Here is a 125,931-nt window from a genome sequence, read left to right as displayed (position 1 = left end):
GGAGAGGGAGAAGCAGGCCTCCCGCCGAGCAGGAAGCCTGATGCGGGGCTCGATCCCAGGACCCTGGGACCATGACCTCAGCCGAAGGCAGACGCTTAACTGACTGAGCCACCCAGGTGCCCCTAAAAATACTTTTTAAAGTATTGGCTCCATGCCTACTGTGGGGCTTGAACTCACAACCTGGAGATCGAGAGTTGCGTGTTCTTCTGACTGAGCCGGGCAGGTGCCCTGGTAATAAGTCCGATTTTTTAAGGGGTGCCCTGCTGTATGCAGTCCATACAGCATGCAGCTCTCGATCTCAGGGTTGTGAGTCTGAGCTCCGTGTTGGGGGTAGAGATGACTTAAAAATAAAATCTTTAAAAAAATAAAACTGATTTTTAAAATACAAGTACATATATCATTATGGTAAAAAAAAAATTGAAATTTATTTAAAAAGAAAGATCCACTGGCTACCAGATGGAGAGCATACGAGGATGAAAAGACCACGCCAGGAGTTCCGGCGACAGGTGAGGTGGCTGAGTGAGGAATGCCGCAGAAAGGAAGCTGTCGGGGAAGGTGGGCCGTCAGGCTGGGGGTACGGAGAGTTTGAGGTGCCCATGGCACAGGTAAGGGGTGCTCGAGAGGCTCCCGGGTGAGGCAGGAGGGTGTCAGGAGCGTCAGCTGAGAAGAGGAACCATACTGTATTGAGCAAAGCTCTGAGAACAAAATTCCTCCCCTGACAGGTGCCTCAAGCCCTGAGGAAATCCCTATCTTGCTTCTGGGAGTAAACTCAGAACTCCTGCCTCCTGCACCCGCCCCCCCCCCCCGCCCCCCCCCCGCGCCCCAATCTGATTTCCTCCCAGACTCTTCCTTCAGACAAAAGCTTCCCGGGCCAGAGGAGCTGAAGTTTGGGTAGGGGGTCAGGCTGGAGATTGCTCTCTCTTCGTGGCCCCTTTCTTTCTGCGTGGAGGTTGTCGGACCTAGTTGGTGATCCCCCCACCCTCCCGTGGGGATCCCTTCTGGGGCTGGGAGACCCTCAGTGTCCTCCCCTCCCAATAAACCCACACAGGAAGTAGGGAGCCTGGAGAGACCCAGGGAACCAACGTGGATGGGGGTTGAGCCCTGGCCCTCTGCGAGGTCCGCCCTCTTGCACCTCCGATACCCCCAGCCCCTCTCTCCAAAACCGGCCTTGCCTGGCCTTGTGGGACAGTGTCTGCTCCTGGACCAGCCTCCCAGGCAGTTCCCAGCAGGCCAGGGTTAATCTTTAGCCAAACACCAGGCTCTGGGGACTCGCAGCCTCCTCACAGAGCTCCTGGCCCCCGTTAGACCCCGAGGAGCCCGGCTCCAGGGGCGTCAGGCTCAGCGGCCCCGGGGGGGGGGGCCCTCCTGGTGCACAGGGACGGCTGGGACAGCGGAGCTGGGCCCTGCTCCGTCCTGCTGACCTCGTAGCTGGCCCGTTTGCCCACACTGTGGGTTTGGGTGGGGTAAGGAAATATGTGGGAGAGCCCTGAGTGCCACACCAGTTTGTCCACACCAGGCCCCGTCTCTCAGGCCCCCTGGTGGGGGAGGGGTTGAGGCGGATGAGAAGGAGGAAGGCTGGGCCTCTTCTACTTCCCTCCGCTCCTTCCTCCTACAAGCGCGCCCTCTCCCCCCTCCCCTGGCTCACAGCTGCTACACGTCCCACTCGGCCTCACTGGCATTCAGGACCCCGTTGCCCCTTTTATTACCCCAGTCCAACCCACAGGGTCCGCAAAGGGGCCTCTTAACTTGTTTCCTGAACAGGGTGGCCTGGGGCTTTTCTCAAAGATCCCCTTGGCTGGAGTGCTTTCACGGCCCCCCCCTACCCTGGGGGCTTCCAGAACCTTCTCAACCCCAGCCGCCGCTGCTGCCGCCGCCGCCGCCGCCGCCGCTGCCAGAGATCCCCTTCGTGTTCATTGTCCGCAGCGGCATCTTGCCAAGGCTACTTGGATGTTTTTCTACTTCCTATCCACCCACCTAGCCGGCTTGTTCATGCATTCATGCATTCATGCATTCATTCATTCAATACTTAAGAAGCGGGCCACTGTCTTTGATCCTGTGAATGTAGGGATGAGCAAGGCACGCAGGTCATCTGCCCCCAGGGGCCTAGACTCGAGGGTTCAGAGGCTGAACACTGAGGCGGGCCCGGGTGCCACTCCGTCCCACCCTCCTACCCCCGCATCGCAGGGCAAGAGCTCACCGTAAGCAAGTTCAAGGGAACCGGGATGCCCTCTGGGGTGAAGACACGGGCTCAGTGCCCAGAGTGAGGCATGAATGGGGGCAGGGGGGCCCGGGTGGGAACAGGGCGGCTAACAGAGCGGTGGTGGCTGGGCCAGGAGCAGAGAAGACTGGGCAGCCTCTGGGCCTCACCTCCATTCCCTGGGCAAACAGCGGCGGCGGGGAGGGCCTGGGCAGTCCTTCAGAGGCCCCCAGGGGGCCTGGGCGGGGCGCAGGTGTAGGCATGAAGCCTGCCCTCCCTACTTCCTGGAGCTCTTGCTTTGGGGGGAGCTCAGCTTCCTTCAAAGGGAAAGAGGGTCTGGACTCACAACAGCCTCAGGCAGGGTGATGGGCTGGGCTAGGAGTCGGGTGAGGGGGTGGGGGCAGCAGAGAGACCTCTGGCCCTGTTGCTCCCCCTGGTTAACGTGCACCTGCCTCGCCCCGCCCTGCCACTCAGGCTGGTTGGCTTCTGGGGGGCAGTGCCCTCCAGCTGGTCCCTGCCTGCTCCTGACACACAGGGCAAGTTCAGGCCCCAGCACCTCTATGGTGGCTCTGACCCTATGGTGTCCGACCTGACCTGGAAGCCACAGACTGAGACAGACACCTGTGCCTCGGGAGGAAGGTGACTCCCCCTCCCCCAGGGCTGCCATACAAATGTTTGGGCACCTGGGCACCCGCAGCATGGGTGGCCTCACAAAGTCCCCTCCCCTCCCCCAGGATCCTCCGCTCCCTTGTTACCTGTGTGTTCCTCCTCATCACACAAGACTGTGTCAGCAGGACCTGGGGCCAGTCGGCCACCGCATTGTTAATGCAGGCCTCCCCGCCACATCCCCACCCCTGACAGGCCCAGGCCTGCCCCTGCGGCCAGCCCACTGCCCCCTGCCAGGAGTCCAAATACACCTGTTTACCTTTGAGCCTCAGTCCCGGATGGAAGTGCGCCTGACTCCTGCCCACCTCTCCCCCAACCCTCACCTTCCTTCCTGCCAGCCCTCCAGAGCTCACCCCTTTCTGCAAGTGTGGGTGCTGGGGTGGGGGTGGGGTGGAGAGCCAGCCCCACGCTCAGCTCTGCAGGGGGCCTGGCCTGTTTGCTCCAGGTCAGCAGCAGGGAGAGTTGGGCTTGGGGAATCCCGGGATTCTCCAGACACCGAGAGTCACTGGAGTGAGTGAGTGAGTGTGTGTGTGTGTGTGTGTGTGTGGCCTGTCCTGTGGAACAGGATGTGCGGAGGCAGGGAGTGGAGGGCTCCCAAGGTCTGAGCTCCTACCCATCCCCCATCACATTCCCTGCTGTGGGACACCTTGGGGGAGGAGGGCGGAAAAGGTGGCATGTTTGGAGACAGAAGGCTGGCTCTTTGCTTTGGGAAGGCCCTGTCCCCACACTCAAGCATGAAGTGGTTTCAGGGGCTTCTCACCTCAAAGGTGGGGATCAGAGACATGAGGAGCCTGCTTGGAGAGCTTGGGTCACGGGTGCAAAGCCACAAAGAGAACGGACCACTGAGTACAACGTGGGAGGCTGGGGGCGGGGCTGTCTGCAAAACCTGAACAGGGACCTGCGGTTAGAGGCATCACCCGTCTGCGTCAGTGTCCCGGCTCCGCGGTGGTGCTAGGCTTACGGGGGAGTGTCCTTGTTCTAAGGAAGTAGGCGCTCAAGTATTTAGTGCTAACGGGCATCAGGTCTGCAACTTACTGGAAAATGATGTGAAATCTATTTAGATTGGGATTACACCTAATTTATAAATTAAAAAAATAGGTAAATGAACACCTTTGTTAAAAAAAAACCACCCAGCCAGGGCGCCTGGGTGGCTCAGATGGTTAAGCGTCTGCCTTCGGCTCAGGTCTTGATCCCAAGGTCCTGGGATCGAGTCCCGCATCGGGCTCCCTGCTCCTTGGGAGCCTGCTTCTCCCTCTGCTTCTCCCTCTCTCTCTCTCCCTCTGTCTCTCATGAATAAATAAATAAAATCTTTAAAAAAAAAACAGAACAAACAAACAAACAAACAAAACAAAACAAAACAAAAAAACCACCCAGCCAAGGGCCAGGGCAGGGATGGATCGGAGGGGTAAGCTGCAGGTGCATGCTTTCTCCCCACTCCCTGATGCTGCGGGTTGAAGAGTGTGTGTGTGTGTGTGTGTGTGTGTGTGAAGCCCAGGGGCCCAGCCCCTTCAGAGCCGCCTCCCGCTTTCGCTACACGTCGGAAGTATCTGGGGACCCTTAAAAATGCTCATGCCCGGGCCCCACCCCACCTGTCAATCCAGGGTGTACCCCCTTTGGCCAGGGCTGACCCTGGGGGGCCCCTGGAGAAGGCCTCTTCCCACAGAAGGGGACTGTGGAGAGGAAGCTGGTGGGTGGTGGGGAGAGGGAGGGAGGAGTCGCTTGCGGGGGGCGAAGAGAGTCTCAGTGGAGGGCAGACCTCCTCAGCCTGCTGTTGGGGGGGGGTGGCCTGGCTTTGGGCTCAGTAAGGCCCCAACCTCGCTGGCGGGCCCTGCAGTGTGCGCGCTTCTCCTGAAATATTTGGAATAATTAGCAAATGAAAGCAGCAAGTTAGCACTGGGAATGCCAGGTTGGCCGAGCGCCAGACTTGAGAGAAGGGAAAGAAAGGGGCTTCGGGAGAAAAGGTCCGGGGAGGCTGGGCAGGATTGTGCGAGACAGGGCCCGTTTGTGCCCTGTGTGTGGGAGGGGGCTGGGTGGAGAGGTGGGCTCCAGACAAAGCTGGCGTGATGGGAGGGAAAGGTGCTGCTGCGTGTCACCCCCACACACATTTCCTGTGCCTCAGTTTCCCCCTCAGGACTCTGGTAGGCAGGTCCCTCACGGAGTGCGCCAGCTGGTGTGAGCGAGTGGGGAAGCACGGTCGGGGCACCTTGACTTCCCTGGTGGTTTTCTCCTCCTCCTCCTCCAGCCTGCACTGGGCCCCGGAGGGAAGGCGCCAGGCTTGGTGAGCACGCGCCAGGTTGGGGCCCTCTGGCCTCACACCCTGTCCCTCCAGGAGAGGACCGAGGGAGGGTGGTGCTGGAGACAGGCCCGGGCCGGGACCGAAGACTCAGGCAGGCGAGCCCGGGCAGGCCCTGGCGGTCAGGGACACGTGAGCTGAGCCCTGGGCGTGCTCGGCCCTCGTGAGTCCCCAGGACCAGGGAGGGGGCTGTGTCTTCTTCGTCGCCCACTTCCGGGGCTGAGGGTGCCATTCTCCCCATTGTGCAGATGGAGGTGTTGAGGCCCCAGGCTGGAGGGGACCGCTGGGGGCTGCCTTTCAGCCCCTTTCTCCCTGGGGACACCGAAGTCATGGGAGTTCATCAGGGGACACTCTTGAGGCCTTCGGTGCCCCCCATCTTCCTCCCAGCCCTTCCCCCTCCGGCGGTGAAGAGAAAGACCCCCTCCTCCCAAACTGGCCCTCAAGTTGCAAGCTGGTCCATTTTCAGATTTTTAAACATTTTATTTTTAAAAATTTTTTTATTGTAAATAACTTTCCATGAAAAAGGTTAAATTGCCCCACAGGGCAGGAGGGTGGATGTGGGACTCAGACGGAAGGGCTCCGGGTAGAGTGAGACACGCCCCCCCCCCCCCCCCCCCCAGCAAGTACAGGCAGGGATGCCGGCCATCCCAGCCTTCCTGGTCCCAGAGGTTCTAGCAAGCTCTGCACCTCTCCCTGTTAAGCCTATCGCTATACTCACTACGTTAGTCTGTCTGTCCTCCCCACTGCAGCTCAGATGCCCCTGCCCCCAACCCCCCAGCACCCCAACTCCCGCTGCGCTCTGCCTCAGGTCCGGCTGAAAGATTAGGGATTTACACTCCCTTCCCACCTCTAGGGATGGGGCCAGGAGAAGACCCCCAGAGGCCTTACAAAACCTCCTTGCCCACCAGGCTCCCCGACCTCATTCTGTCTCTGCCCCTCTGCCCCCTCCCCCTACCAGCCCCACCCCTCCCCCGCCCTCCCCCAGCCCCAGGGAGGCTTTGCCCGGAGAGGCCTCCAGGGGGTTAATTTGCTGTCACCTAATTAGCATTTGTTGTACCTGGGACCTTTCTCTGGATAGAGACCTGGGGAGGACAGCGGGAGAGGGAGAGGGAGAGGCGTCGAAGCTGAGGTGCCCTGGGGCGGGCCCTGTACTGTCGCTCCCCAGCTTGGCCAGGGCCCCTCCAGGTGCAGCCCCCACAGTGCAGGGCCCTGAGCCCGTCCCCGTCCCGGGGCTGGCGAGAGGAGGATCAATGAAACACTGTGTGTATGGGGGGGGGGCGGTGCTGGGGAGGCAGCAGTTCTGGACCTGGGCACCCCCCTCCCCTGTTCTCAGCCTCCTGGGCCGGAATCTGAGGGCAGCCCGGGCTGGGGGCTGTGCGGCCTCATGGGGCCAGCCTCAGGAGACCTGGCCCAGCCCCTGCCTGGGCGGTAGGGTGTCCAGGGGCCTGTGCTGGGGGGCAGTCTGGGCCCTGACTTGGCCACTGTCCGGAGGTGGGGCGGGGACCGGCCTCTTACAAGAAGGCGCCCACACTGGCCCAGTCCTGCAGGTCGGCGGCCAGGGTGGCGTCCCCGGCCTCGAAGAGGGGCTCCGGGGGCAGGCAGCCACTGCCGCTCTCGTCCCAGGGGTGCTGCAGGAAGGACGTGGCCAGGAAGGTCTCGTCGAAGTCCAGGCTGTCGGCAGCCTGCTCCCCAGGAGGCCCCCAGGTAGCGGGGCAGTCGATGTGGCGGCCGTGGACAGTGAGGTCCACGTCCCCATGCGAGGCAGGGCTCAGCGGCGGGCTCAGCTCCAGGGCCTCCAGCGCGCCCAGCTCGCCGCCCAGAGTGCCGGCCTCGAAGATGGCCTCCCAGTCAAAGTTGCCTTTGAGGGGCTCCAGCTCGCCCTGCTCCTCCTGGGTCAGCAGCAGGGTGCTGGGGGCCCGCGGGACCTTGGCCACGCGTTTGGGCAGCGGCTGTTTGCGCTTATGGCCGAGCCTGCCCTCGCCCGCAGCCCAGCCCGCCTCCCCGGTCGCCTCCTCGAACTCCCGCAGCAGCTGCTGGGCCTCGGTGTTCACGGTCAGCGGCCCGGCCCACGGGGCGGCGCTGGGCTCCTGCGAGGCCTGGCGGGCAAAGGCCGGGTGGATGTGCACCGGGGGCAGCCGCCGCTTCTTGAAGGCCCCGCTCAGCAGCCGCTCGGCGTACTGGGGGTCGATGCGCCAGAAGCCCCCCTTGCCCGGCTCGTCCTTCTCCCGAGGCACTTTGATGAAGCACTTGTTCAGGGACAGGTTGTGGCGGATGGAATTCTGGGCACGGGGGAGAGGAGAGAAAGAGGTGGGCTGGGTGAGTGGGAAGGGCCAGCAATGGGGGGCAACGAGCGCTCCTGCCCACATGGGAGGAGGGACGGCCGCACTGCTCTGACCAGTGGCTCTGGGACACCAGCCACTGGGCACCGGGAGCCAGGAGTGCTGTCGGGAGCTTTTGTTCCCTGTTGCCGGGATATGTGCCTGCTCAGTCATCCGAGCCCTGAGCCGCAGGGTGGCTCGCAGTGCCACCCCGGCCTGCCCTCCCTCCCTTACCCCACGGCTTGCGGCCTCGGGCCAAAGGCCTCAGCTCCCCCAGGGCCTGGACAGCCATCTCCCTCCGCCTGGGCCTGGCTGGCCCTCTCTGTTTGTGGAGTGGGTGGGTGGAGGCAGGGGTGCGGGGAGCTGGGCTAGCCAGGGTGTGAGGGTGTGTGCTCTGAGCGCGTAGGGATGAAGTGGGGGGGGGGGATCTGAGGACTTTGCTTGTTTGTTGAGCCGGCTGCTGGCCTGGGCCCTCACCCCCATGGCCCCCTCCTCCCACCCAGGCTATGGAGGCCTCAGTTGATTATTACCCAGCCTAGAGCACAGTGCTCATTCCTGAGGCCCATTTCCTGCAGCCTGAGCTTCACAGGTTTCGGGGAGGGTGGGGGCTGGGGGTCTCTCTGCTTTCTCACTGAGGGTGCAACTGGCACTTGCCCCAGAGTCAGGGCCCACGCAAATGTGGAAGAGTTTGGGACTGTGCTTCTCCAGCCTGCTCCCTGTGGGTATCCCCAGGGAAAAGTCTGGACGTTCTGGGGCCTCTGTCCCTAAGTAGCCCCTGATCCTGATGATGGCAGACTCGTGTCTGCCTGGCCTCAAATCACCATCCTGCCTTGTTCATTTCTAGGTGCATTGTCTTGTCCAAACCATGCTGGGGGACAGGGGTTTAGGGCCCAGAAGGCAGGGTGGGTGGGTGGATCGTGCCCCCTGGCAAGGCTGGGATGTTTACACGGAGGCTTGGGCCCCTTGGCTGCTCTGTGCCAGGTTCCGGAGACTCGGAACATGAAGCCAGTGCGGCAGGGAGAGCCCCTGTGGAAAGCACCTGGCTCAGGTAATTGTCCCCCCAGGGAGGCTGACTGAGAAGAGGGGGGAGGACAGCAGGCAGGAAACGGGGGAGGAGTTGGGGTGAGGGGCCGGGGCAGCAGCTTTACTTTAGGAAGACCCCATAGCCCTACTGGGACACAGCTGGCCTTCACACCCCATTGCCCTCCCCCAGCCAACTGAAACAACACAGGATGCAGAGCCTGGCAGGCGCGATGCTCCAGCATCCGATTCTGAGTCTGGCCTTGACAAGTGTCCTTCGGCAGGGCGGTGTCTAGGAATTCTAGGACTTGGGACAAAAATGTGTCCCTTAGTCCATCATCCTCTCTTAGGGGACCATGTCCACACACAGTCTGGCCCTGGTCTCTGGGCTGGGTCTACTGGATGAGTGACAGGCGCTTTCCCCAGGAATTTCGGGGTCTGCACCCTTTCTAAAGCTCTTTAAACATCCTCCCTCCTCCCTCTCTGAAGGAGGGGCAGTTCCAAGCACTAGGCTCCCTAGAGGTTCTTCCTCGATGGCCTTCCTCCCCTGGGGCCCTGGCTGCACCGAGCCTACTTGGCTTGCGGGCCTGGGGACCTTAGTCCAGTCTGCCCTGGCGTGGGGAGGGAGGAGGAGAGCGGGGAGGGAGCGGCCGCCACCCGCGCCTCCCCTACCTGCCAGGTGGGATCAGCGTGGCGGAAATAGCAGAAGTTGTCCGTGATCCACTTGTAGATGGCGGACAGGGTGATCTTGGTGGCCTTGCTGGCCTGCATGGCCATGCAGATGAGCGTGGCGTAAGAGTAAGGCGGCTTCACATTCGGGTTGGTGGCGTAGTCCACGTCGTCGGGGGGCGGGGCCTGCAACCCCGGGGGCGCGCTCCGCGACGTGCACGACGACGTGGGCTTACCCGGAGTGTGCGGCTGCCCCAGGCAGGCGGGATCGGCCGCCAGGGGGGACCCCGGCGCGGCCGAGCCCGGCACCTGGTGGTAGCCGTGGGGGTCGGTGCCCCCCGGCGGCAGGGCGGGGGCCTTGGCGTTGAGAATGGAGAATTCCTGCAGCCACTGCAGGCTGGTCAAGCTGTCATCCAAGGCGTCGGGCTCCTCCAGGCCGCCCTCCGGCCCGGCCTCCTCCACCGCCCCTGCACCCGAGAGGCGTAGCCAGCTCTCCGCCATGTCTGCGGGGACTCTCCGAGGGGGCGGTCAACATCCACGGGCTGAGCCGGGGTGGGGGGGGAGAGCCCGCCGCGCTCTCTAGCCCGCTGACTCCCGCGGCTCCGGTTACAGGGCCTCCCGAACGCGCGCTTCCATCCCGCGACCACTGGGTCGCCTCCTCCGAATATGAATGTGGTACCTGCTGGGGAGGACCACAGCGGGAGCTGAGCACTTCCCCCGCTGCCCCCGAGGGGAGAGTGTGTGCGAGGGGGAGGCTCCTCTAAAATCGTCCCCGCTGCTGGCGAGGATCTTTTCTGGCCAAGGTCTGGGAAACAGAAGCTGTGCCCGGGGGTCCGACCCCCACTGGGTCCGTCTCTCTTTTCCTCTCCGAGGTTTTAGAAGAGACTTTATTAGCCAAGGGTGGAAGGAGGGTGGGGGCCTCTGAGGCTATCACCTTCTCCCCAAGAGCGGGAAATCACACCCCCCCGCAACAAGTGGAAACGGGGCGAGGGAACCCAGGAGGGCAGTATCACCGGGCGGGAGACGGGGGGTCGTCTGATCTTTGAAAAGAGATATTAGGATGGGGGATAACGGGGAAGGAAGGAAACTGGATAGGAGTTACGGGGGGGCGAGAAGTAAGTGTCCCCCAAACTCAGATGTCATTCCCGGGTCCACCACTTCCGTCGAGGACGTATGGGAGAGCGGGCTGCCACCGACACCCTCCCTTCCCGCGGCCGCAGCCGTCTCAGTCCCTTACCTGGCTCAGAGAGCAGCCCGGGCCAAAAGAAGGTTCTGGAAGAAGTTCCTCCCACCCCCCGCGGCTCTCTGTCCCCAGCTCGAGGGCCCCGCTAGCGCTTCTTGTCGCCCCCCTGCCCGACGGCGCCTCTCTGAGCGCCGGTGGCCCCCGGACCGGCATTAAGTAGCCGCTGCAAAGGCTTCTTCTGCTGCCATGGCGACGCTCCGCCCCTATAAACAGCTTCCGCTGCTGCTATTGGTCAGCACGTTTCCAAGGAGACCGCGGGCCCTAGCCACTCTCTCTGGCGTTAACTCTCCTGGAACTCCCTCCTTCTGCCGCCCTCTCCCGCGCCACCCAGCCCCCTACCCGCCACCGCGTCCCGGCTCCGCGCATTCCCGCCCGAGGGCCCCGCGCAGGGCTCGGAGAAGCGCGCGGTCCCCGCCCGAGGCCCCGGGCACGCCAGGGAGCCGTTCGCCCCGGCCGCCGCTCTCCTGCCCTCGCTCCCTTCCGGTCCCGGCTGCTCCGGGGCGTTGGCGGCTCCGCGGGGGCCCGGGCTGGGAGCGGGCTCGGGCACCGTGTGCTTGGGGCTTCCTTTCCTCTCTTCTGGGCTCACGTTTCTGTGCCCTCTCCCACCCTCCCCACCCTGAGCGTCGTCTCGGTGCCCGCCCGCAGGTCCGACGCTCCGATGCCACCTGCCGCTCAGGTCCGGGCTGCACCGATCCCAGACGCCCCGCGGTGGGTAGGGTTTCCCGGTAAGCGGCTCCCTCCCCACCCCTGTACTCTGCAAGGTTCCCGGAAGCTGACTCTCCAGAGGCTTCTGCGGAGGGGCTCTCCCTCCTTTTCAGAGAGCCGAGGAAACGGAGCCGGTGAGCGAAACTCAAGAGAAGCCACGACTCGCCGAATCCTCCTCGCAGGGTCATTGGCCACGTTAGTGTCACTAACTTTTAAGTGGCAGGGACTAGGGGTGGGGGGACACCAGGGGTTTCCTCGTCTCTTCCCCTGGCCTCCCTCCTCCCACCGGCTTTCCTGCTCTTCAGTTATTGAGGAGCTGAAGTGGTGGAAGTTCTCCAGTTTAAGGGTGAGGGTGGGGTGAGGGCTCCTTACTCAGGCCTCTGCCCAGAAGCAGGAGGGCAGGGGTGGGAAGCCTGTGCCCACAGGGTGGCACGTCAGTGTCCATCTCCTGCCCCGGAGCGTGTCTTTCCCTACCCCATGCCCTCTCCCACTCCTCCACTTCTAGATTCTCTTGAGTAAAAATATTTGAGCACCGGACCAAGAGACTTTCACAAATAAGCCAAGGGCACAATTAACAGCTCTCCTTCCCTTGTAAACAGTTTTATTCGTTTTTAAGAATCATGCAGCACTCCATAAATATTGCATCCTTGACGTCCCCACCGTAATGTGCCCATGAATGTACCCATGAGTGAGAGAGGGTACACGGATGGCACAAACAGTGCACACACACACACTTGCACACACCAGGTGTGCAGGTCCTAAAGCGAAGTGATCGACCAGCATGCCGAGATCAGGCGGGCAGGACACTAACTCTCCCAAGGTGAGACGGCTCAAAGTGTGTGGGTCTGTGCCCAGGAGATGCCCCAGAGTTTATGTGGGCATAAACTCTGGTGGGTGGAACTGGGTGAGGAAGGGGAAAAGGCCCCGTGAGGCCAGGATCACCACACCACCTGGACGCCGCGGGAGAGCTCAGACCTCTGACGGGCGTTGGCGGGAGAAGCCACAGCCCTCCAGATAGTCTGTGCCCTCAAGTGAAGAGCCAGGCCCCATCCCATTCTCTCCGGGTCAGTTGCTCAGAACATGACTGTCTCCAGATGATGGACTGGGGCAGTAGGGTTGGCAGCTGCCCTGTTCCCTGATCAGGCTGACTAAAGACCAGCTCCTTTGGATGGGGTATTTCTGCTTGCCTAAGAGCCAAATAAGAACAAAGAGGGGAGAGGGGGAGGGGAAGACAGAGAGAGAGAGAGAGAGAGATATGGAAAGCTCGGTCTGAGAAACAGGGCTGAAAGGGCCATTTCTAACCCAGGCATGTCTTGATTATGGAACCAAGGCCTTGAGGAATCTCTGTGAGCCTCTTGCTGGGGGGAGGACCCAGCATGTGCTTCGAGGAAGGACACCGGCTGGTCCTCCTCAGAAGAGGGTGATAATGGTTTCCCCTCAGGGTTCCTGGCCACTGTGGCTACTGTTTACCTGCCTCTCTTTCATCTCGGGGAACACCACACTGTGAATATGAGGCTGTGTGCCGCCACCCCAGGCTAAGGGAAGCTCCCCATTCCCTGGGGCTTAAACTTCAAGGAAATCAGGAAGTGGGGTTATTGCTCCGATGTCAAACACAAAAGGGGCTGTAAGAATATTGGGGGAAAGGACAGGAGTGGGTCCTGAAGCAGCAGAGTCCATGGCAGGACCTCGGAGAGGGGGACAGGGGGCCTCAGGACAGAAGCTTCGATTCAGGCTTGGTTCATGTCACGTCTGTCAGGACAACAGGCCTTCCCCCAACCAGGGCAGGACCTGAGCCAAAACCACAAGGCCTGACAGTGCAAAGAAGCTACACAGAAGGTGCAAAGGATTCCCTGGGCACCAGGCTCTCTTTGGGGTGTTGGAAAACGGCCCTGAAAAAACTCTTCCAGGGTAACAATTCCAAATATGAAGACAGGCCATCATGATGGGCAGAGCTTGAGGCTCCACTGCATCTCAGCCTCACAAATGGCTGTATGTGACCTTGCTTCCCTATCTCATGCTCCACTAAAAGACCACCTTTCCCCAAAGCCAGTGGACAACACATCTGTCCAAGAACTAGGTGGAACCCACTGGTGACACCAGTGTTGAGAGAGGAGGAGCAACTCCCAACAGCTTACAGCCTGGCCTCGCTGCTTCAGACTTTTGTCTACGTGCCTTACACGGGGCTGAGGAGGGCTGGGGGGCACATGATTTGAACAGTATCTCTGAATCTCTAAAGAGCCTGGGGAAGGACTACCCCCCCATCCCCCCCCGCCAGGCTCAGCAGATCTGGAAGGCAGGGGAGGCAAACCCGTGGGGTGGGGAGGCTCCCGCATCACCGCTAGCCCCAGCTCGGCAGCGTGCTCCTCCTCCTTTGGGACTCCCGGGCTCCAACTTGAGAATCACTGCTCAACCCCCTCCCTCTGCCTATTTCTTCAACTATTCACACGGGGTGGGGAATGACACGTGTTAAGAATGCCACCTGACGGGGTGCGGTGATGAAACGTGAGAGTATAGCACAGCTGACAACACAGTGCCTGGCAGACAGAAGGGGCCAAAAATGCGTTTTTTTGAAAAGTCACCTTAGGATGGCGTCCCGGGCCTTCATGAACGCACCTGACCATGAATAACCTTCCTAAGGGTAATCATGTAACTGGGGGGAGTCTCAGATCCAAGGCCTCCTTCCTAAGCAGACAGACACACGAGGCCCAGGACACTAGCTCTGTGACCAGAAGCAAGAACTGTTTTTTTTTTCAACCAACTTTTTGGTTGCCACCGTTTTCTCATCCTTGAGAAAGGAGCTCCTAATGCTTTTTGAGGGGAACTTGGCTTAGAGTGCAAGATGGCTTTCCCTTCTCACGGGAGCCATCCCCCAACCCCACCCCAAAGTGGAGGGCTCAAATTGCTTATGATGTTCCAGAGACAAGAAAACGCCAGATGGGTGTTTGTAATGAAACTGCCAAAACTCCAGGTCCTCTTGGTACGCCCCCTAAGGAGAAAAAGATGAGAAACAACCAGCCTGTGGATCTCGGCTCCACCTGAAGATTAAGATAGGTTATCTATCTATCTGGAATGGATACATTCCAGAGAGTCTCTGCAAAGGGTCCCATGAGCAGCAGTTCACTGAGAGGCTCCAACCCACAAGGAGAGAGGAGGCTTCTAGTTCCTTCTGGGAGGGGAAGGGTCATGGTTATGGAGGAGACCGGCCCGGGAGCAGGAGCAGGTGGACCTCCACGTCCAGCTTTCATCTGGATGCAGAGTCTTCATGGTCTCGCTGAGGACGCCCAGGAGGCCAGCAGTCCAGTGAGGCCAGGATGGAAGGTGGGGGCAGGAGGGAGCCCAGGTTGCACGGGCTGGGGCTCTCAGACGGCCAAAGGACCCCACACACAGGGTCTGTCCTCGGGGTCCTCCAGGCTGCCAGATGATAGGCGCCGGCGCTGTGCATTCCGACGACTGACAACGTTGTCATCGGCCTGCCAGGTGCCTGGAGTGGAGAGAAGGAAGGGTACAGGAGCCGATCTCTGGCCAGGTCCAGATGGCCTCTCCAGCGGGACAGCCCAGGAGTTCGGCACGGAGTCTAGCAGGATGCGTGTGCGTGGGCCACAGCGAGGGAGAGAGAACTGGGCGCGGTGGGCGCCTTGGGGGCAGGGGACTGCTCCTGTCCTAACGGGCTAAGTACAGTCACGGCCACTGTGGAGACCACTGACGGAGAGGAACATGCAGGGTAGCTCTTGTTCTGTGAACTTGCCCTGCAATCCACTTCTGTGTCTTTGTTTAAGTTTGCCTGTACGTTGTGGTGGACAGGACAGAGAGACCAGGTGTAGCTGAGGTTTCGCCAGGGCAGGAAGCAGTGGACGAGAGTGAGAAGAGCGTGTTAATGTGGGTCCGGTGTCAGTGTTTGCTGTGGGGGCTGGTAGCCCAGCAGGGTGCCAGGGACAGAAGGGCATGGGCGGGGGGGAGCCGGTGTGATGCCTGAAGCATCCCTCTTGCACACTGCTGCTGTTCATCTCCTCCTGCCCCTAGCAGCCCGCTGAGGTCACCATCAACCCCGGGAGACACCAGCCCGAGAGCCCTGGGATCCCCCAGGCAGCACCCACTAAACGTCTCATCTTCCCCCAAATCCGCTGCCACTCCTGCACGATCAGCACCGGATGCCAGGGCCGGAAGCCCATCTTTGGCTCCCCTGTCCTTGGTGCTCTGGATTTAATCCATCCCTGCCTCCTGTTTGTCCGCCTGTGGTCAGAAAACCCGGCCTTCACTCCTGGGTCCTGACTGCCCGGCTGCATGCTCCTGGGCCGCTCACTGCACTGCGAGTCTTGGTTCTCCCACTCATCAAACGGGGGCTGAGTGCTCTCCTCACAGGAGTGACTCCGAGAGTGTGCTCAACCAGCCGCCACGCTTATCAGGCCACCCTCATCCCTCCCGGGGTCTCCCCTCAACTGTCTTCCTGGCCCAGACAGGCTCATCCAATCCAGTGCAGCGCGAACCACCCCCCGGCCAAGAGACAGAGGCTCCGGGTGAAGACCTATCTCCATGGGGTCCCCCAGCCCTCCCTGCAACCTTCCCTGCGGCCCTCCGGAGCTGCACCTCCGCGCGGCCCGCCTTCACGAGGACCCCCAGCCCGGTGAGGCACGCTTGCTCCACGGTGCCCCCCAACCTGTCCCGCCGCCACAGTGCGCATCTCACACTGCGAGGGAATCGGGAGCCCCTGCCCTCCTCCGGGGCAGGCCTGGCCCCTCAGAGGACTGCTGCAGGGGACAGACCCCGCTGCCCAGGTGCACAGGGAGGGCCCGAGGCTCATTGTGCTCATGTTTGAGGGGGCTGCTCTCCAACGTCTGGGGTCAGCCTCACGCTAGGGCTAGCCCAAGCTCCTCTAATGGTCTGAACACTAGGATTAAGTGGGTATAAACTGCTTATTTACCATAAGGGTCCTGGTGTGATAATCCATCCTAAGGCTCTAATAGCAGTCTGTGGAGGTGGGCCCCCAGGAAGAGAAGTGGGCGAAATAGAAAATTCGTAGGTATCTCTCACACCCAGATGGAATTTGGAGATTTCTCTTCCCTGGAGTCTGGGACATGGGTCAAAAGTGCTTTCTCCTCTAAGGGTGGTACTCAAGTGTGACAGCACGAAGAGAAGGCAAGATTGCCCTTTAGGTTAGGAACCCCCAAAATGCAATGAGTTGTTCGTTCACTTATAGAATTTGGTAGATCTCATACCTAGTCCTCAATGTTTATGGGGCAGGACTCCGGAACGGCGGCTGTTTGGTGGGAGAGACCAAAAGCAAACGGTGAACAAGAGAGCAGACAGACACGCACGCACACGTTACAATCCATGCCACCGCCGCCACCAACCAGCTCGCCACGGGATGCCGGACCGACAGGCTGTCCTGACTCTGAATCCACAGGAGTCCTTGCTACCAACTCCACCACCCTAGAAGCCTTAGCCCCGGCTGAAAACCGTTCCTTCTGGAATAGCCTCAAGACTAGAGCTCCAGTATCTGTTCTCCTGGGCTTCTTGATGCACTCGACGGCGAGGCAGAGGTTGAGCAGCGATAACAAGGTGCCCTCCCCCCTGCACGGGATGTGATGGGCCCTCGGCAAAACCCTGCTGGGGCTCTCCTGGGGCCCCCGTCCAGCCCTCCAGCCAGACGCTGGAGCTTGGTGACTGAAATCCTTCGTGGAGGTAGATCAAGGTGCCTTCCCTGCAAGTCCCATCTAGAGGAGGAGAAATGGGCGAGCAGAGAGACCTCTAGAGGTAGATTTGGGGAGCATATTTAGGGGAATTCCTCACACCCCTTTCCTGCCTCTACCAAGCCACTGATTAGATGTAAGCGCTAGAATAGTGTGATTGTCTCAAAGAGTTTCCAGTGGAAAGAGAAACCGAATTCAGATTTTCCCTTCATGTCTATGAGGCGTGAACTTTCCTAGCAGCATCTCCGTCTCAGGTTATGAGGCTTGAAGAGAGGAGTGACCTGAATTTCAGGTTTCTGTAGGTATTGCTAGGTTTCACTGGGTATGTCCACTCCTGCACAATGAGGTCATTTAAAAATATATTTCTATTTCCACCAACAAACCCAAATGAGTTTTGTTTTATTTTCTCCATCACATACCCTACCCGGAATCTGTTCGGACTTACCACTGGTGCCCTGGCCCCCGCTGCCGCCTGTGTACTATACTCCATCCAATTCCTTGGAACCACATCCACTCAGCATGGCTTCACAATTCTAACCTGCTCACCACCTGCACCTGTCAGCTTCGACTTCCTTCCTTTGCGACCTTTGAGAACAATCTCAGAACACGCCACCCCCTTGGTCTTAGGGCCCAAGAAGGCTCAGAAGCTTCTCAGGGGAAGAAGGGCTGGTGAGATACGGGTGCCTTCCCCGTGACACCCCCATGAGTGTGATGAGAGTTGTGCGGATGGGGATCCGCGTGGTCGTCGTCGTCAGCTGGGTCTCCCGGCAGAGCGCGCGTGAGCATGGAGGGGATGGCATGTGGCACAGGGGAAAGCACGGGAGGCTCCCCGCGGCTCTGCTTCTAGAACCTCAGCCCTCCGTGAAGGGAGCGGCGCCACCTGGAGAGGGAAACAGACTCAAGAGGAGACCGAGTGCCTGAGAAGGTGTCCTGACGGCCGCAGAACATGGAGCCGGGCCAGCCCGTGGGCGTCTCAGTCAGAGGATGGAAGTGTGAACTTAAGAGCTGAGCGTGAGGAGGCCTCTTTATTCCACGGGACCTACCGAAGTGGATACTCCTGTTATTAACCCAACAGATGCTTCCTGAGAGGTCCCCATCCCGTTGCTACCAGTGTGATGCTAAGAGCAGAACCAGACAAACGTTTTACCAAGAAAGCAGACGTACTTTCCCTCTCCCCTGGGACCTCCGGGGGCGGGGGGGGGGGGGCAAGGGGACACCTCAGGTGCTTCTGAGTCGCTCTCCCGACAGGCGTCACAGGCATTTGGTTGCACGACTGGCCTGAACTGTGAACCTAGTCTCATCTCAGCCCGCTGGCTCTTGAGAGCACCGTAAGGAACCCCGGGGTCCTTTCCTCTTCCCGCAAGCAGTCCCGTAAGTGGAATAAATATCACCAAGCAGGTTGGCCAGAGGGGGTCAGGGGCAGGAGGAAGCAGAAAGAAAGAACAAGCTCCGTTTCCACCAGCATGGTTGCCTAAAACAGTTCCCGGCAGCTCCCTCTGCCAAAAAACGGGGGTGGGTGGGGGTGCCCCTCGAGGGAGGCAGGAGCCTAGCCAAAGGGTGGCTGCTAGAGAGCGGCCACAGACACAGGGCAGAGATGTCATCTTTCCTGCCTAGTGACATGGGATGCCAACTCAAATCCTCATAATGCTTGCCACAGAAGCGTCCCCATGTTTTGTGGAGCAGGGATTAATTTATCTTTGCAAATATTTTTTCTCAGAGAATCTGTCAGATGAACGCAGGCCCTTGCCAGTTAGGACTGGAGACGTAAGCAGGAGCCTCTGGGATGTGCGCGCACCCAGCAAGCGTGGTGTCGGACACAGCGTGGCCGGGTGGAGGGGGCACGGTGCTGGCGCGGTGAACATGAACCTCCACACGAAGTCTACGCAACAGAAATGAGCTTCCAAAGAAACAAACCAGACAGACATGATTTACGTCGGGCAAAAAGACGTGAAAAACAAATGGACAGACGGAAGCGAGGTGAGGAGTGGGAAGAGGCAGGAAGTGACGTGCGCCCGGGCCCCACTGCTCCAGTCCAGGCCCGACGGGGTCCACGCTCCCGCCTCCACCAGCAGGCGGGAGAAGCAGGAGGACCGACATGGCATCTTTTGGCCTCACTGAACGTCAGAGTCCTGGGCAGTATCTTCAGGACGCACTGAACAGAAAACAACCGGAGAGAGGCCTTTGAAAGGCTGGAGAAAGCATCTTCTGGGAATCACGGCTTCCGGGCCACCAGCCGGTGTGGGGCTGGGCGTGAGAGGCCTGGCGTCTCTCGCAGGCTGACGGACAGTGGCTGCCACAGGAGGCTGCACCACTCCAAAGCCTCTGGGCGCTTCGCTGAGCGAGTAAAGCACTGGACCCACGATGTGACGTGGCTGTGCTGAGTTCAAATAAGTCTTCATCTCAGGGGAGGCTGAAGGGGTTAAAGACACCACAACGTGGAAGACAATCTCTGCTGTGAGGGCGGCCTTGACCTAGTCCACCTGGGCAGGACTTGGCTTCAGAGAAGCGGTTCGTGGAGCCCTTGAACGAGCACATAGACTAGAAGGAGGTGAGTGCTCACGGTGTGATTAGCATGGTTCCTGCATAAGAAGTTATCCCAGGTCCAGCTTAGTATCAGGAGAAGGGACAAGGGGCACGTTAATAGTCCTGACCAAATTTAAAGCTAGGGCTCCAGGGAGCACAGTCATCCTCGACCCCTGACCTCTCTCTCCTTTGGGATCCAAGTATAATAAGTACAATGCGACTGGTAACCCAAAGCTCACTGGCTCAGAGAGCCATGTGCTAATCGAAACCACGTCCGGCTTTCAAATTCCTCCCTGCTCCTAACTAAACAAATTCCTTCCGAGGAGCTAGGGATCGGATGCCCTTTTCAAGGACTCAGGCTATCTTTCTAAGACCCTCTCAGAGAGGCAAGGGCTGCCTCAAACTTCCTGTTGATGAAAACAAGACCAGGCCACCTGCCATGGGACACCCCCCACCCCAGGATCGGGGTGGAGGGCGGCAAAGTCAGGCCAATTCGGAAGGAGGGGGGGGGTTTTACTCCTGTCTTCCTGTCCTAACAGTCTTGCTCAGAGCAAGGTTTGCTGTCTGCACAAAGTTCAGGGACTCTCCCGAGGCCTCCTCACTTCCTTCCAGCATCTGGCTTCCAGCATCCTAGCATAGCCCAGGCCTTCTTGCAGGACGGGCAGGGCAGGAGGTGGGTGTCCCAGGGTGAGAGCAGGGGTGCGAGCAGGGTTAGTGTCTCCCACCAAGTTCATGTTCAGCAGACTGCCACTCACCGGGTAAGCAGACCTCAGGGCACAGCTTATTGTCCAGTGCTTTCACGCTGGCGATGCCAAAGTCATTGTTATTGTCACACTCCATACCTAGAAATGCGCATGTCCTCTGGCCTGTAACGGAGTTAACGCAGTTAGAGAGGGGCTGGCTGTATTTTTCCTCTGCTTTGCTGTCCTTAAAAAAAAAAAAAATCTTAAGGATGGAGACAAAAAAAATCAAATCATATGTTAAAAAAAAGACAGTAATTAAGTGGGTAAAGCGTGGACAATAAAGGAATCAAACTGCGTGGGCCTGTCTGTGTTTTTGCCCTGTCCTGCCCTGTCTCCTGAATTGGCCCCTTCCCAGCAGGTGCGGAGACCCCTGGGGGGGGGGGCGGGACGCAGGCTCCACAGAGAGCCGCACAGGGGGCATGGAGAGAGGCTGCCCCTGCTCCTGCCTGCGTCTGTCAGGGCCCGTCGGGTGTTTATGACCACAAGGCTCTGTAAAATGATAAAATACATAAAACAAAAACTAAAGGTCTCAGGTTCCATAATTTTGCATATTAGTCAGGATCACCACCTCCACAAAATTGTTTTATTTTCCTATGAAACTTAGTTTGTTATTTTGAGTGTGTTTTAAGGGTCTGAGCACAAACCTACGGACGTGTAAAGGGAAGGGGAAGGTTTCAGATGTTATTTTTTCTAGCTTCCCCCACGCCTCCGGTTTTCTCTTGATGAAAGGCAGAGGAAAAAACATAAATCCATTGTGTGGGCTATGGAATGTCAGGCGGAAACCGCCCGCCACCCTGCACTTTTCAGAAGCGAACATTCTATGGTGGGGGGGGGGGAGCGATCGCAGAGGGTGAGACTTGGGAACCTCGAGCACTGACGGCATCAACCAAGTCGATGAAGCGCCCGACCCTGTCTTGGGCTGGCGTGCAAGTGTGGCGGAGGCACAGCCCTGGCGGCCAGGCCCTCCTTCGGGGCGACTGGGTCAGGCGAGAGTGGTCAGGCCAGCATGCACACACCCCTCAACTCGCCAAGCAGCGGCCAGTGCCAAAGCAGAAGCAACAAGGATAACATCTGCGTCCAGGCTGGGGTCCAGGTCTGCCGGGGAGGTGCCCTGCTGCGGGAGGCCCCTCAGAGCAGCATAGGGCAGAGATGCTGGCTCCGGAGCCGGGGCAGATTCCATTCCCAGGGGATTCTCCCAGCCCCACCTCCTCTTCCCACTTCCTTGCTCTGGAGATCATTCCTTCTCCCCCAGCCTTCCTGGACACAGAACACGTCCATCTGAAGATATAACGGAGGCCCGAGTCACAGTGAAGGAAGTCATTACAGCAGCCTACAGATAGCTTGTCTACGCTGAGCTGCAGGTGTCAGGCTCCTTCTCACACCTTCTCTGTGCCCGCTGGCCCCTAAGGTCTCTCTGCTACTGAAACGTCAGCCATCTTCTTTGCTAACGCAGAACCAAACCACCTGCCTAACAGGCCTTTCTCCCAAGTGGAGCAAACTGTTTTACTGCTGCTGCTAAACATCAGAGCTGCCAGAGCAGCTCTGTGGACTCGGCTGAAAAGCAGAAGCGGGAAGGCAGGCGACGGGGGCTGCCCGAGAGGCTTCAGAACCTGGTCCACGCAAATACAGCGCTCCCCGTGTGCCTTCTGCAGCAGCTTCGTCCGGACATCCTTGGCAAGAGCCAAGAAGCCCACTGTGGTCCTCAAATACTCCGCTGGCTCTGCTAGTCCATCAAGAAGACAAGCTTTCCCCAACAGCCACACAACTGAGTAGAGCCACCGAGTCATACCAGTGCCCCTTTCTGCACCCTTTAAAGATCACCCAGGAAAGGAATCTCATAAGAGGGAGCAAAAGACCAGGTCTTTTACCATCTTCTTGTGTGGGTGATCCGTCCTCTTCTATAACATCATTCCCCTAGGATAGAAGGAAGGGGCTGTGAGTCTATAAAAGCAGTAAAGTGAATATATTGAGCAGCTGAAGACAGAAGTAACTGGCCTAATGGTATCTCACTCCAGGGCCTTCGTCAACAGCATACGTTTCCCATCGTGGCTGAGAAGCCTAGGAGGCCTGGCAGAGACAGAGTTTGCCTGGGGAGGCATGGTCTGCCCACGGGGACCAGGTCTGAGCCCCGTTACAGAGGTGCCCAGGGAATGTCAGGATTAGCCTTGGTAAGAGTTTAGCTCATACCATCTCTTGAAGGTGGAAATAAACGTTGTCAAATGAAGAAGCAAATAGTAAGATCATAAAACTTCCAGAAATTCCTTAGGATCCCAAACCTACTCCCATGAGAGCATCTGGCTCGAGAAGAAGCTCTAGTGCCCTCACTGTGACCTGGGCATTTCATGCACTTCCTGAGCACCTCCGTCAGGGCATCCTATGCAGAACCTTAATCCCGTCCCCACCACCTGCCGTGGGGCTCCGGGATGAGTGCACAGTTTATTTCTCTTTTAGTAATCTCTACACCCAACGTGGGGCTCGAACTTACAACCCTGAGATCAAGAGTGGCATGCTCTTCTGACCGAGCCAGCCAGGTGCCCCTGGGTGAGGGTATATAGTCGGGACGGAGGGATGGGGGGAGGCTAAAACTAGGTCCCTGGGGTCTTTACGTCTCCCAGTGCCAGGAGGTGCCTGCGCCACGGTCATTCTGTGTAAATCCTAAGTGAACGAAGGACGACCACATCCTCAGGTCTAGGGTCTGGCCGGGAAGAGTTCCCTCTAGGACTGCCTCCAGGACGCCTGTTACACGGCAACCACTGTGCTGTGCTAAGGGACAGTCCGCTGACCAGCGTGCGTGGCCACCCTTCCCTCTACACCACACCCCACCCCTAACTGAGCCAAACACGCCACCTCGGAAGGCTTCTTCCAGAACAGCCCCCGGCCCATCGCACCCCCCCGCCAGCGCCAACAGTCCCTCTGATGGGAGGGAGCCCTGCCGCCCGCTATGGGCAGTACCTCTGCGTCCTGCTCTTCGGCGGCCAGGCCGATGAAGTTGCTGTCTGCGGATGCTGCCGGCATCACCTGCCAAAGAGCAACAGAAATCAAGGCACGGACACCGCTGCTCTCCCAGCCGGCCCGCCGGCAAACCCAAACCAGGTCCTCGGGACAGACATGGCACCAGACGGAGGAGTCAGGCGTGAGGAAGGCTTTGATTCAACGGCCCCACCTTGTTTTCCATGGCACTCCTTCCCAGCACAGCGGGCGACCTGGCAGGGATCCCTGGCAGGCCCTGGGTTGAGCTACTCTGGACGCGTGTGCAGAGCACAGAGCAGCAGAGACAATGCCCGCTCACTCCTCCCCTACCTCTCCTTCTGAGGGGGTCCTGCTGGCGGCCCGCGGCGAGGGGAGCGCCTCTTCCTCAGTGCCAGGGGCGATGTAGGAGCCGGACATGGAGGACAGCGTGTCGGTGCTGATCTGGGAGTGCTGGCTCTGGGAGGACACCATGGACATGACCGACTGGGCCAGACTGCTGCTGGCAGGGTCTGCGGAGCCAGGGGAGGAAGGAAGGAGATGGGCGGTCAGGCATGGCTTCTGGGAGCGACCCGAGGAGCAGAGCGGCCTCCCTGTGCTCACGCAGCGGGGACGACAGTGGCCTCCGCCACACCCTCACCGACAAAGGTTTAGGTTTCAGGTCTTCCGAGGCTCTGCTCCTTCACATTTTAGAGCTCAGACTCAACTCAGGGAGCAAGGATCTGCTTGTCCCTGAGTCAGCGTTCAAGGAGCCCATGACGGCAGGGCCGGGGGGTGAGATGAGCCCTCCCCACAGCTGTCAGCAGGACCCCCTGGCCTCTGAGAGGGGCCTGGTTTTCCTGCAGCTTAAGTATCAACCTGCCGGCCCGAGTCCCTCTGGAGGGGCCGTCGGGAGCGCCGAGGACTGGGCAGAGCAGAACAACGTGAAATCGCTCCCGCTCCCTCATGTACCTTCTGGGGAGGAGATCGTGGAAGAGAGAGGCGTCCCCGTGCAAGACGACTGGTCAATAGCTCCCGAGGATGACAGGGTAAGATTCTCACTTTCTGGGGTTACACCACATTCCTGGAGGGAACGGACGAAGGGTGTGAGGGCCAGGGGCCCGGGGACGGAGGGAGCACCGGGAGGGCCGAGGGCCCCAGCGTCAGGAGGCTCCGTGCAGAGCAGGCGCGGTTTCTCTTGCCTCATTCCCCACAGCCCTGGGCTGGAAGGGCTGCCTCCCAGGGGAGGCGCCGACTTCGGTCAGCACATCCTGCCGGAGGCTCAGCATCTGCTCGGGCCATACAAAGGCTGGAGCTCAGGTGACACGGGTCACCCAGCAGCTGTGACACGGGAACACCCCGGGTTTCCCAGGATTAGAAACAGCTTTCCTTCTGAAGAACACAAAACCAGCAGAGGCCTCACAGCCTGTGACGCGGCCCCACTTGGATATCGGGTTAGTTCCAGCTCTACCGACCTCACACAAACACCACCTTTGCCTCCCGACCCCCTCCTGACACCCAGCTAGCAGCCACCTGCGCCCGTACCCTCACCCCGGCCCGGGCAGATGGGGATTCTGTCCCCACCCCCTTTTTTCCATGAGTTCTGTGGTTTTGTTTTTTTGGTTTTGTTAACCTTTTTTTTTTTTAAAGATTTTTTATTTATTTATTTGACACAGAGAGAGAGAGAAAGAGAGAGAGAGAGAGAGAAAGAGAGATCACAAGCAGGCAGACAGGCAGGCAGAGGGAGAGGGAGAAGCAGGCTCCCCGCTGAGCACAGAGCTGGACATAGAGCTCGATCCCAGGACCCTGGGATCACGACCCGAGCCGAAGGCAGCCGCTTAACAGACTGAGCCACCCAGGCGCCCCAAGGTTTTGTTTTTTTTAAAGTAAGCTCCACACCCAACGTGGGGCTTGAACTCATGACCCTGAGATCAAGCGTCGCAAGCTCTACCAACTGAGCCGGCCAGGCGCCCCAAGTTCTGTTTTTATTGGACTTCAGGCACTCCATCCTGCCCGACCCAGGGAGTCCTGCCGAGGGCTCAGCTGCTCTCTGGGAGCCTGGTCTGCAACTGAGTGGGCCACGCTCTCACGTACCCCTGGCCTGCTCAGCGCCCCAGCTTTGGCTCTGGGCCTTTGCACGGACTGCCCCACCACCTAGAATGCTTCTCTTGCTTTTCTCTCTGAGTCTAAAAAACGCCAAGATCCTGCTTACATGCTACTCCTCCAGCACACCTCCCTGGTCTTCTCCGTTTTAACATACTCTCTCATGTCTCTGCCATAGCACCGCTCTGTCCCTGCTTTGGGGGGAGCTCTCTATAGTTAATGTTCATTCATTCTCTGTAGCTAAGATTCATTCACTCAAGGGCGCCTGGGTGGCTCAGTCGGTTAGGCACCCGACTCTTGGTTTCGGCTCAGGTCATGATCTCATGGGCTGTGGAATGGGTGCCGTGTCAGGCTCCACGCTCAGCAGAGATTCTCTCCCTCTGCTCCTCCCCCACTTGAGCAGGTGCATGCGCGTGCTCGCTCTCTCACAAATAAATAAATAAATCTTCAAAGAAAAAGCATCATTCACCCACCCAACAAATACGTATTGAACAACTATGTGCTAGACATAGTGCTGTAAACTGTGTGCATGTCCTGTCCCCAACCAGACCCCGAGGACCCAAGGTCAGGGACCGCTCTATCATCTTCGCCCGTTGCAGTTCACCTGGCTCACTGCCGTACAAACAGCAGGTGTCATAAGATCACCCCGCAGGCTCACAGGCAGCACCCCACTGCACGGGGCTCCCAGCGCGCCTCTGCCAGGCTCTGCAGCCACTGTCCCTGTGTCTGGAACCCGCCTTCCCCAGACATTTGCACACTCACTCTCACCTCCTTCCATCTCTGTCCACAGACTGTCCTTTAAAGGCAGCAACCCCCCACCTCCAGCCTTGCGCTCCCTGGAGAGCCTGGTGGGACAAAAGTACCTGCAGGTCTAAGAAACGGAGAACAAGATTACCTCTTCCAGATGCTGGGCTGAAGGCCTCTGAGAGAGCGGGGTCTCTGACTCACTGCAAGAACGCTCATCTTCCTCTTCATGCAACACGGAAGAATTCTGGGACACAGACCTGCAAAAGTCCAGAGAGAGGAGCATCTGAAGCCAGTGTCCGTGTAAAGAATGGAACTGGCCTGTACTCCCGTGAGCCAGACTCCACAGGAAGAAGGCCCAGAGGGAAGGGGAGGGGAGGGGGGGGACCCAGGTCTCAAGGAGGAGGATGGAGGTGGGAAAGAGCCCTCGGGAGGGACTGAGAGTTCTTCTGGGTGTCAGAAAACCTCCGCTTTACCTTTAACTCCTTCAATAACTCGTGTCCAAACCAGGAAAAAACCACTGACATTTTTAGGGTCTCAATTATTTTTATCTATAAAATATGCTCCTTAACTCTGCCACAGAAAGCTTCTCATGGCTTGTGCCTAGTTGGGTTTAAATGCCTAAGAGGTACAGGTACAGACCATAATTTCCTTCAGTCTTTAGACTACGCTCCCCATGGGCCTCAGTTGACCCTAGGGATGTCCTCTTCACATACCCTGTCCGCCTGCCAAAAACACACAAGATTTGCCTGTCTGGATTCTCCTAAGTACCCACATGCCACCTTATTTCCGCCCCCTAAGGACTGGGGTAACCTTCTGCATGAGTGTTAGCGCCAGGTCTTCCGTGAAACAAAGAGCTCTGGGAACAGCCCAAAGGGTCTACCCTGCCCTTGGGGACCCAGGACATGAGCCGGTACTGAGGACGGAAAGACGGAGTGAAAGCATATCACCAGGGACCCCAGGGTCAACACGGTTGAGCACCAACCACTCACTTGGAAAGACTCTTTTTGAGCTTGATGCCTTGGCTGCTGCAGTCAGACAGGCGGTCGAGCGGGGAGAGTGTCCTGCCAGGGGGCAGGTGGCCATCGCTGCCGTAGGAGGGCAGCATTCCTGACAGGTGGCCATCTCCAAGCACGTGGAGGGCTGGGACCGCTGGGGATGGGGTGAGGGGCCCATTGAGGGCTTCCAGAAGAGACACCACTTCATAGCCTGGTGGAATGTTCTCTGAGGACTAGGGCAATCAGAGACGGGTTGAAAAATTAATTAAGTACTCTTTGTTTTATGGCATGATCGTGTTTCTTGCTCTACACTGAAAAATGTTTTCTTTTACATCTGGTCTGGCAAGAAGAGCTTCTGTAAGAGGCCAAAGAAAGATAAAATGTCAAAGAAACCCATATTCCGAGATTCCACTTAGAGATGAACTTCTTAGTAATGTTTATTTTTTATTTTTATTTTTTTTTAAGATTTTATTCATCCATTTCAGACAGAGTCAGCGAGAGAGGGAACACAAGCAGGGGGAGTGGGAGAGGGAGAAGCAGGCTTCCCGCTGAGCAGGGAGCCCAATGCAGGGCTCGATCCCAGGACCCTGGGATCATGACCTGAGCCGAAGGCAGCCGCTTAACGACTGAGCCACCCAGGCGCCCCAGTAATGTTTATTTTTTTTTTGATTGTAATGGAAATATATGTTCATTACAGGAAGTTTGAAAAATACAGAAAGGTAAAAAAAAGGGGGGCAAAGAATCAATAATCAAATCTCCCAAAATAAAACTTTTAATACCATTCTGGTGTATTTTCTTCCAATCTTTTTCTCTGTATGGTTTACACAGTTATATACTCTGTAAATAACAATTTTATATCCTGCTTTTGTCAGCAAACATAAACATTTCCCTTCATATACGTCCCCTTTTCATAGAGTCCACATTTCCTACCTCTTCTACTCATGCTGGGGATTTAGCAATGTCCGACATTTCCTACTGTAAACCACACTTTTTTTCTTTAAGATTTTATTTTTTTGTCAGAGAGAGAGAGAGAGAGAGAGAGAGAGCACAAGCGGCAGAGGGGAGAAGGAGAAGCAGACCCCTCCCCCCACTGAAGAGGGAGCCCAAAGTGGGGCTCGATCCCAGGACTCTGGGATCATGACCTGAGCTGAAGGCAGATGCTTAACCAACTGAGCCACCCAGGCGCCGCTTACTTACTTACTTACTTACTTACTTACTTACTTACTTATTTATTTATTTATTTATCTATCTGAGAGAGGGCACATGTGGTGCAAGTGAGCAGGCGGAGGAGCAGAGGGGGAAGGGGAAGGAGAGAATCTGAAGCAGACTCCTTCCTCACTCAGCACTGAGCCCAATGCGGGGTTCCATCTCAGGACCACAAGATCTTGACCTGAGCGGAAGGAACTCTTAAGCTATCAGACTGCACGACCCAGGTGCCCCCCATGGAGTCTCTTTTGAAAAGCTTTCGAATCTGAAAGGTGAAAAATGGTATCTCATTTTAATTTGCATATTGTGGATTTTTAATGTGGTTAACTTAAAAAAAAAAAGATGTTTAACCAGCTAAGCATCCTCTTCTGAGGATTTTATTTTTTTTTTAATTTTAAATTTTTATGTTTTTCCTCTTCTGAGAATTTTAAAAAATATCTTTTGTCCATTCATTTTCTGTTTGATTCATAGGAGCCATGGCAAAGATACTAGGTTTCTCTCTGATATAAATGTTGTGAAGACATTTTTTTTCCTTAAGTGATTCATGGTTTGCCTTTTAATTTTAATCCTTTACACATCTTTTACACAACTGAACTTTTAATTTTTTTATGTGGTAAAATCTACACTTTATTTTTTCTGTAGCGTTCCTCTGCTTTTAAGCTTAGAGAGTCCTCTCCCATTCAAAGTCAACTAAACACTCACCTAGAAGTTACTCTCAGTCTTTAACGTTTGGTTTGCTTTGCTTTTGCTTTAATATAGTTAACCAGTTACTCCGTCTGGAATTTACTCGTTAATCGGGTAAGGAGTGAGGTTCTAAGCTGATTTTTCCTCCGTAAATAGCTAACTAATTATCCTAATACCACGTACTGAAGGAGGACTCTCCTCCACTCGTGTGTGAATCTGGAGAAAGTGTCCGCTAGGACCACACAGCTTCAGGCTGCATTCTAGCGCTATCTACTTGCCCCGTGACACAGAAGTGAAGTATGTCATCCACTTGGCTCCCAGTTGCTGGAGCCATGAAATGGGATAAAGAAAAACGGTTACCTCCTTCGAGGACCCAGATAAACATAGTAAATGGTAGTCCAATGCAAAACAATCATCCCCTTGTTCCTGCTCAGAGGGAGCTCCCGACTGGGGTGAGGCTGCAAGCAGGCTGCCCCAGGCACGGTGAATATTAACTGGACGCCGAATTCCCAAGGAGGAAAAGGGGGACTTAATGATCAGTATCCAATTTTCCGTTGTAATACTGGTTGGTTTTAACACAACGTGACCTCAGCCAGCTTACTAAACACTGCAGCTTGCCAAGGTTTAATTACTTGTTGCAAAGTCAGGTAAAGAAGGATGAAAGATGCAAAGCACCAGCAAGGAGACCAGAGCGCTTGCTTCCCGGGTGGTCCCGGTGCCCAGCCCAACTCACCGAATGCTCTTCCGAGTCAGACGTCTGGGACGAGATGATGGGGTTAAAGCTGGTTGGGGACAAGGGGCCCAATTTTTTCCTCATGGCCCGGATCTGAAGCAGTGCCCGGAAGGCTAGAAGAAGGAAACAGAGCAATCAGGCCATGCTGGTGCAGGAGTCAGGATGAACAGGAGCTGGGGCACAAACCACAGTCCCCCCTCCCGCGCGGCGGTCAGGCGGTCAGTTTGCAGACCCTCCCATTGGGTCTTGGCCTGCAGCTCTGGGACTCACGCAGTCGGCAGATGGGGCAGTTGTTGGCCTGGTAGCGCAAGGTGTCGGCACACGTGTTACACAGGCAGAGGTGGCGACAGGGCAGAATCAAAGTGTCCCGGACATCTGAGAGACACACCACACACTCAGCACTGTTATCGCTTACTTCATCCTCAGCCACCTGTCCCAGGAGACAGAAACGTAGCCAGTGACACAAAGACCTTGGTGTCCTCTCTTTTCTATACAAGCAGCTTGCCTGAAGAGCTGAGACGAGGAGTAAGAATAAAATCTTACATTTACTTGGGACTTTACAGTTTAGCAAGTGCATTTGCATACTGGGTTTCACTTATTCTGGGAGCTGTTTATCGCAAGCCATCCTAGGGGGCTCAGACGGTCGGGGCAGAGACATAAGAAGACCACACGGGGAAGGGCAGTGGCCACGTGGGAACTCTGCAGGGTAGCCGGGTAACCGAGCGGCCAGACCTCTGCAGAGGAACTCATCCAAACCTGCCGATGCTTTTCATTTCCAAAGTGATATACGCATAAGCATCTGGAATGAGGAAGAAAATACCCTCCTCGGGCCAAACTGATTCCAGAGTTTGGCATGCTAAATCCCTAGATCCTAGCTTCATCAGAGCGTTTCTCCCTCTGCCTCCTGGGAAAAGTACATTTAGAATTTTGGATAGAACTTGCCTTAGAATCTTGTGTGTTGTACTTGTTTTCAATTCCATAGATCTCCTGAAGGAGGTAGCTGACGCCATCTACCTGAAGAGCAAACAGCAAAGTTCAAGGGCAGGCTGACTCGATGGAGAGAAAGTGGGAACACGCCACTAAACCTTCTCTGGTAACCAAGGACTACTGATTCACAATGAAAAAAATCAAAGGCCTAGACAAGTAAAGGATGCTTTTATTTACTTATGTTTTCCCTTTGACAGGGAAAAGAAAATCAAATGTTTAATTCACCCACCATTATGCCCAATAGGGAACATAAAAGTTCACAAATACAACACTAATTCGTGCACTGCAGCTCACTGTTAGGAAAGCATAGTTGAGAAAGGCACAGACTGGCAAAAGGGTGGAAGAATATGCATCAAAATAAAAGCATTAGCTATATAATAGAAGTGAAGTGTGGACATTATAAAAATAAAGGAAAGGAGGGGCGCCTGGGTGGTGTAGTCGGTTAAGTGTCCAGCTCTTGGTTTTGGCTCAGGTCATGATCAGGCGGCAAGATTGCGCCCTGCATCGGGCTCCATGCCGAGCACCAGGTCTGCTAAAGTTTCTCTCTCCCTCCCCGCCTCGCGCTCTCTCTAAAATAAATAAATCTTCTTTTAAAAAGATTTTATTTTTTAAAGATTATTTATTTTTAGAGAGAGAGAGCGAGCGCACAAGCAGGGGGAGGAGCAGGGGGGAGAGAGAACCTCCTGCAGACTTACCCTTGAGCACGGAGCCTGATGCAGGGTTGGGTCCCATGACCCTGAGACCACGACCGGAGCTGAAATCAAGAGTCGGACGCTTAACCAACTGTGCCACCCTGGAGCCCCATAAATAAATAAATCTTAGAAAAAAATAATAAAGGAATGGAACAGAGAAAGAAAGAGAGGAGAAACAGGCAAGGGAAGGAGTGGAAGGGAAGACATGAGAAGAGACAAGGAAGAGAGTAGGACCCTGAAGGAGAGGCCGATGGAGCCCCTCCGCCTGCACGAGCCACCCCACCACCCACACGGCCAAGGAGCCCTCTTGGCCCTATTCCTTAAAACCCCAACTTCAAGGCCCACTTGCCCTAGCCCGGGCCACGTCAGTGTCAAAGCAGGCCCTTCCCTTGTTTCTCTATGTGAGCCCACTCCCCCCTCTGCTTCACCTCTGCCCCACTGAGGTCCTCCCCTAGGACTGAGCCTGTCACTGATTTCACATCCCACTCTCCAGTTTGACAGAGTCGGCTGCTAATGTCAAGCCGGCAACAGGAAAATAGATAAACCATTTACCTTGAGCTACCCTAGCCTTTCCATCCGCTCTAGGTGTCCTGGAGAATGAGGCCTCCCCATGAGACAACTCACCAAGGCTTGGCCTTCCCAGGCAGTACCCTGGGCTCAGGATCTGTTTTCCCCTCTGCCTTTTAAAACTTGTTTCAGGGGCGCCGGGGTGGCTCAGTTGGTTAAGCGACTGCTTCGGCTCAGGTCATGATCCTGGAGTCCCGGGATCGAGTCCTGCGTCGGGCTCCCTGCTCAGCGGGGAGTCTGCTTCTCCCTCTGACCCTCTTCCCTCTCATGCTCTCTGTCTCTCATTCTCTCTCAAATAAATAAATAAAATCTTAAAAAAAATAAAAAAAATAAAACTTGTTTCAACCTACTAATTGATTAAATTGGAAAGGATATTATCAACAAATTTATACTCAGGTGTTATTGACTGCTATTGACCTCATGAAGAGGCAAGAACACTTAACCCCCAAGAATGAATAATGCATCTATCGCCCACCTGCAGGGGGCCTGCCAACGCGCCCGGCACCACTCTCCCCTCCTCACTCTCTCTGACTCTGCTTCCACTCTGGCAAAAGTGGAAAAAAAAGTACTGGCACCTAGCAGGGGTTAGGAGCAGACACAGGCATAACTTGCTGGTCATTCTGGGAGGGGGCAGATGGCCAGTAAACTTGGGATTTTAGAAAAGCGGTGGTGGGATGAATTAAGCCCAGGGCCCTAATTGGCTCTGAAATGGACCCCAACACTTTATCCTTTAGCTTGGGAGTGTTCCTCACCCTGGCATTTTATTTTTTTTTTAAGATTTATTTATTTGAGAGAGCGAAAATGAAAGAGAGAGAGAGCACATGAGAGGGGGGAGGGCCAGAGGGAGAAGCAGACTCCCCGCCGAGCAGGGAGCCCGACGCGGGACTCGATCCCGGGACTCGATCCCGGGACTCCGGGGTCATGACCTGAGCCGAAGGCAGCCGCCCAACCAACTGCGCCACCCCGGCGCCCTCTCACCCTGGCATCTTAAAATAAAAAGAGCTCTCCCTAAACCTAATGTCAAGAGACGAATCTTGTCCTTTCGTTTCTCAAGCCTTTTGCTCAGATAGTGGCCGCCTCGACACCAGCCATCCTGGAACAATAAAGACACCCAACATCAGTATTCCTTTCAGGCCACCCAAGGAGTTTCTAACACACAACAGTACTCCCTTTTTCACTTTTCGATTAAAAAAAAAAGGGCAGTGGGAGAGAAAGGAGGGTGCTTGGCAAAAGAGAAAGAAAGAGAAAGATCAAAAGAAAGAAGGGGGGGCACCGAGGAGCCCTGGCCGTCAAGTACTTACCACTTGTTTCTGTTTGAGGGGCTTGACACAGAAAGTTCCATCTGCGTGCTGGAACGAAAGAGGCCAGTTATGACCTGGAGGCGGGGGCGGGGCAAGAAGGTACCAGGCGTTCCTGGTTACTGCTCTCGATTATACATGCCTGCAATTGCAGACTCCTCACACCCGCAGGGCCTTCCAAGTACCCAGCCTGACCTTTCCGTTTTAAGAAGAGGAAACTGCGGGGCGCCTGGGTGGCTCAGTCGTTAAGCGTCTGCCTTGGGCTCAGGTCATGGTCCCGGGGTCCTGGGATCGAGCCCCGCATCGGGCTCCCTCCTCGGCGGCAAGCCTGCTTCTCCCTCTCCCTCTGCTGCTCCCCCTGCTTCTCTCTCTCCCTCTCTCTCTCCTCCTCTGTCTCTCATGAATAAATAAATAAAAAAAAAAAAAGAAGAGGAAACTGCGGCCTCGGGAGCTGCAGGTCACACAGCAAGTTAGCAGCAGGTGCTGGAACTAGACCCCAGGGTAGCCTCCGGCTTGACCACATCCTCCGAGCCGGACCCATCCTGCTGCACTCAGGCAGCCGGCAGACAGGGCTGCCCGCGTCCCCACACAAAAGCCAGTTAAAAGTAATAAAATTGAGGCCCTGTGAAGTTACTCACCTTTTCGAAAGTGCCCAGCAGTACATGGCAATGGCCAAAATACTCTGAAAAAAATAAAATAAAATAAAGGCACATGGATGAGGAAGAAAGCCCAACACCACATCTTGATGCCCGTCTACCTTCCCCAATTCCCCGTACCCAGCAAACCAATGCTCTGGGCTGTGAGGAAAAGGGGCACATTCTGTAACCCGTGCTGCTCTCGTCTGCCTGAGGAGCACGCGGGGACGTAGAGACCACCTGCCTGATCCCGATGGAGAGGGCCTGTTGTTCGTGCACCACCAAAGGGCAGTGTGTACAGCGAAAGAAGACAGAAAATGCCCATTACCGTCTCCTTCATCCACCACGGCGTGGACCACTAAAGGGTAAACCTCTCGGTCCAGATCAAAGCCAAGCTGAAGGGAGAGAAAAGGGAAAAAAAAAAAAAAGGACTTAACATGTTGAAATGGCACAGTAATCCATCAGGGAGGGAGGTGTCGTCAAGAAGCATTAACTTCGGGGCGCCTGGGTGGCTCAGTTATTAAGCGTCTGCCTTTGGCTCAGGTCATGATCCCAGGGTCCTGGGATCGAGCCCCACATCGGGCTCCCTGCTCGGCGGGAAGCCTGCTTCTCCCTCTCCCTCTGCTGCTCCCCCTGCTTATGCTCTCCCTCTCTCTCAAATAAAGAAAATCTTAAAAAAAAAAAAAAAAGCATTTAACTTCATCTCCGCTCTGGTTCATCAACCTCGTGACCACCTAAGTCTGTTTCATTGAAGGCCACGGTTTCTTTCTAAAGCCTTGTGGCTATAAAACCCTCTAACTTGCAGTTTCTTTTCTCCAAGCATGGCTTTCTCCAAGTATGTGAGGTGAATGGGCTACTTTGGAACAGAAAAATTAACGACATTAGGTATCTCTTAAGGGCGTGAAGGAGTCACAGGGCTGAAAAGGACAGCGTGGCCTCCGAGCATCCAGGGAGCCCGGACACTGCTGGCCGTAGTCTGGACGAGGCCCTAGGCCCCTCTGGGTCCACGTGAGGAACCGGCCCCTGCACCTCCGCCCAGCAGCCTGTCGCCTGGTCCAGAGGCCGCTCACCTCCTCCTCCGGCCACTCGGAGGGGTCCACGGTGTGAGAGGGCAGGCAGAACTGCTGACAAACCCCTCGCTTGTAGTGCACCGTCTCCGACTGCAGGCTGTTGTCTTTGGGGATGTAGCTGTTGAGCAAAGAGGGAAGCAAACCAAAAGTCAGTATTGAGCCCAGACAGAGGGGCCATTTCCTCTGTCCCACGCCTGGTCTCATCAGCAGGCTCTAGGTACAGAAAAGGAAAGGAAAGAAAACATTTCCTTTATCATCCGTTTCCTTTGCTCTTGCTCGGTCATGCCGCTAAACTTATCCATTCAACCCACCCATCCGCAGAAAGGCCGCTTAATTGATGTTTAATAGCATCTTGATGAAATGAAAGGTTCTGCGGCCACCTGCCACTGCACACGATGGCACAATTTGCAGGGAAAAGGTAAAGAGGTGGGGCTCTGGGACGAAAATCCAAATTCAGGAGCCAGATCTCACCTGGCGGTAACAACACCTTTCCTTCCATGGGCGAGCGCGGAAGGCGTGGACCCTCACCCGCGTGGGAAGGACGCGGCTCACCTGGTCTCTGGTTCTCACCTGGCAATCCCATTCTGGAACTCTTCCGTGGCCTGATAGTAGATGGTGATGGCCACCCGAGCGTCAGTGTCAAAGGTGAACTCCACGTTGTAGCGCACTTTAGCTCTGCCAACCTCTTCTCCAGGGGTCTTTACCTCCTCCGCACACCTGGAAAACGACACAGACTCAGCATCTGGGGGATAGCAAATCAGTATTTTTAAATTTATCTTCTTTTTTAACTTAATACATTGTGAGCTTCTCTCCATGGCCATAGACTTTAGGCCGACGTCTTCATTCTGAATGCTGGCCGAGTCCCTCATGACACTGTGGGGGGGCATTTCGGTGGTACCTGATACTTCATAGTGCTAGTGAACGCTCGGGCATTGGCCAGATTTTTTTTTTTTTTTTTTTTTGGTTTTTACTGTAATCGAAGTTACTACTCACATAGTTTCCACGAGGCCTGTCACAAAAGCAGCAGGCCCCCCGCCTCCCCTTCCTCCTCGTCAGAAACCATCTCTACCTCTTTTAGCTGATTATTTTGGCATTTACCTGCACGTTTCTAGAGAACATGCTTACACGGTTCTTGACTTTTCAGTTTCAGGTGTTATCCACGGACTTCCTACCATGGGAGCCAGGTTTTCTTTCTCTTTCCTCTCGCTGCCCCATGTAAGTACGCCCGCCCCCCAGTGCGGACTTCATGATTCTGGTAGCTCAGCACCTTCGTGTCTGCATTCCTGTGATTATATTCACATGATCCCCAGCCTAGCCACAGAGTAATCGCTGATTATTTGTCTTTTCCTGCATCAGTTTTTCTTGGGAGTTTGGGCTGATTTCCTTTTTCAGTGGCTCCGTTTTCTGTGTCTTTTATCGTCCACCCAAACCCTAGCCCTCTGCTGGCTGGTTAAACCTCTCTCCATGTTCAGAAGCGCCAGGTGCTCCATGCATTTCGTCTTCTTGAGGAGGTGCCCAGTGGACCCCAGGCCTGTTGTGTGCCTGCACACAGCCTCCAGGGACCACCCTCCCCCATGGCCCTGGCGAGTCCCCGCCACCTCCTTCCTGCATCTCCTGACTTCTTCCTCAGGGTATGCTTCCCTTGTGGCAGGGCCCCTCTTCCACTAGGATGTGTCGGAGGGACAAACTCTTTGAGAGATTTTATTCTACAGTCATACTACATTGGAAGTTTGGTTGAGTAAGGAGTTCTAGGTTATAAATACTTCTAAAAAGCCATTTGAAAGCATTGCTGCATTACCTCTCAGCTTCTAGTGTTGCTCCCAAGAAGAAGCTATTCTGATTGCTGATCCTGTTTTCCTATGATGTAGGACCTTCGCCTTATCATCCATTGACCTGGGCGCTCCAGTGGTCCTTGCCATTTAGAAACTCAGGCCCTCTGGTTCTGGGAAATTCTCTTAAATTAGTTATGTCATTAATGATGCTTTCTTTCCTTCTATATTCTCTGTTTTCTTTCCAGAACCATTAGTTGGATGTGCGACCTTGTACCCCGGCACTCTATTCTTTGTATCTTTCCTCTTTTCTGTATCTCAACCTTTTCGCCTCCACTTTCTGGAATGTTTCAACTTTTCCTCTTCCATTCTATTGGCTTTATCATTTCTGCTACTATGTTTTTAATTTCTGAGTCTCCCCCTCCCCCCCCGTTGGTTTGTTCTGCCACTGTCTTTCATATTATGGACATTCCTTATGCATCGAAGAATCTTTGGTTGCCTGCTCATATTTATGAAATTTAAAACCCCAGAGACGCCTGGGTGGCTCAGTTGGTTAAGTGTCTCCTTCGGCTCAGGTCATAGTCCCAGGGTCCTGGGATAGAGCCCCACATCAGGCTCCCTGCTCCTTGTGGGCTCTGTCTGTCAAATAAATAAATAAAATCTTAAAAAAAGAAAAAGAAATTTAAAACCCTAAGGTGCCTGCGTAGCTCAGTCAGTTGAGCATCTGACTCTTGGTTTTGGCTCAGGTCATGATCTTGGGATCCTGGGATGAGCCCCGGGTTGGGCACTATGCTCAGTGCGGAGTCTGCCTCCCCTTGCCCTCTGCCCCTCCCCCGGCTTATGTGGGTGCTGTCTCTCTCTCTCAAATAAATAAAATAAAGAGAGAGAGAGAGAGAGAGAGCACAAGCAGGGGGAGAGGGAGAGGGAGAAACAGGCTCCCCACTAAGCTGGGAGCCCAACATGGGGCTCAATCCCGGGACTTGGAGATCATGACCCGAACTGAAGGCAGACGCTTAACCGACTGAGCCACCCAGGCACACTAAATAAAATAAAATATTTAAAAAACGAAAGTTAAAAGCCCTAATTGGAACTCTGAGTGCATGGTGTAGTTTGGGGACCCTGGGCTTCCCCAGGGACTGATCTGGGTCTTTGGAGGAAACTCCAAGGCCAGTCTCTTTGGTCTTCCCATCCGGGAGGGTTCTACTCCTCAGAGACAGTGTTCCTCTCTTTGGACGAAGGCCTGGGGGCAGAAGGTGTGAGGGCGGCAAGCTGGAGGGTTCAACATCCAGTGTACCTAAATTCACTTAGCCCCCATTTTTAGTATTGCATTCAACCTTAGCTGTGCCTGGGTCCCCTGAGTTCAGAGTCTCTGTTTTAACTTTTCCATTGAGAATCGTCTGCCAGCCTTCCGCCAGGGTGTGCGGAGGGCAACTCTGGCTGTGCAGCATAAAGGGGGGGATCTGACAGCCTCTTCAGCATGCTTCCCACCAATCCTCTTCATTTTTGCCTCCCATCTCGGTGTCCAGAGGTCCTGGTACTGCCAATTCCTGAGCCTTCGGGGGTAACAGTTTAACTGGGTGATTCTCAGCTTTTCCTTTTGCTCACTCAGGATTCTGATCTCCAGGGCCTGCTAAGTTATTTAACACTTGCCTTTGTTCTAGTCCCTAAACCGCACTGCTGTGGCTTCTTTCCCAACCCCCCAGGTCGTCTGGATTAATGCTTTTAAAAAATACTCGTTAGTGGGTTTTGCCTGGAAGCAAAAGATGTTCAATCCTCCAACTTTACCTGGAAATCTATGAATCAGAATCTACCCTATTTCCATGATCTTGGAAAAACAGCAAGAACACCCTTCACTCTCATGGTTATTGAATAGCGCAGATGTTTTCCTCCTATTATCTTGTTGAATCCTGACAACAGCCATGAAAGGTAAAGTGTGGTGTTGCTCTCTAAGCTCAGGGACTTATGTGAGCTCAGTGCTCGGTGCTCGCAGAGCTGGGAAGCAAGCTGGTCTTCGGCTTCCAGGCGGGGTTCTGCTAGCGCCTCCCAGCACTGCACTCTGCTGGAGCTGTGGCCCTTGAGCCATAGCCAGCACTTGAGCCATAGCCACGCGTGATGAGAGAGAAACACAGTGCAGAGAGTGACCTCAGGAGCCTCAATCCATTCTGCTGCCTCGGGGACTGCCCCAGGGAGGGTGAAGTGCCCCAGGGAGGGCGAGCCCCCAGCTGCAGGCTGCTCCCCGGCAGAGCACCTCCCTCCGAGGCTGCCTGGTCCCCAGAGTGGACTCCGGGGCTGGGGGAATAGTTGGGGAAGCAGTCAAAACTTCAGGGACAAATGAAATATAAAAATGAAGAGAGAAAGACAGAAAGTAAATTAGTGGTTGCTTAGGTCTGGAAGAGGGTTTTGGGGGGGAATGTGGAGTCACCATGAGTGAGTTCAGGGTCTCCTTTGGGGGGTGATGAAAATGTTCTAAAATTCGATGGTAGTGATGATTGCACAACTCTGAAAATACTAAAAACCACTGAATTGTACAGCATGTGAGTTTTATCTTAATAAAGTTGTTATATTAAAACAATTATCTGAGAGAAATAAACCTCCTAATGTTAACAGGACTGACATCTTCCTTTGTCCATTTAGAAAAATCTGGGACCTGTGATTTGCCCTCGCCAAATCTGCCTTCCCAGGGGACCAGTGAGTGCATTAGCAGATTGGCACGCTATCTGCAGCATCAGTGTCAAAATTACACTAGCTTAGGGATCGCACAGAGAAGGCAAGTGTTGATGATAATTAATGTTGATGATGATGATTAACCAACCAGCCGAGGGCACTACAGAGGAAGGACACATGAGATGAAGAGTAAATTTAAGCAATAAAATAAGGATTTTATATTCCAACTTCAAATATCCCATTTTTCCCTAGGCTTGCTGAAGCAGTGGCAAAATTCAGTTGTTCCGTCAATAATTCTTTTTTTTAAAAAATCATAAAACAAGGATAATAAGGACTGCTTCCAGGAAAGGGAAAATCCTTCACAAACACAGACGCCAAGTTCTGAACAATCTAGATGCAGGAAGACCTAATCTCCAGGGCCGGGGCTGCTCGGTCAGTGCCAGGGCAGTTCACGTCCCTGAGCCCTGGGGGATCAGACTCCGGGGCTGGCAGAAACTGCTTCACAAGTCTCTGGGGGGAGTCGGCTGCGCTGCACCCAGAACCTGGCCTGAGCCCTACCCCAGGGGAACTTACTTTACGAGTCTTAGTGTGTCCTTCCGGATGTTGATCAGGCTTCTCAGAGTCTTCACGGGCTCTTGGGGAGGTGGGGCAGCATAAGGAAACTGTCAGAAACAAAGTGGGAGAAGGCAGTGTGTTTAGAGAGACCACTAACTGTCCCCTGCTGGCACAAAGCCTCATGGCTGACAGAGAACAGCCTTTCGAGGTGAAATGGGAAGGCCCCATTCTCCTAACTGAGGACACCAAGACCCGACATGTTAAGTGAATTTGCTCAAGGTCACAGCCAGTGGGAGAACGGGGATTCGATTTGGCGTCAAAAGGGCTAGATTTATCTGCTTTTTCCATTGTAGGCAGCTTATTTGAGTCAGCATTCAAAATGTGGATAACTAATAAAAACTCCTACTGAAGTTCCAAATACCAAAGGACACACTGTGGCCGAGTTAATCACAAAAGGCTTTTCCATCTGACCTGAGACAACAGGGAGCCAGACCTGCAAGGTTTTTCCTTCAGTGAAGCCACATGGTGTCTTCGGAATTTAGGAACTGCAAATAAAAGAGAAGCCCATCATGTGTACAGAGCTGAGGCTGCAAACAGTGAAGAACAAATTTTCCCTGCAGCTGGTTATATAAAGCAGAGTTCTTGAAAATGTGAGCCAAGAGCTATTTTGGGGTCATCAAAGGTTTATGATTGTCATTTACCTTATGCTTTCACTCTTTCCCTGTTGAGATGTGGAGTTCTGCATGATGATGATGAGATAAGGAAGGGGACACAGTAGAAAATTTAAGTGGGGTTTGCTTTCAGACAATTAAGAATGATTTTAAATGCTGCCAGTATTGTTCTAGTGTTATCTGGACAATAAACATTTTTTACACATAATTCACAGAAAACCCACCGACCAGTCTTTGTAGCTTGGCAAAACTGTGGTACTCCTAGCTCTAGAATTGTCTACCTCCTAGTGCTGGGATCAGAAAATAGGACACCGACATGATCCTCTAATTGCGCCTTCACAGATTTTTGCTGAATGTGGTTCTTTTTCTTGGGAAACATAATTTAACCTATGGTACATCTGATTTTATATATTTAATATGATTGCTGATAATTCACTTGTATGAATGTGACCCTGAAGTAAATACATTCCGTCTACCTTATGTGCATTCAGATTACCCACTTTGTGGGTATTATATAGCAACACTGAATGTGTTCATTGATACATTAAACATATATTCTTTTAAAATATAGAATTGTTGGGCGACTGGGTGGCTCAGATGGTTAAGCATCTGCCTTCGGCTCAGGTCATGATCCCAGGGTCCTGGGATCGAGTCCCGCATCGGGCTCCCTGCTCAGCGGAGAGCCTGCTTCTCCCTCTGCCTCTCTCTCTCTTTCATGAATAAATAAATAAAATCTTTAAAACAATTTATAGGATTGTTGGTTTTTCTAATTACAAAGCAATACATGTTCAAATAGAAAAGCTGAAAAACACACAAAAAATGCAAAATCGGCTACAATTTCACCACTCGGCAATACCAAAGTTAACACTGCAGAATGTGTCTCTCCAGATAGGCGTCCACCCCCTACCCATCTGTCTCCTCACCTACCCTCTGTGTCTAGGCATGGTTTCAAACTGTGCCCACTATTTTATTCTCTTTTTCACTTAGAAAGATGTGGTAAGCATTTCAAAAGTCTATAATCAGACATGACTATACACGCTGGAGAAAGAGACAGTTTATTTAATCAATTTCATAGTATTCAACGTTTTCCATTGGTTTTACTCTTTCTTCTTTTTTTTTTTGCCAATACAAATGTTGTGGTGAGTGCCTTGTTCCTACATTTCTGCATGCTTGTTTGATTACTTCCTTAGGACAAATTCCTAGAAGTGGAATTACTGGATCAAAGAGTAAGCATATTTTTAAGACTTTAAAAAATATTTTACCAAATTGTTCTCCAGAAAGCTGATTCCAATTTTGCTCTCCCACTGGCAGCATATGAGGAGGCTTTTCTATAGGAAAGCTGCAATTCTAGTTCAGATCCTCTCTGTGGCCCATTTCCCCACCCCCCACTTCCCTAGGCTGTCACACTAAAGGAATTTAAAACAATTTTAAAATAAGCTTAAGCAAAAAGTAATTAGGCAAGAAAATCCGACACAAATGCTAGTCTATTCTAAAGCCAAAATAAATGACTTTGGGATTAAAATTTTTTTCTGGAGTAGCAAAGTTAATCATATTCATTTGCACAGGTACTTGGGAGTTATCCGTAACTCCTACCTGAGTTTAAAAAAAAAAAAAAAAGGCGATTCTTCTTTCATTCTTCACCCTTCCCCCCGCCCAAAAAAAAGAAAAACAAAAGGAAAGTGAAAAAGAAAGATGAGTGTTCTTCGTCTTCCACTTAGAATAATCCTGGAGCTTCAGTTCTCTGTCAAAAAGGTATTGACCTTGAAGGTTCGGTCCATTAGTCTCTGAGCAGACCAACCTTTATTCTTTGTCCACCAGTCTTTACCTAAAGCCTGTCTTCATTGTGAAAAGTGCAACAGAATTCCAGAAACTGCATTTGGGTATCCTTCATGAAGCTGCTCAGTTTATATACTCCAGATGATGTCTGAGAAATGGGAAGGCATTCCATAAGGCCGTCTTGAGCTTGAGGCAAGAAGTCAGGATTGGCCTTACAGAAGGCCTGGCAGTCCTCTGTGGACCCGGCGGCACATTTTGTACAAGATTGAAAGGCCATCTCTTCCCCTTGACGGGCCTAGTTGCGCCAAGGTTGTATCTGAGAGAAGAAACTCTGTTTGGTCCTTCCTTGTCACCATTTACTCCTTAATTTAGTGGATGCTTACTGAGTATCTACTATGTGCCAGGATCAAGCTGGGTTCTTTATATAATTTTTTATCTTACTTTATTTCGTTGTGGTAAAATACACATAATATGAAAATGTTCACCTTCACCATTTTAAGCACACAGTTCAGTGGCCTTAAATGCATTCACATGTCATGATATCATCACCACCATCCACCTCCAGTTTAAATACATTCTTATTTGGTGCGCCTGGGTGGCTCAGTCAGTGAAGCGTCTGCCTTCAGCTCAGGTCATGATCCCAGGGTCTTGGGATCGAGTCCCAGATCAGGCTTCTTGCTCTGTGAGGGGCCTGCTTCTCCCTCTCCCTCTGCCCCTGCTCGTGTGCTCTCTCTCTCAAACAAAAAAATAAATAAAATCTTTTAAAAAAATAAATTTAAAAAACACATTCTTATTATTCTTATTTAATATGCTCAACACTAAGAGACATGTCTGCCACACACACCAGACTGTCAGGTCCTCGAGGAACTCAAAAATATGTTGGTTGATTAGATAAATGAAGAATGTCAATATTAACATCCTCATTTTGCAGATGAAAAAACTGAATTAAAAGATTTGTGTAATTACTGAAGATCCAGGGCTAATGAGTCGTAGCACCAGGATTTGAACCCAGAGCCAGGAATTGACTCCAAAGCCACATTCTTTCCATTGCAGCTGCCTTAGCTAGTGCAGGGCAAGCTGCTCTGATCCCGGGGGCTCTCTAGGAGCCTGTGTAAAGTGTAGAGAGTCTGACAGTTAAACACTCACTGCAAAAGATACCAAATCCTGTTCAGGTTCTGAAAGCTAGTCGAAACTCTGGATTACATCCTTATGCTTAGCCAGCAGTACATACAGAAGCAGATCTAATGCAATACTCCTTTTAAATTTTAACAGGAGTATCTACGGTCTTAGAGAAAAGCTTCCTTGGAGCACAGCATGACAAAATCCTTTCGTTCGTAAGATCTAAGAGCACCTGCAGAAGACATGAACGTACATTCAGGGTATGGCGGTGCCAGAGAACACTGCCAGCAGCAGAAGCAGCCACTGCTCACCTCCTGCCTGAGCTGCTCAGAAGCGTGGTACTGATAGATATTTCTAGAACACAGTGGTTTCTCCTCAAAACTATTTTTAAGGAACAAAGATGTGTATCCATCCATTCAATACTCTCACTTCGCCCTGAGTCCCGTGCTGGGCTTGGGATCTGGTGAGGGACCAGGCAGCCCTCTCTTGGTTCTGTCCGTAGGGGACCCAGAGCTGTGACAGCTTGCATCTGGTCCAGCACCCTCCCAGGACTGGCCTGCTGTGTCTGTACTGAAATTAGCCCAAATCTCAGAGTCCTTTAAATCCCGAACATCTCAAGTCCATCACAGGAGTATAGTAGAGGCTCAGCCAAATGAACTCTTTCAACGGGCCCCCGGGGACTGCCCATCCAGGTTCTGCATGAACACTGAGCAAGTGAGTCCCTCTTTGGCCTTTACCCTAGTGTTCATCAGTTTCCTTTTACACTTGCCTGACACTGGCCAAGTGCCACCTAGTGACCAAATGAGGAACTGCCAGTTTAGACGGAACAGAAGCGGCGTGCGCTGCTGAACGAGTCTGTGTGTGTGTGTATATCAACCATATAGCCTAGATTTCTTTTTAAAGATTTTGTTTATTTATTTGACACACAGAGAGAGAGAGCACAAACAGGGGTAGTGGCAGGCAGAGGGAGAGGGAGAAGCAGGCTCCCACCAAGGAGAAAGCCTGAGGCAGGGCTCGACCCCAGGACCCTGGTATCATGACTGGGGCCAAAGGCAGCCGCTTAACCCACTGAGCCACCCAGGCGCCCTGTCCTAGATTTTTTAAACCATTCTAATTTCTAATTTCACGTATTTTGTTAAACTACCCCAACAGATGCACTCAGATTTTGTTGTAGAAAATATGTTCACAATGCCTATGAGGTAGTAAGATATCTTATTTTAGTTGTAAATTATTGGGCAATTCCCAGCAGTCTATAAAAAGGACTACAGTCATTCAGAAAAAATAATTAACTTCGATAAAAAGTTTCGTTTTTTTTTTTAAATACACAATGTACTAACATTTGCTATTAGCCTCGGGCTTGGTCATATGCATACAGCACCCTCCATGTGGCCGTTGGGGGCTCCCTCAGTTGGCTACTCTGTCCTTTGACAATGCCTCCATCATTTTGTGAGCACTTCCTTACTTTTTAGAGTCACAAGATATTCCAGGTTAATCTTATGTTTTTCTCCGTCCCTGGAATTGATCGTGTCTCCAAAGAGCCCTGGATTTTTTAGAGAAGTCTACTTCATACCATGATGTACTCACTAATCTTTCACTAATGAAGACTTGATCTGTTTCTAGTTTTCACAATTACAAACAATGATGCCATGAACATTCCTTGAAAGGAAACTTAATAGGAAAAAAGGCTGAAAAATAGGGGGGGAAAAAGGGTGGGGGAGAAAAACAAATTAAATGCACTAATTCAGTTTTTATTTAGGAAAGAAAATGCTCCAAATGCCAAAGCCCTGCTTCAAAGAGAAAGGATATTATTTTAGATAATCTATAATTAAGATAGAAAAGTACTCATTTTATACATTAGCAGATATGTAATATTTGTGCCAAAGAATCAAATAATAGTTACTATGGAAACCAACATCTGGGGTCATATGAATAACTCATTTACAGCACTACACGAATGCTTTCTTTTATAGATTTTAGGACTCTTATATTTAAATTTCAGTTCCTTTTTATTTAATGTCTGCTTATTTTCTCAGCTTTTTCTACTTCCCCTCTTCTCAGATGTGTAGTGTGTCCAAGACTTACCAGTGGGTATTTTTAGACTGGTGATGCTTTAGAACATTTTCTTAAATCAGTGTCAGGGGAGAACAGTTTAGTCTCGGCTTGAACGTTGTGAAATGAATACAAATTTGCCTATTTAACCAGCCCTGAGACAGACTGTATTGGGCTTGCTGTGGACCAGAACGTCAAATGAGCTATATTTACAGCAGTAAAACCTTTTTTCACTAATTTCCCATCCAGTCCTCGTGGGGAGTCAGTCACCAGTGTAGAAAGACTGGTGATCACAAAGCTGATAACATGTGAGACAATCTTTTCACATACATCAAAGATGTGAAGGAGACACTAAGAGGGTGTCACAAGATGACCTTAACACAAAGATGCTCGGTGTCCAGGTTTGGTTACCAAAGGAATCAATCCAAGAAGGCAGTCTATTTATAGTCTGTTAACTCCTCTGCAAGGTTCCCTGGCAGGAAGCACACAGGACCAATGTCATGGCTATGCGACATCACATCTAACGTTGACCTTTTCCAAAATACTTAAACCCTAGGATGAGATTATGCCCAGTTAACCAATTCTCTCCAATCACCCTAACAGGTGATAAGAAAAGCATGAAAAATCCACTGCAGAGTAAAGCATCCACCATAAAATCACACAGATCTGGGTCAATGACCATTGCTATGTACTGCTTTGGTGACAACTGAAACCTACCTGACTTTCAGTTCCCCACTGATAGAAAGCTTTCACCAAGACACCACCACCCCCCCAAACAGGACCCAGATAAAGAACAACCCACTCATACTGTGCTTCTAAAATAAAAGTACCTTCCTGAAGATGAGCTATTTTTAGCCATAAAGGATTTTGCCTAACACCAGATAATTTTAAAGGGGGTTAAAAGGGAAAAAAGAAGTGCTTTTATTAAAGCAGACAGTCATCTTTTCCCTCCAGCAAGCTGGTAAATAATGACTAATGGTCAGAGAAACTACTCCTTTCAGACAAGCACTCCATTCTAGACGCCTGACTTCCGGATTTCATCTGGTCAGAAGACTCATAACCCAGCTCACAAATAAGAATCCACTTTTAAACAAGAGATTTTGAGATGCCTGACACTGAATATGCCCAGGGAGACAAGGACCGGTATTAGTCGAAAGAGGTATTTTAAAATACACCACACATATTTTTTTCTGTCCCCAAAGAAGCATATGAATGTTCTAATGCCACCAAGTGTTATTTTCCAGTCATTTTTCAACAGGCCAATTACTAAGACAGGCAAGAGGAACAAAGTCTTCTTCATTCCATATTTCAAAAACAAAAAAACCGTAAGCTGGTCTTCAAGTTGAAAAACTCCAGGCTGTCCTTCTGTGCTCCCACTGAAATATACTGACTCTAATACGACATAAATAAGGTCCAAGATTAATTACAAGAGTTGTCAAGTCTCCTCTCATATTCCTGGAAAGAAAATACGCTCTGGCTTGAGAAAAAAGAATAACAGTAGGAAATACAGAAATAGTTAAGTTTACAAGCCAATCAATGACAGGATTCTCAGCCCTGGTAAGGTCTGGTGACTTTGGCTAGGCTATCTATTTGCAGATATATCCCTAGGAAGAAAGCCATTACTCTGAGTCAGTAACCCTATTGAGATTTTATTTTCTTCAGCTAACCATGAGATTTGTAAATCCCATATAATCAGCACACAATAAAAACCTACAGCATATGTTTTGATAACTTTCTTTTTTTTTAAGATTTTATTTATTTATTTGACAGAGACAGAGATAGAGAGCAGGGACACAAGCAGGGGGAGTGGGAGAGGGAGAAGCAGGCTTTCTGCGGAGCAGGGAGCCCAATGTGGGGCCCGATGCGGGGCTCAATCCCAGGACCCTGGGATCATGACCTGGGCCGAAGGCAGACGCCTAACGACTGAGCCACCCTGGCGCCCTGATAACTTTAATTTCTAAGTTATTAATATTATGATCTGTATTCTGCAGCTAATTTAACAAGGCGACATTCGCTCCACTTTGTCCTGCTAAACTTCCAAAAGTTTTGAGAGCTCTGATTATTCTTCAGTCACCCTTTAACAGCAGTGAATACCTAAGGTTATATAACCCAGCTGAACTACTTTATTTGGCTCCTATGAAAGCTTAAGCTCATTGAAGTATGCTATACAGTAAAACCTAGCAGCTACAACTATAACCTTTATAGGTTGAATATAAATGGTGGATCTCAGAGACAAAATGCACATATTACAGTATACCAGGTGCAGAGTCCAACTCCAAGGTCAATTTTTGTCACTGGTTTCCCTCTCCTCCTGTGTTCCATCCCCATCCCTCCCTTGGCCTCCTACTTGAGACCTCCGCATCTCTCCATGTCCATCACCTGTCACCTCTTAGCCCATTCTTGCACATCTCCACTCCTTTAGCCACATCGTTTAACATCTCCAATTTTCCTCTTCTCAGCAACTGTGTCTCTATGGCTCTTCCTCTTTTTACTGATTTCCCCCAGGCTATTAAGACCCTGAGCTTCTGATCACCTTTCAGGGCCTGTCGGGGGTGATTCCAGGTCATCAAGAATAAATAGGTGTCCTGGCATTAACCATAAGCTTTCTGAGACTAAAAATAGCCAAGTTACCAGTTTAAACATGGTACAAAACAAAGATTGTACAATGAATAATAATTCTCCAAAAAGCAATACACGGTCACATCACCTAACATCATTAATCTGATTCCTAGGTTTGTTATTCTTGGCCATTAATACAAAGATTCTTTAAGTGCTAGTTAATAATCTGTTAAGAAAGCATAGCTCCCTAATTAAGTGGGAAGTCAAAAGTTCAGCAAGGATTTAGTGACTGGCTTCTAACAAATAAATTATGGAAAAGGAAAGATGTATAGTGGGTAAACCTGACAGACACCACCTTGACCAACTGATCAAGGTCACCATCGGCAGTACTAAGATGAGCTATCATGCACCTCTGAGGTGATGCAATCAGGGGAGCACTTACCTCCTGGTAGTTTTCCCCCAAATCTATAACCCTGGTCTAATCACAAGAAAACACCTGAAAACCAAACCAAGGGAAGTTCTACAAAATACCTAACCAGTACATCTCAGAATTGTCAATGTTATGAAAAATAAGGAAAAACCAGGAAACTGTCACAGATTAATGGAGATGAGGAGATGTGACAAGCAAAGGTATGGTATCCTGGATTAGATTCGGGAACAAAAAAAGACACATGAGTGGAAAAACTAATGTGGTCCTAATAAAGTCTGTAGTGGTTGTTGTTTTTGGGGGGGATGGTTTGTGAAAAGAAAGCTGAGTAAAGTCTGTAGTTTTAAAAAATAGTAATGCACCTATGCTAATTTTTAGTTTGGATAAATGGACCATGGTTGTGTAAGAGGTTATTCAGCAAGAGAAATGCTAAGATGCAATGGAAAGAAGGATCTCAAAGTAGAAGGTATAGGTCTCAGCTCTTGTACTACTGGTCATATAATTTCAGACGAAATTATATTTCAGATGAAATTACTGTACCTCACTAAGTCCCCACTTCCTTACCAGTAAAATATGCTTACTATTAGCTTCCTCATAATTTGTGAGATTAAGGGCTCTATTAATCAAGGTCCAGTTAGGAAAACAGAAACCACACTGGTTATTTTAATAGAGAGAATTTAATATACGGTACTGGTTAAACAGGCATTAGAGAACTAAAACAGGAGAAGGGGACACTGAGCTGACAGCAAGTGACCTCAGGAAGCAGCTCCCTCCTCTTTGAGCTGAGGGGACAGAGAGGAGAGGTGGGGGTTATCAGATCCCAGAGGCCTGCTGAACCTAGGACTCAGAATTTCTCTTCTTTTTTTTTTTTTTTTTTAGATTTTATTTATTTATCTGACAGAGAGAGACAGCGAGAGCAGGAACACAAGCAGGGGGAGTGGGAGAGGGAGAAGCGGGCTTCCCGCTGAGCAGGGAGCCCGATGTGGGACTCGATCCCAGGACCCCGGGATCATGACCTGAGCTGAAGGCAGACGCTTAACGACTGAGCCACCCAGGCGCCCTCTCTTCTTCTTCTTGAGTATAGTTGATAGAAAGAAACTGAAGATGACACAAACGGAAAGACAAATATTCCATGCTCACAGACTGGAAGAATTAATATTGTTACAATGTCTATATTACCCAAAGCAATCTACAGATTTGGTACAGTCCCTATTGGATTTCTGAGGTGGGCCCTTCTCTTCCTGCAGTCCTTCCAGCACCCTGTGTTGGTGGAGCCTGGCAGGGAGCAGTGGGTGATGGAGAAATGTGACCCCTGGGCCCCAGCCCCAGCATCTGGGGAGGTTAGAGGCCAGGAGACAATGGCTTAGCTATTATTTGTGAAATAACTTTGTAGACCATCACCTCTGCCCACTGGTACTTATTACTATCACTACTTCTGTGAAGTGCTCAGGCCGACTGCATGCTCTCCTTTTTTTTTTTTTTTAAGATTTTATTTATTTATTTGAGAGAGAGAGACACAGCGAGAGAGGGAACACAAGCAGGGGGAGTGGGAGAGGGAGAAGCAGGCTCCCCGCTGAGCAGGGAGCCCGATGCGGGGCTCAATCCCAGGACCCCGGGATCATGACCTGAGCCGACGGCATATGCTTAATGACTGAGCCACCCAGGCGCCCCTCTCCTCTTTCTTTTAAACATATTTTAAGGTATGGGTTAACTGAGGATATACACTTGTGGTGTTTCCAGCATTTAAAATGTTAATAAATAGAAAAAATGGCTAGGGACTACATTCTCTTATTATAGTAATCTTTACTGCAAAGCTCATTTATCAGTGCTGCCTTCTCAAGACTGACTTCTGTAATAATCGGGGCTGCTATTTTACCTGATGGGCCTGGCAAGACCATTTTAGAGATTACAGTAAGTGTGCTTCTTGGGGATGCTACCCTGTACATGTAGCGAACTGTTACTGGACTCAGAAGTCTTTGACTTTTATAGAATTGGTAGAACAGTTTCATTACAAATTAAGGTCACTATGCATCTCTTTAAAAGCTGAAAAAATTAACCAAATTTTTCTCTGAAATGCAACAGCAATAAGCATAGTTTCCCGTAAGGTGGTGCGTCCGATGACAACAGGAAACAGAGGTGAGAGTGTGTACATTTAGCTTCAGTATGTTTCAAAGAAATTTCGAGGAAATTCCTACAACACAGATGCTTTAGTTTCACTGCTGAATACCACTCAGATCTTTGTGTTCTGGTTTGTTAAGAAACAGCATTAACCAACAAACCACAAGTTCAAGTGTTTTAGTGGCACTTTCCGAGTCAGCAGAACTTATGTCATAAAGTTCCTTTCTCAGAGCTTCTGTGAAACTGAACAACTCGAGTATCACGTCCTCCCCATGTGTGTGTCTGTCTGCTCTTCCTGCCAGACTATAAACTTGAGGGAAAGATCCAGTTAGAGTTGTCTTTGTATCACCCGGAGCGATTAGACCAGAACATGGAGAAGATAGAAATGGGTTCAAATACATGAATAACATCTTCAGAAAAGCAGAGCATGTGCCCATGATGACTCTCAGGATTCTGAATATTTGCCCCTCAGGCTAAACGGCAGGCTGGCACAAAGAGTGTTCTTCACAAAGTAACTGGAAAACACACACTGCCAAGTGTTTTTTAATAAAGGGTTTGTGCATCAACATTCATTAAGTTTAACTAGGCGCTAAGACCTTCTGGTCTTGCCAGTGAACTGCATGCGGGAGCAGAGAATGAAAATAAGACTATTTAATAAAGTAATGGCACCACCAGGAGCTAGAGACGCAGTTTCAGGCCTCGATTCTTGCACTTACTGATAAGTGAGATTTCAGGTGAGTAATTTATTGTTTCTGGGCATCAGTCTCATCTGTAAAATGGGATTTACAGCCCTCGTCTATCTCCTAGGGTAATTAAAATCAAATAAGAAACGTTTTAAAGAGGGGCGCCTGGCTGGCTCAGTTGGTAAGCAACTGCCTTCGGCTCAGGTCATGATCCTGGAGTCCCGCATAGGGCTCCCTGCTCCCTGCTCAGCAGGGAGTCTGCTTCTCCCTCTGACCCTCTTCCCTCTCGTGCTCTCTCTCATTCTCTCTCTCTCAAATAAATAAATAAAATCTTTTAAAAAAAAGAAATGTTTTAAGGATCATACAGTGCTAATGAAAATATTGTTGATCATTAGTGATCATTCATGATTATCATTAGTGATAATACTATCTTCTTTTTTTAAAAAAAGATTTTCTTTATTTATGAGAGAGAGACAGAGTAGGGGCAGGAGCAGAGCAAGTGGAACAAGCATATTCCATGCTGAGTGCCAAGCTCAGTGTGGGGCTCGATCTCAGGACCCTGAGATCATAACCTGAGCTAAAACCAAATCAGATGCTCAACCGACTGAGCCAACCAGGCACCCCGATGATACGATCTTCTTTAAAGAATTCTACCTGTAATACAGCTGTGAACGCACGCATACCTCAGAGATACTGTGGTTTCGGGTCCAGACCCCTGCAATAAAGTGAGTCAAATGAATGTTTTGGTTTCCCAGTGCTTATAAAACTTATGTTCATACTATGCTGTAGTCTATTAAGTGTGTAATAGCATTATGTGTAAAAAAATGATATAGATGCCTTAATTTAAAAATATTTTATTGCGGGCGCCTGGGTGGCTCAGATGGTTAAGCGTCTGCCTTCGGCTCGGGTCATGATCCCAGGGTCCTGGGATCGAGTCCCGCATCGGGCTCCCTCCTCCTTGGGAGCCTGCTTCTCCCTCTGCTTCTCTCTCTCTCTCTCCCTCTCTCTCCTCCTCTGTCTCTCATGAATAAATAAATAAAATCTTTAAAAAAAACATTTTATTGCTGGGGTGCCTGGGTGGCTCAGTTGGTTACATGTCTGACTTTGGCTCAGGTCGTGATCTCAGGGTCCTGGGATCAAGCCCCGCTTTGGAATCCACTCAGCAGGGAGTCTGCTTCTCCCTCTCCCTCTGCTGCTCCCCCTGCTTGTGCTCTGTCTCTCTCTCTTGAATAAGTAAAATCTTTAAAAATATATGTATTTTATTGCTAAAATGCTGACCATCATCTGAACTTTCAGTGAGTGAGTCATCATCACTTATCCCAGATCACCATAACAAATATGATAATGACAAAGTTTGAAATATTGTAAGAATTACCAAAATGCAACACGAGACATGAAGCAAACAAATTCTTTTGGGCTTGCTCAATGCAGGATCGCCACAAACCTTCAATTTGTAAAACACTCAACATCTGCGAAGCGCAAGAAAGTGAAGCGCCATGAAACAAGGTATGCCTGTACTTGGGAAAATGAACGTATGAATGAAATTATCAGCAATTAGATAAATATCTCTTACCTATGAATCCTAAAGCACTTGGAGTAAATAGCATTAGGATGTATCTATCTCACTTTGTTGTGACCCAGGAGAATTACTGCAAATCTGCCACATGCTCTATTAGAATTTAACCTCTCAGGAACAGCGGGCTCTCAGGGGGACATATAAATTCCTACCACGGTGACCGGAAGGCTTGTTGAGGTTCTCAGCTCATGACTGGAAGGCAGTGGGAGGTAAGCAAGGTTGTGGCCCTGGCAGTCTGTAAAGTGAAATGGGAGGTAAGCAAGGCTGTGGCCCTGGCAGTCTAACAAACAGGACTTCTGCAGCATGACCCAAAACAACCACTAGCCACTGAAGAAAACCAAGCTTCTGTCCTGCAGGGAGACAGACGTACCTGCTTCTGGGGAGCTGGGATTAGGGACTGAGGCTGAGGGCTGCCGATACAGAGGCCAGGCTGCCCTGTACCCCTCCCGGCACCCTATGCACCCCCAGCTCTGCACCTCTCTCAGTGGTGTCTGCCAACGGACAGGGGCCGCCTGAGCTGTGTAGACAGCCGGCCTCAGAGAGAGCACTGGCATGTCTATGAACCACTCCTCCTTCCTTTCTTTTTAAAGATTTCATTTTTATTATTTATTTGAGAGAGAGAGTGGGGTGAGGGGCAGAGGAAGAAGCAGAGTGCCCGCTGAGCAGGGAGCCCGATGCGGGGCTTGGTCCCGGGACTCCAGGATCATGACCTGAGCCGAAGGCAGACGCTTCACCGACTTGAGCCACCCAGGCGCCCCCCTAATCCTCCTTTCTAAGACACACTCTTTTTTTTTTTTTAAGTCACGTTTATTGAGATCTAATTTTCATCAAAAGTAAAATTCACCCTTTTTAGTGTACACGGTTCTTTGAATTTTGACAAACACATACAGCTACGTAACCACCATCATAATCAAGATACAGAACACTTCCATCGCCCCCAAATGTTCCTTCGTGTCCTTCTGTAGGCAACCCCACCCTGCACCCAGTCCCTGGCAACCACTCATCTGTTTTCTATCCCTATAGTTTTGCCCTTTCCAGAATGACAAGACACATTCTTTACAATGCTAACATAAAATACCCAAAGGCCTCTTTCAGCTCACACACAACACCGTGTGCTCCGTTACCACACAAGCCTCTTGTGTATGTTAGGAAGAGGGGAGAAGCCAGGGCTTGAGGGGTACGAAGGGCAACGAAATTCATTGCAGCTTGAGATGCCAATACACCCTCTCCCGAAAGCAGGACACATCCTGGTGAGATGGGGAGCAGCTCTGTAAAGTCCAAACACAAAAACCCCATTTTTAAAGTGTCTCCATATAAACATCCTGGTCTCCTCTTCCATGATGGTACAGCACTGGACAGAACTACATTTCCTTCCAGTTTAGAAGAACTTCTGGTGTTAAAGGAAAACATGAATGACTGTAGCTGGAACTGAATATAGATGAACAAGAAAATTCTGTTAAAAGCTAAAAAGCTTGAGTTTCAATAGGATGTTCTTCCTGTCAGATCTGGCTTGACCTCACATTGAGTTATACGGGTCTCAAAATACTTAAGTTTTACTGAATTCTGCAGGAAGCACTCAAGAGCTGTGCCAGGCTTGGGCTAGGGTTAGGGTTCTCCACCATGTGACCTGAGACAGCTGTTAGCCAAGTCTACAAACCTACTGCAATACATAAATACGTCTGACCAACATGATGTATATCTGAAACTTACACAATGCTACATGTCAATTATATCTCAATAAAAATACATAAATTCAAAGAAAAAGAGAGAGTGGAAGGCAAGCAGAGAGTGGGAAAAGACATATGCAATATACTTATTTGAGAAAGGACTCCTATTTTCTTAGTATTTCCTTACCAAGAAAGAAAAAGCAGATAAGCTAATAGAAAAACCAAACAAGCTAATAGAAAAGATTTGAACTGACGCTTCACAGAGGAGGAAAACAAATGGACGATAAAGTTATGTAAGGGTGCTCGACCTCATGAATCATCAGGAAAATGAAAATTAATCATACACACCCACCAGGATGAAAAAGGTGGAAAATACTAAGTGCTGGGGACTCTAAACCAAGCTGGTTGGAGGAAAATTGGTGTAATTGCGTTGAAAAACTGCTCAGCAGTATCTACAAGACCATACTCCCGTGCCGAGGCAATGCCAGTACTGCCCAGGTACACTCAGAAGACACATGCATCCATACGCCCCTTGAGATACATACAACAGGATGGTCAAAGCAGCACTACTCGTTATAGCCCCACACAACAGAACGCCAAATGCTATAAACCATCGTGTGGATGAACTATGGGCACTCACACACGGAGCACATGCACAATGAGAATAAACAATCACACGACGCAATGAAATAAGCAGATCTCACAAACGTTCTTCGTGAAAGGAACCAGACATAAATGGGCCCGTCTGTATGGTTCCACTTATAGAAAGATCAAATCAGGAGAGAAGACAGGATAGTGGTTACCCTGAGTTAGGGGTGGCGATAGGAAGAGGGATCAGGGGAGCTTCTGTGGGACTGGCTGTGTTCTAGTTCTTGATCTGGATACTGGTCATAGAGGTGTGTCTGCTTTGTGAAAATCAAGCGTACATGTAGGATTTGTTACCTTTTGGTGTATCTGTTATACTTCAATAAATACCACTTTTTAAAAGGACAAGCCAGGGCACCTGGGTGGCTCAGTCGTTAAGCATCTGCCTTTGGCTCAGGTCATGATCCCAGGGCCCTGGGATCAAGTCCCATGTCGGGCTCCCTGCTCCGCGGGAAGCCTGCTTCTCCCTCTCTCATTCCCCCTGCTTGTGTTCCATCTCTCACTGTGTCTCTCTTTATCAAATAAATAAATAAGATCTTTAAAAAAAAAAAAGCAAGGGGAGAAAAAAAGCAAGAGCAGAAGTGAGAACGAGTTGCGCAGCGATGCTCTCGTACCCCTCCTCCACCCCCTCACTGTGTTCCCGTTCTCCAGCTGCTGAGAATGTTGGCAACAAACAGCCCATAGCTGCTCCTTCTCCAGTAATTAGGAACCAGAGCCTCCTGGTCCAAGAAAGTACCCCTGATCTCTCCTTCATCATAGCACCATGGGGCCATCAGCGGCCAGTGAGACATGGGCAAGGGCATACAAAAGGCCAGGCCCCTTGCCTCAAGATAGGGTGACTCTGCAGTACAAGTTGTACTCCAAAGCTTTCCCGAGGGACCAGGCTGAAGTGAGTCTCTGCCAAGACCACATCGTTGTTCACTTTTCCTCCCCTGCCCCTTCTGGCTTCTGCTATCCACATTCCCAGGAGAGCCTTCCTTCAATAAATAGCTCTCACAAAGATCTCCATCTCAGGTTTATTTCTAGAGAAGCTGCTATCAGCAGCTGCCTAAGGAAGTGGACTCTGCAGGCGGAATTTGGGGGTAGGTTACCCACTCGCCCAGATGGTCCCTGGTGTGCTGTGGTGGTGCGACACAGGGCAGGGGATGCACTGGCTGGTTTATGGTCTCTGGTACAGGAAGTAGAAGAGAAATGGAGATAATAAAACCGTAGGAGTGGGAGGCTGCTATTAAGAGCCATCCATTCATCGAAAAGGGAAAAAGCCAGTCTCAGATGCAGCAGTCAACAATTTAAGGCTGAGTATGACAGTCAGCCAGCCTTCCTTGGCAAATTTTAAAGATAGTCATCTCCTACAGGCATGGGACCTAATTTTAAGGAATGGCCAAACCAAAAAGAAGGCTGAACTCTTAGTCCAGGTAAGTCTAAGAAGTCAAAGTCAGGCCCCAGTGGGCAAAGAGTGGCCTCTAAGGCTTGAGAAGGGGATGTCTATGTACATTCACTTGAGAACCGTGAACCCCAGATTCCCTGGACCCGCAAAGTGGCGGCTTCCTCTCCTTGGGAGATAGGGGAATCCCCCTCGCTTGAAGATGACGCAGCGGTCTCAGACAAGACAAGACAGTGCTTGCCCTACAAAGGCGCTGCCCCATCTTCCCTCCTGGCCATAGGCCATCATTAGGGTCAAACCTGAGTATCACTCACCTGGGGCCTGAAGGCCTGCTAAGAGAAGGGGGAGTTATTATGCCAAAGATACGCAGGCCCAGGCTAACGCAGGCACAGGTCGGAACAGTGCATGTGGGAGTGGTCTGAGGGTGCTGGATCAAGGGATGTGGAATATAAAGCTGGATGAGGGAGAGCCTGCTGGTGTGGGGGCATATTCTCGTGATACAGAATTAACACCGTGGCAAGGGCCCTGGGTCTAACCTGCGCTGGGGAAGGTGGCCGGCCTCATGGGAGCTCAGAAAAGCAGTGGACCACACTAATGGATTCCAGAACCTGCCGCAGCAGCTGTTGGAAGAAAAGATCAAAAAGTGTATAGGAGTTGGCACGCTAGGATGGGTCTGCCGCACAGAACCGGAAAAACCCACTAGCTGGCCATGTCCTTTGGGGGTCTCGAAGATAGTCCGGTTACCAAAGCCAAGACTCTGTGGCTTATATTGGTTACCAACGTCAATCCTGCCCCAGGAATCGGGGCCATCCTCTTTGTTCCCACTGCAACTTGAGATCAGGCTGCCACTGAGTCTCCTGTGGGCATCTGGTGCCCCTTTACCTGTCCTCACGACCCTCTAATTCATCCTCTATACATCGTCTGAGTGAGCTTTAAAAATGTGTACTCTAGGACTCCCAGTTTAAAACCCACTAGTGGGGGGCGCCTGGGTGGCTCAGTCGTTAAGCGTCTGCCTTCGGCTCAGGTCATGCTCCCGGGGTCCTGGGATTGGTCCCCGCATCGGGCTCCCTGCTCGGCGGAGAGCCTGCTTCTCCCTCTCCCTCTGTCTGCTGCTCTGCCTACTTGTGCTCTCTCTCTATCTCTGTTAAATAAATAAATAAAAATCTTAAAAAACAACAACAACAACAACAACAAAAAAACCCACTAGTGGTTCCCCATGCTTACAGGAGAAAAGTCTAAAGCCTGCAGGAAGGCAGACAAGGCCCCTCCCTCTAGGCCCGGCTCCACAGCCCTCTGGATGCTAAGCTTTTGTTAGATGGAATCATCTGGAGCACAAAGCCCTCATCTTGTTTAGATGCCTGTGTTAACCCTTGCTCTTCAGCCCCTCCTCCAAGATGTTCTCGTTTCCTGGCTATTGGAAAAGTTTCTTAGTTCAGGGATGCACTTTATCTGCCTTTGTGTCTCTAGTGTTTAACATTAGCCTGGAATATCACAGGTGTTCAATAAAATGGTAAATAAGGGGCACCTGGGTGGCACAGTCAGTTGGGCATCAGACCCTTGATTTCCGCTCAGGTCCTCATCTCAGGGTCATGAGATTGAGCCCCACATTGGGCTCCGTGCTCAGCGTGGAGTCTGCTTGGGATTCTCTCTCCCTCTGTCCCTTCTGCTCATGCTCTCTCTCTCTCTCTAAAAATAAATAAAAATTTAAAAATTTTTTAAAGATTTTATTTATTTATTTGACAGAGAGAGAGAGAGAGGGAACACAAGCAGGGGGAGTGGGAGAGGGAGAAGCAGGCTTCCCGCCGAGCAGGGAGCCCAAAGCTGGGCTCGATCCGAGGACCCTGGGATCATGACCTGAGACAAAGGCAGACACTTAACCGACTGAGCCACCCACACACCCGTATTTATTTATTTTGGAGAGAGAGAAGGAGAGGAAGAGAGAGAATCTCAAGCAGATTCTGCGCTCAGTGCAGAGCCTGACGCAGAGCTCAATCTTATAACCCTGAGATCACCACCTAAGCCGAAATCAAGAGTCGGATGCTTAACCAACTGAGCCACCCAGGTGCCCCCTTTCTATAGCTTCTATCCATATAACTATACCCTGAAGTTTACATACCAGAGAGAAAACCATGATCCCCATCTTACATCTCAAAGCAAGGCAGTAGATCTAATATGGAAAGCCCTATTTCTCTAGACTTGGCCAATGCAGCATATTTAGCTAAAGGAAGGAGCAAACTTAGTTGACGCTTTTTGCATTAAAAAAAGAAATCTAAGCAGTAGTTTCAAAGTATCTTCCCCAAGATACTTATTAACGACAAAGAGAAAGATGGTAACTCTACCATGCAGAAACCCATGGTGAATTATATCTCCATAAAGCTCTTATTTAACAAAGTAATACAGATACAATCAGGGTCAGGCACAGGGAGAACTTCGGAGGTGCTGCCGATGTTCCAATTCTTGATCTGGGTGGCGGGTACAGGCTGTTTATGGTTTCTTTAAACTGTAGATACATGATTCATATATTCACATATAAATATTTCACAATTCACAATAAAAAAGTGAGAAGAAAAACAACAGAAAGTAAGTTAAGGGGCACCTGGGTGGCTCAGTCGTTAAGCGTCTGCCTTCGGCTCAGGTCATGATCCCAGGGTCCTGGGATCGAGCCCCACGTCGGGCTCCCTGCTCAGCGGAGAGCATGCTTCTTCCTCTCCCTCTCCCTGCTGTTCTGCCTACTTGTGCTCTCTCTCTCTCTGTCAAATAAATAAATAAAAACTTTAAAAAAAATTTTATTTGAGAGAGAACAAAAGTGAGAGAGATCACAGAGGGAGAAGGAGAAGCAGACTCGCCACTGAGTGGAGAGCCCAACGTGGGGCTTGATCCCGGGACCCCGAGATCATGACCTGAACCGAAGGTACAGACTTCACTGAGCTACCCAGGCACCTCGAATCAAATGTTTCTAAAGGTAAATCATTGCATATTGACACCAATGGGATGCAGCTACCTGGCTCCAGTCCTCACCATGCTTATTCTGATCTTTTTGTTATGCTCCACAGGCCCCCAACCCCACTCAGCAGGCCACACCCTTCCTGTAGTTCACTAAACAATTAAGCCATTATTTTATGAATTTCCTTAACTTTCCTATTCCATATATTTTCCTAGAACTGTCTCCTCCCCTGCTCAGCAGTAAGTAGTCCCTTTTCCTATTTTTACAGAAAATTTAAATGCTTCTGTTTTAAAAATAAAAATGTGTTCATTAGAAAAAATTCAAATACACATATCCACATAGAAGAATACAAAGCCAGAAGTACTTCCCCTCACTGATGTACCCCAGTAGTTACCACTGTGACAGGGTAAAATGCATTGTTCTCAGACGTATTTTGTGTACCTACAAATATAAATACACAAACATACGTATATTGTGACACACTGTTATTCTGATCAGAAATGAATCAGATTCCACATTATACATAACAACTTGCTTTTTTCAGCAAACCATGTGGTCATGGACATATTTTCATCTCAGTGGGTACAAATCTACTTTATTTTTGGCTGAATACCAGTTGTTTTTTTTTAAAGATTTTATTTATTTGACAGAGAGAGACACAGCGAGAGAGGGAACACAAGCAGAGGGAGTGGGAGAGGGAGAAGCAGGCTTCCCGCTGAGCAGGGAGCCTGATGTGGAGCTCGATCCCAGGACCCTGGGATCATGACCTGAGCTGAAGGCAGATGCTTAACGACTGAGCCACCCAGGCACCCCCTGAACACCAGTTCTTAGCGTAGACACACTATAATTTATTTAACAATTCCTGCCTGATGCGTGCAAAGCCCACTTCTGGTGTCAAAAGTGAATCAGTGTTGTAGCAGAATATAAAGGAGGGTGTTTCTCCTTTATACAGAGATTCAGAGAAATGAAATCGCTTGACTTTTCTTTTTTTTTTTTTTTAAAGATTTTATTTATTTATTTGAGAGAGAGAGAGAACGAGAGATAGAAAGCACGAGAGGGAAGAGGGTCAGAGGGAGAAGCAGACTCCCTGCTGAGCAGGAAGCCCGATGTGGGACTCGATCCCGGGACTCCAGGATCATGACCTGAGCCGAAGGCAGTCGCTTAACCAACTGAGCCACCCAGGCGCCCTTGACTTTTCTTTCTTAAGATTTTTATTTATTTATTTATTTAACAGAGCTAGAGAGAGAGCGTAAGTAGGCAGAGCGGCAGACAGAGGGGGAGAGGGAGAAGCAGGCTCTCTGCCGAGCAGGGAGCCCGATATGGGGCTCGATCCCAGGACCCTGGGATCATGACCTGAGCCGAAGGCAGCCGCTTAACAGACTGAGCCACCCAGGCGCCCCATAAAGTCGCTTGACTTAAAGGGTCTGCATAACTAAAAATATACATACCGCCAAACTAAATGCCAAACATAGTGGCAGTACAATTTATGAAGGAAGAAAGATGAATAGCATGCAAAAGACAAATAACTCAATCTACAATGCATACCCACATACCCACAGAAAAGAGGCATGTTCTTGCCACAGGCTCTTGTATGTCCTGCTAAAAATTCGTATGTTGAAGGCCTAACCCCCAATGGGACTGTATTTGGAGATGAGGCTTTGGGGAAGTAATTCGGGTTAGATGAGGTCATAATGGTGGGTCTCTCAAGATGGGATTAGTGCCCTTAAAAGGAGACGAAGAGGGAGAGAACACTCTCTTTCCAGCATGTGAGGACCCAGCAAGAAGGCCCTCACCAGAACTAAACCTGCCAGCACCTTGATCTCGGCCTTCCCAGCCTCCAGAACTCGAGCAATGAATACCTGTTGTTTAGGCCCCTAGTTTATGGTGTTTTGTTTCAGCAGCCCGAGCAGTCGAACACAGGATGCCTGTATTGTGACTGACCCATCTGAAGACACTGGGGCCTGGGCACAAACCAAACTGCAGATAAAACGCACACACAGCAACCAGTCTAAGTGTTAGCTGTCCCACAGAGGTTGCTCCTCATGTCCCCAACTACTCCCTGACTTCAATTCACACTGCCCACAATTCTTGAATCTGCACCATCTTTAATGCCACTATTCTAGCTCAGGCACTTTGTATCTTCTTCCTTAACTAAAACAAACCACTACCTAATTGGTCCCTCATCTTCTGTCTTTCCAATTCACTCTCTACACCATGAGGTGATTTAAAGAATTAACTTTCTAGGGGCGCCGGGGTGGCTCAGTCGCTAAGCATCTGCTTTCAGCTCAGGTCATGATCCCAGGGTCCTGGGATCGAGCCCCACATCGGGCTCTCTGCTCGGCGGGAAGCCTGCTTCTCCCTCTCTCACTCCCCCTGCTTGTGTTCCCTCTCTCGCTGTGTCTCTCTCTGTCAAATAAATAAATAAAATCTTTTTAAAAAAAAAATAACTTTCTGAAAGGTCAATCAAATCATAATAGCTGTCATTCTTTGAATTCTTAAAATGTATCTGCAAGATAGGTATTTTTATAGATGGGGAAACTCATGGCCAATACATTAACCAACACCACGAAGCTAGTCAGTGGCAAAGCAACTCATGACTATGACCTTCTTTACTGCCTTATGGAGAAAGGCATAAACTTCTCAGTACAATCCTCATGACCCTTCAAACATGGGCCCAGTTTGTCTTTCCAACCTCAGCTCTCACCAACATCCCTCAAAATCCAATCCTTACAGCCCACTCACCATTCTGGATACCCAACAGGCACGTCTGCATCTTAGTTGCTTCCTTACATTGCTTGTTAATTCTGCCTTAATGACCTTCCCAATATCCACCTGGGAAATCCTGCTCACCCCACCCCGTCCAAGGAGTCATCTCTCAGAGCCAGTGTCCTGGGTAGAAAGCATCCTCACTCCTCTCTGCTCTCAGAGCACTCTGGCCCTGTCTCTCATACAGTCACATAGAACTTACCAGAACACGTCACAATCATGGGCAATCTGCCTGCCCCATCATACTGGGAGTGCCTCAGGGCAGGGGCCAAGTTTTTTTTCATCTTTGTACTCCTGGTTGTTAGCACAGTATATGATTTGCAAATACTGAACAAATGAATGGCACCATGACTGACACAAAGCTCTACATGTGTAAAACTCTACTGCACAAATGGATATACTGTCAAGTTCCTTTAAATAACTTGCTCTCAGGGCGCCTGGGTGGCTCAGTCCATGAAGTGTCTGCCTTCGGGTCAGGTCACGATCTCCAGGTCCTGGAATCGAGCCCCACATCGGGCTCTCCGCTCAGCGGGGAGCCTGCTTCTCCCTCTCCCTCTGTGATCACTCTCACTTTCATTCTCTCTCAAATAAATAAAAAATAAAATAAAATAAAATACCCTGCTCTTCCTGCACACATGTGAATAAAGGGGCTCAATTTACAGAGACTTGATTGGGTGTATCTCTATTAGGGGGAAAAGAAAGGCCCACCTGTGTGCACCTTGGTTCTTAAGGCCAGCTGTGCAGTCCTGGCTGCAGGGAGCATGAGGAGGAAAAAGCTCCAGCGGCCCAGGAGCAGAACACACAAGATAATGTGGAGTATCAGGGGCTTGACCAAAACTCAACTACTTTCCTCAAAGGTGAGAGGATACGTTTGGACTCAGGTATCATTTGATTCTCTGTCAATCCTCAGTTCACTGAGCCTCTAAATAACTTAAGAGTTTTAGCAGTAATTTACCTTGACAAAAGAAGACCTAGCTCAGTAAAGGAGCAAAAAATCAGCACTGGCTCTTCCCCACCTAGGAAGGGGAAGGATGGTCTTTATTTAACATTTTATAACTGTGATGCACAAACACAGGGATCTTAGCTCCTCTAGATGCAGGGATCAGAGCAGAAAGACCTTCAGAAGCCCTGTTCACTACTTAAGACAGTTACTTAAAAGCCAGTGAATATTCTCTCCACCGAAAACTCTCAGTAGCTGCATAAATAACCAACCTGAGGGGATAGCGGTGTAGCCACCATTGCTCTGGGCTTCTTTTTATCCAGCAATTCCAAGGCATTTTTCAAGCATCACATTCTTATAAAGTTAGAACTCTCCCCGTTTACACTGGGTAATTTGAGAGCCTTAGCGATAGATCTGCCAAGGTTGCAAAGGGTTTAATGGTAAGATGTAAACAAAACCTGAAATCTTGATTCTAACCTCTCTTCCACCATCCTTCTAGGTATACGCACACTCTCGTTCTTTAAATCTGACCCTTAGGACTTGATACTAAATTTGACTTTGACGGATTATTGTAAGTGTAGACCAGCAGGGCTCCGGTACAAACCATAGGCCGAGTGATACGTTTGCAGGAGATACTTCTAAGTCTGATCTGTCAGAAATGACAGGAAAGACCACAAGTCCCACAAGCCAAGAAGTCTATGGTCTTTATATTTTATATAACAATTTTTTAAGATTTTTATTTATTTATTTGAGAGAGAGAAAATGAGAGAGAGAGAGAGAGAGAGAGCACGAGAGGGAAGAGGGTCAGAGGGAGAAGCAGACTCCCCGCTGAGCAGGGAGCAGGGAGCCCGATGCGGGACTTGATCCCGGGACTCCAGGATCATGACCTGAGCCGAAGGCAGTCGCTTAACCAGCTGAGCCACCCAGGTGCCCCTTTATATAACAATTTATTTCAACATCTTCCTCTCCCTATCTTCACACTCTCGGGGAGGAGCTGCTTGATGCCTTTAAAAGGCTGTTTTCTCTCTTCTGCAACCGGATGCCCAGCTATTGACCCCAGGGACATGTTTCTAGAGAGTAGAAGTCCATTCCTCAGAAATCAAGCTACAAGTCCATCCCCAATCTCTGGGCCGTCCCCTAACCAGGTGTGATGTGCAGTAACAGCAAAACACAGAGGTCACAGCGGCAGATGGAATTACATACCACATAGCAGCTCTCCCAAGAGATACTCCAAGAGATCATGTCCCTGCCACTAGGTCTACTTTTAGATCTCTCTCCGCATCTCACAATTCGTACTTGATGACCTACTTGGACAGACTCACCGACATGATGTGGACAGAGATCCTGAGCACACACGCCCTGACGAGCAGCAACAACAGAGCGCTTCAGCCTCTGGAGCTGGACTGCTGGGTTCAAATCCTGATTCAACCACTTACAGGCTTGCTGATCCTTGTTTAAATTCCTGGTGCCCATGTTCCTCATCTGTCCAATAAGGACCTTCCTCATCAGGGTGTGAGGGCAAAATGAGAGGACACAGATGAAGAGCTTAGAACAACCAGGCCTTGCAAACAGGAAGTGTCCCGTAAATGTTCGCTGTTACCACTATGGAATAACGTGTGGGGAAAGAAAAGGGAACGTGCCACGTTCACTCCGTATACTACAGTTCGAGCTGCCTATTCGAAGTTACTCTGATTTGATGTCTTTTGGAAACATTTGCTTGGTACAGCATCAAGCATATTTAATGATGACTACATAGAAACAACAAAAAAAAGTCCAGTGTTGACACTCCTTGGGAAAAAGTCTCAAGTGTAAGGTCAAAGCTGCTCAGGGCTTCGGGAGGAGCTCAGTCTCTCACGGGTTCACAGAGAAGTGTCAACGAGGCAACTGAACTGGGAAGGTATGCCAGCCTGCAGAAACCTCCAAATGACCCCAGGGAAGCATTTATTTGTCTTTAAATAATCTCTATGGCCTGAAAAGTTCAAAATTAAAAACAAAACAAAACAAAAACCCTATTCTGACACCAGAGGGAAGGAAACAGAAAAGGAGTAACCGATGCAAATGGCAAGTCCCCATAAGAAGAAAGGGCCGTTTTCCAAGCACGAGCTGACTCCCGCGGAGGGAGGCAAAATTCTTACTGGCTCTATCAAAAAAGAAAGATCCCCGAACCATGAGAGATGATGGACTCTGAAAAACAAACTGAGGGTTCTAGAGGGTAGGGGGGTGGGGGGATGGGTTAGCCTGGTGATGGGTATTGAGGAGGGCACGTTTTGCATGGTGCACTGGGTGTTATGAACAAACAATGAATCATGGAACACTGCATCAAAAACTAATGATGTAATATATGGTGATTAACATAACAATAAAAAATTAAAAAAAAAAAAGAAAGATCCCTCTACTCTAATTGCTAAGGCAGAGTAACAAAATCAAAGAGCAGACATTTGGGGCGCCTGGGTGGCTCGGTCGTTAAGTGTCTGCCTTCGGCTCAGGTCATGATCCCAGGGTCCTGGGATCGAGCCCCGCATCGGGCTCCCTGCTCCGCAGAGAGCCTGCTTCTCCCTCTCCCACTCCCCCTGCTGTGTTCCCTCTCTCACTGTGTCTCTGTCAAATAAATAAATAAAACCTTAAAAAAAAAAAAAAAAGAGCAGACATTTGATGAGCATTAGTTGGCAGGACTAAACGTGAAGCAGAAAGGATGGGGCATTTTGAAAGCACTCCTGAACTGTGAATGAGAGGAGGGGGTCACTCCAGATACAAAAGAAAAAAACAGTGGAAACATATCATTAAAAAAAAAAAAAAAATTCTCCAGGTCACTTATCTGCCTAAAAATCTTCACTATTCCCCACAGCCTACAGGAACGAGTCAAAAACCTCTGGAGGTAATGGAGTCCCCCACCTACCTTTCCAATCGTGTTTCGCCATCAGGAAACGTCCACTCCCGCCAGACTGGCTTCTTTATTTGTTCCAGGGAGAAACAAATCATGCTCATTTCAGCTTTGTATCCCCAGCGCCTATCACAGTACCTGGCACATAGCAGCTGCTTGGTAAATGTTTGCTGATTCAACAACAATGGGGACGCTTTTAGGCCCGTCCTCAGCACCTCTCTCCTGCAAAGCCCCTTCCCCACCCCACTGGTGAAAACCCAGGCATCTCCAAAGCCTCGCTCAACGCCCTCCACCTCTCCTCAGCACCAGCAACCTGTGCACGCCGTCTTCCTCTCCCGCTCTCAAGCCCCACAGCATCCCATCACTTCAGACCTCTGCTGCTATTCAGACATTTCCTGTTCCTATGTTTCGTCTGCCCCATACACTGGGAGCTTCTGGAGGAAGGCAGGATATGTTGAAGCAATGAGAAGCAGTGGAAAAGTTACTGATCTTCGGCCATGCGGACCTGGTTATTTGACTTTGGGAAAACTTCATGTAAACACTTAGAACAGTGCCTGGAACATAGCATGCGCTTCGCAAACGCTAGTATTGTCATTACTCGTTTCTTGGAACCTCAGGTCTCCCTCTTATAAAATGGGGTAAATAATAAACCTTCTGGGGCGCCTAGCTGGATCAGTCGGTAGAGCACATGACTTTTATTTTTTTCAAGTTTTTATTTAAATCCCAGTTGTTAACACAGTGTAATATTAGTTTCAGGTGTAGGATTTCGTGATTCACCACTTACATACAACACCTGGAGCTCATCACAAGTGCCCTCCTTAATACCCGAGAACAAGACTCTTGACCTCGGGATGGTAAGTTCAAGTCTCACACGTTAGGCATAAAGCTTACTTAAAAAAAAAAAGGAATAATGATAAATCTGTCAGGTGGTTCCTTATGAAGATTAGGAATAATGTCTGAAAAGTCTCGAGGACCTTCCTTGGCTCACAGCGGCTACTCACAAGCCATATGGCAGCCATTCTTCCGAAGCCTCAGCTGGGTGCAGAGAGGTTGCTCCATAAGAGTTTATGGAATGAGTTGAATGAACAGAGACATAGTCTAATATCAATTCAGATATCAAGGGAAAACTTTTCGGTCATTCATTCAACAAATCTTTAAGGGCTTGTCAGTATGTACCAGGCTTTGTTCTAGGTGCTGGGGTGCAACAGTAAAAACACCTCCTGTCCTGTGAAGTTTACATTCTAAAAGAGAAGGCAGATAATAAACAGGGCAAGACAGAAATAAAAGCCTATATGCTGTTAAGGTGCTATGAAGAAGGAAAAAAGCAAGGTGAGGATGCGCTAGCAGAGCTGGGAGGGAGGGCTGTCTGTGGAGGTGGCATTTAGGCAGAGACAAGAATCCGTAGGACAGCCAGAGCATGTGACATGTCCTCACCCTTAGGCAGACTCCAGCAGCCCTTCCACAGGTCAGCCTCTAGTGACAAGAGACCCACTGCCAGCAAAGGGGCTGTCGTCTGGCTCCCAGGGCCCCTCTCAACTCACACCAAGCTATAGACACTGCTGAGCCAGTGATTACAAACTTTATTTTTATAAGACTGTTTGAATTGGCCACCGAAGCCCCACCTGGAAGTAAACAGGTTATCACCATACCGTTACTGGTCTGTTCCCCAGGAAGTTCAGATCACTGTTCTCTCCAAATAGGTAACCCTCAGGGTGCGTGGAGTCAAACTTCTCTCCTCCCATAATGAAGTGGCTGGCAAAATAGCTTCCTAGACCGGGAGAGACAGAAACATCAAACAGAAACCAGTCACACTAAACCAAGTAAAAAAGCCAACTCAAAAATGTTAACCCTTCAAACAAATAATTAGTGTAACTGGTAACCCCAAGAGAATTGTCTCTGGATTTGGGACAGTGGCACAAAATAAGCAAAATCATAGCAGTGAGAACCCAAGATACCCAACATAAATAGATCAATTTTCCTTTTAACATTATTAATTGAATCCTTGTCATGATCTGTCTATAATACCATCCGCCAAAAGACCAGAAGGCCCCTCAGTGCACATTCATGAACATATACATGTATTTTGTTCCTGTTTTTTTTTTTCCCCTTAAACTTGAAGTGGTTACTTTCTATCCTCTGTATATTCAGGAATCTTAACTACAGGTATCAGCCTGTATACACACACATACATTTCTTTGCCTGGATTTTCCTAAGCCAGCTCGTACCTATACACAGAAGTCTCAGTACCTGCCTACCACTACGTATATACCTCTATAACCCTTTCCAGTGAAGGCTCTTCCTTTTTCATATGTGCTTCAAAATGATTGTTAACAGGAAAATACGAATGTAAATAATACAGCTGTCCTTGCCTTTACCTACCAATTGCCACACAGATTATGGAGTTTAACAGGACAATAGTTCAGTGCTATGATACAGATACACCTGCATGCACACACACGTGTACACACACCCTCAGTCTCAAATTCATTAACTGTGAATGGCCAGGGTTTCAGGGATGTCAGTTACGGCAGGTGCTCTTTGCCCCACCCTGACTAGCCAGGAGGCAGGGATATTTCTAACACTATAATAACTAGAGGCGATCAGCAGCCAGGGGTCAGAATCCCCGTCTGCCTCGCCCCCCGGACAGACGAGGAACTGTGCCAGGACATGACAGCACTGGTAAGTCACCATGGGAGGCCTAGGTAACGCTGCGAATTCCGTTCGGGAATACTTTCCAACCTCGATGACTAAATGAATGCCTCTTAACCCAAATTTCTATAATCTAAATACTCCCAGGAAGGTAAGCCATCCGAAGGGAAGGACTTATGTCACAAAACGCCTTCTCAAGGCTCTCCTCACATACCCCAATTCCTGGATTAACCCAAAGAACTTCTGAAACAGTGAGAGGCTTCATCGTCATCTGTCACACGGTGAGGGTATAGATACATTTTCCAAACCAATTTCAACTTTTGTTGAAAGTTTACTGCAGGCGCCTGGGTGGCTCAGTCGGTTAAGCGACTGCCTTCAGCTCAGGTCATGATCCTGGGGTCCCGGGACTGAGTCCCACGCCGGGCTCCCTGCTCAGCAGGGAGTCTGCTTCTCCCTCTGACCCTTCCCCTTTCATGTGCTCTCTCTCTCTCTCATTCTCGCTCTCTCAAATAAATAAATAAATAAAATCTTAAAAAAAAAGAGAGAGAGAAAGTTTACTGCAAACTAAAAACGAGATTCAGCACTTTCAGCCTGTGAAGAAGCCACAGGAAGGAAGACAGAGAAGAAAATTCTAACAGAAAAACTGAACCAAATATTCATTCTTGGGTTTTCTTCCCATGGAGCTTTAGTCTAGAAACACTTATTACACAAAGCAATGTGGATAAAATCACTCACCACAAAGTGAGGCAATTCTTTAATTAAACAACAAGTAGGAAAACATTATTTGAGAGTAAAAGCAGCCGAAATCTATCACTGAGGAACTTTCACGAGTTCCTCCACCAAAACTGAAAAATACAAACGGCAGCCATCTGCAGTGATACAACAGTGAAGTTCATCACTTAGAAAAGCTTAATTATCAATTATTTATGTCGAGCACTTGCAAGCCCTATTTTCCAAGTGCATAATTTATAGAGGGGGGAGGTGCCCAGTTGCCTTAAGTAGAAACAGCCATCTCAAATAATTAAGTCATTTACTATTGAACCTTACCAAAATATATCTTCTATACATTAGAGATTATATATTTATTATACATTAGTTGAAATTTTAAAAGGTAAAGATTTTTGGGAGCCTCGCTGGCTCAGTTGGTAGAGCGTGTGACTCTTGATTCCCATGTCGTGAGTTTGAGCCCCACGTTGGGGATAGAAATTCCTAAAATAAAATAAAATAAAAAGATTTTACACTGATGGATGGCTTGCCCAAGACATGAATAAAGAATGGAGAGAAGCAGGTTTGGTGTCTGGAGCTATACGGTTCAGTTCAGTATGGGACATGCTGAGTTTCTAGCATGTGTGAACCGTCAGGTGAGAGATGAAGGGACAATGAAATCCAGACAGAAAATCAACTTACAGGTGGTAGTGATTGATCCCAGCAAGAGGAGAACACTAATGACTTGGGGGACCTAGGGTTAAAGGTGGTGATAGGGTTCTTTTGGAAATGGCTTTTTTTTTTTTGCCGTAATATTAAAAGAGAAGAAATTACCAAGAAAGCAGTATAAAGCTAATTGTAGTTTTGCCTTACATTAAAAATCAAGAACACAAATATACAAAGATTTAAAATTAGGGTCAATATTTGAGAGATGAAAAAAGGACTTTTCATTTCAGTAGCAGAGTTGGTACAAAATTCCTTTGAAAAGATGATCTCCCTTGGTGCACTTAAAATAAAAGTACCTTACCAGTTAAAAGAAAAAATGAGCTTAAGGCAACCAAAAGCTGGCTTGTTGCTTTCTTTTGAAATGGACACGTCTAATAACTTGTCCTAGTTAGGCTAGTGAGACAGAACAAATCCGCCATCTGCAGCCTGGATAAAGCTTTCTGTCTATTTGCCCCAGCTGTCTAAAGGGATGAACCAGTGCAGAGTCTTGTATAGCTACCATATCAGCAGACAGTAACACCTAACACACTAACAGTTCCTGAAAAAAACACCTTTTGGACAGCTTGTGCACATTTTTACTTCTTAGCATGAACCATGCTCTAAAATCAGAAATGGTAGGGAAAAAGAGCTATACTACAATACTTTGCCTGTTTGCTAATACGGACATATATGACTAATGGATAAACTGCAAGTTTTTCATTATTAGCTAGCTATAATTTCTTATTTATTTTTTGAGGGGGGGAGGGAGGGGCCAAGGGAGAGGGAGAGAGAGACTCTTAAGCAGGCTCCACACCTAGCATGGAACCCAACACAGAGCTCAGTCTTACGACCCTGAGATCATGAACTGAGCCAAAATCAAGAGTCGGATGCTCAACCGACTGAGCCGCCCAGGCGCCCCAAGTTAGCTATAATTTCTTAACCAAAATTCATATTCAATTTCTTTGTGGGATTTAAGAAGATACATCTTGTGGTAATCATTTTACAAGACAGACATATATCACATCATCACGTTGTACATCTTAAACTGACACAATGTTAAATGTCAATTACATCTCAGGAAAGGGGAAAAAAAAGAAAACACATCATACACAGATCTCCAAAATTATATTTAAAACATAAGGTATGAGTGGGAGAAGAGGGAGTTAGTGTTTAAAGTGTATAGAGTTTCCGTTTTGCAAGAAGAAAAAGTTCTAGCGATCTTAACACTACTGAACTATAAGCTTAAAAATGGTAGGATAATAAATTTAATGTTACATATTTTTCACTACAGTAAAAAGAAATAAAGAAAAAAAATAAGGTTTGGTCTAGAATGTCCAACAGTAATCCAAGTTCAGTATTTTTTTTAAGATTTTTATTTATTTATTTATTTGACAGAGAGAGAGAGACAGCGAGAGAAGGAACACAAGCAGGGGGAGTGGGAGAGGGAGAAGCAGGCTCCCCACAGAGCAGGGAGCCCGACGCGGGGCTCGATCCCAGGACCCTGGGATCATGACCTGAGCCAAAGGCAGACGCTTAACAACTGAGCCACCCAGGTGCCCCTAAGGACAACTTTTGAACCAAGAGTCCAAATCAATAAATTGACTTCAACTGCCCACAAAGAAAAATACAACTATTTGTTCCTCATCATGCGAACAACAAAATACCTCAGTTAGAATTCACTATCTTGGGGCGCCTGGCTGGCTCAGTCGGCAGCGCATGAGACTCTTGATCTTGGGGTTGTGGGTTCAAGCCTCACGTTGGGTGTAGAGATTACTTAAAAATAAAATTACTTAAAAAAAAAATAAAATTACTTAAAAAATAAAACACTGTTTTAAATAATTTACCCAATGAATGTAAGCTATTAGGGCATATTCCTAACATCACAGTGAAATTAAATATTGCTCAATTGATCCCATAATTTATTGATCTCATCTGGCCCAATGAGATATTCTGACATTTGCCACCAAACTGCTATGAAGTATAACATCACACAATGAAGAACAATTAAACCTATTTCCCATTTTTCTACAACTCTGTGTGCCTTTTACAAGATATACACATATCAAATCATCACATTGTACACATTAAACTTTATGGGTACCCTACATGTTAACAAAAATGCTAATTAAAAAAACCTTTTCTTTCAAATCTGTGAAATTACTGAAGTATGTCTGCCTATAGAAACAGGCTTAGGGAAAAAAAATTGTTTAGGCCTCTAAGTAATAGCAATTTATTTACTGTCATAGCACAATTGCAAATCAAAGATTTTAAACTTTTTAAGTCATGGAAACTTTGTTTTATAAAACTAAAACAAAAATGTTGAGCAGGCAAAAAATTTTGATAATTTGTGTGGATTAAATGATAAAGTAAAATGTATTTGGGATTTTAGCTGCTATCTTATGCTAAGTGGGAGTTTTTATTGCAAGATCTATAACCAATCTTCCCTTTTTTAAAAAATTTAAATTCAGTTAACTAACATACAGTGTATTATTAGTTTCAGAGGTAGAGGTCAGTGATATACATAACACCCAGTGCTCATTACATCATGGGCATCACCCAGTTACTCCATCCTCCACCAGCAACCTTCAGTTTGTTTCCTATGGTTAAGAGTCTCTTATGGCTTGTCTCCCTGTCTGATTATGTCCTATTTTATCTTTCTCTCCCTTCCTCTATGCTCCTGTTTTGTTTCTTAAATTGCACATATGAGTGAAATCATATGATAATTGTCTTTCTCTGATTGACTTATTTCACTTAGCATAATACCCTCTGGTTCCATCCACATTTTTGCAAAGGCAAGATTTCAATTTTTTGATGGCTGAGTAATATTCCATTCCATATATATACCATATCTTCTTTACCCATTTATCTGTCGATGGACAACTGGGCTCTTTCCACAGTTTGACTATTGTGGACATTGCTGCTATGAACATTGGGGTGAATATGGCTCTTCTTTTCACTACATCTGTATCTTTGGGGTATATACCTAGTAGTGCAATTGCTGGGTTGTAGGGTAGCTCTATTTTTTTAACTTTTTGAGGAACCTCCATACTGTCTTCCACAGTGGCTGCACCAGCTTGCATTCCCACCAACAGCGTAGGAGGGTTCTCCTTTCTCTGCATCCTCACCAACATGTCATTTCCTGATTTGTTAATTTTAGCCATCCTGACTGGTGTGAGGTGGTATCTCATTGAGGTTTTGATTTGGACTTCCCTGATGCTGAGTGATGTTGAGCACTTTTTCATGTGTCTGTTGGCCATTTGTATATCTTCTTCAGAGAAATGTCTGTTCATGTCTTCTGCCTATTTTTTTTTAGGATTTTATTTATTTGACAGAGAGAGAGAGAGAGAGAGCGAGAGCAGGAACACAGGCAGGGGGAGTGGGAGAGGGAGAAGCAGGCTTCCTGCCGAGCAGGGAGCCCGACGCGGGGCTCGATCCCAGGACCCCGGGATCATGACCTGAGCCGAAGGCAGATGCTTAACGACTGAGCCACCCAGGTACCCCAATCTTCTGCCTATTTCTTGATTGGATTATTTGTTCTTTGGGTGTTGAGTTTGATGAGTTCTTTATAGATTTTGGATTCTAACCCTTTATCTGATAAAACATTTGCAAAAATCTTCTCCCATTCTGTAGGTTGCCTTTTGGTTTTGTGGACTGTTTCCTTTGCTGTGCAAAAGCTTTTTATCTTGATGAAGTCCCAATAGTTCATTCTTGCTTTTGTTTCCCTTGCCTTTGGAGGCATGTCTAGCAAGAAGTTGCTGTGGCTTAGGTCACAGAGGTTGCTGCCTGTGTTCTCCTCTAGGATTTTGATGGATTCCTGTCTCACATTTAGGTCTTTCATCTATTTTGAGTCTATTTTTGTGTACGGTGTAAGGAAATGGTCCAGTTTCCTTCTTCTGCACATGGCTGCCCAATTTGCCCAACACCATTTGTTGAAGAGACTGTCTTTTTTCCATTGGACATTCTTTCCTGCTTTGTCAAAGATGAGTTGACCATAGAGTTGAGGGTGCATTTCTGGGTTCTCTATTCTATTCCACTATGTTTTGTGCCAGTACCAGGCTGTCTTGATGATCGCAGCTTTGTAATATAGCTTGAAGTCCGGAATTGTGATGCCACCAGCTTTGGTTTCTTTCTTGACATTCCTGTGGCTGTTCAGGGTCTTTTCTCATTCCATACAAATTTTAGGATTATTTGTTCCAGCTCTGTGAAAAATGTTGATGGTATTTTGATAGGGAAGCAATCTTCCCTTCTTTTTATTTTTATTGATGTCACAGTAAAACAAATATCCTGCCTGTAAGTGAAAAATATTAATCTTCAACTATTTGCTTTTGAACTAATGGAGCTGTATACTCGATTACTACAGAAAATGGAATTGTATTTAAAAACTAATTTTATACAAAATTAAAAAATGAGAAAATTGGCTATGGGAATTCTATTAGGTCTTCATGTATTTGAAAAATCTTCACCTAGGGGCACCTGGGTGGCTCAGTCAGTTAAGTGTCTGCCTTTGGCTCAGGTCATAATCCCGGGCTCCTGGGATTGAGTCCCTCATCAAGCTCCCTGCTCAGGGGGGAGTCTGCTTCTCCCTCTCTCTCTACCCCTCCCCCCTGCTCATGCTAATAAATAAAATCTTAAAAAAAATTTACACAAGTAAAACATGCCTTTTGCAGAAAATGAAAATACATAGAAGTATGTAATTTAAAAAGCAATAATCTAATTCAACTCCGTGAGAAGTAACTCCACTATTAACAACTGGTTTGTGGCCTTACAGATTTTCCTACACGTATATAAACACGTTCGGGTTTTCTGTTTTTTCTTTTTTAACTTAATTGGGATATTACACATACTGATCTGCACTTTTTTTTTTTTTGCCTAATGTACTGTAGGCATCCTTCCATGTCCACTTATGGATTGAACTCATTATTCCTAAGGACTACCTAACAATAACTCATATTGAAGACTTACTATGTCCCAGCACTGTACTATCAGGTACCAAATAGATTATTCCTCACAACAACCCTATCAGGTAGGTGATTTTTTTTTTTTTTTTTACAGAACTGATGATAAATGCACAGAGAAAGGAAGTAATTTATCCAAGATCACACAGGTAGTAAGAGGCAGTGTCGGGTCCGAAATCCAGCTATTTTTATTCCAGAATGCCTATGTGTACTCTTATCCATTACACTATATTCCCATCGAGCATCCAGATTTAATTAACCGGTTCTCTACTGATGAACATTCCCTACTCTCTAGTTTACATTGCATGCTTGCTTTTTTCCCTCCTGGGTGGTATTATTGTTGCTATTTGATTGTTTTTACATCTGGATTTGTCCTTATGGACTGTGTAGGATAAGGTGTTAATCATTTTTTTCCAGACAGGAAACTTTACTAACACCATTTATTGGATGTTCCATTTCCCCCACTAAATTGAAAATCTATTTTTATCATGCTATATATACCTAGCTCTGGACTCCATTCTATTCTGAACAAGCACAATGACGTTTGTTTGTTTGAGTACCATATAGTTTTAACAACTGTAACTTTACAGTATTTGAAGCAAGGAACATGTCAACAGATCCAAACCTTCCCCCCATTCTCAAGGTCCCAACCCTGACCCCCCTACCTGGCTTCCTTCTACTTTGTGACATTCCCTCAAAACCCTTCAACATTACACAAGTTTCAAAACCTTACAACTTCCCTCTATGTCTATCCATCCTTTCTTCTGGCCTCAAGAAGGTAGTCCTTCTCTCCCCGTTCCAAAGTTAACTTTTCCACTTGAGTTCCCATCCCCAACTGTCTCTACCTCCTCGAGACCTCATCAACAACCTCTTTCTCTGTTTCTATTCCTCTTTCCACGGGCTTTTTACTTGCCTCGTGCTGCAAGCATATTCTGGTCTTCTCGACTTAGAAAACAAATACAAAAGAGAGTTCCACGTGCCGTGCCTTACAATCCGCCCACTGGCCACCCATCTGTCGTTCCTGTCTGCTCCCGCCCACACCCAGTGACTCCACAAACCCTTACGGTGCTTTCCACCACTCTACTGAAACTCTTCCCTGGGACACCCAGCAGCCCAAGTGTATCCTCACGCTTCACTCACCTTATGAATGCTCGGAGGACTTCCATGCTCACTTCTGAGGCTCTTTTCCCCTCGGCTTCCAAAATCCTCATGGTTCTGAGTCTCTTCCTACCTAAAACTTGTGTCACGCTCTCACGCAGCCCACAAACCTGGGTGTGTCTTCAAGAGCTCGGGTCTCTCCCTTTCTTTCATTCTCTCCCTCGCAGAATCAAATCAGAGGCTCTGATTTAAAACAGCTGAATTTGATCCCGGTGCTGCCTTCCTCCACTGGGTCACCTGGGACAAGTTATTTAACTTTTGGGGGGCTTTGGGTTCTTTATCTATAAAACGGATAGTAACACCTCTTTCAAGAGATTGTTGTTAGGCCCAGTGGGCAATTAACACACACTGGCTTCTCTTTTCCCATACTCCCAAACATTTTCCCCTGATCTTTCTTTGGAGTTTCAGTCCAAATCTTTAACCACCTGCCATATCTTTTCACCTAGATATCCTATCTTTGCTTCAAATTCAATGAATAACCTTTTTTTTTTTTTTCTGGGAGAGGGGGAATAAAGAGCATTTTATCTTAAGAGCTGTCACCAGAACTCCTCTTAGCAAAGGCATGATCTTTTTTGGAATATACCTTAATGAGCTACTTAGAATGGAGAGCAATACACCAAGGGCACGGGTACATTTGTTGCTTATTGATGCAACTCAAATGGCTTTGTAATTTCTTTTCTCAGAGGAAAGGGTAAGGAGAAGAGTCAAAAAAGGAGAGGTAGGAGGAAAGAAACATTAGGATGAAGAAAGGCTCAGGTTGGTGAACTCAACAGCCAGTGAAACTCCCCAGCTGAAGTACAGTTTAGGGTGATGATGCTTACTATGCCTTTGTATTTCTGCAATGTAAACCCCAACTTCATCACCCTCCACAAATATTTAGTAGAATCTACACTTTGAATACTTTATGCGAACGGAATTTTTTGGAGAAACTGAGGAATGGACTGAAGTCACATTTATTGTTGGGCAGGGACAGCAAGCTGGAGCTCAGGAGCCAACATGGTTGTGCCATGGGTCATTTGGGAATTCACAGAAATCTTGGAAGGGGCATGAGAAGTCTACAGTCTATGATTTGGGGGAGTGGGTGGGTTTCTGTCTAATTTGCCTAGATTTTGAGGAGCAGTAAAGCCCCGGCTGACATTTGGGACTCACTTTATTTTTTTTTTTGAAGATTTTATTTATTTATCTGAGAGAGAGAATGAGATAGAGAGAGCACATGAGAGGGGGGAGGGTCAGAGGGAGAAGCAGACTCCCCGCTGAGCAGGGAGCCCGATGTGGGACTCGATGGGACTCACTTTAAAAGCAGTTTCTGCCCCAGATTCCCAATTTCTGTCAGTGGTGCTTCACTTCTCTGCTCACTCAGGTTAAAAATGTCATAGTCATCAAAACTACACAAACACTGAATGTGTACTTTTGTGCAAAGCATCCTTGTCAAGACCTCAGCCCTTTCCAAGTTCGATGACAGTGGATTATCAGGTTATAGTTCCCTAGAAAATCTCTATGCTTCTAGTCTTTTTCTCCCTACAACCTATATCTCTAAGAGATAAATCTTCCTTAGAACACCATCTGGTTCTTTTCTTTTGCTTCCTACCCCCTTCCCAAATTTTATTTCTCACTACCCTTCTTTTAGGAGAATTCTCTGCCTCAACCAACTAATCTATTTGTTATTCTCTAAATCCATCAAGAACACTGGCAAGGACACCTGAAACTAATATAACACTGTATGCAACTAACTGGAATTAAAATAAAAACTTAAAGGGGCACCTGGCTGGCTGAGTCCGGACAGCATGTCTCTTGATTGTGGGGTTGTGAGTTTGAGCCCCGTGTTGGATGTAGAGATTACATAAAAATAAAACAAATAAATGAAATAATCTTTAGGGGCACCTGGCTGGCTCAGTCAGTCAGGCGTCTGCCTTCGGCTCAGGTCATAATCCTGAAGTCCTGGGATCGAGCCCCATGTTGAGCTCCCTGCTCAGTGGGAAGTCTGCTTCTCCCTCTCCCTCTGCCTCTCTCCCCGGCTTGTGCGCTCTCTCTCTCAAATAAGTAGATAAAATCTTTAAAAAAATAAATAAAATAAAATAATCTTTAAAAATTAAAATAAAAACTTAAAAATTTTTAAAAAGCACACCGGCAACCTCCCGGCCATTACAAATACTATTCTTCCCCTTGGACTATCTGGGAGCCCTTCAGTGTGTTCAGACGAGCCATTGCTCCCAAGAATTCTACCCTAACTGATCAAGTTCTTCTCTGTATTTTATTCAGTTGGCATAAACCCCTCTGTACTGTTATTTTTAACAGCTTTATTGAGGTATACTATACACAGCATAAAATTCATCTATCGTACAACTCAGTAACTTTGGTAAATATCACACAATCCAGCTGAAAACACTTTCATTACCCCAAAATGTTCCTTCATGCCTGTTTACAACTCCTACTCTGTTCCCCAGCCTTAGGCAAACACTGCTGTTTTCTATCTCCATAAATTTGCCTTTTCTAGACATTTCATAGAAATGGATTCATATAATATAGTCTTACATCTGCTTTCTTACACTTAACACAATGTTTTTGAGGTTAATCCATGTAGTGCAGCATGTATCACTAGTTCATTCCTTTAAGTTGCTGAATAGCATTTCATTGTATGAATATATCTCATTTCGTTAATCCATTCACCAGCTGATGAACATTTGGATTATATCCCATTTTTTGGCTATTATGAACAGTGCTGCTATGGACATTTGTATATATGTCTGTGTGTGAATCTTTTGGGAGTGGAATTGCTAGATCATAAGGTAAATTTATGTTTAACATTTTAAGACTTGCCCAAACTCTTCCAAAGTGGCTGTTACCGTTTTACATTCCCAACAGCAATGCACAAGTATTGCAATTTCTCTACATTCTCACCAACATTTGACATTGTCTTTTTTACTGTAGCTATCCTCTTGGTTGTGAAGTACTACCTCATTGTGGTTTTAATTTTATTTCCCTAACAACTACTGGTATTGAGCATCTTTCCATGGGTTTATTTATTTACTTATTTTTAAAGATCTTATTTTTTTATTTGTCAGAGAGAGAGAGAGAGCACAAGCAGGAGGAGTGGCAGGCAGAGGGAGAAGCGGGCTCCCTGCTCATGCAGGATTCGATCCCAGGACCCTGGGATCATGACCTGAGCTGAAGGCAGCTGCTTAACCAACTGAGCCACCCAGGCGTCCCTTTTCATGGGTTTATTAGCCATTCTTGTATCTTCTTTGGTGATATCTCTATTCAACTCTTTTGTCCATTTTTATTTTTTAAGTAGGCTCCACGCTTGGCGTGGAGCCCAACGTGGGGCTTGAACCCACGACCCTGAGACCAAGACCTGAGCTGAGATCAAAAGTCTGACACTTAACTGAGCCATGCAGACGCCCCTCTTTTGTCCATTTTTAAATTGGGTTGTCTTTTTAATACTGAGTTGTTCAAGTTCTTGGTACATTCTGGATGCAAATCCTTTATCTGTGTGTTTTGCAAATATTTTCATTCAGAAGGTGGCTTGTGTTTTCAGATTCTTAATGTCTTTTGAAGCAGAAACATTCTTAATTTTTTTTATTATTATTATTTTTTTTAAGATTTTATTTATTCATGAGAGACAGAGGGAGAGAGAGATAGAGAAGCAGAGGGAGAAGCAGGCTCCCGCTGAGCAGGGAGCCCGATGCGGGACCCGATCCCGGGACCCTGGGATCATGACCTGAGCCGAAGGCAGACGCTTAACCATCTGAGCCACCCAGGCGCCCCATTCTTAATTTTGAAGAAATCCAATTTACCAGTTTTTTCTCTTCTGGATTGTGCTTTTGATGCTATATCAAAGAACTCTTTGCCTAATCCTGAATCAAATGTTTTCTCCTATATCTTCTTTTAGGGGTTTTATGGTTTTCATTCTTACATTTAGGCCCGTTTTTCTAAACAGCTTAATGAGATATAATCACACACCATACAATTCACCTATTTAAAGTGTACTATCCAATTCTTTTTTAGTATATTGGAAAGAGTTATGCAACTATTCACCACAATTTTAGGACATTTTCATTATCCCAAAAAGAAACCCATTAGCAGTCACTCATTTCCCCCTCCCTCCAGCCACTGACACTCGCCAATCTACTTTCTGTCTCAATGGATTTGCCTCTCACGGACATTTGGGATTATACAACATACACGATTTTGCAGCTGGCTTCTTTCACTTAACATTAATATTTTCAAGGTTCATCCATGGTGAAGCAAATACCAATACTTCAGTCCCTGTTATTGCCAAATAATGTTCTGTATGGACTTACCACATTTTATCAGCTATTCCATTTGCCAGTTGATGGACACCTGGGTTATTTCCACCTTTTAGCTATTATGAAAAATGCTACTATGAACATTCATGTACACATTTTGGTGTGGATTTATTTATTCCTCATTTTTCTTGGGCATATATATATACCTAGAAGTGGAAATACTGAATCATTTAAGCAAATGTGAAACAGTTTTCCAAAACAACTGCACTATTTTACATTTCCACCAGAGTTTTAATTTCTCTACATTCTCACTAAACTTGTTGTTATTAGTTCTTATATTGATTATAGCCAACCTAGTGGGTGTGAAGTGCTATCTAATTGTAGATTTGATTTGCATTTCCCTAATGGCTAATGAGGGTGAGCATCTTTTCATGTGCTTATTGTCCATTTGTATAACCTTTTTTGGAGAAAGGTCTATTCAAGACCATTGTTCCCTTTCCAGTTGGGTTGTCTTTTTCTTATTGAATTGTACAAGTTCTTTATATATTCTTGATGCAAATCCCTTATCATATATATGATTTACAAATATTTTCTCCCGTTCTGTGACTTGTGTTTTCATTCTATGACCCATTCTGAGTTAATTTTTGATGATGTGAAGAGTTTAAGTTCATTTTTTTTTTTGCTTATTATCCAAATGTTCCAGCATCATTTGTTGAAACAAAAACAAACAAACAAACAAACAAAACCACCCACTATTCTTTTCCTGTTGAAATGCCTTGGTACTTTTTTTTTTTTTAAAGATTTTATTTATTGGGGCACCTGGGTGGCTCAGTCGGTTAAGCGTCTGCCTTCGACTCAGGTCATGATCCCAGGGTCCTGGGATTGAGCCCCCCATCAGGCTCCCTGCTCAGTGGGGAGCCTGCCGTTCCCGTGCTTGTGCTCTCTATCAAATAAATAAATAAAATCTTAAAAAAAAAAAGATTTATTTGAGAGACAGAGAGCACAAGCGAGGGGAGGGGCAGAGAGAGAGAGAGAGAGAGACTGAGCGCGGAGCCCACTGGGGCTAAATGCAGGGCTCCATTCCAAGACCCCAAGATTGGACCTGAGCCGAAGAAGATCATAACCGACTGAGCCACCCAGGCACCCTTTGTCTTGGTACTTTTGTCAAAATCAATTGAACGTAAATATAAGGTTTTATTTCTGACTTGCAAATCTCTTCCATTGATCTATATACCTTTTGTTGTGCCAATACCACACTCTGGTTTTATAATAATGTTTTAAATTGGGTAGTGAAAGTCCTCCAACTTTGTTCTTCCTTTTGTTTGTTTAAGATTTTATTTCTTGGTAATCTCTACACCCAACGATGGGCTTGAAATTACAACCTGGAGATCAACGGTCACATGCTCTACCAGCTGAGCCAGCCAGGCGCTCCATCCTTCCTTTTCAAAGTTGTTCTAGATAATCTAAATCTTTGTGCATGCATGTGCATGTAAATATAAGAATCAGCTGGTCAATTTATTTTAAAAAAAGTCTGTTGGGATTTTGACTCAATTTTTAGAACGTTGGCATCTTGACAATATTGAGTTTTCCAACATGAAATGTTTAATTACTTAGATCTTTTTAAACTTCTTTAGTTAAAGCACCAATCTCAGCAACATTTTAGAATTTTCAGTATACAAGTCTTATACTTCTGATGTTAAATTTATTCCTAAAGGGGCGCCTGGGTGGCTCAGTCGTTAAGCGTCTGCCTTCAGCTCAGGTCATGATCCCAGGGTCCTGGGATCGAGCCCCACATCGGGCTCCCTGCTCAGCCGGAAGCCTGCTTCTCCCTCCCCCACTCCCCCTGCTTGTGTTCCCGCTCTCGCTTGGTCTCTCTCTGTCAAATAAATAAATAAAATCTTAAAAAAAAAAAAAAAGACCATATCAACTCTTGTCTGAGTTTCCAGCTTGCTGGCGGGCCCTAAATATTTTAGACTTGCCAGCCCCCACAATCACAGGAGCCAATTCCTTAAAATAAGTCTTTTTATTTTAAGGGAGACACATATATTTTTAAAATATACATATATTGGGGCGCCGGGGTGGCTCAGTCGGTTGAGCATCTGCCTTCGGCTCAGGTCACGATCCCAAGGTCCTGGGATTGGGCCCCACAGCGGGCTCCCTGCTCAGCGGGAAGCCTGCTTCTCCCTCTCCCCCTGCCTGCCTGCCTGCCTGCCTACTTGTAATCTCTCTCTCTGTCAAATAAATAAATAAAATCTTAAAAAAATAAAATAAAATATACATATATCTCCTACTGATTCTGTTTCTTGGAGAATACTAAATGACTCTGCCACCAAATAGCTTGTATTGTTAATACAAATAGCTGGTATTGTTAATACTCCCTTCTGTGACCCATATTCTGACTTACAAAGTTGATTTGAGAGCTATCCTGCTGCTTGCCATAGGAATCAAAATCAATGAGCACAACGATCAGAATCTACATACTGGTGCATAGCAGGTGCTCAATAATGTACATTAATGGTAATGAACAGAAAGAGAAAAGAGATGCTAAAGAACCAAAGAACATAACCACCATCATATAAGGAAATCAAAGGCCCTAAATCTGAGGACAAAATCAAGAAGTGAAAGAAATCAGTCTGTTAATAATGAAGTGAAGTACAAACAGAGCAAAAATATTAGATGTTTTAAGAGGTGGGTGCCTGGGTGGCTCAGTCTTTAAGCGTCTGCCTTTGGCTCAGGTCATAATCCCAGGGTCCTAGGCTTGAGGCCCACATAAGCCTCCCTGCTCAATGGGGAGTCTGCTTCTCCCTCTACCCCTCTCCCTGCTCATGCTCTTTCTCGCTCACTCTCTCTCAAATAAATAAATAAGATCTTTAAAAAAAACAACAGCAGGAGAAGTACTACATTTTAAGTGTTTAAAAAAATAATACTAGCATTTGAGGGGCGCCTGGGTGGCTCAGTCAGTTAAGCGACAGACTCTTGATTTCAGCTCAGGTCATGACCCTCAGAGTCCTGAGATGGAGCCACATCAGCCTCTGCACTGGGTGCGGAACCTGCTTAAGATTCTCTCTCTCCCTCTCCCTGTGCCCCTCCCCTCCACTTGCATGCATATGCGTGGACGTGTGCATGCACACTCTCTCTCAAAAAAAAAAATACTAGCATTTGAACTCTTGATCTTGATGACTTCATCATTAAATGGAGCAACACTGAGGTTTTTATGGTATTAAATGTATTTACTATGAATTTCGGGAACTTACTTAATTTTGAGGTATCTAACTGTGCCAGAACCAAACAATTCTTTATTCTGTAGTGAGTTCCAGATTTTTAAGTCCTTGGTGTCAAAACTAATATTAATGTCCCTAAAAGTTAAGAGAAACTTTTATAACTAACGGACAAAGACATGACCCATGCTTTATTTATTTTTTTAAATATTTTATTTATTTATTTGACAGAGAGACACAGCGAGAGAGGGAACACAGGGGGAGCGGGAGAGGGAGAAGCAGGCTTCCCGCTGAGCAGGGAGCCTGATGCGGGGCTGGATCCCAGGACCCTGGGATCATGACCTGAGCCGAAGGCAGACGCTTAATGACTGCGCCACCCAGGCACCTTGATGACCTATGCTTTAAAAACTGCTCTTGCCACAGGACAGACCCACATGACAAGCATATATGTACTCCAATGTAACAAAAATTTGGAGAATAACGATGCTAACTGCTCAGGACGCTACCATTCTGAATTTTTATAATAGGTTTAGCTCTTAACAACCTGAGCAAGGGGCGCCAGGGTGGCTCAGTCGTTGAGCGTCTGCCTTCCGCTCAGGTCATGATCCCAGGGTCCTGGGATCAAGCCCCGCGTCGGGCTCCCCGCTCGGCAGGAAGCCTGCTTCTCCCTCTCCCACTCCCCCTGCTTGTGTTCCTGCTCTCACTATCTCTGTCAAATAAATAAATAAATAAAATCTTTACAACAACAACAACAAAAACAACCTGAGTAAAATGAATTACTCTTGTTTTTCAATTTACTCAAATATGTAGAAAGAAATAAACTAGATTCATTAGGTGCTGAATTACAATGAATTAAATTGTCTTTATAGTATGCCCATTTCTTGCTGGATAGAGAAAACAGGCCTAATGACTTTTATTAACGTGGATACCCCTTTCAAAAGATGAGCATGCATGCATAAAAACAACCACCTCAGCAAAGCCATACCTTTGCTAAACAAATGATCAGGGGCTTTTAAAGAAGGGAAGATCTTAGAGAAGGATTTAAAAGCATGCATAGCTTCTAACTCAAAAATCACAAAGGTACAACCAAACGCAGAACAGTGCTATAAATAGCTTTCTATGCTAATGCAGAAATACTATCTAGAAATGAGCTCCCACCATGCCTTGTTATTTAAATGACTAAAAATCATGTATTTATTAAGAAAGCCAAATATCACCTAAGAACATTTGTATAACATCCATCATTGCTGCACTGTTTACAACAGTAAAAAACTGAAAAAACAACAACAAAAAGCTCCCAAATGTTCATCAACAGAAGACTATGTTAAAACAGGGCATTAGCATACAAAGGAATATTATACAGCTGTTAAAGAACAGGGAGCCTGGGTAGCTCAGTCCTTAAGCGTCTGCCTCCGGCTCAGGTCATGATCCCAGCTCAGGTCATGGTCCCAGGGTCCTGGGATCGAGCCCCATATTGTGCTCTCTGCTCCTCAGGACGCCTGCTTCTCCCTCTCCCACTCCCCCTACTTGTGTTCCCTCTCTCTCTGTGCTTCTCTGTCAAATAAATAAATAAAATCTTAAAAAAAAAAAAAAACAGAAACTTTCAATATGGGAAAAAAAAAAAAAAAACCCCAAAAATCCCTAAAAGTGAAAAAAAAAAAAAAAAAAGGACACTTGGCTGGCTCAGTCGGTAGAGCATGTGACTCTTGATCCCGGGGTTGTGAGTTCAAGACCCACACTGGGCATAGAGACTACTTAAAAATATAAAATCTTTTTTAAAAAGTGGGGAAAAAAGGTGCAGAACAGTCTAAATTGTATGTTATGCTTTTATCTGCACCAGAAACTGGAAGAATTCCAAAGAAACCAAAAGTGGTTACACAGGGAGGGGAGGTGTATGGGAAGAAAATGGGTAGATGAATAGTACAATGAGAACAAGATTTTCACTGCATGACTTTTCATTCTATTAAATTTTGAAACGTGGGGGCGCCTGGGTGGCTCAGTCGATTAAGCGTCTGCCTTCGGCTCAGGTCATGATCTCAAGGTCATGGGATCCAGTCCGGCCTCTGGCTTTGCTCAGAGTCTGCTGGAGATTCTTTCTCTCCCTCTCTGTCCACCCCCCCCCGCCCCACTCACGCTCCCTCCCTAAATAAATAGATAAAATCTTTAAAAATAAAAAAAACTTTGAATCATGTAACTTATATTACTTATTCAAAAAATAAGTATTTTTTTTTAAAGTAGGTCCACACCCAGCGTGGAGCCCAATGTGGGGATTGAACTCATGACCCCGAGATCAAGACCTGAGCTGAGATCAAGAGTCCGACAATTAACTGACTGAGCTACCCAGGCGCCCCCCAAAAATAAATAATTGTCAAAAATTTAGGCTATTTTATTTCCCCCATCTCTAAAAAAATGAAACCTAAGTTTCAACAGGAAATCCACCGTTCTCAATAATTTCTAAATATTTCCAGTTCAGTGAGCATACAAAACTAAGGGGTTCCTCTAAAAATACAAAATAAGGAAAGCAATTCTGCTGGGCACTGTGACCATCAAGACAGGGACGGATGACAGAGCTGCTTTTTGAAACTATTCCACAGGCAGCAGAGCTTGAGACTTTCCAGAGAGCCAGAGGTCTCGGCTTAGCCGGTCACCTGAAGAAAGCAGACTCTGCTATTTGCTTTGCTCTATCACTACTGAAGATAAGAAGACTTCTCAGGCACCTGGGTGGCTCAGTCATTAAGCGTCTGCCTTCGGCTCAGGTCCTGGGATGGAGCCCCGCATTGCGCTCCCAGCTCCGCGGGAAGCCTGCTTCTCCCTCTCCCACTCCCCCTGCTTGGGTTCCCTCTCTCACCTTGTTTCTCTCTGTCAAATAAATAAATAAAATATTTTTTTTTTAAAAAGGTAAGACTTCTCAAAATCAACCCAGTCTGATCCTTCAACAAGGACAGGCCTTTGAGTTTTGTCTCAGTCCTGGCACAGAACAGCTTCCTTTCCACAAATCATCACAAGTCCAATTCCTTGTGAAAGGCAGAGGCTGATGGCTTATAGAGAAGAGCACTAACTGCGAGACCCTGGCCATACCAATTTGTTTCTCTGACTTCCATTTTCTTATCGGTGAGATGAGCGTATCTTGGGCCAAATTCTCTCAAAGGTTCCTTTCAGGTCTACAATACTATCATTCTACAAAAAAACAGGTCAATTTAAAGATCAGATGAAGGGTGGGAGATGCCTCCACACTAGAGCATAAACAAGTTCACGGAAATTCTCAAGTACACAAAGGTTTGCTGACTGGGACCTGAATGTTATGATTCTTTTCTTTTTTTTTTTTTTACGATTTTATTTTTTTATTTGAGAGAGAGAGAACCGGGGTGGAGGGGGGAGGCAGAGGGAGAGAGAGGAGACTCCATGTTGAGCAGGGAGCCTGATCGTGGCCTGAGCCCAAGGCAGATGCCTACCCAACTGGGCCACCCAGGCGTTCCTGATTCTTATTTTTTGTGTTCTATCTTCAACATAAATAATGTGGTCCCCTTGTTGTAAAGATTTCTCACATACATAACTTCCAATTAGAAATGATTTACAACTAGTTAACACTTTTAAAACATGGACGGAGTGGAGAGAATTATTTCAGACCGTTAGTTAGCACTGAGTGTTTTGGTTAAGAAAAGTTTTAGTTTGGCCTTTTGATCCTTTTATGATCATCAACCAAGATTCATACTTGTATTACTAACCTTTGGGGAACAGCCTTCCAGAGATTTACCTATGCTAATTCCCACACGTGAAGGGAGGGTGAATCCTCTTCTGAGACTGCAAACTCTACTGAAATCTCCAAGCTCAGCAAAACATGTTCCATATTGTGATCAATAAAAGCTAAGTGATTTCAGGGGGAAAAAAAAAGCAACCCACAAATACTTGTGCATATTTTTGTCTATTAAAAAGCAAAGTGCATGGGGCGCCTGGGTGGCTCAGTCGTTAAGCGTCTGCCTTCGGCTCAGGTCATGATCCCAGGGTCCTGGGATCGAGCCCCGCATCGGGCTCCCTGCTTGGCGGGAGGCCTGCTTCTCCCTCTCCCATTCCCCCTGCTTGTGTTCCCTCTCTCGCTGTGTCTCTCTCTGTCAAATAAATAAATAAAATCTTTAAAAAAAAAACAAAAACACAACAACCTAATGAAATTTAAAAAAAAAAAAAAAGCAAAGTGCATGCTTCTTTTGGCATTGGTTTCATATAGTCGTAATTAGCTAGAGTTTTATTAAAACGCTAAAGATCCGCAGCTTTATCTTAGACTGTTCTAAAACAGCTCTTAATCATATTCATGTCGGCAAGGATTCATGCTTTGGCACAAAAGCATCAGAAACACAGCTCTCGCAGACACTCTGCAGGGTGCAGGTCCATTGTCTGGTCCCTGCTTCCACCTGGCACAGACTGGACACACTGCTGGGAAACCAGCTCATCTCATTAGCATGTCTTTATTCTAAGGCTCCAATTCTGACACCTCTCCAAGATCACCAAAATCCTCCTCAGGTCCTAGGCCAAAGAGAAGATGGTAGCCACCGGTCCCCCAGAAGTCTTGAGAAAAGCAATAAAAAATAAAGAGCATAGAGTTAGGTCATGCACGAGCAGTCCAGAATTGGCCGGTGCTCAATCCACTTGTGATCCTCTATCCTTCGCTGTCAAAATCCTCCTCCACCTCTGACGCTTTATGCCACAACCCAGAGGTTGGACACATTTACCTTTTTAATGATTCTGAAAACAAACGGAATACTTCTATACATTTTAAATACCTCTGCCCTGTCCCCAAGCAATCCGCATTCTAAAAACCAGGTCTGCCGCTACTCTGGCAAAGGGACAACCCGGCTGACTCTGACACTCAAGACTCCCAAACATTTCTGTTAAACACTTCTTTTGGCTTCTGACAGCCTCTTGAAAAGCGCAGCCCTGCAAACGCATTCTGGGCCTCCATCCTCCAGCAGGCATCGGAAGCTTCGCCCTGAGAAACCTACTTCCAACCTGGGCCCGTGCCTCCCTCTCCAGAGGCCTGGATGCGCGGACCCCGGCCGGCCTCCCAGCACAGGCGCCGGTGCCGGATGCCAGGCCCGCCTCCCCTAGATCAAGCTGAATATCCCTGGAGAGATCAGCTCCCGAGGGGAAAAGGCGCACCGGGCGCGGAGGAGGGGTCCCGTCGGGGCCGCGGGCACCCCGCCCCTCGGGAGCCGCAGTCCCCCCGCACGCGTCTCTGCCACCAGGCACATGGCCTGCAGGCCGCTCGCGTCCTCGGGCGGCGGGCCGGCCGGCCACCGCGGCGACCCAGCCAAGGACCCCTGCGCACCGGCCCGCAGACCTCCCACCCCCGGCCCCGGGTGGCGCCCCGGCCCGCGCCCGCCGGCCCTCACCGGACTTGGGCGGGTAGCGGTACACGGAATTGGACGGGATGTCCACCTCCTCCACGCCCGCGTGCTGCCGGCTGGTCAGGGCCCCCATGGCGCTGCGCCCGCGCCACCCTCGCGCCTCACCGCGGCCGCTCGCCCCGCGCGCGGTGCGGGGGTCGGCTGCCCGCCGCGGCCGGCTCCGCCTCGGCGCTGCGGCTGTGGCAGCGGGGAGCCCCCGGCGCGCTGCGCACCATCCTCCGCCGGGCCCCGCGGCGGCGCCTCTGCCGAAGGGGGCTGCGGGCCGGGCCGGGGGCGCAGCCGCCGCCGCCGCCGCCGCCGCCACCTCAGGCCGCGTGATGTCAGCGACCGCTAGAGCGCGGGGCCCGCGGCGGCCGCGGCCAATGGCGGGGCGGGGCGGGGCGTCGGCGGCGCGCCAGCCAATGGGCGGTGGGATGCGGCGCGAGCGGCGGCGATCCCGGCGCGGGGAGCCGGTTGGGGGCTCGAGGCTACGGGCGGGGGCCGGGGTGTCTGCGGGATCCCGGTCGGACGACAGTCGGGCCCGGAGGATGCTCGCCATTCTCCCAGAGCCCCGAAGGCGGTGCGCGGCCGTCCGGCGGAGGGAAGGCTGCTCCAGCCCCGCCCCTGGCATCAGCGAGCCGGCGGTCAGGAGCTGGCAGAGGGGCGCCCCGGCCCCCGGGCCCTGACCCCGGCCCGCAGTCGTAGCGGTCCCAGTGCGTTCGCCGCAGAGGACTGCGTGGCGTGAGCATCTCTCTCGCCCCCCCAGCGCCTCTGCCCCAAAGTGCCCTGCTGATCCCATCTCCCAGGCGTGGGGAGATTACTCAATGCCGGTAACCCTCTAGGAAGATGTCGCCATCCCTCTCACGTAGCTCCTTTCAGAGCGCCGAACTCTTTCCCTGCACTCTGTTTTTGGGTCCCTGAGGCGGCTGCTGTAGCTCTGAAGTTTGGAGAGCATCAGCCTAAGATAAGATCAAGTCGTCCACCCTCTGATTGCATCTTTTGGAAACTTTGGAGGCCTGCGTGCGAAAAGTCAAAGCAGGGGAACGCGAATAGGGCCAGGCAGAACAAGGGGCCCCTCTTGATAAAAACACACAAGACTGTGGGAGCCTTGGACAGGCAGAAGGCGTCGTTCTAAAACTTAATTATAGACATCTGTATTTTAAGCCTTTTATTTTATTTGTGGGTCTAGTGGGTTTTTTTTCTGAGAGGGTGGACTGATCAGAAATTTCAACTGCTAGAACATGACTTCAACAACTTTTCACAATGTTTGAAGTACAGTCTGTGGAGTGTTCAGTTCCCTTGATTAGGTTCGCTAAGCCTTTTTATAGAGTCTAGCTCTTTCTTGATTATATTTTGCATTTTTCATTGCCTTCTTTTCAGCAACAGACCTGGTGCTAAAGGCACCGAAGCCCACTTGCCTTGGTTTTCTCCAGAGTCCCCAGGATGGGGCAGGAACACATTGCTGTTATTTATATATTTTTTTAAAGATTTTATTTATTTATTTGAGAGAGAGAGAATGAGAGATAGAGAGCACGAGAGGGAAGAGGGTCAGAGGGAGAAGCAGACTCCCTGCCGAGCAGGAAGCCCGATGCAGGACTCAATCCCGGGACTCCAGGATCATGACCTGAGCCGAAGGCAGTCGCTTAACCAACTGGGCCACCCAGGCGCCCTGCTGTTATTTATATTGACTGATGCTGTAAGAGGGGCTTGAGCTACAGGTCAAGTCCCTGGCCCAGACAAGCTGGTGGGCAGCCTTCTCCCAAGCACCTGGCAGAGTTCAGAGCCCTCCCTCCAGCCCCTGGCCCTAACCACTGGAAGGTTTCCGGACATATCTCTGGGAGGGAACTGATGTCCTTCTTGATACTCCTTTCCCCACATGCAGGCCCTACCTTAGAGTAACAATAAGGTATAATATCAGTCATGAAGAATCTAGAACCACCTCAAAATAGAAGGCCTTCAGCACATTGCAGAGTAAAATGTTGCCTTATCATCTTGGGCTCTGCTCAGAAACCTTTGTTCTTCCTGCCCTCAACATCCTGTACCGTCCTCTTTATGGGTTTCTCTGAATCTGAGGGTCTCAGTCAGAGCCAGGCGGGGATGTGGGTAAATAGGGCAGCTCAGTTCTGTTGCTTGCAAGGATCTGTTCTGGTCCCAGCTCAGCCTGCTCTGAGTCTGGGAAACGGGTTCATTCCTCATCTTAGATAACACTGTCCAAGCCTAACTGGTTCCTCCTCCCACAAATGAGTCAGGAATCCAATGCTTAGAATAAGAAAAGAAAAGAAAAACAAGGCATAGCACAGTAATATTAGTGGACATTTATTGAACACTCTCTCTGCCAGGCCCTATTTTGAACGCTTTTACATATTAAAGCATTCATCCTTCACAGTAACCCTATGAAGTACGTGCTCTTAACACCCCCATTTTACAACTGAAAAAACGGAGACAGAGAAAAAACACTGACTTTGGGTTGGACAAATCAAGACCCTAACCAGTGACATAACTTTGAACTAAGCTCTTACCAGTTCTCCGTCCTCTCGTCTGTAAAGTAACCTGGCCCTGGGGTGCCTGGCCGGCTCAGTCTGTAGAGCATATGACTTTTGATCTCAGGGCTTGTGAGTTCAAGCCCCATGTTTGGTGTAGAGATTACTCAAAGATAAATTCTTTTTTTTTTTTTTAAGATTTTATTTATTTACTAGTCAGAGAGAGAGAGGGTACAAGCTGGGGGAGCAGCAGACAGAGGGAGAAGCAGGCTTCCTGCTGAGCCAGTTTCCGGATGTGGGGCTCCATCCCAGGACCCTGGGATCATGACCTGAGTGGAAGGCAGACGCTTCACCGACTGAGCCACCCAGGCACCCCTTTTCCTATTATTTCTTTTTAACTGAGCCTTGATTCACTCATTGCTTCTTCACAGCAGCCAGTGAGGGCCAGGTAATTTTATTTTATTAAGAATTTATCTTGGGTGCCTGGGTGGCTCAGTTGGTTGAGCGACTGCCTTCGGCTCAGGTCATGATCCTGGAGTCCCGGGATCGAGTCCCACATCGGGCTCCCTGCTCAGCGGGGAGTCTGCTTCTCCCTCTGACCCTCCCCCCTCTCATGTGCTCTCTCTCTCTCTCATTCTCGCTCTCTCAAATAAATAAATAAAATCTTAAAAAAAAAAAAAAAGAATTTATCTTTAGGGGGGCACCTGGGTGGCTCAGTCGTTAAGCGTCTGCCTTAGGCTCAGGTCATGATCCCAGGGTCCTGGGATTGAGCCCTACACAGGGCTCCTTGCTCAGCGGGGAGCCTGCTTCTCCCTCTCCCTCTGCCCCTTGCCCCCCCCCAAGACTCCTGCTCGCCTTCTCTATCTCAAATAAATAAATAAATAATCTTTAAAAAAGAAATAGTAGGATAAATAAATAAATAAATAGATAGATAAATAAATAATAAATAAATAAATAAAATAAAGAGAAGCAATAGGGTTGCCTGGCTGGCTTAGTCGGTAGAGCATGTGACTCTTGATCTCAGGGTTGTGAGTTCAAGCTCCACATTGGGTGTGGAACCTACTCAAAAAAAAAAATTCTTTTCAATTGATTTTAAAAAACAAAAAGAAGTGATAACCAGCCCCCTAGGCTCATGAGGCAGAAGAGAAGGGGATAGGGGATAGTTTGGAGAAAATTGTAGCTCAAAGAGACTTTCTGGGAATTGAGTTCAAGTCCCACTTTCTACAATGTAATCCCAGTGTTATTGTTTGGGAAAAGAGAACTTCAGCCAGTGCCCAGGGCAAAGAAGAGATATGCAACCAAGCCTTGGAGGAGCCACCTCTTGGGGGCCAGTCCTGCATTCCTCTCTGGTCCTTCCTTGGCGCCACTTGGCTCCCTTGCCAGAGATCTGGGCCAGGGAGAGGGCCTGCGGGAGAAGACGGCACAGACAAAGGAAAAATCCAGAAGTGATTGCCATCAAGAGAGCCATAAAAATGCTTTTAACTTGAATAAATGGTCTGGTGAGGGGTGGCACCGGGTGCGTGAGGAAATTACATGCAAATACCAGGCATCCTTTGTGTAAACGGCCTCACGGCATCCTCTCCATTTGCATGCTACCCAAGCAGCCCTTGGGAGAATCTCCGCAGAGAACCCAGTGTTTAAGGGTCTCACGAGTTTCCTCTAAGCATCCACTCAAGGCTGGAAGGGAAAAGCCACACATTTTATCAGGTCCCAGCTTTTCTCAACCTTGGGTCTAAGGGAGAAAGGAGAAGCGGGTGGGGGAAGCACAGGGTGAGTGTAATTTCGAGGTCAGCTCGTCCCTTAGAGCTTTCAATTTTGCTCATTTGGGCTGTCCTGATTTCAGCTCAGATGTGCATTTTCCACCTTTGTGACACATCCACTTATTTGAACGATTCTCACAGATTCCTCTAACAGGAAGGAGAGACAGCCTGCTGGTGAAAAGCTGACAGATGCAGCCCTGTTTGCAGCACAGCATTCCCAAGACAGCCGGGGAAAGGAGTGGGACGGGGTGGGGGGGGGGGGGCCGGGGGGGGTTGTCTCTGGGACCCAAAAGGGCTGGGGCTAAGACAGGCCCCTTCTTTGCTGTTGGTTTGGCCGTTCCGTCCTTGCTAGGGTGATAGGAAGATTTTACCTCTGGCTGTTCTGAGCGAGTGCAGGTCTCTCCAAAAGATAGGGCCCAATCAGCGACACATGGCCCCTGATCCCTCTCTCAGCCCTTGGACCATGGCTTCAGTGGATTAAAGCTAAAACAACCAGAATAGAATTTCACATCCTACTCCAGATCAGTGGACTAGGCTGACATGGGCAGAGGGGTCTGATCCTAAATGCTTTCGGACCCTGCAGATGGTTCCTTGGGCAACCTAACGCTCTCTGTTGAGGAAAATAACCTTGTCCATTAGGAAGCCAGCAATCAGGCTTTCATATTTTGCTTCTTGCCAAATGTGAATTCCTCATTGTTAATTTCCTCCTCAGCTGTGTGCGGCTAACAAAGGAGAACTGTTCACATGGCTGCAAACTCCAGTTGGGTCTGTAGCTTCTTAATCTACTTTTCCATTTAAGACTGAAATGAAAGACGATGCTAATGCTGCCCTGCGCGGCCGAGCCCAGGGTGAGGAGAGTAAGGTGCTAGGGTGCGTGACCCTCACGTGGCACTCACGCTCACTGCCAGGCCCAGGCAGGCGACTCAACCGCCTGTCCCTAGTTTCAGCCCTGCTGCCTGGGCATCTGGCATCTGCAGAAATGAGGGACCTGGGACATTAATCCTATTCAAGGACTAGTTTAAAGAAATTAGGAGAGTCTGTTCTATTGCACTTTATTTTAATTTACTTCCATTATTATTATTTTTTTTTTTTATTTGAGAGAGATGGAGGGAGGGAGGGAGGGAGATCATGAGCACGGGGCAGAGGGAGAGGGAGAAGCAGACTCTCCGCTGAGCAGAGAGCCGGATGCAGGGCTCGGTCCCAGGACTCCAAGATCATGACCTGAGCCAAAGGCAGACGCTTCACCGACTGAGCCACCCAGGCACCCCTATTTTAGTTGACTTCCAGATCGTTCTATCAAGTACCAGACCGTGTAAGCTAGTTTCAGTACACTCACTTCTGCCTTCATCTGCCCAGCCCTGCTTTTGGTTTTGAGCTCAGCCCCACCTGGGGCTGCACATTCTGCGTGATGAAGTCAGTGCGAAAAGAATGCACCGCTAACATTTCAGCCCAGTATCCACTCGGCTGCCCCTGCTGCCCTTCTCGGGTAAACACACCAGGCAGGCAAAAAAGCCCAACCTCTGTCTCCTGTGACCCAGAGAAATCAGAGTGTGAGAGAGGCAGCGTGGCGACAGCCCTCGTACCCCTCTTTAACCAATGATCAACTGTGGTTACTTAGAAATTCAAAGGAAGAAAATGAGAATGAATTCTCTTCCTTCTCCTAGGGTTTCTTGACAACGCATGTCCTGGCTGGAGCGTCAGATCAGGAAGAAGTCTAAAGGTCATCTAGTCCAGCCCCTTCACCTGACAGATGAAGCAGCTGCAGCCTGGGGAGGGGAAGGGATTGGCCCAAGGCATACAAATAGCAGCATGGCTCAGAACTCGGGGATCCCAGGCTCCATCCATGCCCTGGGTCTTGCTAAGCGAAACGAGTACTGCTGGTTTGGTTTCTTTTTATTGCAGGGTAGGTTGTGCTCTAGGGCCAATGTAAGAGGACAAATCAACTCAAGGGAAAAGCTCAGAAACCCAACACAAACAGTGAGGATGCGACGCGCAATACACTGCGTTTGCATGGAAGCTGTCCATAACCACGCTTGAGTAGGAATAAGAAAGCCGTGAGCTTCTCTCCGCTGCACTTCCCTCTCCACTCCTCGGAAACTGGAGCTGAGGTCAGATCGTCACCTAACTCCTTGCAGGCACAGGAACCAAAGCGCAGCAGATGAGAAGAGGGTAGTGAGAGCCCCTACGGAGGGTCAGATCAGATTCTTACCAGGTGGGTTAAAAGCGTCCTATACGCACTAATGATGTGTCTCTGCTAAAGCCTGAGCATTGGCTAAAGTCCACCACAGGACAGCGATTCAATGACTTCATTTACAATGACACGTTTATTCCTGAGCTAATTGCTTGTTTATTTAAGTGATAACTACCATCCTCATTAGGGCGCTTCAAAGACTCTGTGTTGAGCCTGCCAAGTAATAAACAGAGGTACTACCTACTGTTGTGGTTCTCACAGTACTGTTGGAAGCCCTAGATCTTTTTTTATGCACCATGAGGTGTATATTTATTATATTGCTTGGTTGTATACTGTTATCTTTTATATTCCAAGATGAAATCTATGTATGAAGAGAGGTCTGGCGATTTCATTAGCTTCCTCTCTGGTCTTCCTGCTTCTTGGTCCTGCCTCTAAAGATCACCCTGGGGTCGGGGAGCTGGGTGGCTCAGTCAGTTAAGTGTCTGCCTTCGGCTCAGGTCATGATCTCAGGGTCCTGGGATGGAGTCCCACACTGGGCTCCCTGCTCAGCTGGGAGCCTGCTTCTCCGTCTCCCTTACCTCTGCCCCCTGCTCATTTTCTCTCAAATAAATAAATAAAATCCTTAAAAAAAATAAAAAATAAAAATCACTCTCGGGTTAACTTTCCTGGCATGCTACTCCCTTGCCCATATACCTTCAGTGGCTCCCTATTACCTTAAACAAGACAAGTGTTTTACCCCTGAGGTATTTCCTCCCTCTGCTTCTCATATAACCCACTTGTACCGCGAATGCAGCTATCATTCCTGTTCATGTGTTTGCTCATAGAAAACCTTTCTACCGGGCGCCTGGGTGGCTCAGTTGGTTAAGCGACTGCCTTCGGCTCAGGTCATGATCCTGGAGTCCCTGGATCGAGTCCCGCATCGGGCTCCCCGCTCAGCGGGGAGTCTGCTTCTCCCTCTGACCCTCCCCCCTCTCATGTGCTCTCTCTCTCTCATTCTCTTTGTCTCAAATAAATAAAAAAAAAAAAAAAAAGAAAACCTTTCTACGGGTGCCACTCCTGTGTGCAGTTAATCCCCTCAGCTGAAATCCCACCTTCTCTATGAAGCCGCCTCTGAGAACCCTGGCCCACCGTTGACTCTTCTTTCTTAGAAGTCCTATTTACATGAATAATTTTCTGTATAACTCATTTGATACTTACATGTAGGACAAGGTTCAAAACCCAGCTCTTCTATTATTGTCTGTGTGCCATGGGAAAGTCCTTCAATCTCCCTGAGCCTTACTTTCCTCCTGTGTAAATGACATGAGAATAGCAAAGTGCTATTTGAACATTCAGTTAGACAAGGTATAGAAAGCAGGGGGATACAGCAAAGGATACAGCAGGTGCTCAATAAATGCTAGCTTTTTGGGGGGGGGCGCCTGGGTGGCTCAGTCGTTAAGCGGCTGCCTTCAGCTCAGGTCATGATCCCAGGGTCCTGGGATCGAGCCCCGCATCGGGCTCCCTGCTCCGCGGGAAGCCTGCTTCTCCCTCTCCCGCTCCCCCCTCCCCCGCCCGCTTATGTTCCCTCTCTCGCTGTGTCTTTCTCTGTCAAATAAATAAAATCTTAAAAAAAATTTTTTTTTTTTAAATTTTTGTTTGTGAAGTGGTTGAATTCCCAAGGTATTTTTTTTATGTCAGAATTCCAGGATTCCAGAGCCAGGACTTGCATTCCAGGCCCTGCCTTCAGTGTGCATGTGGTGAAAGGGAGGTTGGTGCCCCACAGCTTGGAGGCAGAGCCCGGGGGTTGGATCCCCTGAGATATCATCTTTCCGTGCCCACTGGGAACTCAAAATGCCAGGAATACATCTCACCCACCACACTTGTGGTAGCCGCTGAACGGCCAGAGAAAAAGCCAGGCTTTTCCCTCCCCCAAATGCAACAGCCTCAGTCCCTGCTTAGCCCCACCCCTCAATGGCCCTCTAGCTCCTATCTGGATCAGTCCTCTGTGGACCAGGCTCAGGGGGTGTATCTAGGAGCTCTTGTTAACTTTGCACTTATGTGTCATTTGCTAACTGGAGAGAAAGCTCATTGGGTTGGGGCCCCGCTCTCTAGAGCTGATTGTTCAGGAATGTTGCCAGCCAGGTGTTAAACTGTTAGTAGCTTGAAATTGGCCACAAAGAGACTATTTAAACCACAGAAACCATCAAATGCTGCCCATCAGGGTTTGCCCACTCCCTGAGCCGGTTTATCTGCCACCCCTGGTCTTAAGTTTCTTTGAATGCACGCAGGGCCCCCAACCAAAGGACTGGATACATTGTTTCCCATATGTAAGTGCACATGGCTATTGAAATACATATGAAGAAGAATCATTTTTTAAGATTTTTTTTTTCTTTTTAAGGAATCTCTACACCCGATGTGGGGCTCAAACTCACAACCCCAAGATCAAGACTCGCAGGCTCTACTGACTGAGCCAGCCAGGTGCTCCAAAGAATAATAATTTTTCTTTCTTTTTTTTTTTTTAAATTTTTTTTTTTTTTTTTGGAGGGAGCGAGCGAGCATGGGGGGGGGAGGGGCGGGAGGGAGAGGGATTGCATTTCAAGCTGACTCCCCACCCTGAGCACAGAGCCCATGCAGGGCTTGATCTCACAACCCCGAGATCATGACCTGAGCTGGAACCAAGAGTTGGTCGCTCAACCGACTGAGCCACCCAGGTGCCCCAAGAATGATCATTTTTGAGCAATCACTCCATCCAAGCACTTTTGAATGGATTATCTCACTGAATCTTTAAAACAACCCTAAGAGATTAGCTCTGTTATATTTCCTGGGTAGGGAAACCGAAGCTCCCTCAAGGAGGTGTAGGGAGCCGGAACTTACCTGAGGTTCATCTGAGTCCAAAGCCCCCGGTCTTCCCCACAGACTGCCTGTCCTACCAGCTTCCATAGGAAACCTGTCCCAGTACCAGGCCTGCTGGTCCCCAAGTTAGCAGAGTGGTTCCATCCGCAGTGCCACCAGTAATAAAGGGCAATGCACGGGACCCTCCCTCCACCCGCACCTCTGCTTTGCTCCCTCCATATTTAATCTGTCTTCCTTATCCTACCCACTTCCTTCTACATCATCCCCTTATCTGAACTAGGACCTTTTTTTTTTTTTCCCTTTGGGGCCATTTTTCAACAAGCCCTTTGACGCTCCATGTCCTCTTGTCTATAGAAATCCTTTTTGGCCTTAAACTTCTCTCCAAGAGCTCTGGCAGATATTCTCTGTGGACGCTGTGCTTTGTAACTGCCTTCAGGCCTAGACAGACGCCCTATCTCCTGGAGCAGTCCCTTCTGCTGACTGGGCTCCGTACCCAGTCTGGTCAGTGGGGCAGCTTTGGTCTGGAGGCTCCCGAAGGGCAGGACACGGGATTTTCTCCGACTGCTCTCGGTCCCCAGGGGCAGGCCAGGCCTGGGCACTGCTGGTGATGAGGCACATTCTGGTGGTTTCCCAATTCTGTCGTGTACAACGCAGTGCTCTTGTTCTCAGTAACTACTTCCTTCCTCTTTATGCAGAACACTGCCCTGGGTTCATTTACAGCACCCGTGCTTGGTCCAAGAAGTGATCGGTGTGGCTTGGGCTTTTGGGGTCAGGAAATAGCACACGTCCAAATTTCACCCCAAGGTGCCCTGTGTTCCTAGAGGAGAAGGGCACCTATCACTGCCAAACTTGCAATAAAAAAAAAAAGATCAGGGACTTTATTTTAACCAAACACGTCCATTCCAGGACTTGCCCTGACTTCCTGTGTTCCTGAAAATTCCTGAAACCTCAAGCAGCAACTCATCAGAAACTCCAGACCTCTTCAACATTGCCCTCCGCACTGCTCAAGTCCTAGGCCATGTAAATTCCCTCTGGGCCTCTGGGATTTAGAGATAAGCAGGTGAAAATAGGCTCATCCTCACTGCGCAACAGCCTGGTGCCTGTGGAAAAGCCACATGGCAGTTTGATGGTAATAATGCTCATCAATACCCTGGTCTCCTCTATTTCTTGCTTCCCCCTGGGTTAGGAGAGGCCACGTGATTCTTCTGGACAAGGAACCGCGAACAGATGTGTGTTACTTTTGGGCTAAAACACGTAATTGCCAAGGCTCGACTCTCCAGCACTCACGTTGCCTGCTGGAATGTTCCACATAGTGCAAAGGACAGATCGGAAACCTTTTAGGCTTTGTGATCCATACTGCAACTACTCAGCTCTGCTGTAGTACAAAAGCAGTCATAGATAATACAAACAAATAAGGGTAACTGGGTTCCAATAAAACTTTATTTATAAAAACAGGCAGCCACCCAAGGGCTCTAGAGTTTATCAACTGGGAGCTTCATGATTGTGGAAACTCCCACAGTCTGGGTCATTGGGTCATTGCCCAGAGGGCAGTTCTTCTTGAGAGTCACCAAACTGCAGCAAACTTTGTATTGGTGAGAAGTAAGACTTTCGGATTGTACTTACCTGAACAAAGCTTAGCCTGACCTGATTAATTTGAAGAGTCTCTGCACCGCCTTGAGAAAGCATGTGCCATTTTTCTGAAACAAAGGGAAGGATACTAACCATGCCCTCCTACCCCACATTCTAGAGAGGGTCCACTCTAACCCTTGCCTATCCAAGCTTAGCATCGCCCCCACCCTATGTCTCCCAAAAGATGCTTGAAAACTCTTTGCTATGAACTAGCTTTCAAAGTAACTCTGTGCCTTGGTTCGTACTGTTCTCCCTTCTGAAAATTCCTTTCATTCTCCTTTCTATCTACCTGAATCCTTCCCAGCTTCTCTTCTTCCTCCCCCAAGGAGCCCTCCTATCTTCTTACCATCTATGATTGCTAGTTTGGATCAGAGTTGCTGTCTGGGGTCATGGAAGAGAGAACAAGAGAGCCAGCCCTGTTTGCAAGAGACCCATGTTGGTAAAGGGTGGGAGCGGGGTTGGGGGGGTGGGGGGGGTGGGGGGAGGGGATCCACAGAGCTCACCCAGCAGAGTTAATGAAGAGAGGGATGGAGGGCAGAAGGGCTGAACCACGTATGCAAAAGAATCAATCTGTCACACCCACAACACATTGTTTGGAGATACATACCTACAGGAGTAAAGGACAAAGAGAAGCAAGGGAATGATTAATGCAAATATGAGGATTAAGGTCTGGGGAGGAAAGGAAGGTATGCTTTTGGGGAGGCTCATGTGAGAGTCTTGGACATCTTAGGTTCTGTGTTGGTACGTGGGTGATTGTTCATTATTCCTCAAACCACGCATAGGTTATATACGAACTCTTGGTGTGTGATATAGTTCTCAAAAAAAAAAAAAAAGTTTGGCTCAGGTAAGAAGGCTGTCTCAAAACTTGAAGCAGCAGCTGCCACAGCAATGGATCTCCCATGTTTTTGAATGCAAGGGTGAGGCTACAGAGGCCCAGCTCCACGCCAGTCAATTCCTAGACCATCGAGAGAAAGTAGCTGGGAGCCTGAGTTCAAGGGGACAATCGAAGGCCCCTGAGAAGGAGAACCTTCCTTAGAAAGTTGTCTCTCTACCCTGTCTTCCTCTCCCCTTTGGCAAAGACCCCACCTCCAGTGTCCCTTCGAAAGGTTGTCAGAGACTCACCTACCATGAGACACACCTGGCAACAGGAGGTGAGGCCACCTTATCACCCAGTTGGCTGGCGCAGGACAGAGCGCAGGCCCCCAGTGCTGCTTTTAGGAAATGCCATTTACTATGTTGGGAGTGGTATGGCCTTTGTCCCTTGGGGGACATGTGACATTTGGTGAAAATGTAATCTGGTGTAAAACAGCATGAACTCATCACTTGCAGAATGGCTTTGACCTTCCTGCTACTTCCAACAACCCAGACAGGCTTTTCTATCTTTCTAGTAACACCACGGGAGGAGAGAAGGTGGATGCCAGGGGCTAGGCAGGGATACAAAGTAGATTATGATATTTAAGAGCACCAGCTTTGCGGGTAAATACACGAAGCCGAGTTCAGAGCTCAGTTCCACCTGGAGCTACCTGAGTGACCTTGAGCAAGTCACTTAACCTCTCCGACCCTGCTTTTCTTTTCTTTTTAAGAGTTTATGATCCCGGAGTCCCGGGATCGAGTCCCGCATCGGGCTCCGTGCTCGGCGGGGAGTCGGCTCCTCCCTCTGACCCTACCCCCTCTTGTGCTCTCTCTCTCTCACTCTTTCTCTCAAATAAATAAAATAAAATCTTAAAAAAAACATTTTATTTATTTATTTGACAGAGAGAGACAGCGAGAGAGGGAACGCAAGCAGGGGGAGTGGGAGAGGGAGAAGCAGGCTTCCCGCGGAGCAGGGAGCCCGATGCGGGGCTCGATCCCAGGACCCTGGGATCATGACCTGAGCTGAAGGCAGTCGCTTAACTGACTGGAGCCACCCAGGCGCCCCTCTGACCCTGCTTTTCTCACTTGCTAATTGGGGATGGGCACAATCCCCACCTCACTGGGCTGTTAAATAAGGTAATTACCTTATTAAATAAGGTAATTCAAACAAAGGATTTAGCACAGAGCTGGGTTCGTAGTACATTCTCAATAGAGAGAAATCTCAATTATCACCGAGGAGACCTGGGATTTGCTTGGAGTAGAGGGAGCACTCCTGCGCTAGCCCCCATCCTCTTTAAGGAGAAAGACTAGGAAAAAAAAAAAAAAACAACCAAAAAACTAATGCTTCGAAGTGGCAAGGTCTACCCAACCCACTATCTTTAGTAGAAATAGCATCAATTTTCACTGAAAACTAGTAGCACAACATAGGTTGCAGGAGGCAAACAAAAGCCGGGAGTAGCACTGGAAGTCCAAGACAGGGGAAGGGAGCCGCCCCACCCATCAGCACCTGAGCCCCCCTTCCTGGGCCGGAACCTCCAGCCTCAGCCAGCTGCCCAGGGGGCCTTGGTGCTGCTGGCCTTCATGCTGCCTTCCCATCCTGGCGTGGACACCCTTTGCACCCTCCCTCGCCTTCCCCCAACGTCTTTCTGCTTCTCCTGGCCACCTGGTCCCTTTGTTATGGCAACTTGAAGCAGCAATAGGGAAACAAGAAATACGAAGATACAAAGACAACTGGTGTCCCCTTTTCCCCAGCGGGGGCTCACTCATGTCCAAGTATCCCCAGTGGAAATCCCAGTGCCCTTGACAGCCCTTGCGTGGAAAAGGCAACCTCTCCAGCACGAAGGACGGGGGCGGGCCGCAAGGGGTAACCATGAGGTTCTGGAACGAGACCCCAGGCCATGCCTCACTCCACCACTTACTACTGTGACCTTGGGGAGGCTCCTCCCCTCCTGTGTGCCTTACCTGCCCGGCAGTGACATTAAACTCTTAGAAAGGTGCCTGGCTCACAGGAAGTTCTTGGTAGGCGGTGGTGTTTTGTTGTGGGCCAGCTATTGCTGCCTGTCTCAGCACCCACTCCCCCCGACTTACATTCACAACATCCTTGAGAGCCGCCCCAGGAAATACCAACTGTGACCGTCTCTCTTCCAGGTCTCAGCTCCCTCTGTAGCTCAGACCATTGATGGAATGAGGATTTTCTACCTTCTGAGGCTACTACTGTTTGACTTGTTATTTTCTTTTAAAGATTTTATTTATTTATTTGAGAGAGAGAGAGAATGAGAGATAGAGAGCACGAGAGGGAAGAGGGTCAGAGGGAGAAGCAGACTCCCCGCTGAGCAGGGAGCCCGATGTGGGACTTGATCCCGGGACTCCAGGATCATGACCTGAGCCGAAGGCAGTCGCTTAACCAACTGAGCCACCCAGGCGCCCCTTGACTTGTTATTAATGGGCAGGTTTTTATTGCTCTGTTTTACCTGCCGCACATTGTCCTCTCAGATTAAAATAATGATACCTTCGGTTAATAATACCTCGCCCTTGGAGAGTTGCTTTCATCCCAGCAGCTCAAAGCCCTCTACAAACATGACTTCATTCATTCTCCCCTGCGCTCCCAGGAGAGGGACACTCTTGTGTTAACCAGCCTGAGAAGGGGAAGCCATACCCGAATTCATCTCCAACTAGATTCTCAGAAGCCAAACTATTGACTGAGCATTCCCATCTCTCTCAGCCAAGATCAGAGACAGTTGTTCTCCCTCTCTCTGGGGGTGTGGGAGCAGGGGGTGGTAATTTTGGTGTTTTCAGGACACTGGTCTTCCTGGAGAACTTCTTAATTAAGACCCAAGGGATCCTGCAGGCTGAAATGCCTCTGCCCAGGTAAATCCTACCACTCATGGTCGTGGCAAGCTTGCCACCTGTATGTACTTGTGAAAACTGGAACCCCACAATGACAGTACTTCCTCGTTCTGGGGCTGCTTATGGCCTGAGCTCCCTGGTAATACAAGCTGCTGGCTGCTCACTTTTGTTTTCACCTTGCAATTACTGGAAGGGAAGGGCTGCAAGCTGTACTTGACTCTCCAGCCACACTCTGGGGCTCAGCCCGTGTGCGCTTCATTATGGCAAAAGAAGCAGTCAAAAAGCTGACTCCTTCCCCTTCAAAATAAACAAGCAAACAAGCAAGCACACAAACAAAAAGACTAAATGGGACAAGCTCATTATAATGCCCGAGGCTGTTTTACCATCAGTACATAAACATCGGGTGTAATTTTTTCTCTTATTTATATTTTATTTTTTATATGGTCAAGTTTTCTTAGAGACTTACATTCACTTTAGGCAAAGTCAAAATAGAACCATGGCTTGCTTTCTTCTAGCCTCCTATTCTGCAGACCCTTAACTAATTTCAATATACCGTGGGATTGGTATTTCAAATCCAAAACTTGCTAAGTTTTTCAGAAACAGAAATTCTAACAGTGAATCCCTAGCAATATTTACCTTTGTAACCTCTCTGCCCCTTCCTCTGTCCGCTTCAACTCCTAGTTCTTTCCCCACGCCTACAATTCCCAGACACAGCCCTGAAGGTCAACCCCCACTTTTTTTTTTGTTTTTAAGATTTTATTTTTAAGTGATCTCTACACTCAAGGTGGGGCTCGAACTCACAATCCCAGCATCAAGAGTCGCACGCTCTTCCTACTGAGACAGACAGGCACCCCTGAAGGTCACATCCTTATCCAGAAGATGGAGGCCCAGCACACATAAACAAATCTTGTTTTTAAATGGCTAGGGTTGAGAGCCAGTGCTGGTATAGAAACACTGGGTTTTTTTTTAAAGATTTTATTTATTTATTTGAAGAGCGGGGGGGGGGGCGCAGAGGGAGAAGCAGACTCCCCGCTGAGCAGGGAGCTGGACGAGGGGCTCCATTCCAGCACCTGGGTATCACCCGAGCTGAAGGCAGATCCTTAACCAACTGAGCCACCCAGGCGCCCCTAGAAACACTATTTTTAGAAAGATGGTAGAAATTAAAACTTCAGCTAGGTCAAGTGATTTAAGAAAAAGAAAAGTTCCCGGCTTGCGATATTGACTGAAAAAGTTACTAATTATTCCCCTTTGCAACGATGCTTAGTGCATGTTAACATTGGTTTACATCTTCAGAGAGCAAAGTTTTTGGTCTAAAAACCAGGAAGAGACTGTTCGGCCTTTGGGGAGGATAGTGACTGCAAGGAGGCAGAAAGCCGGTACTATTTTAATAAAAGGCTAAAAAAAAAAAGTAGAGCTGCTTGAAAGTCTTAAAAAAATAAACAATTTTTGGACTTGAGCAACTGCAAAGCCTCTGTCTGTTTTCTATTTTGATCATTCTGTTTCTCGAGATGACCACATCTTTCAGAGGAAATGAGTCAAAGCCACTCTGTCTTGCTTTTCCAGCTGAGCATGTTCAGTTTCAATGAAGTAATGAATGAACTTGGCCGCACCACCCCCAAGCCTACAACAGCAAACACAGGGCCCTCGGCCAATCAGCAGACACTCAAGGTTTTCAAGTTGAGTTCAAACGGGCCCACGGGAGGCCAATCAGCGCGCGCGGCTCCGCCCCAAACTCCCGGCCGTGGCCAACCAGGATCCCGGACGGGCCAAAACACAGCCGCCGACCAATGCCGGGCAGCCCCACGGCGCCGACCTCCGCCAATGGGCGCGGCCGGGCGAAAAGAGAAACAGTGCGGGCCGCAGGTCGCAGGATTCGAATCGAACGTCCGCACCAGAGTCGGGCGCAGGCCGAGCGGCGCGGGCCAATCAGCGGCGGCGGCTCGCGGCCCCCGAACGTTGGACACCGGCCCCGCCCCGCGCCGTTGTTTGTGGTGTCGGCGGCCGCGGGAGCCGGACCGGGACACTCGCCGGGCGGGCGGCGTGCGGCGGGCGGCGAGGGTCCGGAGGCCGCGGGCGGGCGGCGGCGAGCGCGAGCCGAGGGCGGCCGGCCTCCCGCGGCCACCGAGCCGGGATCGCGCGGCGGCCGGAGCCATGTCGGTGAACATGGACGAGCTGCGGCACCAGGTCATGATCAACCAGTTCGTGCTGGCCGCGGGCTGCGCGGCCGACCAGGCGAAGCAGCTGCTGCAGGCGGCCCACTGGCAGTTCGAGGTGCGCGCGGGCTGAGGTCGGGGTGGGGGGGGGCGGGAGGCGCGGGAGCGACCGGCGGCGCGCCTCCGGGGACGGGGAGCTCTATTTATGTCACCCGGCCAGGCGATCGGCGGCCGCGCGGTCTCGCGTGTGGCGCGGGCCCGGGGCCGGGGACCGCGCGGAGGGCCCTGCCGGCGGCACCCCCCCCCCCCAACACACACATCGGCGCGCGGCCCGGGGACGCCCCCTGGCGCGCCGCAGGCCGGGCCGGGCTGTCCGAGGGGACACCGCGGAGGAGCCCTGCTCGCGGGGCCGGACCGGCTGGGTGGTGGTTGGCGGGGGGGGGGAGGGCTTCCCGTCCCGGCCCCGTTAACCGCCGCCCTGCCGCTGTGTTTGTCTGCAGACCGCCCTGAGCACGTTTTTCCAAGAAACCAACATTCCCAACAGCCACCACCACCACCAGATGGTAAGTGGGTCCCGGCGCCGGCGGGCGGGGAGCTGGGGCGCCCTCCGCGGCCCGCAGCCCACCGGAGGCCGAGGGCGCAGGCCGGGGGGCCGCTGTCAGCCGCCGGCGGTGACAGCCATGTTGCCGGGAAGCGCCGCGCCGCGATGTAAACAAAGAGCCAAAATGTCTTCCAGGAAAGAGCGGCTCCCGGGGCCGGCCGGCTCGCCCAACTTCGTGGCCCGGCCTCCCGGGCTGCCGTTCCCTCGACCTCAGGCCCGGGCCGGGCGCGCTCCCCGGGGCAAGCGGGCGGGAGGGCGGGGTGGCCGGGCAGTAGCGGGTGGCGGGGCGTGGGGAGGGGGCTCGGATAATAACTACTCGGTCTGGGGGAACTGGGAGCCCGAGTGAAGGGCCCTGAGGGCGCCGGGAGCTGGGGTGTCTGTGTTTACCGGGAGCCCCGGCTTGCTGTTGGAGTGGTAGCCCCCCATCCAAACAAGCCAGCTCTGCAGGGAACAGGAAAGGGATAAATCCACCCTGGCTCAGGGAGCTGGGCTCTACCCAGAGAGGTATGTTCTCTCTTTCCTGTTGTTGGAAAAGGGACATGCCCTGAGTGTGGAGGGCGGAGGGATTTTGACACGAGAAGGACAAGAATTTGCATTTCATTTCAGTATGTAAAGACACAAAGTACAGGAAACAGAGCGGTTCGGGTCTGGATTTGCTTTCTTCTCTTTTCCAAGCTGGCCCTCTCGGCCTGAGCCTTTGCCCTCCTGGCCAGTGGGGTGCCCTGCTTTCCGGGGACACAAGACATCGCTTTCACTTTAGAAGCTTGAATGCCTTCCCCTCCCCTTCCCACCCCACCCCCCTAGTTACCTATTAGCTCTGCTGTGGGAGGAGGGACTGGGCTCCACCATAGGGATTGTAAAACATTATTCCCCAGGAGATCTGTTGTGGCTTTCAGAGTGCATTTTTGGCATTTTTAACACTTGGTGTCCTTGCCCGTGGCTCCCTTCTCAGAGCTGCTGCCTTTCCTGGAGGAGCTGAAATGGTTCCTCTGCTGCGTCTTGTCCCTGGTGCCCTGTTTTCATCTAGTTACAAAGGACAAGTAGAAGGGTCTATCTTGACCTTTTAACCGGCTTTCTGCTTGGAATGGCTCATGCTGTGTATAAATCAAAAGACAGAAAAGGTATTGGAATACAGTGGGAGAATTGGGGGAGCTGCAGGAGCTGCGGGGCCGTGGCAGCTAAGGCCAGGTTCCTTGTAAACCAAGAGGGGTCATCTCCGGGAGACCCTCCCCTGCACTTGACCATGGGAAAGCTCTGGCTCCCACCTTGCAGTAGAGCCTGGGAGCACCCTGCCTCCTGTCTCTCAAGAGAGCCTTGAGGTTTGCTCCACCAACTTGTGGCCATTCGAAAAAGCCCAGGGACTTCCAGCACAGCCATTCCGCGGTGCTGTGAATAGGGAGGCTGACCCGGGAGAGCTGGGACTACTGGCCCCTTGAGACCTTGTTGTTCTTTCTCTGCAAATCCCAAGGGGTTATAATCTTTTTTTTTTTTTTTTAAATTTATTTAAGTAATCTCTATATCCCACATGGGGTTTGGAACTCACAACCCCAAGATCAAGAGTCAGCATGCTCTTCCAACTGAGCCAGCCAGGCGCCCAGGGATTATAATCTCTTATAGCTTCCCTCAAGGCCGGTTTTGTAACAGACATTATGATCGGTGTATCCATCAATACAGCACGTATTGAGTACTTCATCAGCACAGTGGAGAATGCCATTCCTGCCCTCAAGGAGTCTGTAATTTTTTGAGAGAGAATAAATCAAAGGAAAAAGTTAAATAAAGCAAGAGAACAGTGATGGCATAATAGCAATATACCAGAAGTGACCCCAGGGCACGAGTAACTGATAAATGATTGTCCCAGTGGGTTACTGTATAGTCACACAGTTGGAGGCATCCTCCCAGACAGGGGGGGCTCCGGGTTGAATTGAGGGGCACTGAGAAGAGGAGTGAGGCACTGGATTGGAAGCAGGGTGCAGTGGGCTCTGTCCATAGTTTTTAGAAGCAAAGAGCTGGAGGGGCTTTGCAAGCATCTGGTCCAAACCCCTGCCTTTACCGAAGTACGGCGAACCTCGGAGAGGTTAAGGAACTTGCCCGAGCTCACACAGCCAGGTGGGCACAGGAGGCCCCTGGTCCAGGCGAGCCAGGCCATTCTCTGCAGCAGGGTGGTTCTTGAGACCGGCTTCACTGGCTTGGTCAACTGGGGAAGTCACGATGCTGTGATGCAATTGGCCTCTCCCCCCAACCCCCCATTCATTGTTTCCTGCTGCCGAGAAGTCAGCCCTGGGGTGGGGGGCGGGGAATCGTGGAGGGAGGAGGGAAGTGGTCTGGGTGGGGCCAGGCCTGCTGGGTCTCCTGTGGCCGCCCCTGAGGAAGACAATGGTTGGAGCCCCCTGGCTGCTGATAGGGTGCTGGCCCAGTTAACAGGACAGATGCGCCTCCCTCCCCATTTCTGGCTGGGATTTAACTGCAGAGCTGTGAAAAGCTCCCTCTGCGAGGTGAAGAGCCCTAGAATCTTGCTCCCCCAGCCCCGTGCCTGGGGGAGGGGCTGGTGTTGCTAAAATTAGGAGAAATTCAAAGAAGGACTCCCTTGGCTTCCTGGGAAAGGGAGAAGCTGCTGTGAGGTCAGAACAGGCTTTGTGTAGGCCTTGCTCTCTGCTGCCTCTTCCCCAGGGTCCTGGGAGAGACTTATGGGTGGCACCTCCCCCCCCCCGGCCCCACCATCCTGCTGGGGGTGGGGGGGGGCGCCAGTCACAGTCCAGCACCCTACCCCAGTCCTTGCCCTTCCCGGCTGGGGTCCCTGATCAGAAAGGGTGGGGGATGCTGGAGAGTTTGGGGAGTTTGCCCCCCAGGAGGAGGGCTGAGGGGGACTGAACAGGCTGAGACTCTGCCAGCATCCCGCCAACGCATCATGAAGGAGATGCTGGGGACACAGAAAACCCAAATCCCTGGTTTTTGTCCTCGGGGAGCCCAGGTGTGAAGCCCAGACGAGTCAGGGTTGGCTAGAGATGGAAGAGCTGGGGCCTCCACATCTGGGAGGCCCCCTCGCCGCCCTGGGAATCTGAGCCCAGGAACCCCACCTTCCGCAGCCTGTAGCCTGCAGCGGGTGTATTTTGGTCCGTTGAGTTGCGCTCCTGGCCTCAGTTTCCTCATCTGTGCCTGGGCATTGTGACGAGTGAGATCAGGAGACAGAGCCTCCGAGGTCTGCCCGCTGGCGCTGTTGAGTGTGGGGTGAGCCCGGACGCTGGGAAGGTGCACCTTCTCTTCTCCTCCCTCGGCAGAGGAGGGGGACCCTGGGTCTGGCTGCCTGCCTTCGACCAGCAACCTCGGATCATCTGAGGGCGGATTACTGAGGGAGCCAGCTGGTTTCTTACCCAGGCTGAGGCGCTAAGCACTGGTGTCCTGGGCTGCTCTTTTGTCCTCACTTGAATCTGACACCCTGGCTTCTGGTTGGAATTAACCCTTTGCTGCGGACACTCCTCGGGGGCATCCCCGCCCGGCATTCAGGAAACACTCTTTGGTGTTGATAAAAATTGTCGGGGTTTGTCCTTATTGTTTGTATTGGCTCAGGGCGAGAAGGGTGCTTCTGTTCGGTGGAAGCTGCCCGTGGACTGGAAAATGGGAATGGAGGAGGGGCCGGCCTGGGTGGGCCCCACCGTAGGCTCTGTTGGGGGTTCACTGGGCATGGCTCAGAGTTGGGTGGCGTGTGCCCATAACCTTCCCGACACCTGTGTTCTCTCCCAGCAGATGTGCACCCCAAGCAACACACCTGCCACACCGCCCAACTTCCCTGACGCACTGGCCATGTTCTCCAAGCTTCGTGCCTCCGAGGGCTTGCAGGGCAGCAATAGTCCCATGACGGCCGTGGCCTGCTCCCCCCCTGCAAGCTTCAGCCCCTTCTGGGCCTCGTCCCCACCCAGCCACCAGGCCGCCTGGATCCCGCCCTCCTCCCCCACGGCCCACAGCTTCCACCACCTCCACCACCCACAGCCCACGTGGCCCCCCGGAGCGCAGCAGGGTGGCGCCCAGCAGAAAGCCATGGCTGCCATGGATGGCCAGAGATGAGACTGGATGCTGCCGGGCGCTGGGCTGGAGCTGGGGGCGGGGAGGGCAGTCCAGGGTCGAGGGGACACAGGAGGGCCGGGGTGGGGGGAGTCGGGGCGGGTGGGGGTTTCCTGAAGATCGCACTGGAAGATTTTATAAAATAATTTTTGTGGGTTGGGGGGGGGATAGTAAACTTCCTGAGCCACTTGGGTCCTTCAGGAGTTTCTCTTCAGACAAGTTTTTTTCTCTTTTTAATATATAACTATAATATATATGAAAATATAAATATAACTAATGTATGTGAGAATGGGGCTGGCTGACCGAGGTGTTGGGGTCAGCAGGGAAGGGCCAGAGCGTCCCCTTGGGCCAGCACCCCTTCCCTCCACCCCTCGTCCCAGGGCAGGTGCTTGGAAGCCAGGTGCTTGGAAGCCAGGTGGGGGGATCTGCAGCCATGAGGGGTCTGCTAGCTGCCTCTCAGAGGTCACGCCTTCGGGAATCAAGAGGACCACCGTGGATCCACTCAAGGAGTTCCACAGCAGGGGCTCCCTGAAGCGCCCGTCGGCTGAAGGTGCGGAGGCCCCTTGCCATCACGAGCTCTCCCTAACCGGACTTCCATGGCTGGCTCCTCAGGGGCCCTGCAGCTCCGGGTCTCTTCTGGTGTCACCCGTCGCCAGCCAGATGTGCGGGGCTTGTGCAGAACTAAAGAGCCGGCTTGGGCCAGAGACTCAGGCTCTGCCTAGCAGGGGTCCTGAGGCTCCTCGGCCACCCTGCCTCTCCCACTGTGTGTCGCACCCGACAGAGTGGAGAGCTTGCCTTGGATTTACTTCCCAAATCAATCATCTCACCAGGGTGAAATTTTAATTTAAAAACTTAAAAGAGACTTTTCTAACTTCCCTAGTTTGCGGTGCCTTTATTTGCCTTGGTAGGAAACCCGGGCTCTCCTTGGGAAGGGGCGGGTGGGGCTCCTGGTGTGCTGTGAGCGGGGAGGGGCTTAGGTGCCTTGTGGCTGGTCTGGATATTCGGAGAAGGGGTGTCCAGACCAGGGGGTTGATGGGACCAGCTGGGTCCAGTTGAGTATGGGAGGGAGAGTGGGGCCTGGGCCTGACTGGTTTCCGTGACCCTCTCCCCTTGTTGGCCCTTGCAGTGTAGCCGGCTACAGGCTGGCGCTTGGCCCTAAAGCCTTGTCTGCGGTGGGAGGAGCTACTCCTCCACTTTGTGGCCCCTGGCAGCCCCCCCGCTCAGGCCCCCCCAGGCATCTTCCTGTTGGGCCCACCCCTTCTGTTCCTATCTTCAACTTCTTGGGGGAGCCTGGCCCTGAGTGCATGTTGAGCGGCCATCCCCCAGAGGTCAACCAGGGCTGTCTGGGATCCACAGACAGGGTGGGTCCCCAAAGGGACTGGCTTCCTTTCCCTTCCCACCTTCCCCACAGCTTCTAGCCATTAGAACAGAAGCTGTGTTGGGGATTCCTGGCCCAGTGGGGCCTTTGCTCGAATGATCCGGCAGTGCGGGTGGTGAGGTGGGGCTGGAGGAGGTGGTGACTGGCCCCAGGGTTGGGATTTCTCCAGCCTCATGCTGGGGAGGAGGGATGCTACCTTGCACCCCCCTGCCCCCCAAGGCCCCTTCAACACGTGTGTGTAGTGTGTGTGTGGGGGGCTCGTTTTCTCCCTCCTCAAGGGGCCAGAGCCCTGTAATCGACCCTGCTGTAGATTGGGACTGCAGGGGTTGGAGGTTCATACCCAAAGTGGGAGTGACACCTGAGAAGGGTCCTGGGTAGTAAGCCAGGCCACCTCCTCCCGCCTGCCCGCCCAGCGGCCCCTGCAGAGCCAAGCGGAACCTGCCCACAGCTGCCCTCAGCCCCTCTGCATGGGATGGTTTACTTTGAGGCTGGGTTAGTCCTTTCAGTTTTGTTTCCTGATTGGAAACCCCTGGGCCTCCTCCCGGCCTCACCCCTCAGCCAGCCCACCTGTGCTTTCCGGGCCTGCAAGGGGAAGTCCCTGGAGGGCACGTAGGCGGCCACGCTGGGACCACAGCCTGGGGAGGGTGGGCGGCCTGGCCCAGGTGCCAGGATGGGGGTTGGCCTGCGCTGCTTGGGGAATGTCCTCCCCTCCCGGTCCTTGCCTGCGCAGCGAAGCCTGGGTGTGGAGGGCTAGGATGGCCTGCTTCTGCCCCTCCCTGCCGAGATGGTGAGTTTGGATTCTAGGCCAGGGACACTGAGCTGGCAACCTTCTGACATCTCTCAGGCAAAGTGAGAAATAGCCGGAGCAGGGGCAGAGGGGCTGGAGCCGGCCCCGCCCCCTGCTCCGGGAGGAGGGAAGAAAGGGCGCCTGGTGTGAGGCCTGCCGACCCGGGCCCTCAGGTTCAAGCTGCTCCCCTCTTGTCTAGCCAGAGCATTAGATCATTGCATGAAGACGGCTGGGATCTCAGCCCATGGGGAAGGTAGGGGGAAGGCCCCCCCCCACCCCATAGGGAGCACCTGCCCTACCCCATGACACCCCCAGCCAACCCCACCCTCCTTTGCCCACATGGGACTGGGGAGAAACCCTTTTCTGAGCAGTTTCCTGCCACACTTTCGTGTGTCATGTCACCCCATCCACTGACACCTTGAAGCAGCCTCTTGTGTGAGACATCCCCTTCCCATGTCGGGGTGATGGGGACTGGGGGTGGGGGCCCCCCATGAGGACAGACCTGAAGACAGAAAAGCTGCTTCTGTGACTTCAGAGGCCTCAGGGGGAGGGCAGTTCTCACTTGTGCCCAGGGTTCCAGTGGGGCCTGGGGGCTTGTCCCTTACAGTTGCTGCACCTGCTGAGCTCAGTCCCCGCCCCTCGCTCCTCTGTCCCCTCAAACCCGCCAAGACCCTTAGCACACGGGACTCAGGGTAGCAGTGAACCCTCGTGCCTGTTTGGGGCTAGTGGAGCCCAGCGGGCTGGGGCAGGACAAAGGCTAGGCCTGGAGGCTTCTGGGCAAATGGCAGTCACCTGGCAAACCCCCTCCCGACACCCTTCTGCTCTTTCTGGGGAGGGGTGAGTGGAGCAGGGAACCAGCCTAGGCCAGGCAGCCCCTCTGCCTCTGCAGCAGCTGCTCAAAGGTAAGCTGCAGAGGCCAGCAAACCGAAACCTTCCCAGGTGACCTGCTCCCCCCGGGACGTCGTGCCAGGAGCTGGGCGCTGCCACCCTCACCTTGGCTGCATGGCACGGCTGGTGCACGGACACCACGAACCCCAACCTCTCCCGAACGCCCCAGTCGGCCAGGCCACCCTGTGGGCCAGCATCCCCAGGCCGGAAAAGGCAGCAGCCTCGGGGTCCCGCTGAGGTCAGGAGAGAGCTGACAGGGGTGAGAGTGGGTCCTACTGTGGCCCGCCAGCCGCCGGGTCTGGGGTCTGGCCTCTGCGGCTTCTCCTGAAGCCCCCGCACCCTTGGAGCGTAGCTTCATCTGTTGCGGCGGGAGGGGGGTGGGTCATGGTCTCATTCTCAGGCTGTAAGTCGGACCTGTCCAATAACTGAAGGCCGGCGACCCGGACCTGGGCTGGGTCCCTCCCCTTCCACTCCATCTGCTCGAGCCAAGCCCACAGAAGCCTCGCTGCCCCCGAGCTTCTTCCCAAACATTTATTAATAACTTTGGTCAATGAGCAGTGGTGGACCGCGGCCCCCGGGTGGGCTCTTCAAGCCCCTCCCCGGGAGGCATGTCCATCTGCATCTCCATCTCGCTGGGGCTGGGTGGGTGGGCTGCGCTGGGCTGGGCCAGGTGCCCCTCGGAGGACAAGGGTCTGTCTTTCCGTGGAGGAGGAGGAGCTGTGAGACATGGGGGGGCTGGGGTGGCTCTGTCCCACCGGGCCCCACACCCACTGCAGCCTGCCAGGCCCTCCCCAGCTTGCACGAAGTGCAGGCCGATTGGGGGGCGGGCAGAATGCTGGAGAGGGGGCCCCGCGGGGCTGTGGTGGGCAGTGCAAGCCGGCATGGGAGCTCCTGAACAGAGCTCCTTGCTAATCTCTGGGAGTTAAAAATAATCAAGCCCTCCGTCGGTGGCCAAGAGCCTGCCTCTTAAGTGATGTTTCCTCTAGTAATGCAGGGGCTACTGAGGCACTATTCACACCAATAGGTGCAGGAATTGTTCCTAAGCCTGCCCTCTCTCTCTCTCTCCTGCTCCCCTAACATTTTAGGTGCCCTCAGAGTAGACAGTGGAGTGCCAAGAAGGAGGAAGTTAAGTGCCCCCAAGAACGCAATCGCAGCCCTGCACTCTGTCCGCCACCGAGTCGTCTGTCCCGGCCTGTCCGCCCCTGAGTCACCTGCCACGCGTTGTGACCAGCATAGGTTCTGGAGGCAGACAACTTAGGTCTGAATTCCACTCCCGCTGCTTCCTAGCTGTGCCTCCATTTTCTCAGCTATAAGTGATGCTCACAGTGGTCCCTACTTCTCAATGTTGGTGTGAGGATTAAAACCCGTTCGAACGTGTAAAGCCCTTCACGGTGCCTGGCTGGTGAGAACCCTCACTAGAGGCGAGGTGCCATGACCAGGGCTATCGCTTCTGTTTCCGCTTCCTCCAGGCGCTCACTGAGCGCTGGAACTGGAATGGGTGGTAAAGGGCATCTAGGGCTGGGCCTTTAACAGGGGTGGGGGAAGGGGGGGAGTGGCCCTTGAACCTCCTGCAGGCATCTGCAAAGTGTTGGGGGAACGTAACTTTCTGTAGGAAGATCAGCCCCTTTCGTTAGATCCCCTTTCTTGGGTGCCCCGACTCTGAGTGCCACCAATCCAGCACCCCTTCTGGGCAGATGAGGAAACAGGTCTGGAGGGGGGGCGGGGACTTGCTCAGAGTCACTTGAAGGTGATCCGGCCTCGTGGCTCCAGGCCTATGTCCCTCTCTGGCCCCCACGTGTGGCTGGACCCTGGGGGCCCCTTAGCCCCCAGACTTTCAGGCAGGATTTAGCCCCTCAGGGGGAGAACAGGGACTCGAGGGACCTTCCAGGCCTGGGGGTGAGGAGAAGCTCCTCCCCAGACAAGGTTGGACTGAGAGGTTCCCGGGGGGCCATGTCACGGCCCCGTGCCCACCAGCTGCTGCCCAGAGCTGAGCACCAGCTCCAGCAGAGTGAGCCTCTGTGAGCCGGGGCAGGACTCGGGTGTGGAGCCAGAGCCTTGGGCTGCAACCCTGCCCCTGTTCCCTCTTCTGGGACATGGGGACAGTACAGCCCTGGCACATAACAGGAACTCAGTGAAGATGGACTTTCTCTCTTCTCCCTCCCATCCCATCTCTCAGCTCCCACGTGCTTCCTCTCTCCAGGGAAATGAGGGCAGAGACCATCAGGGGCAGGAAAGGGGGCCGGCGGGGCAAGCGGGAGAGCCCCCGGGGCAGTGGGGAGGCCACCTGGAAGGCTGCTCCAGCCGAAGGGAAGCTACCTGGACTGTTGCGAGCCAGCATCTGAGCGCTCTGAGGCCGCGAGGGCAGCTGGTCGTTGTCGCTCAGGGACTGCTGCCTGTGCACGTGGGGCCGCGACTGCTTGGCCCTGTGCTTGGTCATCCCGGAGACGGAGGCTGGCAGGGGACAGCGAAGGGGGGTGGGGTCAGTTCTGAGACGCCGAGTGAGAGCTCTGTGGGGACCCATGGGGGATGGGGAGAGGGCTGCAGGGCCACCGGTCACAGCCAGCCTCAGCCGGGGTCCTTCCTGGTCTGAACTGATGGATATGCCCCTTCTAAGCACTCCATTCATTCCGATGTCCGTGTGTCCATCCACCCCCCCACACCCACTCAGATATGCTCTGGGGACCTACACCCAGGAGCCCTGTGCCTGCTGCTGGGTGAGCTCTGACCTGGGCTCACAGTTCAGGAGGGCAGGCGGCTAGACAGGTGCACACAGCGCTCTAAGAGCAGGTGGGGAGTGACAAACAGTGCGGTCTGGCTTGCTGGAGGTGGGCATCAGGGGGGTGGGAAATTCTCCAAGTGGTGGAGGGCTGAGGAGGGGCATTTTGAGTTTTGAAGGAGGGTCAGAACTCGGCCCCGGTGGTGCTGGGAACAGAAGCTGAGGCAGGCAAGCTGGTGAGGCAGCACGAGGAGGAATGCTGGCAAGAAAGACGCGGCCATGACGTCCCGGCTCATTGGCTGAGAGTGGACGGCTGTCCCCCACCTGCAAACACTGACCTGGGGCTTTCAGGACGTTTGCAATCAGGGAGGTAGAGGAGGAGAAGGCACCCAGGATCCAGGGGCCCCATGGCCTTCCAGGAACTGGACAGACCCCCGGGGACTCGAGCAAGGAGCCTCTGGGCCCCCGGGACACTCACTGTCTTTGGTCAGGAGGCCTGGCAGCCTTGTATCCATCCGTCCCTTGTAAATATGTCCATCCAGGCCCAAGATATCCACCTCGTCATGCTGTGGGGGTGAAAGGGGGACATCCATTACCATGTGGCACCTGGAGCGTGCCCTCCGGTCCTTCCCCCACGAGGGCCGGGGGGCCACCGAGTGACGTCCTCTCCTGACTCCCAGAACCAAACGGTGCTCAGAACCCTCCCCCAGGGCTCTGGCAGCGCCAGGGTGAAGAGAGGGCCCATGGTGGGGATGGTAGTGCTAGACGGGCAGGTGGCCAGGATGGCATTCTTCCCAACAAAGCCTAAGAACCAGAGGCTTTTTCAGAAACAGCCTCCGGGCAGAGGGCTCGTCATCCGCCCCCTTCTGGTGACTTAGGTGGTTTTTCCAGAATGACTTGAGAACGTGGGGTCATGTCAGGGCCCTCTCTCTTCACTCGCAGGCCGCACCCCGAACCTTCACGGCGATCCGAGCCTCGTCGGGGGGGTACGGGCCCTGGGGCAGGTGCTGCAGGCGGTTGCGACGGTAGGGGTAGGTGAGGGTGTGGCTGCCCCCACAGCGCCGGGGCCCACTCGAGTACGTGTAGTCGGCGGTCTCCGGCGCCCTGTGACGGGGACGGCAGAGTCACCGGGAGAAGGTGTCCCCTGCGACCCACCTCTATGGTGGGGGCCAGCCAGCCAGAGGTGGGACCGCTGTGTCGGGGGTCTCCGGGAGCCAGGGCAGGAGCAAGGGAATGGGTGAGCGGAGCAACGCCACTTCTGGGCCGTCCTGAAGACCTCTGATACCCTCTCTCTACCCCCTGCCCCACCACCTGTCCTTGGCAGGGCTTTCCCCAGCAGTGGATGAGACATTCACAGGGCTGTGGGTGGGCAGAAGCTGAGCCCCGCGGCCAGCGGCCCAGTCTGTGTGGTCCTACCGTTTATAGCAGGGGGAGCTCAGGCACTGTGACTGCAGCAGCTCCCGGATCATCTGGCTGCTGGCCTTGACCGAGCCTCCAAAGTGGATCTGCACCTTCTCAATGTCCATCAGCATCTTGGAGTGCATGGTGCGCAGGCGCCCCACGCTCCGCTCCATGTGCGCCAACTCGCCCCGAGGGAGGGCAGTACCGCCCAGCTTTAGGCTGTGGGGCGCAGGCAGACGGGAGGGGCAAGGGGGCCACACCAGCTTGAGCCCACACTCAGACCCTGACCCACTCCACCCCTTTATCGGCGCCTTTTTAAGCAGGACCCTGTGTGGGCAGGAGCCCTTCCCATAGCACTCCGAGGGACCACAGATGGGGCAGGGCAGAAGCTGAAATGGGGAGAAGCCCTGCACACTTAGCCTTGCCTCCCTGAAACCCCAAGGGCTCCAAAGGGCAGTTTGAAACCATCCTTACTGCTGAACCCTCATCCTTGGGAGATGGAAATGCAGCGGGGAGGGGGGCAGGAGCCCGAGGGAGTGTGCAATACCTCCGCACCTTCTCCCCCCTCACTCACTGAGCCCACCCTCTGGCTGGGTGATGTCAGATCCCCTCCCTTCCTCCCATGCCAGGGCTGCCGAGATAGCTGAAGCATCCGGGGGTGTGTGAGGAGGTAAAGAGGAGCTCCCCCCAGACAGCCAGCACCCTTGGCAATGTCCCACCGGGACCCCCAGTAGGGACTCAAAGGCAGGGGATTACTAAGTAGGTCTCCATTCTTCCTCTTCCGGGGAAGAACTGGGAGGCTAGCCCAGAAATCACTCCGTGCCCCCCGCTGTCCAGCCAGGAAGAGGAGGAGCCCCCCACACTCGCCCTCCAGCCTCTGCCCCAGTCTCGCCTGTGAAGCCCTGCCCGGGAGCCCACTGCCCCGTACTTGCGGCTCTGCTGTCGGACCTGCTCCAGCTCAAAGATAGTGTAGGGGCGGAGGGAACGGTGCCCAGGCAGGGCTGGGCCCACAGGAGTCACAGGGATAAATCTGGGCAGGGACAGAAAGAAGAGGCGGGTTGGGGAGTGAGAAATCCCATTCCCAAATTCAGGACTCCACAGGCTACGTGCCTGCGGAGGCTTCCGGTCCAGGGTGAGGCGCAGGGAAGGACGGAGGGCTAGCACGCGGCCAGGCACACGGGAATGGACCCAGGGGAGAGGAGACGAGGAAGGACAAGAGCTGGAGGCAGGTAGGGAATGGAGGAGCTACAGCCCTGCTGGGCCCGCCCCCATGACCGCCACCAGCTGGGGTTGGCCAGGTGTGGGCACTCACTGTCCAGTCACAGCTGTCTCCAAGGGACGGTCACAAGAGAGGCAGTGAAAATGTGCCAAGAGCTGCCTGTGAGGAGCGGGATACACGCAGGTGGTGAGTGCCCTGCCCAGAGGGTCGGGAATGGGAGAGACGGAGGACACAGCAGGCCATGGCCCCTCTGCAGGCCAGGCGGGCTGGAGGCTTGGCTCACCAGGGTGGCAGGCCCCGAGCCACCCCAGGCAGATCTGGTCCCAGTTCCCTGGGAACACACGAGCTCCTAGGCAGGCCAGCTTTGGGGCGCCCATCCAGCACCCACCTGTCCTAACCCAAAGCCAGCAGGGTTTCAAAGAGCCCCTGACGGATGCCCTGTGTAAACCTCGGGGGCCCTCTGGCGGCCAATAATGGAAACCCTGGGATTCCAGCCTGCCGTGGACCAGCCCCCCCGCCCCCACCCCCACCCCCGCGAGCAGGCTCAGCTCTGGGGACTGTGGGCCGGTCGCTGACACGGCGGCCCCGCGGAGCACAGCCGTGCCAGAGAGCCTTAGCCTCTCTCCCCGCCCTTTCTCCACCCTAAGGAACCGGCCTAAGCTGGAAGAGTTTTCAAGCTCTCAAATTCTGTCCCAGCAGCTGTGGGATGGTCCAGCGGGATCAGCCATTCCCTCAGAGCACACCACACGCCGGTGGGAGCTGTTCATCTGGGGACCCCACCCCCCGCCCCCCAGCCCCCCGCTGTCGTCCGTGCCCCACCTCCGCATGGCCGCCGCCTCGTCTGCCTGGTAGAGTGGAGAGTGCTCTTTGAGCTGCTGCCGCAAGGACTTCCAGCGATCTTCCAGCAACTGCTTCACGGGGTCCAGCTCCAGGCGGTCCAGCTGCGGGGTGGGGAGGGCAGTGACCAGTGAGCGCTGAGAAAGCCGGGTGGGGGTGGGGGTGGGCCGTCTGCAGCATCCAGACAGGAGCTGCCCTCTGCCCTCACCTTGCTGTCCATCTCCACCAGGAGCTTATCCAGCATCTTCTGCCAGTCCTGCTCCTGCCCGCTCATCTTAGCCACCAGCTCCTGCATCATGTGGTTCAGCTGCTCCGTGGTGGCATCAAACTGGACACGGCTCACTTTGGCCGCCAGGGCACTCTTATCGGCTTTCTGCCCAGAAAGAGAGGAGGGGGCCTTCCACATGGGAGAGAGCCATGGAGGGGCCCCACTGCCCTGAGGCGTCAAGCCTGGACACTGAGCTCCCCGTCTGGGCTCCTCTCCGCTCCTGGCCTTCCAAAGAATGACCGCTGAGACCTTGTGGGACACAAGGCGGCTCTTCCGGGCCTGGCCCTTACCACGTCAATCTCCATCTCCAGGTGTCCCCTGTTGGCCTTTTCCTTCTCGAGCTTCTCTAGACCCTGGTACAGTGCCTGGGAGGCGAGAGAGCAGGGAATGAGGAGCCAGGACGGGAACGGCCTCGCCTCCCGCCCCGGCAGCCCCGCGGGCCCCTCACGTCAATGTCCCTCTGCTTCTGCCGGTGGTCTTCGATGAGGTTGCTGGTGGTGATGTTGAGCTTCTCACAGTCACCCTGTACCTGCAGGATGGCGCTCTGGACATGGCCCAGCAGCTCTTCATCCTGTGGCGGGTGGCACAAAGGCAGGCTCCCTGGGGCCACTGGGCGGGACTGCTGCCCTGATTGACCGGCCCTTAAAACATCACCCAGAGGCGCCTGGGTGGCTCAGTCGGTGAAGCGTCTGCCTTCAGCTCAGGTCATGATCTCGGGGTCTTGGGATCGAGTCCCGCTTTGGGCTCCCTGCTCAGCAGGGAGCTCCCTGCTTCTCCCTCTTCCTCTGCTGCTCCCCTGCTCGTGTGCTCTCACTCTCTCTCACTCAAACAAATTAAAAAAAAAAAAATCATCCAGCAGGTAGGCCAACTTTGGACCCCATTCTGGCTCTCCACAATTTCCCCCCGATGGTGGGGAGGCTCTCTGCTCTTTCTGTGTGTCCACCCAACGGGATGTGAGCTTCAGTCCCCCACCTCCCCATGGTCTAGCCTTGAGGGACCTGGCCTGCCGCTGGGGGTGACCAGTAGAGGCGATCGAGGCTCCAGAGTGGTGCGCTGCCCTGTGGCTCCCGAGAGCTGGGATGTGGGCTACAGTCTCCCCACCTGCCCTGGGCTGGATCTGAACTACAGGATCCAAGAAGCAGGACTCAGGGACTCGTGACTCTCCCTGTCCCCAGCGGCAAGCCTGCCCTTTGGTGGGGAATCGAGAAGGGGGCTGAAGAGTGGTGTGAAGGGGAGTCAATGAACCCTAAAGCTCTGCCAGTGTCCCCCGAGGCACCTGAGTGCACGGTTCCAGCCCTCAGCCAGCTGTGCTGTCCCACCGCCACGGAGCCAGGTCTCTTGTCCCCAGAGCCAGCTCGGCTGCTGCCCTCGCTGTGACCTAGTGAAAGGCCCGGGGACTTCTGTGGGGTCAGTAAAGGGCTCCACTATGGAAAACTGGCCCTTAGGCCAGTTAAAGCTCCATCAGCCGCTCCCCGCTCTTTGGGCCTCTGGGCTGTGGCTCCCCGCTGTGAGGCACACGTGGCCGCGCCAGGAAGGGGGGCCAGTGGGAGTCACCTGGCTCTGGAGCTTGGCTTTCTTGGAAGGCCGGGGGGCTGCCAGGTTGTTGACCATGTCCTGGAGCTGCTCGTAGCGCTGCACCAGCGTGCTGACCTGATGGCTCAGGTCCAGGCTGCAGGCAGGGCAGGTGGCCTCAGGGTCAATCTGGCCAGGTTCCAAGGTTGACAGGGTCTTGTGAGGAGCCATGCTCATGGACAGCAGCGTGGAAGACGAGGCCAGCATGCTCTCAATGATCGTCCTGAGCTTGTCAAGCTGGGTGTGGGCAAGAAGGCAGGTGCAGGGCAGTGAGCGAGGCATGGCCACGTTCTGTCCACACTTGTCAGTGCCTATGTGATTTGGGCAGTTGCTGCACCCCCAATGCCTCACAGAATGTGGGGCATGCAGGAGGCGCCCAGTGCCCGTCCGTTAAATAGTGAACAGAGGGTCAGAGGGAGAAGCAGACTCCCCGCCGAGCAGGGAGCCCGACGTGGGACTCGATCCTGGGACTCCGGGATCATGACCTGAGCAGAAGGCAGTCGCTCAACCAACTGAGCCACCCAGGCACCCACTCTCTCTCTTTCAAATAAATCAATCTTAAAGGCAGACACTAACAAGAGAGTGGAAAGACAAATGGGCAAAAATATTTGCAAACTGTATGTCAGCTAAGAGTCTAGTAGTCCCACCATCCACAGCTCACTCTGAGAAGAGTCCTGGTCTCACCTGGTCCTGCAGGTAGAACGAGGCTTCGGAGACTGAATGTTCCATGCTGACCTTGCCCCGCTCTTGGCTCTCCCTCAGCTCGGCCAGTTCCTTCTCAATGTCAGCCACGGTAACTCTGAGAGATGTGCAGAAAGACACAGCCTGGCCCCGCCACCCACCCCAGGGCCCAGGCCCACCAGTCCCATCAGGGACAGAAAGAAGATGCACACCACGGCTCTTGGGCCCTCCCTGCAGCAGGCTCTGTCTAGGGAGTCCCGGGTGCTGCTTGTCTGGGAAGTGGGGACCCCTGTGCTGGCCTGAGAGGTTTCTAGGGGGTGCGACCTGGCACCACAAAGAGAGGGCTCTGAGGGGGGCTCTGGCAAGTGTCCTCCAGCCTCCACCTGGGGACAGAGACTGGTAGCTCTTTTCCTCCCAAGCCGTGGTGCTGAACTGTTTTGAGAACCTCGGAAACTTCCACCAGCCACTTGAACTACAAATGGACACCCTGAAAGGCAGACACAACCTGGGTCAAAGACAGGGGCCAGTTCAGACTGCGAGTGACCCGAAGGCTGCCGTCACCTCCTCGGCTGGGGACACGACACGCCCGGACACAAGCTGCCCTCGGCAGGGGTGTTTCACCTGAGGATTCCCAGCTGCAAGCTCAGCTGGCCAGTCTTCATGTCTTTTCCTATTTCTTGCTCCCCGTCGCCCTGCAGGATCCTCTGTACCCTGTCCATCTACAAACCCAATGAAGAGGAAGGTCAGGGAGGCTTGAGTTCTTTGCTTTCCGCATATGTGTCCGCAGCTCGAGCAAGCCCCTCTCCCGAGTCCGAGTCCTAATCGAAGCCTCTAACAAAAACCATCTGTCAGTGTGTCCCTTCTGGACATCCATCCACCCGTCCATCCATTCGTCCCTCTGTCCGTCCCGTGGGTGTGGACAGCCGGCTTTAAGAGAACGACTGAAGACCTAGTAGCCCCTTGCATGGCCACCGGCCCCAGACAGTCCCACAAACTTGGCTCCAAGGCTGCTGCAGTACCGGTGGGCTCTGTTGGAAATGGCCCCCCACGTAACGAAAGGAGCACTGGCCTCCTTGTTGGCTCAGCCAGATCTTAAGAGCTTTGAGCATCAGGTTCGAGATCAGGAAATGACCATGATGATACCTGAGGTACATGTCCTACCTGACGGGTTTGTAAAGATCCAATGGGATAGTAATGTCAGTGCAAGGATCCTGTGGCCCATCAAAACACAGGTGGAAAGTGATCGGATTACTGGCGCTCAAAGGCAAAGTGGGCGGACCCTCCCTTACTTACTTTTGCTTTTTCCTGCCGAACTTCTTTGGTCAAGGACTTCAAGGTCTTCAGCTGTTCCTGCAGGTCAGCGGGTATACTCTTTTTGACTGTGAAAAGTGGAGGCCTTGTTAGTCAGAAGGGCTAGATCTCCGGCAGGCTCCCAATCCCCATTCCCAGCCCCCGCAGGGAAGCGACCCCAGCGAGCAGCAGGACACCTCACTTCTGCTTTTCCTGGGGACTGGGAAGAAAGGAAAGAGGCTTATCCTTACCCTCTAAAAAATCCACCCAGTGCTTACTATCCTAAAGGGCTTTGGGACTACTGACCCACACTCTCCACCCCTCTCTCAAATCCTAATTATTCTCTGGGCCCGCAGCTGTGCACGGACCAAGCTGAAGTTGAATTCCTGGGCACCCTCCCTCCCGCCCACCGTCCTCATCTGCTTTCCCCAGAGTCTGCCCGGGCACCGCAACCGCCTCACTCCTCCTCACTCCTCTCCTGAGGCTCCTTCGCTCCGCCTGGTTCAATTCCATCTTTTGGACCCCAAAGGCTATCGTAGAGCCCAGAAAGGCTAAGAGGGGACATGCTATTTGCAGCAACTCAGGAAGAAGCCCAGCCGCCAGATGAGGCCAGGGGATGCTGAATACACAGACAGTGGTCCCTCCTCCACACCAGTGGAACCCACCCATGAGCCCGAGCAGGTGCTGGATCTTCTCCAAGTCGGTCTGGCCCTCCTGCTCCTCATCCAGCTCTTTCATGTTCTCCTTGAGCTCTACATAGAGGCCAATGAGCTCTCCCATCAGACGAAATGTTTCCACTGCCATGGGGAAGCTCGGAGCCAATTTATCCAGTGAATCATGTCTTTCGCTCTGGAAATCACTCTTTTCTGATGAGACTCGGTAGAGATAGTTAAGAGAGTCCTTGCTCCTGGCAAAGGTGGCTGCTTGGCTTGGAGTAGTCCAGACAGAAATTCCAGGTTGGTCTGAGGCATATATTTGTTTTGGATCCAAACCTATCTGGACATATGGATCTATCCCCAGGACGCCTGCGCTGTGAGGGCCAGGATACAATAGGTCACGGGATTCTGGGATAGAGTACGCACGGTCATGCTGGTCCGTACCTGCTTGCACCTGGCCCTGCTGATCTGGGTCAGGCGATACCAAATGCTGTCGATCTCGCTGTACGGATCCCACACGGCTGCTTAATGGTGTTAGGCCATGCTGGTCTGTGCCACGATGTAACAAACCTTCTGATAAACCCTCTTGGCCAATACCTGGTGATGCCAAACCTTGACTGGCTAGGAGTGGTGACACCTGATCATATTGGTATCTGCCAGGAGGTATTACACCACGCTGATATGGATGTGAGAAAAATCTTGGAAACTCAGGGTGGAATGTTGGAACGCCACGAAGCTCTGTGCCTGGGGGTATCAAGCCTTGTTGTTCTGTACCAGGTTGCCTCAAGCCATGCTGATCTATTCCAGGTTGAACCAAACCTCGCTGATCAGTACTAGGCTGCAGGAAACCTTGTGGATATGTACCAGGCTGGACCAAACCTCGAGGATAGGCACCAGGTGGAACCGAACCACGTGGATAGGCACTAGACTGCACCAAACCTTGTGGATAGGCATCAGGTTGGACCAAACCACGTGGATATGCACCAGGCTGTACCAAACCAGGAGGATATGCACCAGGTTGAAAAAAGCCATGTGGATCTGTGCCAGCCTGTACCAAACCACGCTGATCTACTTGCCCCAAACCACGCTGATCTGCACCAGGTTGGACAAAAGCAGGCTGACTTATGCCAGGCTGAAACAAACTAGGCTGACCTGCACCAGGTTGTACCAACCCACGCTGGTCCATTCTAGGTTGAGCCAAACCACGCTGACCTACACCAGGTTGTACCAACCCATGCTGGTCCATTCTAGGTTGGGCCAAACCACGCTGACCTGCACCAGGTTGGACCAAGCCAGGCTGGGCTGCACCACGTTGACCCAAGCCATGTTGATCCATTCCAGGCTGCACCAAACCAGGCTGACCTGTATCAGATGGTACCAAACCAGGCTGAGCTGCACTAGGTTGGACCAAGCCACTTTGATCCATTCCAGGTTGGACCAAACCAGGCTGAGCAGCACCATGCTGGCCCAAATCACGTTGATCCACCCCAGGCTGCACCAAACCAGGCTGACCTGTAGAAGATGGTACCAAAGCAGGCTGCGCTGCACCAGTCTGGACTGAGCCACGCTGATCCATTCCAAGTTGGACCAAACCAGGCTGAGCAGCACCACGTTGGCCCAAAACACGCTGATCCATTCCAGGCTGCACCAAACCAGGCTGACCTGCACCAGGTTGGACCAAACCAGGCTGAGCTGCACCACGTTGGCCCAAACCACGTTGATCCATTCCAGGCTGTACCAAACCAGGCTGACCTGTACCAGATGGTACCACACAAGGCTGACCTACACCAGGTTGCATCAAACCACGCTGATCCATTCCAGGCTGTGCCAAGCCAGGCTGACCAGTACCAGGTGGCACCAAACCACGCTGATCCATTCCAGGCTGCGCCAAGCCAGGCTGACCTG

General features: G+C 50.8%; 4 protein-coding genes and 2 long non-coding RNA genes across 28 annotated transcripts in view; 2 read left to right on the top strand and 4 right to left on the bottom strand.

Moving 5' to 3' along the window:
- Positions 1 to 5,615: 5,615 nt before the first annotated feature.
- FOXJ1 (forkhead box J1) lies at positions 5,616 to 10,702 on the bottom strand. 2 transcript variants are annotated; one of them, XM_073886052.1, is made up of 3 exons: positions 10,401 to 10,702; positions 9,167 to 9,842; positions 5,616 to 7,435 (listed from the first exon to the last, which is right to left on the bottom strand). In XM_073886052.1, exons 2-3 carry the CDS (start codon positions 9,662 to 9,664, stop codon positions 6,668 to 6,670), a joined length of 1,266 nt encoding a protein of 421 aa, XP_073742153.1. In that variant the 5' UTR covers positions 9,665 to 9,842; positions 10,401 to 10,702; the 3' UTR covers positions 5,616 to 6,667. The 2 variants fall into 2 exon arrangements, with proteins under 2 accessions (XP_073742153.1, XP_025715671.1); XM_025859886.2 differs by having other exon boundaries at positions 9,167 to 9,845; positions 10,401 to 10,695.
- A 993-nt stretch (positions 10,703 to 11,695) lies between these two features.
- RNF157 (ring finger protein 157) lies at positions 11,696 to 89,067 on the bottom strand. Of its 7 annotated transcripts, none has more exons than XM_073886048.1 (20): positions 88,942 to 89,067; positions 67,570 to 67,688; positions 39,734 to 39,822; positions 35,298 to 35,444; positions 34,728 to 34,845; positions 33,902 to 34,052; positions 33,661 to 33,704; positions 33,026 to 33,073; positions 30,421 to 30,492; positions 29,749 to 29,908; positions 29,479 to 29,591; positions 26,850 to 27,088; positions 26,009 to 26,117; positions 23,983 to 24,094; positions 23,365 to 23,543; positions 23,017 to 23,082; positions 21,933 to 21,978; positions 20,077 to 20,187; positions 16,325 to 16,365; positions 11,696 to 14,592 (listed from the first exon to the last, which is right to left on the bottom strand). In XM_073886048.1, the coding sequence occupies exons 1-19, from the start codon at positions 89,027 to 89,029 to the stop codon at positions 16,325 to 16,327; spliced, it is 2,052 nt and encodes a 683-aa protein (XP_073742149.1). In that variant the 5' UTR covers positions 89,030 to 89,067; the 3' UTR covers positions 11,696 to 14,592. The 7 variants fall into 7 exon arrangements, with proteins under 7 accessions (XP_073742149.1, XP_073742147.1, XP_025715368.1 ...); XM_073886049.1 differs by lacking the exon at positions 11,696 to 14,592 and adding an exon at positions 14,599 to 14,932; XM_073886046.1 differs by lacking the exon at positions 16,325 to 16,365.
- A 5,334-nt stretch (positions 89,068 to 94,401) lies between these two features.
- On the bottom strand, positions 94,402 to 98,799 carry LOC112814457 (uncharacterized). 2 transcript variants are annotated; one of them, XR_003205769.2, is made up of 3 exons: positions 98,689 to 98,799; positions 96,564 to 96,652; positions 94,402 to 95,357 (listed from the first exon to the last, which is right to left on the bottom strand). It is a non-coding gene; the product is annotated as an uncharacterized lncRNA (long non-coding RNA). The 2 variants fall into 2 exon arrangements; XR_003205768.2 differs by lacking the exon at positions 98,689 to 98,799 and adding an exon at positions 98,217 to 98,362.
- Positions 98,800 to 105,393: 6,594 nt separating this feature from the next.
- Positions 105,394 to 111,208, top strand: UBALD2 (UBA like domain containing 2). 2 transcript variants are annotated; one of them, XM_025859800.2, is made up of 3 exons: positions 105,394 to 105,794; positions 106,177 to 106,239; positions 110,016 to 111,208. In XM_025859800.2, exons 1-3 carry the CDS (start codon positions 105,675 to 105,677, stop codon positions 110,334 to 110,336), a joined length of 504 nt encoding a protein of 167 aa, XP_025715585.1. In that variant the 5' UTR covers positions 105,394 to 105,674; the 3' UTR covers positions 110,337 to 111,208. The 2 variants fall into 2 exon arrangements, with proteins under 2 accessions (XP_025715585.1, XP_025715586.1); XM_025859801.2 differs by having other exon boundaries at positions 105,395 to 105,794; positions 110,019 to 111,208.
- Positions 111,209 to 112,171: 963 nt separating this feature from the next.
- On the top strand, positions 112,172 to 114,987 carry LOC112814316 (uncharacterized). The gene is made up of 3 exons (XR_003205746.2): positions 112,172 to 112,498; positions 113,438 to 113,645; positions 114,472 to 114,987. It is a non-coding gene; the product is annotated as an uncharacterized lncRNA (long non-coding RNA).
- Positions 113,858 to 125,931, bottom strand: part of QRICH2 (glutamine rich 2) — a 31,351-nt gene continuing 19,277 nt past the window's right edge. For 3 of the 14 annotated variants that reach the window (XM_073885987.1, XM_073885986.1, XM_073885988.1), the window contains 16 exons: positions 124,036 to 125,928; positions 123,374 to 123,459; positions 122,702 to 122,799; positions 122,084 to 122,198; positions 121,382 to 121,636; positions 120,276 to 120,398; positions 120,118 to 120,192; positions 119,768 to 119,932; positions 119,542 to 119,663; positions 118,816 to 118,881; positions 118,432 to 118,533; positions 117,519 to 117,722; positions 117,059 to 117,206; positions 116,581 to 116,668; positions 115,703 to 115,837; positions 113,860 to 114,103 (listed from right to left, as the gene is read on the bottom strand). In XM_073885987.1, the coding sequence (XP_073742088.1) occupies positions 113,934 to 114,103; positions 115,703 to 115,837; positions 116,581 to 116,668; positions 117,059 to 117,206; positions 117,519 to 117,722; positions 118,432 to 118,533; positions 118,816 to 118,881; positions 119,542 to 119,663; positions 119,768 to 119,932; positions 120,118 to 120,192; positions 120,276 to 120,398; positions 121,382 to 121,636; positions 122,084 to 122,198; positions 122,702 to 122,799; positions 123,374 to 123,459; positions 124,036 to 125,928 (3,845 nt within the window). In that variant the 3' untranslated portion in view covers positions 113,860 to 113,933. Of the gene's footprint in view, positions 114,104 to 115,702; positions 115,838 to 116,580; positions 116,669 to 117,058; positions 117,207 to 117,518; positions 117,723 to 118,431; positions 118,534 to 118,815; positions 118,882 to 119,541; positions 119,664 to 119,767; positions 119,933 to 120,117; positions 120,193 to 120,275; positions 120,399 to 121,381; positions 121,637 to 122,083; positions 122,199 to 122,701; positions 122,800 to 123,373; positions 123,460 to 124,035; positions 125,929 to 125,931 lie in introns of all 14 variants that reach the window. The other 11 variants (XM_073885981.1, XM_073885984.1, XM_073885989.1 and 8 more) reach the window with 9 other exon arrangements.

Source organism: Callorhinus ursinus, unplaced genomic scaffold (assembly GCF_003265705.2).
Source record: "Callorhinus ursinus isolate GAN/ISIS: 27379988/994484 unplaced genomic scaffold, GSC_fseal_2.0 scaffold68, whole genome shotgun sequence".
Lineage (NCBI taxonomy): Eukaryota > Metazoa > Chordata > Mammalia > Carnivora > Otariidae > Callorhinus > Callorhinus ursinus.
This window is presented reverse-complemented; position numbering and strand designations above follow the sequence as displayed.

Bases quoted from the DNA above. Each gene is read 5' to 3' on its own strand.
- FOXJ1 (XM_073886052.1), bottom strand. From the start codon at position 9,664: ATGGCGGAGAGCTGGCTACGCCTCTCGGGTGCAGGGGCGGTGGAGGAG. The intron at 7,436-9,166 runs GTAGGGGAGGCG...CCCCGTGCCCAG, and splicing joins ACGCTGATCCCACCTGGCAG to AATTCCATCCGCCACAACCT.
- RNF157 (XM_073886046.1), bottom strand. From the start codon at position 89,029: ATGGGGGCCCTGACCAGCCGGCAGCACGCGGGCGTGGAGGAGGTGGAC. The intron at 27,089-29,478 runs GTGAGTTGGGCT...TGATTGCCCTAG, and splicing joins CTGACTCGGAAGAGCATTCG to TCCTCAGAGAACATTCCACC. The intron at 14,593-20,076 runs GTGAGTGGCAGT...TCTCCACTCCAG, and splicing joins CCCTGAGGTCTGCTTACCCG to GCACCTGGCAGGCCGATGAC.
- UBALD2 (XM_025859800.2), top strand. From the start codon at position 105,675: ATGTCGGTGAACATGGACGAGCTGCGGCACCAGGTCATGATCAACCAG. The intron at 105,795-106,176 runs GTGCGCGCGGGC...GTTTGTCTGCAG, and splicing joins CGGCCCACTGGCAGTTCGAG to ACCGCCCTGAGCACGTTTTT. The intron at 106,240-110,015 runs GTAAGTGGGTCC...GTTCTCTCCCAG, and splicing joins GCCACCACCACCACCAGATG to CAGATGTGCACCCCAAGCAA.